Here is a 144,179-nt window from a genome sequence, read left to right as displayed (position 1 = left end):
TTTAAAATAACATCTAAAGTACCTATCGTCCGACACAATATCAATCGGGAGGCGATGACTGAAAAAAAATATTTACATGCTCAGTTATCAACTGACGGTTTTTACACTGCGATACAATCGGCTGACTATCTGACAAAGTATCAGCCGGGAGGCGATAAGCGATGACTGACGATATATATATTATGCTCCTGGCCCGCGGTCATAACGTTCGGGTTGAAAACTTAAAACTCCAAACAGCCTCGCGGAAGCACGAGACTTTACGAGACGGCGTTATAATTCCAACAGTGGCGAGAATATTGTAACATGGAATGTCAGCGGCTCCTACTGGATGCGGAAATTGAATGGAACGCTCTCGGGGACCACCAAGACTGTATGTAGATAAAATGTTGTGTGCAATCGTTCACAGTATTGAAGGAGCAGTTTGTTTAACTAAAGTATCAGTAAGTATCAGCAGTATAATCTACAAAAATATTAAATGTTTTCCTTAAGAGCAAACTCCGCGTTCGCAAATGGGTGACTTTTGTGTGGCAATCTAAAGTTCTCTTTCAACTTTAGGAATTGATCACATTTTGACATTTTTCGCAGTGCATCTCGTTGACTTACATTTATTTTGGTGCGAGTGAAATGCGAACTGTGAGTGACATAGGATGCTTTCAGTTCTATTACAAAAAAGGTATAGAAACCGCCATTGAAAGACACACATATATTTTTCGTTTATTAAATTATTTCCACCAAAATCGAAGATTATTTTTCAGAGACCCCTTTGTCAAAATCAACTCACATATGTACAATTTTGTGCCGCACAGTGCTGCACACTGGTGGAATCCCACCTTTACATTTTGGTTGGACACATGTGACCAGTCGGCGTCAAATTGATACTTACTGACAGTGTAAGTGGCCAAATAAACACACCTTTGCCACAGAATAAATTTACCTCTTTAACAAAACGCGTCTAACTATTATGACAGATATGCCTGCAAGGTGGCGCAAGCGCGAGCAGGCGTCTGTTCCTTAGCGGTGCGCGGCAATTACTATGGCTAGTTGGCTAGACACCAAAATTGGTGTGGGCCGCATGTACAGTCAGCTGCAGAGAAAAGGTACCCCCCCTGCATAGAAGTTTGTATGCCAAGGTGCTATGCGAATAGTATTGCTGACTGTACTTGTAGCGACGCGACGAAATCGCGAAGTGAGCCACGCCTGCCTTTGTTGGCGTAAAAGTGAGAATGTTTTGTGATGATATTTAGCCAATTTGGCTGTCACTATCTATTTTTGAAGCTTACTGTGCCTACATAAGTAATCTTTGACATGATCTTTATGTACTTAGTCCATACATTTCTTATTATTGTTTTTTATTATTATTATTATTATTTATAATCGAACCTAGATATAAGAAATGTAATGACTTAGGCTAGTCCTGTAACGTTGCATTTTGTTTTAAATAAATAAATTGAATTTTAAATTGGTTGTAAGTACCTTGCGATTGTTGCGATTCTATTTAATTTATGACGGGAACGCTATTATTTATTATCATCCTTTGTAAGAAACGGCCATAAGATCTAATTTCGATGCTGTTTGTGATGGATCGCGCCGTCTGGGACATCCGAGCGAAATGCAATAATATCACAATCCCTGAGGTGAAACGCTAAAGGAGTACTATTGCTAGATATTAAATGTAAATCGGAAAGAATTTGATTGTATATGATACATGTAAGTACGTAAGATGTTTGCAGAATCATGGTAATATATTTAATGAAACGGAAACGAAAAATGTTTGACAATATAAAAAATAAACGGGTACCTACCGAGTATTCATTTGTATTTCAGAATCATTAATGTTTGATGCAATCGCCGCGTTTATAAACCAATATTAGGATAGATGTGTATGTACCTATACTAGGTAGAGACACTAGGAACTTTTTCAAAAAATCGTACCTATGTGACCATTAGTGCTAAAAAGCATTGCAAATTAAAGGAAATATTATTTCTAGGTCTTATATAGGTATCGAGTATGTCATTTTATAATTGTCGCAATGAGACATAGATGTAGAAAAAGTCACGATTCAAACGTTGTCTAGACTCGAGATGACAAATAGAGGCGCCTGGTGCGTCCTTGCCCTCGCCCAGCCTGATGATAATTGATAACTTACTTATTACTTCATAATAACTTCTCTCAGAATCTGACCGTTCGTACAATTATTTTTGTCATATTATATTAATTTATTAGTATTTTAAAAATCTCAATTAAACGCAATCTTCTCTTATGTTGTAGAATATACCTAGTTATATAGACAGGTACTTCGACAAAACTGTGAACTGAAATTTGGGAGTGCTAAGTAGGGTACTTACACACTATAGCCGCTAATCCCGCTATTGACCTAAATTTCAAATACAGACCTTGAATATATCACGATATATAATATCACGAACATATTCTCCATAATTACTTATAGAGAATACTTCCTTGAGGCTCCTCGCGCTTTAAGGCCGTATTATCAAACAGATTGCTTTCACTCGTTTTATGGCGTTAGGTACATCCTTCACCCCATTAACGACGTTGGATACTCGACCGATTAATGGACGCGGATAACAAGAACATAAAACTCTCCCTCTCCCAAACTGGTCCTAGTCACGAAACAGTTATTAATTTTATATAAACCAACTTAATACCAGTAAGAGCGCCGCTTGACCGGCCACGAGCTTGTAATCCCGTAACCGACCGTACGCGACCAGATTTCATGAACAATATTTCCACCAACAATCCCACTTTCGTGTAAAACGTCATAAATCACCACCGAGCCATTGTTATTGAAACGTACACCCAAACATAAAGCAGATTAGGTTTTCATAAAGGCTACGTAACACGAGACCACCGAACTTCGGTTTATACGGTTAACAATTTACGTTCGTAGGTACATGGTATAGCCGAAAATAAAATGCAACGCAAAACGAGCCACCTGTCTTTTCTGATTATTCGCAAAAAGAGCTGGAGTTCAGAATGTCTGGCGGCGATGCAGCCGAATATGTTTGGAGAATAAAATAAACAGGGAGTGCACTAATACGGGATACCTAGTGCTCGTCGAGAGCGTGTGTGCGGCTGCGAGCGGCGTAGCCCCGCCGGGAAGCACTGACAAGTTTTTGAACGTTTATGAATAAATAAGTAGCTCCCGTCTGCCGCATCAATACCACTGGTGGCTGAATGCCAAATGTTGTTCGTGACACTTGCCACTTTCTCTCCTTTTTTCAAACACACGCCAAAAGCCATTCCGTGCGGTTAATTCCCCAAACTTGTCGTAATTTTTGTACCACGATTTTTTTCAAGTTAAACTGTCATAAGAATACCGCGAAGTGTTTCATTTCGTACCTCGATTTTGTATTATTTTTAAAGGTGGAATTTAGAAGATTAAATTTAAAATTCTAACACGTACCGGCTATACAAAAGTTTTGAAAAACTTTGCGACGCCTGTGGCTAACTAGTTATTTGGAGTGCAGAAAATAAAATTATTAATTCTAATTCTGTATTCACACAGTGAATTAAACTTTAGAATAACGTTTCAATAAATTAAATATTCTGGTATTGAGCTTTTATACCCACAAGTTAAAATTTAGTCGAATATATAACTAAATTAATTATACATTACGAAGTTATTCATGTAAACGTAAACTGAACTGTTGCTTTAAGGTCGTTATTCATGAAGACATCGACATAATTAATTAATATGTGACACTGTATGCTACGGTTTGAAAGTGTAGGTGCGCTAAATCAGGCCCCCTTTTGTACAACCTACAAAAAAACGCTAATAGGTTTACTTATGTATAATCTTAAGACAATTATCGAGGCTGGATAAAGTAGGTACAAACAAAGCCTACCTGTAACTTAAAAAGTAAAGTAAATGACCAACTGCTTTACAGTAATTCAGAGGTCAAAAGTGAACATTAATGTCAGACAATTTTTAACACAGCGCCCAAAACGCCTGATAAGATGTGGATTCGAGAGATGTATATTTTTAAACGTTTACTATTTTTAATGAGGTATGGCTTATATTCCAATAATTTCCCTACATTATGATACAACATTTTACATTTTATGAATGTGAATGATGGAGAACACTATGAAAAAGTAACTCAACATAAAATATGTATATCTACCTACGTTCGACTTAAACCGTGTTACATTTTCCGACACCACACAAGAGTCTCACTGGTTTCCGCAGTGAGTCGTCTGCAGATCTATTTTAAGTATGTTCCTAGGTATTTTAAATAGATAGAGCCACAAAAAGGCTTTCAGGGCTCACAACTTGAAAAAACAACTCGAGGTTTGTAAAAATCCTCAGAGCTCAAATTCGATTGGGTTTTTTCGTCAGTCAAATAGGTAGTTTAGAGGAACGTAGTTGGGTGAGTAAAAGGTACCGTTGACGGGTAGACTTAGACTGAATTATTAAATCATAATCAAGTGTTTTATACATCTCTAATCTACGGCGGTACAGACATTATCTTAATCCAATCAGCGCGTGCTCTAACCTATATTAAGTTATCGACACGCGCCGATAATATTTTGCTGACCGCCATAGGTAGTAATAGTAATAGGTATGTACTTAGTAAACATCCATCCATCCATCAATATCTGCTATATATGGAATGGGAAATTATGTTAATTTTGTCTTTGGGACGCTAGATCCCTATTTTATACCTAATGTACTAATCAAATTACGTTATGTTTGCATTAAAAGAGGCATATTATAAAATAGTAGTGGACTAATAATAAGCTAGTAAACATTATTTTTGTTACATTTCCAGTTTATTAACACGTATCATATTATCAGTGGTAAAAGACGCGCGACTTTCAAGCTTCGGCACGTACTAAAGAGTTTCTCGAAACCTATGTAGGTATGAAATATTATTTTGATATGAGAGTCGCTTTTCGGTGAAGAAAAATATCGTGAGAAAACCGGGCTTATTATAATAAGAATAAGGCATAGTTTCCTTCTGTTTTAGGTTCAAATGTTAGATGGCAGCTACTTTCGCAACACTAGTGCTTGCGCCAATTTTTAAAGTTTTAAAGTTGAATATTTCTATTACAATTAGAATTATTTGGAGGACTGTCATCCATACTTAAAACAAAAAACGCAATGACATTCTCATCCATCTTTTGTTTCAATGTTAAAGAAAAAGCAAGCAAGTTTTTACGTACATTACATGTCCAACTACTTTAAGAGCGTTCAAGAAACTCAAACAATATTTTACTTAGCTTTTCTTTACAATGTCCACGTTTCAAGGTATCCTCAAAGTGTACAAAGTAGCCAGCAATAAGACAAGCTTTGTGAGGGAGCAGATGTAGGTACTAGTACTTACTGCATTGTGAGCGAAGAACAATGCCAGTTACAGTCTGTTAAGTTCTTTCATAAACTTTGTTATATTAACTGTTAACAAATATCGTTTCATGTATTATTGAAAATAAATGTGTACACCAAGGCAAGGTATGAAAACAATTTATACCGTTTTTACAATGTTATGTTTTCTTTCTTTATGGATAGACACAACCTGAATGCACGTGCATTAGGTAAAAGTGTTTCTTGTTGTGATGAACATTTATTTCATATAAATATTTAAAAGCCGCAAAGTACGAGTAGAGTAACATTAAAGTGCTGAAGAGTGATGGAAATACTCTGCCGTAATTTGATTCTCGGAAAGTCTGGACGAGCCACAAAATAATACCACGGGAAAAAAATGAATATTTCGTGGTACTCGTTATAATTTGATAGCTTTTTGCTCGCGCAGTCACGAACAAAGACGATGTTGTACCATAGCTGAAATAATCGATTTGAACTTTATTTTGATGTTTTAGGTGAAACATCATTTTGTCATTGTTATCTATATTTTTTGTATGGCTTTTTGGACGATAAATTTGATGACGTGTGTTCATAGCGGGTATTTTAACGTCATTTAATCCTTTTTCCCTTTTACACGTACTGTAGCTACCAGACTAAATTAGAAAGTATTGTCTATTTATTTACCTCTACGTGTATTTATTACACTTTACCCTTTTACTTCCTACATTAGACCATGGAACACCATTACACCATGGAACGTACCATAGCTACAGCTGCAAATCCGTAGCCGCCGATAGTAATACATTTAGAAAGGTGAAGTTTATACTATTCACTTATTATGCCCTAATGAAATGACTTTGGCCGGATTTATTGTAATGAATGTATGTTGTTCATTAACTTGGTACTCATATAGTTATCTTGTCTGTATACCTATATATTAAGACTTTCAGCTAGTAATATCTGAATATACTCAAAAGCATCTAGTTATAAATATTATACGTAGGCACCTTATATCTCTCTAAAAAAAAATTAAAAAATCGTTAATATTTATCGACTAATATTTAAATTTGCTAATATGTATAATTAATTTATTTTACGAATACTTCAGATGCTTAAAATTATCAATTAGGAATTAGGAAAGCAGATCAAATACATACCTACACACACGACGACCGGTCTGGCCTAGTGGGTAGTGACCCTGCCTGTGAAGCCGATGGTCCTGGGTTCGAATCCCGGTAAGGGCATTTATTTGTGTGATGAACACAGATATTTGTTCCTGAGTCTTGGGTGTTTTCTATGTATTTATGTATTTGTATATTAATATACCTATATCGTTTTCTGAGTACCCATAACACAAACCTTCTTGAGCTTACTGTGGGACTTAGTCAATCTGTGTAAGAATGTCCTATAATATTTATTTATTTACACAGATCTCGCAAACATAAACTGCTTTCACTGCTCTTGATTGCCTATATTCTATCCTGTTCAACTGTTCATATCAGTTCAAATTCCCGCAGCGCGCCGTCTAAGCATTTGTATTTCCTACTTAACTACATTAATACAATGTAGATTGTATTTATAAAGCTCCTGACGGAGAGTTCTTCATATTTTACAAGTTTTTTCATAAAAGTCACCCGTCACGTTTGCAACGGAAATTTAAAGATTAACGTTTACCTAATGGACGACCGTTCTACTTGAAATGAAAATTGAGGTAGAAAGATAGTTTGCTAGCTAGGGTTTACGTCTATTGGAATGATGACGGCCAAGAGTGTGTCTTAAAATGTGAATAGTTTTTCTTTTGTTAGGATTTAAAATTTAAACTTAATCTCACACAAACTAGGTATTTCAGGACTTTCAATTAGTCATAACAATTTAATAGTTTTGTTCTACAAAGTAACATATATGTATTTTATTGTAGTGTACCTACCTACTTACGATCTGTGATAAAAAAGTACAATATTTAACAGTTAAATTTGAAATATAATACTCAGGGTTAGAGGCTTCTTTTCCTTAGAATATAGCGTAAATTATTTTTCCACAGATAAGCACTTTTAGATTGCTTTACATTACAGACAACTTCATGGTAGACATGAATATTCAAAACAAAATTAATTCCAATATGAAAGTTTCGTTGGACTATTTGGTCTGGTGTAAATATGTTTTTTTTTTTTTCTAACAATAGTCAGACATGAATTTGAGATATCACAATAATTGTCGATTGCTTGGACGAAAACTCGTGTTATTCATGTATAGTTTGTCTTTGTCCGTCCGATATAATACCTACTACATATATAGAAAGCTGAAATTTAATATGGGGATATGTGGAAAATTGTAAAATAAAATGCCCAATTAGGTAGTTAGGTACTAAGTTTGGAAAGTGGTGAACTGTTTTTGGGGTAAATATCTGCATGTAAAGCGGGCAAGATTTTTTATACGAATAATGATATATGCCTCAATTAAAAAACCGGACAGAGGGTTCCGTACAAATTTAATTTATTTGTTTTTTACAAATTTATAGTTTACAAATTTTCCCTGCACTTCTGTGTAAGACGATATTACTTGCCAAATTTTATAGTTTTAGGTCAACGGGAAGTACCCTATAAATTTTGATTTCCCTGAGAGTGTCAAAATAGGTATACGTTTTTTTGCGGCAAAAAATATCTTTTTTTTTTACGTTAATTTAGAAGTTTGATTTTTTTACAACTCTATGGAAATGTAGACCTGAGTATTTGAGTTTTAATTTCAATTCGATACCTACACGCGTTCCCGAGATAAAAGTTCTTGACCGACACACGGACGGACGGACTACAAAGTAATTCTTTATTTTATCCGGTTCCGTTTTTTCCTTTAGAGGTACGGAACCCTAAAAATAAAAAACCTTATCTCTAAGACGCGTTAGTATGAAGATTTAATTTTTCTTGTTAAGTTCTAGCTAGGCAATCGACGAGCTTATATCTATTGAAATCCAGGGAGCATAGCCAACATGCCAATCATTTACGCTCTGTAGCGAACGAAACGCAAGTATCCCTGTCGCACCAATATGGAAGAGTGATAGAGAGACACAAAGCGTTTCGTTATCGTAGCGCAAGCAATTGTCATATCTAATATAATATCTCTTAGGATGGGTCAATGATTTTAAAGTACATTCTTTATAATAATTATAATGTAGTAAGGGCTCTTGGCCCTTTCGCTTTAAATGGTACTTCTTCGTTTACTCGATATTTACAAACCAAGTCATTTTATTACGTACATCAAGATTAAGGCTTTATACAACAGACCAGTACTTAGACACAAGTATGCACAACAGAGACGATTGAGAAAACTTTCGCAATACGAAGCGAAGCCGGGGGATTGAACACCCGGTATGTCCGGCAGTTGGACAAGATTTCCAACGCATTGTTAAAGATATTCCGGGCATCCATCGCTTCGGAAAACTATTTACTTACAGGCTTCAAACCTGGCATTGCAACGCCTTTATTAAATTGTATATAAAAAATATAACATAACATAGAAAGGAAATGACTCAAAAAAAAAAGATTTATTCCTGAGTTTTATTCGAAACGCCCTTTTGTGTGCGATTTCGTATGCGTAGAATTATAATGTAGTGGTTTTGGCCGAATACCGAATATTCGGCCCCTCTTTCGGCTGAAGCGCCGAATATTTGGCGACCGAATATTCGGCATGATGCGAAAATTTTTGAGTTACAAATATTATGAAAACTGTTTGCCAACAAAACACAACATTTGCTAAGATATATTTTTTGTTGAACAGAATTAATGAATGTAGTTAGAGGCATCAAATCCGACCCAAGATAAACATAAAATATTTTGTAATCAACAAATGCTCAAAAAAGGGTCTCGTATTTAACTGCTTTCCAAGAATACATTTTAAATATTAAATATATTTACCTTGTTTTTGGTTATTTTATATTGTGTAATTCTTCTTTTTTGGGTAGGTGCAACAGATATTCGGTAACCGGCCGAATAGTAGGCAACATTCGGCAAAGTGGCCGAATAGGCGGAATACCGAATAGTTGCCGAATATTCGTGGCATCTCTAATTATAACCTCCATAGTAAGGGATCGTAATAAACATTTCCTATCTACTTACCTATATATCCTTTTCTGGGACTCAAACTATCTCCATACCATATTTCATATAAATATGTTCAGCATATCGGTTCAGCTGTGTGCTTACACGCTCGTGCAATAGACGAAGACTCAGACAGAGTTACATTCGTATAGTATGACTTTGCACATATCTTTATATTAAATAAAAATCTAAGTATTATATTCGTCTGATGACGTTGAATTGCTTGCGTTGAACTGTTTTATAAACTGGGTTGATGTATGTACATAAATACAGGTAAGTTCTGTAAATTAAAAAGGGCCGTCTGGTTCATGACAATGCTTTCATCAATAATGAAAATGTATATTAGCTATCAGTGCACAGTGTATCAGTTATTTCAGTCATTTGAATCATTGAAGCCTGTGATATGAGTCATCGTGGCCGTTACAGAACGAGTGAAAATACAACCAGTGGAAAGAGTACGCTGAGTAACTTTACGTGAATCATGATGAGTCACAGGCCTTAACGACAGTTGATGATGAATATGTAACAATAATTACTTGGGTCCTTTTTATAATTTTTTTCTTTATTTTGTTAACAGTCGGGAGCGATAGAAAACAATATTAAATAAAGAAAATGCCTAATACAATAGGACGGCAACATTACAATAGACTTATTATTATTATGGCTGATAGTATTGACAGTAAACCGCTGACTTTCAGCCTCAAGAGCGTACCTATCCTTACTGTCCATCCCCTCACACTGGCCACGGCTTGCAAACAATCAAATAACCATAGCAATTGCTGCAGTCATCCCCCGCGACTCCTGATTGCTACAAATTTTAATTCGAAACGAGGCGTTTGCAACTCATTCCCTTTATTGCTAGTTCGCGCTGTCTGCAGCTTAACAGATAGTTTTAGCGAAGCAATTTTGTGCCGCGAACGCTGAAAAAAGGTGTAATATAACACATATAGATCTGTTATTACTTATAGGTATCATCTACTGCAAATAGGTAATTTGATCGGTGTGTAAGTAACTCCTGATATATTCAGAGACTTTGTGTGTATAATTTATTAGTGACTTTTATTCTATCGCCCCATATTTTCGGGCTGTCTTTATCATGTCGCATTACATAATTACCAGCATTAGTAAAATTCTACTTTATTTCTAGTACTTAAGGTTCATAATTATAGTCTTTAAAATACCAGACTAAGGTTACAATACTTAATTCACAAAGGATGATAAAATATTTGCATACAAAAAAATTAAGGTCAGTACTTACACCTTATTAACCATAAATACGCTAACGTCAAACTCTCCCTGTCAAATTCTACGATGAATGGCAAGTAGTCATGTCCTAATAGGAAGTTTACATTCACATACGACTTTTTGTTTTCGAACGTCACGGTCAACGTCCCAACGGTTGGCTACTCGCAAGCGTGTAGAACTGTAGACATCTCGAAAACGCCAGTGTAACATGACCGTGAGATCCGTAACAACCTATTCGTAATCTTGCTTATATTGGTTTCCTTAGCCCTTGACTCGCATATGATAAGTAAGCGATATTTGCTAGCTAGCTATGTATACATTGACATCTCTTTTTTTGTGACATTTGTTTTATTTATTAATTTTATATTCTATTATTTGATTTCTGTTCTAATCTTAAGTTGGCGATCTTTTAGTGAAAGCCTTTGTTTTATCCCTTTTTGTAAAATACTGTGCCTTTTTCTTTAAGAAATAAATATATCTAATCTAATTTAATCTAACCTATTAATTTTTAATGAATTACAGCACCATATTGAGTAGCTGAATTACGTTGGCGTGATTGGCGTTGGGCGAGCTTTTATAAGATAATTGAAGAGAATATTTATTAAGTTAAGATTAAAAACGCGATTTTAACACCCTAAAACGATAATGTTCCGAATGTTTTCAGCTAAATTCTTATATCTACAATCCGAAAAAAGTTTCACTTGCACCGTGGTTTCATAAAACAACACATTTTTTTTAAATAATGAACCTATATAAGGTCGTCTTAACCGTTATTTTATTTATAAAAGAAATAGGCGCCTAAGTAGAATCACGATAAGAATATTATATTTTGCATTTTAAAGATTAATGGAGTTCTTAATAACACAAAGAATGTAATTCACTTCAAAACAAAAAGACTTTAGACTAAGTCGTTAAGATTTTCTTTCAAACGTTTTTAAATACACATTCCTAAGTTGTCTGTTTATTTCCATAGTATTTATTTTTCAGTGTATCCACTTGAAGTATATTTTCTTGTTTTGTTTGTGAATACAAAGTCTTTGATGACAGTAAAAGGTTACCTTTCAACAAGCGCAAGACGCCACATGTGCACGACTATAATAGGTACGCTACTTCTTACTGTACTGCAATGGGAAATAATCTTTTGGTTACTTTTTTTCAACATTTATAACATTGTGTGACATTATATAGTTATATAATACATACCTAATACGGAATTCAACTCACAGCTTTTGTTTACTACAAGGTATTCAAATGTTTTTTTTTTTTATATCGTTTATGTTCAGAGATCCGATTCTTGGCGCCATTAAACGCAATATTGTCTATTTTTATTCTTTTAATGATTTTTATAAACTACTTATACCTATCTGAGGTTAAGCGTAGCCCATGCCGTGCGGGTAAATTAAATTGCACCTATTTGCACCACGACATTAGACAGTAGATTTGGTAAAATAGCTGCTGTTAGTCAATTTACCCACTTTATATTTATTGTACATACAGACGATGCCATTGGCAGTAGACAAACCATTGTCACGTTTTCATATGCTAGTACCGTAATGTACAGCCGGCCTGCAATCATGCTGTATTAACGTTATAAATTAGGACGTTAGTGTCCGCGCCCACTCAAATAATCGTAAACCGCGCTCGTGCCGCACACTTGTGCAGCCTCTACTTAACTGCCCGTAGTCGGCACATTGTCTGGATATTTTTCTTTTGGCAAAATGAAAATAATTTGAGGACAAGGGTGCGTTTATTTATAGATCTCGGTTTGCTTACATTGCAAATACTAGCAACCGCAAAATATATAAGTAATTACAGTTATTTCAGTCGCAATGTCGTCACTCTATGATGTGTTAGATACAAGGAAGCGATTCCTTACAATAGGATAAGGTAAATGGTTCGGCTTTTTTTTAATTTTTTCCACCAATATTCTCATCACTTTTCTATAAAATCAGTTGTTAAGGTCCGGGCCGGAGCTTCCGGCGCTTCGTTTTCTATGGAAATCATCACGTGGTCACCGGTCATCTGTCATAGAAAAGTAAGCGCCGAAAGCTAACGTAAGTCGTCCTTAATGGGGATATATCGAATACAATACAATACAATACAATCATTTATTAATAAAATTAAAATTTTACACGTCATAGTAATTTACAATGCTATTCTAAATTACATTATTATTCACATACATTAAATTATTAAAATTACAATGCATTATTATAAATTCGGTACACAATTGTTAACCAAATGTTTATTATATATAATATTATAATGTTTTAAATATGCAGGACTCATGTGACATTCTATTCATATCAGAAGAATTCGTTTAACGAGTAAAAGGCAGCAGAGACTAGGTATTTTTTAAGTTTGAGTACGAAAGAATTGTAGCTATTCGCAGTTTTTATGTCTTCAGAGACTCGGTTATAGATTTTAGGGCCAATTGTGTGCAGACATTTTTTAGATTTAGCCAGCCGTGTGCGGGGTGGACGAAGTTCGTGGCGGTGCCTTAAGTTGTATTTGGGTTCCGCAGCGTTAGACTGGAACTGTTCGTAATTAAACCTTACCTGTTTAGCTACCTCTAGGATATAAAGGCAGGGTAGCGTTAGTATTTTGTTACTAGTGAACAGTTCTTTGGCAGGGTGGTCCCATTTGACACCGGCGACTACACGAATTGCGCGCTTCTGTAGTTTGAAGACTCTCTCGCGCTCCGCGGCGTCACCCCATAGGTCTATACCATACGTTAATAGGGAGTGAAAATAGCCAAAGTAAGCCTTTTTGACGTTGTCGGGGTGCAGACTTTGGCGCAACCTTGAGAGCGCGAAGCAAGCGGCAGCAAGGCGGTCACACAGAGAATCGATATGTGGTCCCCATGTTAGGCCAGAGTCGAATGTAAGGCCTAAATATTTTACGTGGTCGACTTGCGGCACTAGCAATCCGTTGCATGTGATGTTAAGGGTGTGCTCTCTAGTTCCCCTTAGCCCTATATATACCCTACATTAACTCTTATTTTTGAAAGTGTGCGAGATAATGGCCATAGCCGTATCTAAGTAAAATGTAACCACGAAAGTACCAACCGTTTTCAATATAAGTATAAATGACAAACATCAAAAACGCCTATCAATTCCAACAAGTACCAACATCAGTTCTAAGAGTCAAACACAATCTTATTTTGCGCGCTTGTTTAGATATACAATTATTAGAAATAGAAATGAACACAATAATGGTAGTACAGCGGTCCAGACTCCAGACTAGCATCACCACTGTCGGGGACGCCATGCATACTTATTGCACGATTTTCTGCAATGCACTTTCAATTGCGATCACATTAGCTACGTACTGCCATTGGTTTAGATAAAGTTGATAGAATTTTGTCGGGTATCTAGTAATAAAAATGAATCTGTTGTACACGTTGTACGTTTGAAAAGAGCCTCTTTAAAACTCGTCATTTTATATCCTACGATAATTGAATCTCTCAGACATTATATTATTATACGCAATCTAATTGAGAGCAAACACAAGTATCCGAGTAACTTGCGAAAGAAAATTCGAAGCGCAAATATTTATTTCAATTAGTTCCCGCCCTCGCTGCGATTGACACGAGAGGCTTGACATCTGAGAAAAAGGGTTTTCTTAAAGGAAATTCCAGTGAAGGGACACTTAAGCACCTTACAGCCTTTGAACCTTCTAATTAACGTAAGCGGCGTAATTGAGTATTTATTTTGTGTCAACGGATTTTATTGTAATCACGGCTTTTGCTTTAACGTAAATATTTTGAAATTAAAAGCAGTAAGTTATCCTCTTGAAAAGGTACTTATATAATTAAATAGTTTTAACATCATAAGTACTTACATTTAAAAAAAAAACTGAAATTCTTGACTTATCGTAAAATATGATATTTCAAGTGCACTTGAACAGTAAGTATGTACAAAATGAAATCTTAAGTAGTGACTGCTAACATCAGAACCAAGAATCACTTAAGTAACGATTGAAATATTTTTAATAATAATTATATTTTATCAGAAGAAACATTTGGTTAAAGTAAAAAGTAAAATTTATTAAAGCAATTAGGTGCCTAATTGCAATAGGTACTTATCGTCTTATCTAAAGTTGCTTTAACCTAACCTAACCTAACCTAACTTCGATCGCATATATTTAATCAATTTTTTTTTTATTAACGTCGAAAGAAATCGGCACTCTAGTCGCAAACTGGCCATAAACGTACCGAAATAATTTCAATGGAGAGAGCAATAACATAACTCTCATTTAAGTATTTATGCTCCGTACGTGATGAATTTATGTTATTGATAAAAAGGACGTAAAACCTCACTATCTGCGACCGCCCCAACCCGACCAATAAAAGAAAGGTAATACATTTACTTTGTAGATTTTATGCTTGACCGCACATGGAATATTTAAAAATAGCTCGGTCCAGTCCTTCGGAATGGAATGGTCATCCATTGGAAAACGGTTCGTTGCCAACAAACTTATAAAACTGCCAGGTAATGCTGAGCGAATTCTCAACATTATCTGTTTTTATTGTGGGTCGCGAATCCTGTTTTATTTAAATATGTTTAGTTATGTTAAATATATTTAGTGAAGTATAAGTATAATACATAATAACGGTATGTCAGATTGACATGTTTGAGTTCGTAATAAGTCAAATATGAAACTTTTTTTCCAGTAAAATAAAAAAAATGCTTTGCATTTTGTAAGAAAATAAAGTAAGTATCAGTTTAATAAAAGGCTTAAACCCTACTCTGATACCAATTGAGATCAATTACTACTTAATTAGAAACAAAAATCTTGACGCGGAATTAAATAAATTACTCAGTCTAAAAATGCTTTCATTGAAGTCGCGACACTCACAAATTGCCCATCTATTGACGGCCTCAAGCACGCGGGGGCTCGTGAACATCTAATTAGGGAAAATAAAGGATAATTCAAACGTTTTTCTCGTAATTAGAGGACGGGAGATCGACGGTGACGTCGTAGGGCCGCGATTAAGGATTCAAGAGGCAAATGCTTGCAAAGTACCTACGTGGGACAACCACACAGTAGGCCTGCTAACTCGAATAATGAGAATGAGAACATGTTAAGTTTAACCTTTCAATATTTTTAGTCTGCATGAGTTCATTTTAGGGAAATAAAATTGTTGTGATGTAAATTGTTCTAAATGTATTTTTTTAACTCAAGCGCGACTTCAAATATAGATTAGTAACATTGTGTTGTTTCCTTTCTTATCTAAACAAGCTTTTAACTATGCTCACGTATATACCGTATGAAAAAAAATCCTAAACCCTGTAAAAACACAGAATTTATAAAATTTGTGTATCAAGCCTCATTATCACCCTAAAATTGTCCATAAGAGAAAATTACAAAAAGGATTTTACATGGTGGTAATTTATGCATTACAATATGATTATGCCTCATCATACTCCTACAGGGTTAAAAGGAATACACCCAGTAGAAACTAGGTTTGGACCTAAACTTCAAAGCCTAATCGCCTTGACCAAAAACCATAGAAAACTGCCTGCTGTTTCCGTGTTATGTAGTGTGGTAGTCGCGGGTGTTTACGCCGTCCCGTAATTAACAAAGGGTTCTCGTTCCCGCTTGCCCCTACTCGCCTCGAGGACTACGCGGAGAATTACCCGCACCCGTCTAACCCGACTACTCACTTCATTTTCCGGATTTCTTACTAGTGGCAATACCAGCTTGTATAAATAACTAACCTATGCCTGTGACTTCGTTCAAGTTGAAGTCGGTTAAGGAAACGAACATGTTCAAGTAAATTTTTAAGATTAATGTGGGTAATTTGGATTTAAACTTTCGTGAGCCATACTAACACTATGCTAATAATACGGTTTAGCTCACGTATTTTTAGTCACTCGCGTGAAATATTTCGAGGAACCTAGGCCTCCATTTTCAAGTACATACTCATAGTGCATAAAAAGTAGCGTTCACGCGATGCGCGTCCGCGCTGGGCACGCGATGGTGGGCTGGGGTGGTCTTGCGCTGTCGTTTTAGGCGGGCGCGGTGGCAGATTGAGAGACCTAAAATAAATAAATAAATAGAGACCTAAGCTCTCCAAACATGTCGCGCGAGTGACTGAAATACACGAGTTAAACCATATTATTATTAGTGAGGGTAATTCGGTCTAATTTAGGCTTGTTAGTTTAGTACTTATGATGACTGATATGATGCAAAACTAAAATAGTTCCCTCCATTCTCTATAGATCCAAGATATATCTAGTAACTTTATTTTAGCAGTATATCTAGTCTTACAAACGACGTTTAATTTCTTCCAAGCTGTCGAGGCATCAACACGCGAGTAGAGCCGCAGTTATCCTTCTCGTCTATAAAAGGTAACAGGATTGCTAATTTATTCAAAAACAATTCCGTCCAGATTACTCTGTACCATTCGTTTTACGGGTATGTCATATTAAAACGCGAGTTTAGGGGTCGAGGATTACGCAGTTACTGCGCTGGAGCCGGATTCGATCTTTAAAAATCTCAACTTGGTTTTATTTTGATTTGGCATTAATTACTCGTAGTGTATCTTGCGCGCAATGGGCGCACAAATTTATAAGTACGAGCGAGTTGTACGCGTGCAATAAAGCCAATAAACAAAACAGACATGTGCAAAAATTAAGAGAATAGTGAACGACCGCTTCTTCATACAAACGTAGTCCCAATTTTCCTCCCTGCAGATTGGCATTATAGAAAATATTTTTACACAATTTGATTAAGCGAAAAAAAATTTACACAGATTTTAGGAAGCTCCTTACTTTTATAACGAATAAAAAATTAACAATAACAAATAAAAAAATAAATGAAAAAAGTCAAACGAAGGGGGAGCGTAGCTGTGGTTAATGTACATCAAATTGTGTTAAAATATTTTCTATAATGGTTACCCAGAGAGCAAAATAGGGCCAATATTTGTAAGAAGAAGCACTCACGCGCGATCGTCCATTTTCCTCTTAAGTTGAAATTTTGAACGTTCGAAAGTGGCTCCTGGCGGCATGCCTCGGCTCTTTGGCGAGCGCTGGAATTGGTCGCGGCTGCTGGGCCCGTAAAGGTTGCCCGTAAACCTATGAGCCGTGACCTATGGAATGTAAACGAATGAATTTGATGGGGTTAATAACGAAGCATTTGTACTGCTTATATCGATTTATAATTATTCTTTTAATTATTCTTTTTATTACTTAGCTAAATTCTATAATTTTAATTGCCGTCTGTATAAATGATTCATCAAGACGTTTTAATAACTAAGCTGAGACTCGATCAAAATTCTAACTAGGTACATTTAAGGATTACGAATTGAAATAAATAAATATCAGGAATGAAGCTTAGTCAAAGCGTAACTATCAAAAGCTAGCTTCCGTGCGTGCGTCCGTAGCGTGTCTTACGTCGTACCAATATATAGGTACTTCAATTCCTGTTCTTCTATAGTTACGCACGTGTCGAATATACCTATTGAAATTTAATTCATGATAAATAATATTCAGACATCCATTTCATCGCTGAAAGATTTAAAGCCCTCCAGATACATTTATTCCAATTTACGATTTAAATTTACTAGCACTTTACCCACTGACAATATTCATCGCGCCCGTATAAACATAACACTTAACATCAAAAAGGTTTCAAATTCAATATAAAAGCAAATCCTCGACGAATCAGAAGTGTTTTTATTTACTTTTTTATCGGCTGGGATTGGTTGGCTGCAGTCTGATGACGTCGTCAACCTATCGGTGCAATTTTGTTGCACATTGAGAGTCGACTGTATTAGATCAATGCATAAAGGGTCGTTTCTGATATCCTTTATGTGCTCGCTCGGACACTTTTAGCGGTAAGTTGTGCTTCGTAGTTTTGTATCAAATTGTATATTTTCGCCTCACATCTAGGAAAAGTTTTTACTGAAATAGAACGCTTTATTTTCACTTCAGCTCACAGAAAGAAAATACTTTAACTTATTACTAGGTGTCTCATGTAACATAAAACTCTAGACAATGAAACAAATGCATGCAAACATTTTGAGATAAAAAAAGCTTACCTATACTTACATTTTTTTAATTGCGTGGATAGGTACCTAAAAAGTTCAATTTAAAGGGTAAATAAAAGGACAGAAAGGATGTCCAGTCGACATCTATTGATTGTAAACATATCTTTGACGTTGACTGATTGTACCCTTAGAGGATATAAGCAAACGGAGACCCCTTGTCTGTAATTTTCTGTACAAAAAAGTCTGCCGATTTTTACCCTTGCACGGGGGACGGGAACGTTAAATTTATACGTAACGTAAAAGTAGCCATGTCAGATAAACGTCAGTCCATACATTGTGTATGACCATTGGCCGATTATTTTCGACAGAGAGGAACGCCTGTTAATGGCTACTCCGTTTGGTTATATCCTCTAAATTTGTACCAATGCCATATATTGTTACGTACCAATTACTTCTAAAACTTGCTATCACAAAACACTAGTTCTAAACCTGCCCACGTAACTTTCATAGTTAATTAATAAGTGGTTTCCAAGGAAGCACCTTTCCATTCTAATTAGTAACTGCCCGCGCTCGCCGCAGACATCGCTCCGAGATCATCCAATTATTCTTTACATAAGACCGACACAGATAAGATTGCTTTTCAGTGGGTTCACTTGAAATCGCCAGAATTATATAAGTGAAAGTTGACTAAATTGATTAACTATTCGGGTTATTCCATCTGTTGGATGTGTCTTGACCATAAGAGAAAAATCTATTTTAATTTATAAAACCCATGCATTTCGGTTTATGTCATTCTATAATTATAAATTTGTAAATCAAGAAAATTAAAAAATAAAATATATAGGACCTTTGGCAGAAAATAATACAATCATTTTTAATTTTGTTTTGTTTATGGTGACAATGTCAATTCAATCTGCTCTCTCTCGCTTGATACTTGATGCTGTATCGACTTTAAACATATTTTTGTTTAGTCAAATACAATACTCATCGAATTCGATAACATAAATTGAATGGATAAAAAATGTTTCAACGTATTACAAATACGAAATAAATCAGAAATAACAGACCTACTTAACTAAATTTGAAATACATATATTCTTCTAATATTTATTTAATAAACATATAAACCATATTGTAAACTAAACCTAAACATATCTAAACTTAAATATAAGTATAAACTAAACCTACTAAATACAGTAGTTACTTAATTGTAATGGTAGATCATTGGCCTGGATCATCCAAATAATGTTTATTTTATGATTTATACTCTCTTATGAAAGTGCCCATAATATTCGAAAAATCTGTGATTCTGAAGATATATTGTTTCGGATACTCAGGTAGGTACCTATACGTATTGTAAACAGTTAACCTTTGCTCGCCACCTAATAAAGTCAAAGAAATATAAAATTGCACTATCTGTTATTAGTTGGGCTTAAGACGAACGACAATCGGTCTGTACATCCTTGACCGCTACTCCAGTGAGTCCAGACCAGGACGAGGGTTCCACATTTACACGTAACATCCACCCCTTGTTCCCACTCCCCACCTAATAAATGAAAACTACTTATCTAACAATGTAGGTGTAGGTGTCTTTAAATGTTTGAAGTTTTAACCTTTCATTTAAATGGTTATGATATGGAAGAAATAATTATTCAAAAACACCAACAAATCAAATCAACAAATGTGTTTGTATCAAAACACGCGACTGAAATGTAATAATGTGATATATTTTTAGAACCGGCTCAGGATGCCCTTTCACTTAATACCACACACGATAGGTTTCTGAACAAAACATTTTTATTTTTCATACAAAAAAAGATGACGTCTTAACTCGTCTCCTTTTTTTGATGCTTCAGGTCAAATTGATTTATATGGAGTAAAGATCAATCGTGCCGATTTTCATAGCTTTAACACCATTTGCAGCGTTTTTTGGCGAACCGCTAGCACTGTATCGCAATATTAGATATCATAGGAACCCTAGTATTTTAAATTACCACTACTTTTGAAATTAGAAAAATTCTAATCTTAAAAAAACGAGGTATAGTTTACCTTAATATCAACCTCAGTCGCAAACGGTCTATTAGCGCCGTAGCAATTTGCGAATTAAAGCATTTTCCCTAAATTACAAATAGAACGTAGTTCACCAGTCAGCGCTAATCCTAATTTGAATGAGGTAAATCCGTCGATTCGAGTACATTTGCATAATCACCCGGGGCTGATTAATTTTGTAGGCAGCGGTTATTCGTGAAACTAAACACTAATTTTGCATATTAGCCGAAATAGAAATCAAATTAAAAGGGTGGTTAAAAGACTGCACAGTTCGAACTTGTTAATTTAATAACATGTAGAAAACCTACTAGTAAGTGGATACTAGTGCTAAGGTAAGGGCTTGATTGACCCGACCCTTAAGGCTTATAGATGCTTAGTTTGGGTGCAATATTCGCAACGAAGCGGGAGCTATTTTGACGACATTCCGCTGAAGTAGATGGCCGGCGCCACTGTCTCCCGGCAGTTTTGGAGATCCAATACCATACCCAACAACATACTAAAAGTTTGTAGCGGTTTTCCAACAACCGCTACCAACTTCTGCTTCTGCTTCGACCGTTTCCCATAAGGCATAGTATTATTAAGCAGACAAAAATGAGGATTTTTACTTGAACTTACAAGATTTTACTTAGAACACTAATCCTTTGCACTTGAGAACTTAATTTATTAATTAACCTTACGTAGGTGCTGAAACCCGAAGAAATTAAAAAACATAGGTACTTATTTTCACTCAAATAATTAAAACAATAATTAAAGATATTTCGTTACCTTACCTAATCAACTTATGCAGCTATTACTTATAATTATTATTAATTATGCTAAATCTGCAGTAAATCATGTAGATATAGGATGTAGCTCTAGTTAGAAACCCTCTTATCTAGAGATACCTAAATCTCATTTATTTGAACAAAGCCGGGTCTTCGTGTTTGACAAAAAGGGGCATAAGCCAAGTTTAATTACTAGCTTCATAGTCCAGTTCCACACATAGTTTTGAACCAAGCTTCACACTTTCCCTTAGAGATTTCTCAACTTAATTATTTAAGTCTAATGCTTCGAGCGAGTTATTAGGCATGTGTAGTTTTATTGGCATAATAAAATATTAACGCCCGTAAAAATGTATATTTATTAGAATTTAAATATTAAACAAAAATAAAAGTACTCCACACACAGTCACACTCCACTCATACTCCACTCCACAAGTACTCCACAGTAGTATGACATTTAAAAACATATTAGCATTTTTTTTGAGCTATTACGGCAATGGAAATTATAGTTTGTCAAAGGACTGTCTCAATTCAAACATAGACAGAGAGAATTATACTATCTTTGTCTTTCACTAGTACTAGCACCCAAAAGAAAAGGATGAGTATCGTTTTTTAGGGTTGCGTACCCAAAGGGTAAAAACGGGACCCTATTACTAATACTCTGTTGTCAGTCTGTCTGTCACCAGGCTGTATCTCATCAAACGTGATAGCTAGACAATTGAAATTTTCACAGATAATGTATTTTTGTTGCCGCTATAACATCAAATACTAAAAACAGAATAAAATAAATAATTAAGTGGGGCTCCCATACAACAAACGTGATATTTTTGCCATTTTTTGCGTAATGGTACGGAACCCTTCGTGCGCGAGTCCGACTCGCACTTGGCCGGTTTTTTGTTCTTATTTACTTCCAATTTGGTTCGACTGACAACTCACAACTATATCTGATGTTATTTTGTACCTATTAGTTTGTGTTGTGGGACTTGTTCATATTCCTATCATGAAGATAATTTTCTATAACTACCTTCCTACTCATATAACCTCAATTGGCCGGTGTTGGTCACACCTGTTTTTTGATAGTTGACGTTTTAAGTCAAAAAGTAAAAAAATGTAAACCCACGAAAATGTACATCTTTGTCAGACCGTGCGGTGTCGTCTATGGATGGTATAGAAAGGATCGCAATCTCTTATGGCAGAATTGTTGTAAAAGTGACCGCGTTAAGCTTTAAATAATAGTTCCAGATCTCTCCGGTGGCGCTAGTTAGGCTCTGGGACATGAGTATAACATGAACCATATAAGGCAACAAATAACCCGACCAAATTACGTAGGTTGTTTTTGGTAGTATTTCGGTGTATGGTGGCGCCGCCTAATTACTGTTTTTTGATGGACACTTTTCATACATAGAGATTTGGCTCCTTTATACAGTCTCCATGGTGTCTCCCAACGTGCCCAAGCAATAGGGACATAATAACATTGGTACCTAATACCGCGCTTCCCTAATGACTTAGCTCAAAGGCGAGATGTCAAGACCTCGCACTTCCCCAGTGGTCATTGAGGAAATGTTCGCTCCAGGCGTGAGGGCGGTCAGTCCTAGCGTCAATTTGAGTGACAGCCGTACTAAACGCCCGCCGGTCCCCGAGGGCTTAACCTTCGGTACAACTAAGCTTTTGCGAGTGACGTGTGTTTGCAAGTTTGTGGCTTGGGTCGTTATACCTATACAATGGCTATAAGAGTACGCTCCGATATTGCCTAACTACATATTTATGATACTTTTCAAGCAATTGACAAAAATACAAAACCGAGGGAAGCTCCAAGAGTTTAACGTCAAATTCCATGTAGTAGAGGATTGTGTCTGAAATACTAGTACGTACTTAACTTATAATTTGTAATATAGGTAAATGGAAACTTGGCGTTACCTCATTAGACGTTGTGAGCTGACATTGCTGACAACCGTTTGTATTCGAAATACGACGGCTGAAGATGACCATTTAAACATCCTAATAATTATGTTGGTCATAATATAAGCAATTAAGCATTTTGGGTACTTATCAAGTTATCGTGCATGATAGTCCAAGCTAACTCTGCACCGACTGGGAAAGCGGCAGTGCGGAAGTGTAAGAACACAATAACAAATACTTAGGTAATCGTCGTTAGCGACGATTAAAGTACACATAACCATTATTAGGGATGACATGATATTAATGTTCCAAAAAATTATACGGATTTTGAGCTTAATTATTTAATTGTATGCAGGAAAAACAATACACTACCTACACAAAAAAAACTTTTTCATTATATTGCAAAACAGATGGGACAAAAGAAATATTGCATGCAGAACTAATTAGGAAGGTCTTAAAACGTCTCAAGCGAAATTCTGCTATGAACTTGGAAATTATTATATCAGTGCTCGTTTAGTTTATTAAAGCGTTTTCAGTAAATTTCCTTGTGGTTGTACCTATATCAGCCAGCTTGGCTTCAGGAAGATTATTCTAAACGTAATTATCATAAGTTGGCCCGCGCACTGCACTCGCTTCCCGCTCCGCGGCGCGCCCCTGGGACTAAACATTTGCTTTCATGAATACCTTACCATAGCAGACGCTGTGAACCTACGCTATAAAAGCAACAATGTAAATTTAATCTTAATTTTCATTGTAAATAACGGTTTTCCACGGAACAAGTCCAACCTTTTTTATTTTTAGGTAAGTACCTATAACCATTTTTATCGTCAGACATTTTGTACCTACAATGTTACCTATAGAATGACAGCGAAATAATAAATTTGCTGCCTTTGTATCTCTATTACTTTGCAAATTGAATAATTTCGTTTTTGATTACAGCTGGGGAAGGAGGCAAAAAGTTCATATTGTGTCAATATAAGTTCTAATCGCTTTTTAAACGCGTTAACGCGTGGCGATAGCGAATAAATTTAAATTTATTAACGAACAGATTTGACTCCGCCCACTTTGACAATTTTAGGGGAACAAAATGGAGTTTGATTGAAATTCTATTTAGCGTTTTGGCCCAAATAAAAATACAAATTATCATCGTTCCCTCGATTATAAACTTACTTCTTCCTTTCTTTTTTGGGTTTTGCATTTAACTGCCTTACGAATATATATAGTACAAACAACACACTACAATATTTCTACAATATTTTTATACTTCTTTTATGGTGTTGACAGAATTTTGTAAACTTTTGTTTAAAACTAACTTATTAAAATCGTGTTTGAAAGTTACTAAAACTCAACAGTTCACTTGTTCATATGAAAATGTAATCGTTACATTTAGCGAAACAAAGGTATTGAATTATTTAACAGTCATTCCTATGTAAATTCGGAAGAACCCATCAATTTATACTCTCAGATTTAGTATAACGACTTCGAGCAATGGACCAATAAGCGTAAATATGACACTTAGTTTTTGAATTCATACTAAGAGGAAGATATATTCTTTATCAGAATCACCAACAAAGTTTAATAAACCTATTAGTAATGGCGCAGAATTGTCACATATACTTAATGTTGTGAAACTGCTGATAACATCTGAATTAAACCTAAGATTATAACTAACAAATTCTTACCTGCGGTTGTAATTGTATTAAACATTTTCAAATTATAAATTGTGTAAAAATTTACTTCAGGATTGTTCCGCTCGATAATCGCCGCTTTCAGTTAAAGCATTACTCCCTCAAATAAGTATTTCGTAACGAAAGGTATTTTCTTTGAAGCGTTTATAGAAATCCAATATTATTATTATTTAAACTGGATGCTGCAAAACGGCGGGTTTAATGCACGCATTCCTCTGTTATTAAACGACTTGCTGCTGCTGGCAGGGTCGGCAAGCACTTTCACATCACACTTAGTAGTAAATACCTTAAGCATTTAATTGATTTTCATTTTTTTACTAACCCGTTTTTGCACATTTCCTTTAAAATTTAACACAACCTACGACTACGACGAGGTAGCCGGTTGCCTGATGATGTTTTTACAATAAAATTGAGTGTCTTATTTAAATATACTGTGTTATGTTTCCCATTCTTCAGCTCATTTTAGAATTTGATTCGTAACTGGTTTTGAACTTTTTAATATTTTCCTGTGCGCAGATCACTTCAACCGTTTAAAGGAAGGTTTTAAAATATTGTACAGGTAAATAAATACTCTGACTTCTTAAGTAAGGTCATAGAGAAATAATAAAACTAATTACTTATTTCTCTATGGTAAAGTAGACGTCCCAGTCCCAGTGCTCGTCACTGTTCCAGCTTTTTAACTTAAGTCACTGGCAATCGAGGTAACAGCTGGATATCATCTTTTGTTTACCTAGCCCACATATTTTCTAACGTTTTCGTAACTTACTTCTTATACATCTCGTTCGCACTAATATGCCAGTACGAGTGAGATGCATAGAAAGTAAGTTACGCACACATCATACTGATGATGAAGACCACGACCGATATGTGGAACTTCCCTCATATTTTAATTGGGTGTATTATGATTTTTGATGTAGGTAGTGTTGGAAACGACCAAAGAGACAGTGAAGTAAAGGGTAGGTGTGAGAGGTGAAGGTAGAGGGTAGTGTTTGGGGGGTTTGAGGTTGGGGGTTGAGGGTTTGGGGTTTGACGAGTTAGGGTTTGCGAGGTTAGGAGGTTGAGGGGGCGGTGAGTTGATGGGTCGGGACTGAGGGGTTGGGAGTTGAGGGATTGGGGGTTAGGGTTAGGAGTTAAGGGGTCTGGGGTTAGGGGTCGGGGAATGGCGGTTGAAGGGTTGGTGGTTTAGGGTCGAGGGGTTCAGTGATCAGGGGTTGATGTGCTGTGAGGTTGAGTGATCCCCCCGATTAAGGGATTGGGTCAATGGCGGGGCGGAGAATGGATTTAGTTTAGTGACAAGAATGATTTCCCAGACGGACTCGAGGAAAATCCTGGTTATTTATTATAGTTTACGAATTTAGAGTTAAACATGATTATGTTTTTCATTCATGCGTCAATGCTCTTAACAATCCCTCCTAAAACAAAAAATGGAAAAATACTCTTTCCAAAAAAAAAGAAAACCGACTGCAAAGAGGATGAAATAACATAATATCCTCTTTAGGGTTCCGTATTTAAGTACATTCGTTACCAACTGATATGTTTGTTTGAAGTCGGTGCCAAGCCAAGTAGTAACTATACCAGTCAAAAATAATCAGCTTTATGTCTATAAATCCCATTACAATTGTACTATTATTATAAACGAGAAGTAATTCTGTCTGCCTCTTTGTTACCTTTTCATGACTAAACAACTGAACCGCTTTAGCTGAAATTCGGCATAAAGGTTCCTTGAATAGTTTTATATTTTGAAATGTAGTCCTCTGGATAAGGGACAGGAAATAACTCAGTCCCAATCTCACACCTGCGTGCTATGGACTGTTAAAAAATTAGTAAGAAATGCTCTTTAAAAAAATACGACGGCAAATAAACGCATTGGATTTACACTAATGTGCCGACAAACATGGTATGGACTGCGCCAAGAAGGTTCGACCGTGTGTTCTGAGGTGTGTTTTTAGGTACCTACAGAAAGCTCGTTTATTGTCGTCGTGTAAGGCAATCCAACGTACATACTTATCACTATGAATCTATGATTCAAAATTTGGCTTGGCACCGGCTTCGTCTTCAAACATATCAGTTGGTAACGCATATACTTAAATACGGAACCCTAAAAAGGATAAGTTTTGAATAATTGACGGTTAGTTTCACTAGACTTACCTATATATTGACCGGGATATAGACCGTGATTACCTTTTGTATTACCTTTTGTTTTGTGTCACCCGTGAACATGATGCATGTAACTGCGTCGAAATATCGGGAGCTCACAAATAATACAAAAGGTAATCACGGTCTATATCCCGGTCAATATAAGCCTAAAAAGGATAATATTTTATTTCATCCTTTTTGAAGTCTTTCTTTTTTTTGTTAAAAGTTTTTATATAGAGTGTTTTTGTAGAGTCTACTTGTTTCAATAGTGTTTATATTTATGTTGCACGATATTATTTAGTTAAATTCATTATTAATAGTTGACTTTCCAAAATCGGTAACCCTATGGTACACAGACTGAGCGTAACAAAGGATCCACTGGAGCGTCGTCTGATAATTAATATTGTTTTATTATAAGCCGCGTATCTCCGGGGCCCGCTGGCCCGTGGCGCAACCATGCGTGCCTCATCCAATAACGCTGCTACTGCTGTTTAGATAACTCCTCATTCGGGAAACACCGTTTCACGTTGTTCAACCCTTAGGTCTCATCTACTTATTTCAGCTTAAAAAAAGTAAAATACATGGGACATTTTATTCTAATTAGTTATTTAAAGTCGATATGTTTGCTTTTGCACAACAAAAAAACAATAACCAATAAAGGGATTGTATGTTTAGGAGATGAAATAATTAAGCAATTTTAAGCACACAATGGCTTTTCCCGCTCATATTCGGCAACGTTGAATTTGATATCTCAGCGGTTAAGAGTCGTGTGAAGGCTCATACATTATGCATGTGGGCGGGTTAGCCTCCGTTTTGGGTCGCCGACGGCCCTTGATTGATTGCGGCTCCATCCCCTGCCGCTGATGGACGCCTGCTACACTAATTGGTATTTTAGTATTAATTGCTTAGATTTTCTTACGGGACGTGACAGTTTTATAATATTTGAAACCAAGTGAAACTGAGTCACTCAATGTAAAAATAACCACTTTCTCCTGTGTTGAGCAGGATTAATGCAGATATACCTAAAAGTACTCTACCTTGTTGCGAAGTTGCAAATACTTAGACTACAAACATAAAAAAGCTATTAAGGAAACGGAAAATAAAAAATAAAAACAATTTATTGAATAAGCAAACATAAAACACTAGATTTAATTCAATTAAAACAAATTGACTCAACTAAACCTTTTATATACCAAAAGTAAACATTTGCAACTTTTAAATAATACTCTAAGAAATAAAGAGCAGGCAACGTAACGCATGGACATACTATATTAATATTATTATGGACAATTTGCATGTCGCCAATACACAAAAAAGAGCGGTTATGGAGCATCGATACAGTGGTTAGTCTTATTTTAGATACCAATGACAACCGTTAAGGTTCATTTTAGAATTCAGTTGTTCTTAGAGTTACTGTTGTTTTGTTGTGGGATTGGGACATGTAGACGTAAGAAAGCTGCGACGCTGACATTTCACCGGCCTTGCCCTTCTGTGGAACGTTCTCAAAGGCCCGACATCCAAAACAGGTGTACCTACAATGTAGCAAGCCGTCTTATTCATAGACGACAATGCTTCAGATGTTTGGAAGCGGTTTCAGTTTCGGTGAAACAGAATGTTACGACACCCTTGTGTATGTTATTTCGTTCGACTTTTTATTCAACTTTTTCGCTTAACTAGGTACTCACGCCACTAATTTTTTTTTTAAATATGACAATAACATTTTTTAACCTAACTGAATATTAGTATAGTTATATAGTTATGCATAAAGGACGAAATGTGTTTTTTTGTCATGTGCTTCATTAAAACGTATTAGTCTAAAACAACTGTAATGGCATTATAAAAAAATTGCTTTAATTAAACTGCAATGAGAAGTGTGGCCACAGTACATATTTTTTTCGTTGGCTGTGTCACTTAATTTATTTAGAATGTTCTGCGAAAAAACATTTGAAAATGTAGTAGATTAGAATAGATTTAGAATAAGTCCACAAGATTTACAATACGACAGGTAAATAAATAACTACGCCCTAACAAAACACCGCTCCAAATCCGTGGATACAATCTTCACGAACCCTTACAAGAATTTATGCCTCGAGAATATTCTCAGAGGAATTTTATTTACCGAGGCGTCACCCAAGGTGTCATAGCACCTGAATTTGCATACGAGTGTGGAATCCGCCTTAATTTACCCATAATGGTTTTGGAACGAGCCGCGAGTGTTGCCTCTGATTGCCAGACTCCCCGGAGACTGAATTACGGATAGTATTCGAGTACAACCGTTGCTTGCGTGGATCCAATCGTAATGGAACTCGAAAATGTCGTGTGGGTGACGTCAATATTAAACGTGGAGCAACGTCGTTGAATTGATCTAAAAAGATGAAAGTGCTTTCTTCTTTGGAGCGTAACAATGAACTTCATGATATTATGAAAACCGTTCACACCATCTGCCTTTGGACTGGCTGAACTGTAGGTGCTAGGTATATTAAGCCCCGCAGCGTTAAATCGATTAAAAAGGCAAAGATTTAATTTAAAGCGTTATAAGTTAAATTAGCTTCATGCATGAAGTTTATATTTGAACGAAATATTTTTTATTTAGATTTTTGTTACCGTTAGGTATTATATCATGTCACAAATGCATTTCCGTTATAAAATTATCATTTAATTGCTTAAAATAATAAATAAAAAGTACAAAAATTTGCCCGCGAAAAGCTAGTGAGTAAACTGCACGAAATGTCACGTGACGTCACGCGTTCGACAGATTAGTTCACATAAGTGTCATTAGTAGCAAAAGTCAGTTGGACCGTCCAACGCGTGACGTCATCAGGCTCTGTCGAATTCGCGCCAAAAATTATGAGCGTTTCAACCGCTCAAAATTCTTCAACATTTTAAATATTGTATAATAAAATATTGTGAAGGTTTACAAAAGCATTTTTATTTTTTCCGGTGTTCAAACGATTTAAATTATGATTACAAAAATTAAAAAACTTAATTCATGGAGCTAATCCTTAAAGATGCTTATAAACCACCATGGGTTGTTTCTCCTAATATAGTTAACTGGCATAAATAGTACCTACTGATAGGGAAATACGATTAATATAATCTGGACAAACGAAAGCCTCATTTTAACTCTTTCTGTTAATTATTTTAAGGCTTTCAAGAAATTACTCCCCTTAACTCTTTATATAGTCGTGCCTTCTAAAAAAAACCTTTATAATTTTTCTGTCTCCGAAACAAATGACAGTCAGTCAGTGCGAGGCTCCACATTGCTCACCTCTCATATTCGAATGTATCCAGCAAGGGTAGTCATCCATCTTGCACGCGCCCTCTAATGGGGAGTGCTTAATATTCAATTTTTTACCTAATTTCGCCTACTGCGACGCGTCTGCATGGATTAATGATCCTATTCCGCGTAGTGTTGCGATACCACTCGATGTTTAAAAATACGTGAGAAAAATAATACATTTCTATTAATACTAATGTTCTTTTTTGGTTTGACTACATTTTTTTCCATTTTATTAAAATATATATATATATATATATTTTATTTTTTTTCATTTTATATTTTATATTTTATTTTATCTAAGCCCTGCTTCATTAAAATAATAATCACGCCTATTTTTTTATTTTGGTCCGTAGTATATCGGAATGGGTTCACATAAAAAAAAGCAGCAGCCCTGAGACATGAAAAAAGGCTTAGCAATTGCTCAACGCGATTGCAAACATGTGACGTGTCGTAATTAATTAGGTTTTTAAAAAATCTAAATTATACTCAATAAAAATTAAATGCAATACTTTCGTATTTAAATAATTATAATAGGTAAAATACTTTAATATTGCAGAAGCTAAAAGATAATCCTTGACCTATCGCAATACGGTAGGATAGGATAGGATACCTCGGGCCCGGTTTATCGATATCCTCCCGTACGACACTAATTTATCCTTGCGATAAAAAATTGCGCTACAGGGTCGCGCCATATCATTGTGTCGTTAGTGTCGACGTGCCATCAGTCATGCGTGTGCTAAATCTATTTTGGATATGTCCGATATGTAACTTAATTTCGATGGCGCCCGAAATAAAGGGTCTACATTGTTCGCCCTGCCAGCAAATTTAATAGTAGCCGTTGATGTCAAAGGGGAGGATTGCGCACAAAATTCTGTGTCCTCACTAAACGGAAATACCCTAACTATTAATCTAAATAAATGTACCAGTAAACTTACTGTACAATAAAATTATACCCATTCGCGGTATACGGTAACCGTAAGTTTAAACACCCAAAAATTAGTTTTTCCAACTCACTCAATTCAAAACTTTCAAAGAGATCAATAATGGAACTGCATGCCTAAATTACACAGCCAGTCATTACAACTTCTGCTCAAGTAATGTAGAAATTACAACAAGACCAAGAAGTAGTTCCACTTTCTCTACGTTGTCACCGCTACTTGTTATAAACAAATGTATAAATAAATCCTTGGACTTAAGAAACAGGTAAAATAGGTGTTATGATTGAATTTTGTTAAGACATTAAGACAGCAAGTGTCTCTTTGATTTATTAACTTGAAAATTGTCTGAGTAGCGGCATCTAAGACATCTAAGTGCCCAGGCATTGTAAACGGAATCCTCTACGAGTGTTTCGAGACAAAGTAAAATGCAAATCTTCATGTATTACCAATTAGCGCCGCCAGCTGTTTGTAATAAGTAAGTTTGTTGCAAAAGACGAACCATAGACGTATCGCTGGAACATAATATTATTATATTCTACAGCATTATACATTACGAAGTGGCATTTTGTTATTGCCAACCCACAGATATTTAATTGTACTATATAATCAGGACAGGTTATAATATAAACAAGGAGGTCACTTAGAAATAAACTATTTATTAGTGGCGAACCATGGACTTATTAAATTTAATTAGTATAGGTACTAAGTACACAGTGAACCATAAGGTTTCAAATAATACTCACATTCCCAATGCAGAATAAAAGTCGAAAACGCTCGTTTCCGACTCGAGCGTTTTCGACTTAAAACACGTGGGGTCACTCATTGTTATTAATATATTTAATATGTCTGTGTCTCACGGAAGTTTTGTTATTAAAATAGAATAAAAGTATTGAAATACCTTACTAATCTCATGGGTTTTGCTGCTTCATGCATCCAATATACAAACGCCCTTAGCCGCGGGACGACAGTGCCTACTCTCGGAGACGTCTACTTTATAAATAATACATTTTAATCCTTCTACGGACCCTGGCTGCTTGTAAGATGCTCTTTAAAGCCGTGGAAGTATATTTGTCTAGTGAGTTTTTTCTTTACCTTTGAACTTAAAGTGTTTAGTGACTTATTTTTATACAGTGTGAGATTTTAGTATGCGACATTTATTTTCATGAGCCCGCCGTTGCTAGTGCATGGTGTTCTATATTTATGTATGTCACCGTTAGTCTTGTAAATTGAACGGTACTCTGTGGAGTACCGTTAATTTTATAAGATTCCAATTTCAGCAAGGCGTTCAACCAAAAAAATACGATATAAGAAAACTATTTACCAGTAGCTTTTCGGTGAACGAAAATATCGTAAGGAAACCTTCATAACAGCGAAAAAGTTCAAACGTGAATGAGAGGAGGCCTAATTGTGGAATAGTTATTTGTGCAACAAGAGAGGAAAGTTGGTTTTTCTTGCGAGTGTTTATTTTGAGTCCCGAGAAAGCGAAAGATTCTGTAATTGAATCACGAGCGAAGCGAGTGATTCTAAGGTAGAATCTTGAGCGTAGCGAGGGACTCAAAAACACAAGATGTAAAATAACTTTGCTCTCGTGTTGCACACATAATTTTTCATCTCAGTAGTGAGAACATATTAAAGGTATTGCGAATTACACAGAATAAACAGAAAAAAAAAAGTACCTTACCGTACCGTACCGTACCGTACCGTACCGTACCGTATCGTACCGCACCGCACCGTACCGCACCGCACCGTACCGTACCGTACCGCACCGTACCGCACCGTACCGCACCGTACCGCAACGTACCGCACCGTACCGCACCGTACCGCACCGTACCGCACCGTACCGCACCGTACCGCACCGTACCGTACCGTACCGTACCGTACCGTACCATAAAAAAAATGTAATAAAAGTATGAAGTTCATGGCCTTCACTAAATTAAAAAGCTACATTGTTTCACTCCCTGGAGTGAGGAAAGTCGCACTTTCCTCACTCCTGGGAGTGACGAAAGTAGGCTTGTTCGAGCTGCTGAGGTGAAAAATAAATAAAACTGTTTATTATTTATAAAAATTACACATTTCACAGACAGATTACTTAGCATAATCTACATTCTAATAGATTGTTAGCTAAGAAGTTCGTTTTATTTCTAATTACATAATAATTATTATTACTTATTTAGTATAATACATATTTATAATGGGTATCTAATTTAGCCCTTAAATTAACTACTTGCCTATTTTAAGTCACATATTTAATTATACGTACGGGTCTACCGCGATTTAATTTCATTGTTTTTACCTTAAATTCCGACGTTCCCGTCTGGTCCGGTAGATCAGTTCGTATAAATATGTGTTCAAAACGCGAGAGTTTAAAGTGCTATTTTAAGTCGTTCTTACTTGCGTCGTTCTTAATATATTAAATATATATGTACCTACTCACGGAAGTTTTGTTATTAAAATTAGTCCGTTTGCTATGGGGAAGCAGGTAGACATTTTGGGGTACAGCAATGCCATTTGGTACGGATGTTATAAACGTCCACCTAAGCCCAAAACGCCCGGTAGCCAGCTTGAACTCCGCGTCAGGTGGGGGGGAGGGGGGGGGGGCAAAGTACAGAGCTCCCGACGCTCAGAAATAAAATTCTGGCGGATTAGTTTGGACCTTTGGGTCAAGTTTGGTGTCGTTTTTAGGTAACTAGATGATGCCCAATTCATTCCCCATACCAGTTTTTTAGGGTTCCGTAGCAAAATATGACACAATACTTAAAATAATAAACTTTTAGTAGTAACGAAATGCAAACAAACCCTCATATTTTTATATTTTTGTATTAAACTTGGTTTATAAAAAATACTGTCCTAAAGCTCATTTAATGCAGATTCTAAAAACATTAACAGTAAATATAAATTTGACTATTTTCAATGTAAAATAAAATATTAAAAGTACTGCGACGTTCGTCAGCGCAGCGTAGGGGACGGCAAAAAGACCTTAGAAGATCCATAGAAGATCCATAGCTTTCACAATATCTATAAATTAAAGTGTTTACAATAATATCATAATTATTATTTTAATATTTTTTACATTTTTTATTTATTTTTTATTATTCTCTTTATTTATTCTTCTTCTTAAATTAGGCATTTTATAATATGAATATAAAAGTAAAATATAAAACACTTACAAAATAATAAAAAAAAAACATATAAACACATCATAAAAAATCTAAACTAGGGTGGTAGGGTGCCACCAGCACATGATTGGAGCGAGAGTATCTCGCCGCGACATAGACTACCCGTCCCCCTTCAATTCATACAGTTAGTAAGAGACGGGTAGTCTATCTCGCGGCGAGATACTGTCGCGTCAATAATGTGCTCGGCCTACAGGGCTGCTCTGCGGAGTGAGGAACCGACGTACTATACGCGCCGTGTCCAAAATTACCGCCTTGTGCCCCTTCTGACCCGTGATCCAACCACCTAGCGAGAGTCTCTCTAGGTGTTGGTCGAGGCTCGTCGCTATGAGACCGTTCGCTGACACGACTATCGCAACAATGATCGTCGAGTCAACATCCCACATGGCGGTAATCTCGTCAGCCAAGTCTAGGTATTATTCGTCATGATAACTTCCTCCGCAATTGAACCGCCGAGGTCCCCGAATCGTAGCCAGTTCACCAACGCGGGCAGGCTCATAACAGACGAGCACGAGCGTGAGTGCAGCATACGGTGTGTGGTGAGTAGCTGTCGGAGCCTCCGATCCAGGGCATCCAGCTCGGTCTGAGTCCACCTTAGTATGCCAAAGGAAAGGAGTATGTGAGTACCCAAGCGTTGAAGGCGCGCACTTTGTTGCCTTCTGACAAAATACTGGTAAGGACTTTTGTGAGCCGACTGAAAAAGCTCTCCTTCACCGACCGTCTAATACCCTCGTCCTCAATACCCAACGACTGTGACATACGAAGGTATTTATAGGTTTCTGATTCAGAGATAGACCTGAAAGCTGAAAGACATTGTCTCAGAAAGTTGTAAATTTGTTGGATTTATAACCTTTCTCCGCTGTACATGTACAACCGCACATTTTTCGACACCAAACTCCATGTTGATGGCACTACTGAAGACTTTGGTAGTTTTCAGTAGCTCCAATAAGTCTTTGCTATTTGGTAAAAGTAATTTGAGGTCATCCATGTACAGAGGGTGAGAATTGACTTCACCCTCTCTCCGAAGCCGAGCCGGCAACATAGTCCCAAATCCTTCAGCACCAGCAGGGTGCTGAAGGGATTCAGAGCTAGGCAGAACCACTCAAACTGTCGCCCTGAGAGATTCCTCGCTCAATCCTTATAAAATCCTGCGGGCCAGGGCGGTCATCATTCATTTATTTATTATTAAGTAAAACAAATGTATTTTTCTCTCTTTACCAATGTCTTGCTTCTTTTTAATATACTAGCTGCGCTCCGCGGTGTAACCCGCGGTTAAGAAGTAGCCTGTGTGTTAATCCAAAGTGTCTGCTACCTCCATACCAAATTTCATCAATATTGGTCCAGCCACTTGAGCATGAAGAAGTAACAAACACAACACTCACAAACTTTCGTCTTTATAATATTAGTGTGATTTTTAAAAATCTTCAATTTATAAATGAAGTCAGGTAACATTGTACTCATGCGCCGAGTACGTGACAGTTCCAACAGTCTGCTTCAGCTCATCCCTGGAAATCCAGCTGGTACACTTTGGGGGCACTGGAATGACCTACACATGGGTTCTAGAGGCACAGTGTATAATTTAATGTAAATAGTTAATTGTAATTTTAATTGTAATTGTAATTTTAATTGTAATTTGAATGTAAATTGTAATTTGGAGTACGTGACAGTTCCAACAGTCTGCTTCAGCTCATCCCTGGAAATCCAGCTGGTACACTTTGGGGGCACTGGAATGACCTACACATGGGTTCTAGAGGCACAGTGTATAATTTAATGTAAATAGTTAATTGTAATTTTAATTGTAATTTTAATTGTAATTGTAATTTTAATTGTAATTTGAATGTAAATTGTAATTTGAATTTTAATTGTAATTTTAATTTCAATGTAATGTAATTTCAATTTATTTTATGTATTATTATTAAGTTTAAGTAATTTGTAATCTTTATCTATGGGTTTTTGCCTGAATTAAACATATTGAATTGAATTGTTAAAAATAAAGACAAATAATAATAGAAGATAAGATAAGATTTATTGTATTGTATAATATTAACTGTGTACAAGGGTGTTGACAATAAATAATACAGTTAAGAACCAACAGTTTATCCATCACGGACGTATAGGTACAATATACGTTTGTGAATTAAATAATTTTATTTACAACCACCTCCAAAATTACATACCTAACTCAGTACATTTGAGCTGACGTTTGAAACAATTGCACCTGGAACTGCAAGATTTCACGCACTGACATCTTATTAATTCTAGAGCCATAAGACTTTGGGTCCACAGTGGCACCCAAGCTTCTTGACGCCCGCGCGCCGCCCGCAAAACTCAAGCCGGTACATGCAATAATTATTTTATTTTACATTGAAAATAGTTAAATGTATATATAATGTTAATGTTTTTATAATATGCATTAAATAGGCTTTTGGATAGTATTTTTATAAACCAAGTTTGGTACAAACAATATAAAACTATACGGGTTTGTTTGCATTGTGTCACTATTAAAAGTTTATTAATTTAAAGATTGCGCTACATTTTGCTACGGATTCCTAAAAAACTGGTATAGGGAATGAATTGGGCATGGGTCTAAACTAATCCGTCAGATTTTTTTTTCTAAGCGCCGGGAGCTCTGTACTTTGACCCCCCCTCCCCCCATTATACGCGGAGTTCAAGCTGGCTACCGGGCGTTTTGGGCTTAGGTGGATGTGTATAACATTCGTACCAAATGGCATTGCTGTACCCCAAAATGTATACCTCTCCATACAAGCATGCCCCATAGCAAACGGACTAAATTACTTAATTATTACCAAGTTGTTATTATACCTACTATTCCTCTATTAGAAAACTACCGAATTAATACCCTATTGTGATAAAATACTTTAACTCTTTAAATGCAACTTTATTAATTTGCTTTGCGCGTCGTAAATTGTATCCAATATCATTTTTCTCTCTAAAAAACCTTTGAGCTAATTCTATTACTTATACCTAGTAGGTGCGTTGACACTTAATTAGCCCAAAACGTCTGCAGTTTTGCGATTTCATGAATTATGGAATGGCAATTTTTTTATCAAGACACTGTCTCGACTCGAGGCGTCGCGTAATGATGAGAAATTAAATTCAAGTGTCTCCTTTTTCATTTTAATGGGTATTATCACGAGATAACTTTCACAAGGCCATTTGATGGCAATCAATTTTTAATTGAATGTACACTTTATTGTGAAGAGTAAAATACACTATTTCAGACACATCGTTGTGCCGAAAGCAACTGACGTAAGTTTCATTAGTCGTTATTCAGATAATTATGTTAACGGTGCGACGTCTCATGAAAGTAAACATTCATAAAGTGGCCTTGTAATTTTGCAGCTGGGTGTACAAGTTCTTACTCAGTTCCAACAAATAAATAAATAAAATAAGAGTCGAATATGATCGCTTTGTAGATGTATTTCGCCAACGCAGGAGTTAGCAAACGACTTCAGAACGATAAACTTTGCCTCAAAGTTTCATAAGGTCATTTGAGGTTGGATATGGACAGATTTAGTAATTAGCTTTGCCAAAATGGTTTATACGAATATTAGGTAATTTTTGGATTTAAATTGGGATCGGGACCTTATGCCTAAAACGTTTGCTTTGCAAGCAAATAGAAATACATCTTTTTGTATCTTTTGTACCTAGGTGCTGTTCAATTATCAGGAAGTATGAACTCTGATATTAATCTTGGTTTTAGTTTTGTATGATACCAACGCGTGATCAAAAAACATACCAATGCCACCTCCTATAAAAAATACGGAATAGAAAATCAGCGATAAGAGAAATTCCATACATAATATGTTCATAAATATTTGCAGCTCGGTGTATAATTATGTTCGTATGTATTAGTTCCAACAATTTTATTATAATGGTACCATGTAGGTATCTACTTATTTTCCGGACTTAGTTTAACCCCGGAGGTTCTAAATATGACGTTCACAATGTAACTAAATATCTTTATCATTCTCATAAAAAATGTATTATAGAGTACTTAACTCTACTTACCTGAACGGGTCCTTACCATAATATAAACAGGTGATGACCGTATTCGCAACCCTACCAGGAACCCTTTGGCTTAAATATCCCGACCTGTTGCAGCGTCATTTTGCGATTCAATAGAAAAATCCGGCTTGAGACGGTGCGTTGAATAGTGATTGACCTTATCACGAGCGAGTTAAACTTCACACTATTTGGAAGTTTTAGAGCTTCGCTAAACTAGCAGTTCGTGGCATATTTTGGACATCCGTCTGAGGTCTACTATCTTACCTCAATAGCTTTGTAAATTCATTTGCAGACTACGTGGTGTGCGGTTATTTTAACATTATTGGCGGCTTATAACGCATTAATTTTACGTGTAAATTTAATATATTTTATGAATCTTTAAGGTGGCTTAAAATATGCTTGCTTACAAAATCCAACCACATCAATTTTCATTCGGGCAAAATATTTATGTTTGCCACTCAAATAAATTTGGTGAAAAATGCCTGAAATAAATGCCTTATAGAATTCTAGGAGACCAGGAATGCGTAGCGAAGATCCCGAATACCGCGACAAAAACCAAAGTTGGGCAGCGGTGCCACTTGGTTAGTAACGGCATAAAGTAACTAACGCTACAAAATAAACACCTGTTTACAGCATTGACCTGACTAAGGTGTTGCTGTTTTTTTTAATAATAATAATATAATGAATCAAGCAAATCAAGACTAGTGATAATATCTCTCTCTCTCTCTCTCTCTCTCTCACTGGCCTATAAAAACGTCTCTTCTCCAGACTTATATTGACCGGGATATAGAGCGTAATACCTTTTGTATTGTTTATGGCCTAACCTTGCCAAATATAAGATAAATATAAGAAAATAAATGCGTTTTTCGTATTCTATGAATAAAGTTGCATTAAATAAATATAATATTTTAGTGACTTTTAATTACTGTCATCATGCCTATTTTAAAATGATTTCATTTTAAGTTTTTACTTTATCGTTCTATAACTGCCAGTGCCAGTATAGTTAGTCAACGGCATTAGGTAGGTACTCTTTCAGACAATTATATATTAAATAATAATTTCATGAATAAAAATTTAATTTACTCGTCGTCGTCGTGAAAAAAGCTGTATTTGCCATTGCCCCACCTTTAAGCTATATCATAAACTTATGCATTGCACAAGGTACATTTCCCGAAAGATTAAAAATAGCAGTTGTTCGTCCATTATTCAAAAAGGGTGCAAGAGAAAATGTAGGTAATTATAGACCAGTCCTTCCTCACCCTTAGATAATCAAAAAACTAATCGCAAAATTACCACAGCTAATACTTTATGTACTTTACTTGATAGGTAAACCTAGTGTCCATTCTTGTTTATGATGTATCTGCGGCACGCAGCACCAGGAGCCATAAACACGGCGGCAACCTTCCGAAGCCCGCTCCGCTTATGCCAGCTATTTCTCTATTTACCCCCACTTAAATATAAATCTCAAATAAAATATATTGTTTGGGTGGACATGCGACGGACAAAACACTTAACCTGATTGACCCCCGGCTGGTATTTTTATTGCATCTCAAGTCGCCGGTGTTTCGCCCTCAGGAGGACACTTCTGCGTGCATTCGTTCCCTTCAGCGTTTTTCTATAAAATAGCTTTCGCTATTTATTTGAGAGGAGTTTTATTTGGATACGTAAGTGAGTACCTATGTAGTTGTTTGAGTTTAATGAACTTGAGATTTGCGGGGTTTGTGACTGTTTTCAATTTCAGCGTATTTAATTTCAGTGGGTAGCTTTTAAACATGCACCAATCGTTACTTTTACTTGAACTTGATACTACTTCTATACCTATTAAGGCAGGCTCTCAGACTCTATAGTAGCTAACATTATTAAGAGGAGGCTAACGCAAATTTATAGTTTTATATTGAAAGTGTTACACGTTTTTACAAAAGTAAATGTAACGAACAAAATCACACTGAAACTAGATTTGTTTGCAGTCGATCCAAAAAATCACGAAAACATGTCTTATATTTTTTTATTTCCATTGTACACCCTGCATATCACAGCAGTATAATTTTAGTATAAAAATAGCTGACGCACGTTACGAGCCAAATTTTAAACAGAAGTATTAAGTACTTTCAGAATTATTGAGGTAAAACCTGAAAACCCGCGGAATATTTTCCGTCGCAATGTTTGCACGGCGCGCCATCATATCTTTTGTTCTCTATTCGTAGGTGCTTTTTACTATAAAGCGGATAAACCATGCACCGGCTATTTTAAGTAATGCGTAGCTCGCGCTGGCAGCGAATGCGTCAATTGCCTACAATCGTTATTTATCCATTGTTAGGGTTTTTGATATTAGTTTATTAGGTAATTAATAGAGTAATTCAAAAATTTGTCTACGTATTTTGTTTGACTCTGACGTCAGTTAAGCTGCAAAATTACACTTTAACACTAAGATAATGCGAGAGCTACAAGCTACTTACATGCAGAATATTATATCAAAATACCTAATATGCAGGTTAAACTGCAGATAAAAAAGAACCATCGGACGGAAACATTCGGAATGTTATCCACACGTGGTCCCTATCTTTGCACATTTCCATTCCCGTTCAATATTCATGTCTTCGGCAATGTAATTGTAACTTTAGTGAGTGCAGAGATTGAAACAATAAATTGTATGAAACAGTAACATGTGGGGACACGCAACCTACAGCAATTGGCTAGGGTTGACAATTATGTACTTAGTTAGTACATTATTAGCTAACTATTGATGGACAATTTCAGCTGTTCTATGTATGGGTAAGTATGTTTGTGTCGTGGGTTCCAGCATAGCATCAAACTTACTAAACCATTTTTTATGAATTAGGTGTCAATCGATTTTATGACGCAGGTGACATAGGCTTACATTTTTAACTGACTTTTTTTTTTCTCCTCCTTTTGGAGGAGACTTTTTTAGCCTAGTCGGTTTGATAATATTTAGGTTGTTTATTTCTGTTCATATTGTTAAATCACATTTATACATGGGCATGTGGTTGAACATGGTTGAATTATGAATTTGAATAAGTACGTCTTGCACAAAAACACATTCAAAACTACATATATTATAAAATAGCCATATCGAAACATCGCACTTTAGGGGCATTTTGCGGGAACAACAATTCAAGTCAGTGCGGAAAGAGAAGAGTCGTAGAATGTAAGGAAACCCATACATTCTACGACTCCTCTTTTCGCACAGACTCTACTTAGGTTTACAAAAAAACGTTTGCGGCCAAAGTTAGCGTATACCTATGCACTGTATATCCAATTCTTTTTGAACATAAACCACATAAATATAACGAGTATTTATGTACCATTAAAAAAAGGTACTAATAAATTGCGATATTAGTTTTGGCCCTTCATTACCAGCCAAACCTAATATTGTAATTTTTTATATTAGGATTTGTATTTTTTTAATTTTAAATATTTATTATTTTAAATATTATAATTCCTAATATTAAAATTATAATATTAGGTTTCAAATAATAAATAAAATAACCACTATGTAATAAGAAATATCAACCTAAATGTTGGCAGCCCTGCCAGGCCGCGCCCTACCCGACACCATTAGAGCGAAATTAAGACAGCTTGCGCTACAAATATGCAAATTCTGTGTACCTACACATGTACCGAGTGTTCCGAGCCTAAACAAATATTGTTCATAACAAAGTACCCGCGTCAAAAGCAACATTTCTGTAAATAAACGGCATTAATGAAAATATTACTTTCTGACTTGTGTCCACAATTTCGCTCTCAGAATACGTCTGTTGAATTTTATTTCGGCTTTTTCTTTTAGTTGGTAACTGTGTTTATTTTTGTGAAAATGAAAACCTATAAATGATATTTATAAGGAAACTAGACGGGCCTGCGGCTCCGCTCGCGTATGTGAAATAAAGGTTGAAGCAAAGCAAGCATATCCAAACATGCACTTTAACTTCATTATAATTGTCATTGTTCAGATATTTGAGAATACCTGGCCGCTCCGATATATTTGTTTGTGACTGTTCAGCAAGAACAAAAAAATCCTACCTGGTCGAGTCGTATCATATTACGCGAGAAAACAGTTCCTGAATTGATTATATCTAGTTATTGAAGTGTAATTATTAACTTAATAAAATACATATTTACATACACCGACACCACCACCACCATGCCTTATTACGGGTACCATCCCTTTGCAGCATTCGTTGAACTGATAGGCTAATTTGCTATCATCTTTGTATTTTTGGCCATGGAATCTAACTTTTGGCGCTTCTCGCCATCCACCCGCCGCATGCGTGACAGCGTTTGCCAAAGCCGTGAAAGCCACTCTGAATAATAAAACTCAGAAATTTAAAACAATAAAATATTACAACATAGTAATAAATATGATGTTATGACACTTTTTCATACATCACCACTATGACATAAGTCATATGGCATAAGGCATAAGCCTCTCGTATGGGCATAGACTAAGGTTGACAGCACTTTTTATTTTACTTCGAGTGAAAAACGCCGAAATAAATATATACCAACATGACAAACTTATTGAACTTACGTCGAATTATTTGGTCTGTTGCACCTCAGAATAATGACTAAAGCATTATTCTGAGTGTAGCACCACCGAAGCGAAACCAGCCGAGAGTTGCCGAAAATGGCCGATCGTCGTAAAATGAAGATAGTAATGAAATAGTTATTTGTGCAACAAGAGAGGAAAGTTGGTTTTTCTTGCGAGTGTTTATTTGAGAGATTCTATAATTCCGAGAAAGCGAAAGATTCTATAATTGAATCACGAGCGAAGCGAGTGATTCTAAGGTAGAATCTTGAGCGTAGCGAGGGACTCAAAAACACGAGATGTAAAATAACTTTGCTCTCGTGTTGCACACATAATTTTTCACCTCAGTAGTGAGAACATATTAAAGGTTAAAATGTATTTCGAATTACACAGAATAAACAGAAAAAAAGTATTATAATATGTACGATAAGATACGATACGATACGAGACCGGACCGGACCGGACCGGACCGTACCGGACCGTACCGGACCGCACCGTACCGCACCGCACCGCACCGCACCGCACCGCACCGTACCGTATGAAGTTCATGGCCTTCACTAAATTAAGACGATTCTCGCTGATTTGGCCTTGAGCGTCTCAGCGTCTCTGTACCCGCACCCCGCTCACTGCGATCGTACGTGAATTTCGTCTCGGTGCGGCGACTGCGGCGGAACGAGGTTCAAAGAATAACCTACAGCCCAGAGGCGCGCGGCATTTGGCGCTATACCTCGTATTTGTGTATCTTTTGCAGATATTTTGTTGTTTGAGTATGAGTAGATCATGGGTCGTAAATTATAATAAAAATATATTCCCTTATGCATTATACTTTACAAGCCTCAATTAGTTAATTTGTGTTTTATCTGTTTCTTACAAATAAATACCTAAGTCAAATTGACGGATTAAGATTTATAGCTAAAGCTTGGTATGTACTAAATTGAGGCGTACAGTGCGTTTATTTTATACAGTTTTTTTTTATCCGTAATAAATAAATATAAATAATGCCATTAATACAGAATACAGAATACAGAACTTTATTGGTAAAAGCAAATTTTACAGGTCACATTTTACATTTATAAAAAAAAATATATGTAATAATGTTAGTTAACTTATAAAATTGAAGTACCTACTAGCTTCATATACTACTACAAATGTGTTATTGTTCGAAGTTCGAAGTTTTCTCAATCATTACGTGGGAATATCATCATTATTAGGGTTCCGTACCTCAAAAGCAAAAACGGAAACCTTATAGGATCACTCGTGCGTCTGTCTGTCCGTCTGTCACAGCCTATTTTCTATAAATATCAGAAAAAAAATGTTTAATTTTATAATTGTTGAACAATAAATGAAGATTCATATATATTTTTTTCATAATTTTTTGTTTACCCATTTAGAAGACATAATACACCAAGTTGACCCAATGAAATAATTACTGATATTTAGTAAAAAACAATTTTTCATAAAAAATCTAAAGCGATAACATATGTTTTTTTGTACTCAATTTTAGGAAGACTTAATAAGCTTTGAAATGATACTAAATATGGTATTTTCTATTAAAATGCACCTTATTGTCGATGGCGCTTACGCCATTATAAACGATGCTCCGATATAAATACAATGCCGCGCGATGCTGTGCGGCGTAAGCGCCATCGACAATAAGGTCCCTTTTCATAGAAAATGCCCCAAATAACCTGATAGCTCTCCTATAAAAATGCTGAGTATAAGTAATTCAATTTCCGATCAGAAACTTTTCAATTACTCAACTTTCCGTGAAACACTACGTTATGTTCATGATTTTTTTGTAGCGAACTTAGACACTGAAGTACTAAAATATAGTCATATAATAGTCTGATACACTTATTATGTTTAAGTAAAATTACAGAACGTTAAAAATGGCCTAATTGGTTTTGAGTAAAGTATGATACGGCCGTGCCTCTGGATTATCGCTCCGTCTGTGACGGGCTTAATAATAAATAATAATAAGCCCGCAGGGCAGCTTGTGGCGAGCTTTCGGGGAGTAACGACCCCACGGACCCGAGTGCTCCAAAGAGTCGGTCAGGGTCTCCGTCTCCGGCGTGTCTTCATCGGTTGTAGTGGACCCCAACGGGACCCGCAGGACTCTCAGCTCTGGCTTGCCTTCATTGGCTGTCCAGAGAGGAGTCGCTAGAGCTATATGCTCCAGGGGTGGAAGTGAAAGATGCATAAGACGCGAGTTGGCACAGTGGCTGATAACAACCACTGGGTAGAAAGCGGCGCACACCTCTTGACACCCCTGAGCCGCTCACACCGATGTTGCTCCTGGTCGTCTTCGCGACGGCAGTTTCAGGGGCCCATCTAGTCAGCGGCGAGTCACCGCCTGCCTCGATAACGTGTACAGACATTGTTATGGCAGGTGTCCGGACCTCTCAGCAATAGCCCAATCTTTTGACCAGCCAAACTTCTATCCATAAACCGGTATACTGTTCACTTTTTCTACAATAGTCCCAATGCCTGCTGCGACCGGTTCAGGGTGTCTATTGTTGCACCTGTGAATGGGTTCCAGCAGGCATTCTGCATGACATTAAAGCTCTCCAAGGGGCCTCTACGTGTTGGATCTATATCCCCACGCAAGCCTATCAAAAGACCGGGATTTATAGGCCCGTGAAATCCAGAAGGAGATACAAATAATAATAAAATAATAAAACGTTTATTAACAGGCAAGGATCCATGAAAAATTTACAGACATAACTACAATTACACTATTTAACACTGATTATTACTTAACTAAACCTACAATAAACTTAATAGTAAGTTTTTCCGTAAATAAAAATACGATAGGCCGTTTTGCTAGTTCTTAATCGATTAAAATTATTTTTAAACTACAAAAACATTTTTTTTTAACAGGTACTATTCATACATATAACGTAATAGGTAATAGGTAGCTTATGTTAAATCAATTATTTATTGTTTCGAGATGGAATGGAACATTATTCAAAACGTAAAACTTGAATGACATTATAATATGTCCGTTAGAAAACATTTATTTATTTATTTCAAATGAAGTTTTCTCAAACATATGTATAATATAGTATAATATATACGGATATTATCATTACATTCATTGTAATAGACCGCAAAATACCGTGTTGCGCTCGCTAATGCGCGTCGCAACCAAATCAGCGCTCTGCAGTTATTTATTCTTTGGCCACAATATCTCCGATATTATAGCACTTTGCTTGTGCATAAGCGTACATAGTGCAAGGAAGGGACGAAGCGACGAGCGACACAGCCTCCTCGTCTCAAAGCTGGCACACGACTGCCGGCCACGCCATTTTCAGGCTGCATACGCATGAAATGTGGAAAAACGTTCGATTTCTTAAGAAAATATTTTTTGATTAAGAAAAGCTATGTTGCATTTGTAGAACCTGTTAAAACATTTTTGTTAGTTTAAAAATAATTTTAATCGATTAAGCCGTTTAGAAGTTATAAGCAAAGTTAGCCGCAAAACGGCCTGTCGTGTTATTTTTTTTTCTGTGAAACTACAAATTTCAGGAAAAAAGTCAAATGTTGCGATTGTTGTCCATATAGTGAAGATGCATATATATTTTTTTCATAATTTTTGGTTGACTCATTTAGAAGTTATAAGCTCTAAAAAGTAACAGTTTTTGGCAAAAAACTGCGCGAAGCGCCTTAAAAAGCTACATTGTTTCACTCCCTGGAGTGACGAAAGTAGGCTTGTTCGAGCTGCTGAGGTGAAAATTTCTTTTGCCATCTCGCTTCTTCCCTCGTTTTTTATCCCTTTCTGGTTTTTCAATTTTATATATATAGATATGATCCATTTGCTAGATATTTTGTTTTACTTAAGTAGCCGCAAATAATGCTAAGATTATAAAGATTAATTTCAGTAAATAGTTGTAGGTACAAAGGTACCTACCGTGAAATGAGCTAACTTAACCGAGAAATGCGTGAACCATTTGATGTATTACTAACTATGTACAGCGAGCAGCAAAAGTGAATGGAGCAATTATTTATAAATACAGTGGAAACTGGATAAGTGGAACCTGGGTTAGTGGAAAACCTCTTTAAGTGGACCCAAGTTCGCGGTTCCGGTCCCTTTAGCACCGAATTACCTCTATAAGTGGAATTTTGGGATCTCTATACGCGGAATCCTTTTTTTCGAAAATTTTATTATTTTTACCTCTGTAACTGGAAGCAGCCGTCTTCAAAACCTCTATGAGTGGAATAGCTCGGCGTTATAAAATTTGTATTTTTAATAAACCATCACAAGGAGGGTAGTTTGTTTTTCAACATTATGGTTTGTGTTTTAACTACGTATTTTGTATGAGATCACACATCGTTCAGTTTAGTTCTTTTAGACGTGGTCCGGTGCCGTGCTGCCTAAATAAACAATGCCTAATAAGCGCAAAATCAAGTGTTTATCTCTTCAGGATGAATTAAAAATTATAACAGACTATGAAATGTGGTAAAATGTGACAGGTCAACAAACCAAAATGACGGATTTTTTTCATTAAAGTACAATCGGTACATTGATTTATTTAACCATACTGGTTTCTCTTACATAAATTTAATAAATATTAGGAGTGATTTTGTTTAAATATAAGTTACTTTATAACAAAGGACAAATATTATTTTTGTATACGAGACTACGAGTACTGTGGATTTTTTACAGTATTGCTTTTTAGGGTTCCGTACCCAAAGGGTAAAAACGGGACCCTATTACTAAGACTCCGCTGTCCGTCTGTCTGTCTGTCTGTCTGTCTGTCACCAGGCTGTATCTCATGAACCGTGATAGCTAGACAGTTGAAATTTTCACAGATGATGTATTTTTGTTGCCGCTATAACAACAAATACTAAAAACAGAATAATATAAATATTTAAATGGGGCTCCCATACAACAAACGTGATTGTTTTGCTTTTTTTTTCCGTAATGGTACGGAACCCTTCGTGCGCGTGTCCGACTCGCACTTGGCCGGTTTTTTTAAAAGTCAGGATTACATACCTATTTTTTGTTAATACATATTTAATAAAAGATGATTGTTTAAGTCTTGATCTTATATTTTACCATAATGTGACCTCTATAAGCGACATTACTAGCATCCACAACCTCTGTTAGTGAGAGCCTCTGTAAGTGAGAAAACGTTTTATTTGAACCTGGTTAAGTGGAAAACTGGATAAATGGAAAACCTGAATAAGCGAAACTAAACAGCCGGTCCCATGCGATTCCACTTATCCAGTTTCCACTGTATCTTACACAGATCAACCTAGCCCCAAACTAAACAAAATTTGTACTATGGGTGCTAGGCGACGAAATACATGCTTATATATAGGTACATAGAAAACACCCATGACTCAGGAAAAAATATGTGTGTTCATCACACAAATAAATGCCCTCACCGGGATTCGAACCCAGGACCATCGGCTTCACAGGCGGGGTCACTACCCACTAGGCAAGACCGGTCGACGATTTGTGAATGAAATCTATTTATAAAGTGGCCATAGAATTATGCATCACGGTATATATCATATTAAATAAACCTATCAATAACGGTTTATTTTTGGTGTAAAAATGGTTATTAGTGATAAAAAGTGGAAAGAAAGCAATTCCAAACTTATATTACCTATAAATTAGGCAGTTATGTATAGGTTATGCATACCTATACCTACGTAACTAACTGGCGCCGTGACTGATAAAGTTAAAAAAAAACTAGTGCGAGTCGGACTCGCGTTCTAAGGGTTCCGTACATGACATAATTTAAACAATGTATTTTTATGTGAAATGTATTTAAAAAACCCGTAGGGGTCGGATCAAAAACTAAGTAATTAAGTACGACTCACGCTTGACTGCACATTTCTAATAGGTTTTCCGGTGATCTATAGGTAAAGATCTATTTTGTGTATTTTTTTCAAAATTTTTGACCCAGTAGTTTCGGAGATAAAGGGTGGGGAATGGTCATTTTTTGCCTATTTTCTTGAATAACTTCTAAACTATTTATCTTGAAATTATAAAAGAAATATATTTGAGATTCTAACAATGAGCTCTTTCATTTGATATATAACACGATATAGTTTGACAAACTTTAGTCCGACTCGCACTTGGCCGGTTTTACCCTTTGGGTACGAAACCCTAAAAAAATAAATATATGTTATTTGTGTCCCCAAGTAAATCTGGCTGCGGCAACTATTGCTCCCTTTGTGACTTTGAACTTAGTATTCCTTCGATTCGCTTCGTTTTACACAATAAACGCGAGTTTCTACTTCCGCAACGCATTTGTTTCTCGTTTGTCAGAGGAATCCTTAAGTTCCTTTCTATTCGCGATAAAATATCGCAAGGCCGTTGCGCATTCCTGCCGCGACTCGCCGGTCTGGAAAACATCCTTTACGTTCAAAGATACCAATAGTAAACCGCGCTTTAAAACTTTTCTTGGAAATATCTATTTAGACACGCCCGCAAGCACGAGTAAGGGCGCTTTTCCTCTCGGTACGCTACAAAAAATCTTCTTTCTTTCATGAAATAAGTTTTTATTTCGTTATTTTACCTTATGAGTCGTAACAATCCTATGTACCTAGCAGTAGGTACTTTGACTACCTTGTGTAAAGAAATAAGAATTTCTCAAGCTCATTTAACGAGATAAAATTCAACAGTATTGTAAATTGAAATTCATTTTCTCGCCACTAACAACTACAACGTAAACGTGCAATCACTACGTATCGTCGAGCACCTCTTCGCAAAGTTTAAATAAAAATCAAGTCTGAATCCCCGCGGGGCGTGCCTGAGCAATTTTCCAATACAGCCATCAGAGCTGCATGGTACATCCGAGAACTAGTCATCTTACAAGCTGAATTGATACTTCAGACATCCCTTGAAGTGCTATTCTCTTGAAAGCTTTTATATTATATTATCTAAGACCTTTCAACACGTGGCGACCGTCTGTCGAAGCGATCTATCGATTTCGATTTTCGCCTCATGGGTAAAGAGCAAAGTGCTTGCTACAGCAAAGCAGGTGATATCGAGACGGCTTAAATAAATTTGCGAGGTTCTCACAGACCGTAGATATTTGTGCTCAGAATCTATATCACACTTTCAGACGCTACTCAGTAATTGTGGCGTAAAGCCAGTGGACTGTAGTTGGTGTTTTAGCATATATTAGGTAGGATTTAGGTAGGCTTACCGGATGGTTTTGTGGTCTGCTGCTGGCAGACGCCTCTGCTGGTGGATGCCTGGTGATATATTTTCTTGGTGTATCCTTCCTTCGAGCACTTTAAGAGGGTTTTTACTGAATATTGTTTGCTTTCGCGTTAGTTTTTTATCACGCTTTTGATGACACTGAAGTTGTCAGTTATTATGTTTTTCAATACCTCTTTTGTGACCGGTCAGTAGCCGCGCTACTTCCAATGAGTTAATATAGCATTTACTAAACAGTAATGCAAAAGCTTGTTTTAATATTGACTACATAATTACAGTAATTTTTGATGAACTATTGGCACGTTTTGTACTGACCTGCTTAAAAAAATAAACGTACTTCAACCTCTTTGTTACCTATAGAAGGCGAAATGCTAAACATTATCTGAGTTACTGGGAGTGCATGCTTATGGAAAGGTTTAGGCATCACATTCGCGAAAATTGCTCAGGGCTAAGAAGAGAGGTTGCGCTCAGCGATCTCGCGCTTCGTATAAATCCACATTATGCAGTAACAAGGTTTTGGTTCCCTGCCAGCAGACGAGCATATGCATATACACTATTCCCGCTTTAACTTAACTACCCCACCTATGCGCTATAGCCTCGGTAAACGTGATTGCTTGTAACACATTTTATTGAAGAATGTATCCTGGAACTTCAGCCACTGTTCGAGAGAGTTGTTATTTTATCAGAGAAAGTTTCACAAAGTTTTGATACTCAGATGGTTCTTTTCGTTTTATTATTGGCAAGTATGTAAGTAGGTATGTGAATTCGATTAAACAGATGATATCACTGAAATAGTAATTCGATTAAAGGTAATTACTGCCAGCTATCTAACATTCATTACTATAAGGGTTTTTTTAAACAGAATTCAAGTTATAAACAATAAAATCTCGTTGTAATGAACTGCACTGATCAGATTCAGGCTCGATTTACATTAAAGAGCCTTCAGGCGGTTCTAATATAATTAACGATTCTTTTCGCCTGTCTAAGAGTTTCGTGGGAGGGGAAGCGATTGAAATTCAAATCCAAAGTCTTGAGCATATCTAATGTAATTTGTCGCCCTAGTAGGTAATGAAGAAGACATCCGTATCTACTGTTAAATTTAAACAGAAAAGTTACAGTTAGAGAATACATCATTGTCTGGCTTGAAAGGCATTAAACAACGTATATATATTCGGTTTCACTGTCAAATTAATACAAATTACAACAAACACAAATAATTTATTCAAAAAAGTATTGTACAGCTCTTAAAGACTAGGAATTTTTGTTGGAGACAAGTGGCTTTATGGTCAAATATAAGATAGCACATTGATACCTTGATACAATGTGTATATTTATGTAGGTATTATGCTAACCTTTGTCATAAATTTATTAGATCGGAGGTAGTAGATACATAGATACAGTATTCGTAAGTATAGATAACTAGCTTTTGCTCGCGACTTCGTCTGCGTGGACTTAGTAACCCCAGCAAGAGTAAGAATAGCGCCTGGAGAAAGACATAGCAATTATTCAATTTGAGCATATTATGCACACAAATTAGCAGACACTTCATTAATTATCTCAATTCCACCCCGCTTTTTACTTTCTTAAGGGATGATTTTCGGGATAAAAACTATCCTATGTCCTTCTCAGGGACTCATCCTATCTCTATGCCAAATTTCATCTAAATCGATTCAGCGGTTTAAGCGTGAAGAGGGAACACACAGACAGACAGACTTTCGCATTTATAATATTAGTATGGATAGTATGGATTTATAAACTGCACAAGCACTTGAGATAACCCGTCACGTAAGCCCCTGCGGCTTCGTTTCCAATTTTAAATAGCAAATTATTATGAGTGCGTATGGATATGTTGTTACAATTTAAGTTGTTCACCCCCGGGACTGAGACGTTGGTAAGACATTAATTCACCCTGTGTTTGCGGGCTAACGTCTGCTCTAATTTGCATATTATACGGTGCTGTCTTCGCACAGTATATAAATCGAAACAAACAGCTAACTATGCTTGATATTCAATACAGCTTATAAATCATTCATGTTTAAAAAAGAGATAATATATATGTGATAATGAGAAACTTACACAACGAAATATGAATTTAACGTCGATTTATCAGTAGTGACGGCACCAATCATGGACATATTAAGTAGTACCCAGTAATTGACAGCAAAGGTGTAATGCCTTATAGCCCACCATTTATGATCTTTACTAGTTATTATGGCCATTATTTACCTGAGCATAGTGTTGTTACTTTAAAAATACAGTGTCTGTTTCTTAAAAATTGAGTTTACGGAAAAAAACTGTCCATAATTGGTTCTTGTCCATTACGTGTAGTTTGGCCCTAAACATTGTAAAATATTTTTCACCACACCAGCTAGTAAAGGCTCTCTTGATTGTTCAAAAACTGATGAGAAAGTTGCATTTTATCCACATGTAGGGCAAAGTAATCTGATGCAAATATTGAGTTGTTTCCTTATGTTGGCTGGTAGAATTGACTTTTAAATGATGATTTTGAATGATAAATATTTAATAACATTCATTTTAAATTGATTTTGTTACATAATAATATTTTACAGTTAGTATTTTCCTGAAAAATTTTGTGTTTCACTCAGGGACAAAATTTGTTTAACCCTCGTGCCTTGATACCCGAGCAAGCGAAAGATTCCAAATTTGAACCACGAGCGTAGCGAGTCTCTCGCGACCTTGAGAGTTGCGAAATTATTAGCACGAGACAACAACTTTGCCCCCTTCTAAAACAAATAACTATTTTATATTCCTACTTTTTCATACTTCCGTACCTACGCGTATTTTGCAATATGACTTTTGACGATGCACGTTTAGTATCTCACGTAGACGAATCTTGGCCGAATTTCGTTACAAAACGTGCTACACCTACACGCTACGGCGTAGCATTTGCGTTGCCAAGCATTATTGCTTTATTTAAGACGATTCTCGCTGATTTGGCCTTGAGCGTCTCAGCGTCTCTGTACCCGCACCCCGCTCACTGCGATCGTACGTGAATTTCGTCTCGGTGCGGCGACTGCGGCGGAACGAGGTTCAAAGAATAACCTACAGCCCAGAGGCGCGCGGCATTTGGCGCTATACCTCGTATTTGTGTATCTTTTGCAGATATTTTGTTGTTTGAGTATGAGTAGATCATGCGTGTAGAGGTCGTAAATTATAATAAAAATATATTTCCTTATGCATTATACTTTACAAGCCTCAATTAGTTAATTTGTGTTTTATCTGTTTCTTACAAATAAATACCTAAGTCAAATTGACGCATTAAGATTTATAGCTAAAGCTTGGTATGTACTAAATTGAGGCGTACAGTGCGTTTATTTTATACAGTTTTTTTTATCCGTAATAAATAAATATAAATAATGCCATTAATAGTTAACTTATAAAATTAAAGTACCTACTAGCTTCATATACTACTACAAATGTGTTATTTTTCGAAGTTCGAAGTTTTCTCAATCATTACGTGGGAATATTATCATTATTAGGGTTCCGTACCTCAAAATAAAAAAACGGAACCCTTATAGGATCACTCGTGCGTCTGTCTGCCTGTCTGTCCGTCTGTCACAGCCTATTTTCCCGGAAACGACTGAACCAATTAAGTTGAAATTTGGTGTATATATGTAAGTTTGTGACCCAAAGACGGACCTGTAACGTAAACAAATTAATTTTAAACACGGGGGCCACTTTTGGGGGGTAAGAGAGGGGGGTATATCGTGTTACATATCAAATGAAAGAGCTCATTGTGAGAATCTCAAATGTATATTTTTTATAATTTTCGGATAAACAGTCAATTCAATTCAATTCAATATATTCTTTATTCAAATAGGCCTAGCAACAAGCACTTTTAAATTGTTTAGAAGTTATTCACGAAAATAGGCAAAAAATGAGCATTCCTCCCCTTTATCTCCGAAACTACTGGGTATAAAATTTAAAAAAAAAATACACAAAATAGATCTTTACCTATAGATCACAGGAAAACTTATTAGAAATGAGCAGTCAAGCGTGAGTCGGACTTAATTATTTAGTTTTAGATCCAACCCCTACGGGTTTATTAAAGACATTTCACGCACGTTTCACATAAAAAATAAATTGTTTAATTTGAGTAATGTACGGAACCCTTGGAACGCGACTCCGACTCGCACTTGGCCGGTTTTTATTACAAGCGCGCCACAACCAAATCAGCGCTTTGCAGTCATTTATTTTTTTAGTGGTTAACGGCTATGTATGATGAACCCCTGTGGACGTCAGCTGCCGCTCCGTTGATGGGTTGAGGAATGGCAGCCACCGAAACACGCAAAAAAATTGTTATCGCCTCCATGATAGTTTAGATGCTATTGTGAATTAAAAAAATGGTCAGCCGGTTGTATCTCGGTGGCTGGTAGGTATGGTAGTTTAGATGATATTGTTAATAAAACAAATCGTCGGCCGGTTGTATCGCGGTGGAAAGACCGTCAGCTATTAAAACATTATTGTTAGTTTAAAAATAATTTTAATTGATTTAACCGTTTGGTAAAAACGAAAGTTAGCCGCAAAATGGCCTGTTTTATTATTTTTATTACGGTAAAACTATAAATATCAGGAAAAAAGTTTAATTTTATAATTGTTGAACAATAAATGAAGATTCATGTATATTTTTTTCATAATTTTTTGTTTACCCATTTAGAAGACATAATACACCAAGTTGACCCAATGAAATAATTACTGATATTTAGTAAAAAACTATTTTTCATAAAAATCTAAAGCGATAACATGTTTTTTTTGTACTCAATTTTAGGAAGACTTAATACGCTTTGAAATGATACTAAATATGGTATTTTCTATTAAAAGGCACCTTATTGTTGATGGTGCTTACGCCATTATAAACGATTCTCCGATATAAATACAATGCCGCGCGATGCTGTGCGGCGTAAGCGCCATCGACAATAAGGTCCCTTTTCATAGAAAATGCCCCAAATAACCTGATAGCTTTCCTATAAAAATGCTGAGTATAAGTAATTCAATTTCCGATCAGAAACTTTTCAATTACTCAACTTTCCGTGAAACACTACGTTATGTTCATGATTTTTTTGTAGCGAACTTAGACACTGAATTACTAAAATATAGTCATATAATAGTCTAATACACTTATTATGTTTAAGTAAAATTACAGGACGTTAAAAATGGCCTGATTGGTTTTTAGAAAAGTATGTTACGGGCGTGCCTCTGGATTATCGCTCCGTCTGTGACGGACTTAATAATAAATAATAATAAGCCCGCAGGGCAGCTTGTGGCGAGCTTTTGAGGAGTAACGACCCCACGGACCCGAGTGCTCCCAAGAGTCGGTCAGGGTCTCCGTCTCCGGCGTGTCTTCATCGGTTGGAGTGGACCCCAAGGGGACCCGCAGGACTCTCAGCTCTGGCTTGCCTTCATTGGCTGTCCAGAGAGGAGTCGCTAGAGCTATATGCTCCAGGGATGGAAGTGAAAGATGCATAAGCCGCGAGTTGGCACAGTGGCTGGTAACAGCCACTGGGTAGAAAGCGGCGCACACCTCTCGACACCCCTGAGCCGCTCACACCAATGTTGCTCCTGGTCGTCTTCGCGACGGCAGTTTCAGGGGCCCATCTAGTCAGCGGCGAGTCACCGCCTGCCTCGATAACGTGTACAGACATTGTTATGGCAGGTGTCCGGACCTCACCGCAATAGCCCAATCTTTTGACCAGCCAAACTTCTACCCATAAACCGGTATTTCACTTTTTCTACAATAGTCCCAATGCCTGCTGCGACCGGTTCAGGGTGTCTATTGTTGCACCTGTGAATGGGTTCCAGCAGGCATTCTACATGACATTAAAGCTCTCCAAGGGGCCTCTACGTGTTGGATCTATATCCCCACGCAAGCCTATCAAAAGACCGGGATTTATAGGAGCGTGAAATCCAGAAGGAGATACAAATAATAATAAAATAATAAAACGTTTATTAACAGGCAAGGATCACCCATGAAAAATTTACAGACATAACTACAATTACACTATTTAACAATAATTACTACTTAACTAAACCTACAATAAACTTAATAGTAAGTTTTTCCGTAAATAAAAATACGATAGGCCGTTTTGCTAGTTCTTAATCGATTAAAATTATTTTTAAACTACAAAAACAATTTTTTTTAACAGGTACTATTCATACATACAACGTAATAGGTAATAGGTAGCTTATGTTAAATCAATTATTTATTGTTTCGAGATGGAATGGAACATTATTCAAAACGTAAAACTTGAATGACATTATAATATGTCGGTTAGAAAACATTTATTTATTTATTTAAAATGAAGTTTTCTCAAACATACGTATATTATAGTATAATATATACGGATATTATCATTACATTCATTGTAATAGACCGCAAAATACCGTGTTGCGCTCGCTAATGCGCGTCGCAACCAAATCAGCGCTCTGCAGTTATTTATTCTTTGGCCACAATAACTACGATATTATAGCACTTTGCTTATGCATAAGCGAACATAGTGCAAGGAAGGCACGGAGCGACGAGCGACACAGCCTCCTCGTCTCAAAGCTAGCACACGACTGCCGGCCACGCCATTTTCAGGCTGCATACGCATGAAATGTGGAAAAACGTTCGATTTCTTAAGAAAATATTTTTTGATTAAGAAAAGCTATGTTGCATTTGTAGAACCTGTTAAAACCTTTTTGTTAGTTTAAAAATAATTTTAATCGATTAAGCCGTTTAAAAGTTATAAGCAAAGTTAGCCACAAAACGGCCTGTCGTGTTATTTTTTTTTCGGTGAAACTACAAATTTCAGGAAAAAAGTCAAATGTTGCGATTGTTGTCCATAGAGTGAAGATGCATATATATTTTTTTCATAATTTTTGGCTGACTCATTTAAAAGTTACAAGCTCTAAAAAGTAACAGTTTTTGGCCAAAAACTGCGCGAAGCGCCTTAAGTAAATGACTGTCGACCGGTTGACACTGACTGACAGATCGGTATCGTACCGCTATGACTACATATAAGCATTGTTCGAATCGGGCCTTGTGTACGGTATGTCGTGATGACAAAATGGAATATCAAATTCAGAGACAGTCTAAACCAGGGATGTTGCGAATGCCGATTTTATGACATCCGCGGATGCGGATACGGATGCGAGTTTTTAAAAGCTCACATCCGCGGACGCGGATGTCGAGATTAGGCACATAAAAAACGTCAAATATTACACTTTAGTAATTATTATTAAAAAAAAAAGAAACTTAGTATTTGAACAAGAATATAGGTGCCCCACAATCGCATTACTATACTAAAGTCCAAATAAAACAAACTTTTAACTTCTTGTGGCTATCCGTCATAGGCTAAAGTGCTCGATCGACGAATCACAAAAACGAAACGAGATTCCTATTGCCTAATGACGAAATTATCTAGCACTTATGCCGCCGCTAAGACGTTTCTGTACCTACATGTTCCACATCCGCATCCGCATTAAGCTCCGCATCGATTTTATGCGGATGCGGATGTTGAAATTAATGCGGAAGTTCCGCGGTTGCGGTGCGGATGCGAATATTCGCAACATCCCTGATCTAAACTCTGACGGAATTTATGTTTGACATGGTTCCATTGGTAGCACTTGGTATCACAAAGTTTCACTGTACAGTGAGGTCCGAAATTGCATGAAGAAATTATGAATAAGTATCGGGATACTTGGTGTCGACATTACGAACGAAGTCCAGTTTCGTAGTCATCTGGAACAAAAAGCCAAACTGGCCTCCAAAAAGCTTGGGGTGCTTAACAGAGCCAGACAGCACTTCACACCGGGTCACCGACTTTTGTTATATAAAGCGCAGGTTCGACCCCATATGGAGTACTGTTCTCATCTCTGGTCTGGCGCTCCACAATACCAGCTCCTTCCCCTTGACTCCATCCAACGGCGGGCAGTTCGTATTGTCGGCAATCCCGAACTTACTGACGGCTTAGAACCTCTTAGTCTTCGGAGAGACGTTGGCTCTCTTTGCATGTTCTACCGTCTGTACAATGGGGAATGTTCCGAGAAACTGTTTGATCTGGTGCCATCGTCTCGTTTCTATCACCGCACCTCCCGCCAAAGGAGCAAAGCTCTTAGACACATGACATACCAAGAAAGAGCGGGCATCTCGCTCGTTTCTTCCCAGAACGTGCAGAATGTGGAATGAGTTGCCTCCTGAGGTATTTCCTTTGTGCTACGACATGGGATTCTTCAAGAAGTGGGTATTTAGGGTGCTCAAGGGTCGGCAATGCTTAAGTGGCTCCCGTGATGTTGCTTATGTCCATGGGCGACGATGACTGCTTCCCATCAGGCGGCTCGTCTGCTCGTTTGCTGACTATCACATAAAAAAATGAATGGAATTCATGCATAATTTCTCCAAGCAATTACGAACCTCACTGTACCTATACCACAAGGTAAACCCCAGTTATAGACCATTAATAAGTTAATAACATAATCACCTGTTTATAAGGTTGTAATTGTAATACACTACATTTTATTTGATGTTCATACTGTTCCAATACTGTCTAACACGCACAACTTACGTATCTCTAATGGCATTCCTATTAGATTGTTTGTTACTATGCGTTGACGTTGTGACGTGCGGGATACGTATTAAATCTCAGACTAATGTTTACTGACAAAGCCATTTTGGCTAAAGTAGATTTCGTAGTGTAATGTTATTAGTACGTTACTGAGGTTGCGCTCCTCGGGTACACCTATAATATAGGGAGGTGTGGTGTAACTATTATAAGTAGGTATATTTGGGCGACACGTAGTAAATACTGGTTATTAATACGTATGAACATGGTAGATATGTTTGTAGGATTCCTGCATATATTGTCTGTAATTATCTTATTAGAAAAAAAATTAAATAAAATCGGGCAAATTTAATTTAATGTTTTGCGCAACCGTACCTACGAGAATTTAGAGATATTTATTGGGCTATGACTATGACAGAATGAGGGATAGGAATGAGGATGATGCGGTTCACTCACTTGGCGTCTTAATAGACATCCGTTTAAAAATTACCGATTCACTCATCCAAGTGATTCATATATTCATTAATATCAGTTCAGCCATCTGGTTAAACGTTGCGATCAATGAATTGGTTGTTCATCAGCCATTTAATTGGATGCCTACATTTAATGAACGGGCTAGTTGTCCAATCATATGTAGGTACAGGTTACCTGACTCTATCTATTACTATTTCTTTATTTTATCTAGACAGTTATGGTTATGGATTAAGAGCGTGATCCTCCACCACCTCGCCTAATTGCGCTCAGGTTACAATGGTGAAATGTACCCTTATGTACCACGTCGGATATCGAACGTACCTCCGTAGTTTGGCAGATATTATGTGTAGGGGTCCGGTTGGGGAGTAAAATCTGCAGCCGAACTACGCCTGGACCCGCTGAATTTGAATTACAGATGATTATATTGTCTTCGGTTACCGCGATAGTTACTCATGAAATAAAACTATGAAAACGGATGCTGCGCGAGGCCATTGAGATTAAGAAATATCCAAACTTTAATAGGGAAGATGGCTTTTCTCTACCACCAGCTTGGGATCCTGTAGTCCATCTGATAAAGGAGCAAGCGAGACATAGACTGTGAGACCTTAGTGTTGGATGATGCTGGCCATTCTGATGTTTTGAAAAGATGTGTCCCGCCGAGTTTGTTGCCGGTCCCATATTGGGATACCCTCCTACAATTTAGGAGGGAATTAAATCTTCTCGGGTCCGTGGTGTAGGGTTTGAGCCGGCATAGTTTTTATCGCGTATATATATATATCTTTACTTGAAAAATAATTATAGTGTATAACTAGCCTTATGAACCGATTTTTCATGTACAACCAGCCTTAAAGTTTGTAGTCTATGATTGTTCATTATTTTAGTATGTGGGTATTTTTGCACTTTGTAATTTTTCCTCAGTCACCCGTTGACCACGAACGCTGTAAAGATTTCGAAACGTCGGGATGTATTATAAATTCATTTCATTCATAATTTAAGAGCATGGCTCTTGTCGGTGGAGTATGCGCCAGTTTTCTCGGTCCTCGGCCAGGTTCTTTAGGTCCCTGTAAGACACGACATTTGCTTTCGCTTTCAGTTGTTGTGTGTAGCTTGCTCGTGGTTTTCCGCGGCCTCTTCTCGCTTCTATCTTGCCTTCTAATATAGTGTTAAAGAAAGTGTCGTGTCTTATCAAGTGACCTATCATTCTGCCTCGTCTATTTTCTATAGTTCTCAGCAGGTTTCTCTTCTCTCCCACAATTCGAAGCACTTCCTCGTTCGTTTTTTTCTCCGTCCAACTTATTCTCTCCATTCTTCTCCACAACCACATCTCAAAAGCCTCTAATCGCTTCCTATCTTTCTGCCGCATTGTCCACGTCTCACAACCATACAAAGCGATTCTCCAGATGTATATCTTAATTAGGCGTTTTTTTGTACTCTTAGAGATCCTAGCCTTAAGCAAATGTTTTTTGACGTTGAAAGCTGTTTTCGCCATTGCTATCCTTGATACTATTTCCCCTGTACATCTGGAGTCTTGTGTAATTAAGCTGCCTAAATATCTAAATTTGTTTACTTGTTCTATGTGTGTCCCTCTGATGTCAATTTGTTCCTTAAAATAAAAAATTTCCTTATTATAAATTCAATATACGCGATATAATCCGTTTTCATAGTTTTATTTCATAACAGATGATTGTTCAATATCCGACGTGGTAGGTACATTAAGGGTACATTTCACCATTGTAACCTGAGCGCAATCAGAGGTGGTCCGACTGTAGAGGATCACGCGGTTTAAGCTTAGCCTCACATGTGAATATAATGCAACTTTCTTAACAGTTTTTGAACAATCAAGAGAGCCTTTACCAGCTAGTGGGGTGAAAATATATGTAAAATATATGTGCAAATGCGCGTAATGAGGAAAAATATTAGGCAGGTAGGCAGGAATGTGTTGAATAAAAACAAAAAGTAGTAAATCAATTAGTATTTATTAGCTACGCAAAAATATCTCAGCGATTGAATTGTTCACAATAATCGGATAAACAAATAACGTGGCTTGAAGCCAAACACATGGGCATGTGTGAAAAGATGTCATCATTTAAAACACTGGGGAAAACCTGAATAATGTATGTATTTAGAACATTATTTTTTTCTAAAATGGACAAATATTAAGTCTTCAAGCCAAGTTGAGTATTTTCTTACTTTTTTCCTATGCTAATCACAGGTTTTCGACATAAAATTTATAACGTATTAACAATATAGCTCAAAGATACCTAAATTATTAACATTTTTTTCTTGCATCGGCACAAATGTGCTAAATTCGCCATAATGTACGCAGCGCTAAGGCCTCCATTAATTACACACCAACCATATGCAATGGTATGCGTGTTTTTAACAAAAGAAAGGAACGTGCATACAGTATTATATTTGAACTACTTAGAAGTTCCTGAAATATTACTGAAAAAATATTGTACAGTTTCTTTGCCACTTATATGAAAAATGAAAATGAAAAAAATACATACTCGTACTTTGACATATTTATAAGTTAGTATACACAAGTAAATGGGTTACGTAAACTTATACATTTTTCGTAAACGTTACTGCATTTGAACTTCCATAGATAACAATATTAATAATACTGGTATAATTTTATGATCCTTCTCAAAAAACATATCGGCCGTCCAATTCGTGCGTAAAATAGAACTTTTAGAGAATTTTGGATGCACTTTAGTTGGCTTGACAAAACTGTGTGAGAATGATGTATAGTTCTCGTTCTACGAGTTGTTACATCATTGTCTATTAATGCTTATAAAATCTATAATCGTCATTAACATATGGCACCATTAAATAAAATTACGTATTACTCATAATCATAATTCTGCAATCTTTAGGAATACTACCTACATTGCGGAGGCCTGGCAAAAGGTCCGAGTCAGAAAATGCCTTTTTCCACCGAGGTATACATAGTGCTTTTCTCAAACATGTGAGGAGATACAATAAATATATAATATATTTCGCGAATATCGCATACGTTGTGTACACGTTAGTTTTATAATGTTACGCACGGCGCTCCCGGCACGGCGTGCAGCGACGCGCAAACCTCGGGCCCCTCGGGCGCGCTCCGGCCGCGGCCCCGCGCTCAGCGAACAAAAATGGAATTTGTATCGGTTACTTTACTCCTAGGAGTAAAATGAAGGATTTTTTGTCCGCTGCGTTCGCGACGGAGCGGCGTGGGCCCCGCGTTGTCTCCGCTGGGATAAAATGCGACCATTTCTGAGCATGATTGAGAAATAGCTATGAAGATATAGTAGATTGTACAACAAGGGCATGAAGCGATCCATTGCTATCCGAGGCAATTTATTGGTCCGAGCGCAGCGAGAACCAATATAGTCGAGGATAAAAATTGACATTTATGCCTGAGTTATACACTCTACTTTTCACTTCGATTGTGAGTAAAATATTCAAAAATATCTTATATTGTAGGTTATTTTACCGTATTTATTCAAGACTAAAGAAAATTGTACTCGGACCTGTCGGGGGCGCGGGGCACGCCTGTCGGGAGCGCGTCGGTCGGGGGCGCGCCTGCAGGGCTGGCAGTTTGTATGGCAGATTTTGGACTTTATTGCTAAGTTAATAAGGGTCGTAATAGATGACTTCTCATGCTCGTAAAGTTCGACTTGTTGAAAGTTGTTCACTTCGGCATTCATTGCTTTTCAGGCAAGTATATTGAATAGAAATTGCCTCTCGCGAATCAAATATTACACAAGTAACTGCAAATTGTAGCCAAAAACAGGCAGTGCCCAGGGCCTAACTTTGACTTGTAGTTGTTGTTTGTTGTAGATGTTAATATAGTATACGTGGACATTTTGAAGTTGAATATTTATTTCCTTATTTGAAAACGAACACCTAAGCAAGTAACGTTATTAGTGTAATAATTAACATTGTTATTTCGCTATTTAACAATTAACATAATTTCGAACTTTTTAACGTATACGTTTAGCAACTAGACACCTACGTTAAATTAATTGTTTTGTAGCAATAACAAGCATTTAATTTACAACGCACTCTGTTACTAACATTAAAGTAATAAATCACTAGTGAGCACCGTCGATTTGTGTTTGATTGATTCCGAAAAGATCATGTAGTATCAATTTAAAGAATAGGAATCAAAGGCAAAAGCCCACAGTAACGCAAAACTTATTACACGCAAATTTTTAAAATTCGGTTCGCTTCACAATCAGGGCGCGATATGTGCTACGGTAGGGTTTTGCCTTCAATCTTCTAGACAGGATATCACTGGCTATCGTTATAATTTTATAGAATTGTCGTTCTTCTCTTGTCTACAGAAAAATTAAACTGTACATAGCCACTATCGCTATTTTATATAGCGACAAATGTCACTTTGCTGTACTTAGCAGCCAATTTAGACGCTATGTAAATAAATAAATAAGCTAAACCCCATCTCAATTGGTACCTGATACAAATGTTTCAGATCTGATTATAATATTGAAAATATATATGTATTCAAAAACTTAACTTATAATCAGGGGCCCTATTCGAGATGCACAACTGTCAGTTTCGGCTTCAACATCAGTTCAACAGTGGAATGAATCATTTGTTCATCAACTGTGGAAAGTATCATTTGGTTGTACACCAAAACTCATTCATTGAAAAAATTATGCAACAAAAATCAACTTTGTTTTCTTACTACTATACGGTTTAAAATGGCTCTGAACTCTGCGTGGTTCGGTTTGGTTTCGTTGTCACCTAACTGTGGATTGCTAATGTCAAATTTACCTATTTGACAACACACGATTTCTTCCATTCAACTGAAGTTCAACACGAAACGTCACTTAACGCATGTCGAATACCGCTCCTGGCATCGTAAACTGCGAGCGAAATCAAATGACGTACTTTGACTTGACTTGACTAAGTAACAACCCTAGTACTTCAATGGATTTCGCTCGCAGTTTACGACGCCTGCTTATAATACACTTATAATATTTTGAACTTTTTATGCGGTCGATGGCCTCATACAAAAGATAATTTTTATTTTATTATGATTATTCACATTATTATTTTTAAATAAATTTAAATATTTCTAAAATTAAATAAAAATGTAAATATATATTATTTACAATAGATCCATTATAATATTACACCTATCTCGGCGATATCTAGTTACATAAAAATATATTTACATGGCGTTAATTTGCGGGTGATACACTCAAGGCTTCGTTAAGATTCAAGCATGTTAATTACTTTCAAACTGATGAACAAGCAGATTAAACGACGCAACAATCCAACTCGCACAAAATGACTGTCAGCGAAAGAACGAATCATCGCCCTCGTGTACAGTCCAGTTCATAAATATGTATACATTTCTTCGCCTTAATATATTGCATGGCGCTAGTTGTAATCTTTTGTATGTTATATATAAATTTTGTTGTTCTTCTTGTTACCTGTCGTGATTGTTTCACCGGATGGTCTCATCGGAAGATCAGCGCTGAAAGTCGCCAGCAACATGCTGAGGTGAGACCATTTCGTGGCACTTTCTCTTTTTTATGTTTCTCAGTTTTGTATAATTTTCTATTTTGTGTTTGTGCTCACGAATAAATTATTTCTATTCTATTCTATTCAATAAGGTGAAAAAATTTATACATATTATGAACTCGACTGTACGGAGCAGCACTAACTCGGTACTTATTTTTTTAATTTCCGTATGAATTAACACATTTACACATTTTGGTATTACTACAATGTACAAAAGATAAGAACGGCAAATGATGCGTCCATGGCAAATGAAATAATTAGTAGGCTTAACAATAGTTAGTTATTTGTCAGTACAATAGTATTTGAATTTACAAGCTATTCGGATTGCATCACTGACTCTCTAAATTATAGTCAAAACAGTAGTAATACTACACTCAAATCGACACAGATATGGTTGTCATGTTACACCGAGCCGAAAACGCGCACGGCCAAGTGGGTCTGCACTTTTGTTTTGCAGCTGGGTGTACAACAACCGCATGATGAATCTCAAGTAGTATAATTTGGAGGTTAGTGTATAAAATGCTGTGCTACAATATTGCCATCAAGTTGCTTGCACGCGTGAAATGTAATTTATACATACTTTGAAGATAAGCAGGTTCAGTTGCATTTGGTATGGCACTGAACGTGCACAAACTATTTAGGTACATGTACTGATGTGCCACCAGAAAGTTTCCGAAATTGCGAAATTCCACATTAAATATTTTCGGAAACTTCTCATATTTTCCCTTAAAGAAAGTTTCCATTACTACAAAATGGAATGAAAATTTTCCTGGATTGAACTTTATGGAAACATTCGGCAAGTAGCACATGCAAACACCAAAGCAACTGATTACCTGCTTGGTGCTTCTTGGAAGATCGCTACTGCAGAGTGCACCACCCTCGTAATTGTCAAAGGTTGAGAACGCCGGTGTCGGGGTAGTACTCGGCGACCGTCTCATCGCCGTTGGCCTGCTGCCGGATCACCACCGTCGGGTTGCTCGAGCAGTCGGAGTTGGTGCGCCGCGTTGACTTACATCTGGATGTTATTTATCAGTTAATTTCTAATAAGTAAGCTTGATTGAGGTCACGTTGTTATAAAGTATTTAAGAGAACGTGTTCTTCGAATTGATTTTAGTCAACTTGTTTTAAAATGTATAATGGTTCAAGAAATCTATTTTTATGTCTGAATTATTTGCTTTTACCTACCTATTTGCCATAACGTCAATCAAGGTGACAAATGTGTTCTTTTTGACAATTTTACCATAAGCACCATCGCTAATGCCAATATTTTAAGTCATTATGAAACCTTCAAAAATGAACAATTGTATTGCAGTATAAATCGTTTTATAGCCTTAAAAGTTAGATTAGAAGAGCTTAGTTATGTTGGCATGCGTAATAAAGTGTATTCAACATACTTAGGATGTTAACTGTTGCAAGACGGTGACCAGCGGTCGCTTCAGCCGGCCACGTCGTGCGGACCCAACCGCCGTTTACGGTTAGTATTGTTAGTAAATCTGCGTTAATCAAGCACCGGTTTAATATATATGTATAAGTAAAATGTTAAATACACTAAACTTAGGCCGTTGTTATTTGCAATTTATAAGATGCTGACGCAATAAAAAATGTAAAGCAGATGTCTACGAAACATCATTTTATTGGCTTTGTTGCACTGGTAGTTTGAAAAATCATAAAAATACATAACATTACCTCTGACATTCAACTACGACGATGGAGTTGTTGTCTATGTCAGTCTCAGTGCTGCTAGTTCGCCGCAGTCTCTCCGAGCCATTTGTGTGCAGGCGATGATCTACTATAGCTCGCCATAGACGCAGCTCTACGCCACCTCTGTAGGTTAACAAAATTATTACTATAGTTGGTCAAACCAAATTGTCAGTAAATAAGAACAAAAACCGGCCAAGTGCGAGTCGGACTCGCGCACCGAGGGTTCCGTACTTTTTAGTATTTGTTGTTATAGCGGCAACAGAAATACATCATCTGTGAAAATTTCAACTATCTAGCTATCACGGATCATGAGATACAGCCTGGTGACAGACAGACAGACGGACAGACGGACAGCGGAGTCTTAGTAATAGGGTCCTGTTTTTACCATTTGGGTACGGAACCCTAAAAACTATACTTAAGACAAAGATAGTATGGTTTTTTCTGTCTATGTTTGAAATGAGACAGTCCTTTGACAAACTATATTTGAAATAGAAAGAGAAATAATTTATTCGTTAGCACACACAAATAGAAAATTATACAAAACAGAGAAACATAAATAAAAAGAAAAAGTGCCACGAAATGGCGTGGAAATGATTTGCCACGTTATTCACCTTGAGATGGACGAGTAAAAATTTACACGAATCGGGGAAGATGGCTTCTTATTGACCACCTTCGCTTGTCATAGATTAGATAAAAGTAAGTACAGACAAAGATCTATTGATGATGGTGTAAGATGTGGAAAGTGTAAGACAATTTAGTGCTTTCAATTTGACAGCTAAACGAGATGGCGCTGTACGGCTCCGTATATTATGCGATTATGCGGTAACTTTGGTTGTCAAAAGTTGACGTTTGGTAATAGCAAAGAGAATAGATAGTATAGACGCGGATTGTCAAAGTAATTTTTGTAGCCATAGTAAATTTATTGCCATCCTTCTACACATGATTAAAACTTTTAGAACGCCATTTGACTATGATCCTTATTTTTTCACTGATATGTGTTAAAGTTAAATGTCATTAAGTGTCGCCATCTACACGAGCATAGGCCAAAGGTATGGTGGTATCTTTTTTACATTTAACAAATTTAACATATACCAGTGAAAGAAAAAGGATCGGAAAAGTCAAATGGCGTTCTAAAAGTTTTAATCATGTGTAGAAGGATGGCAGTAAATTTACTATGGCTACAAAAATTACTTTGACAATCCGCCTCTATATCAAATTCTGTGATAATAGGGTTGGCGACAGTCAAAGGTTTGCATAGATGGCGCCAGCATAGGTTATAACCTGTCTGTGTATAGGTATACCTGTCTCTAGTTTTGTTCTATGAATTTGGCTTAAAACAAGAATTTGACACAATTCTAGGCATAGAAATGTAAAACCTATGCTGGCTCCACCTGTAAAATACTTCGACCGGCCAAACCCCATTCAGTGATCACAAAACCTATAGCGCAATACAGCGCCATCTGTTTGGACTGTCAAACTAGGGGCACCTTTTTATTAGCCTTTACCTCTATTACAATCAAAAACTCTTTGGTACAGACAAAGCTCTGTCTGTATTCTTGAGTAAAGTCATACTAACAAGGGAACATGCAACATAGTGAATATGAATAACATTAAATCGGAACTCACTTGAGATTCAACCTCGCCAAATCCTCTTTCTGAATATGTTGCAACAAGTCTTCTAACGTAAACTCCTGATCAATCAAAACCTGCGCAGCACTCGCGGGCACCCCTCGATCCGTCAGCCAATCGCGAAGCGGCGACGGCGTGACGTCACTTTCAGAAATAACAGACATTGGTTGAGATAAGTCAGGGCTGTTTGAAGGTAACGGTGTAGGGTATTTGGTTTCGTCTGTTACGTCTAAATTTTCTTCACGACTGCTGTTTCTGGAAATAAATTATGTTGTTGTACAAAATACACAACGAAATGTCTATTATAAATTATTTATTGAATTATCATGAAAATGCACTGCTTACCTGTTTTTACTATTGAAGAAGTCTCGAAGTATTTGTGTTTGTAGTTTTTGCTCTTCCAACATTTCTCTGAGTAACGATTGGTACTGTTGGTAACTCTCCAGTAGTTCTTGATGCAATCTAAACAATATAAAAGGTGAGTTATCGCATACTGTCTATAGCATACCAATATTACGAATCAATATAATATAATATATATTGCTACTAGTGTCACATCTCTCGAGCACGTAGTTTCTCGTCCGCTTAACCCTTAAATGCATAGGAAGGATGCATATAGGAAGATGATGAGTATCTCATCTTCCTCGCGTTGTCCCGGCATTTTGCCAAGGCTCATGGGAGCCTGGGGTCCGCTTGGCAACTAATCCCAAGAATTGGCGTAGGCAATAGTTTTTACGAAAGCGACTGCCATCTGACCTTCCAACCCAAAGGGGAAACTAGGCCTTGCTGGGATTAGTCCGGTTTCCTCACGATGTTTTCCTTCACCGAAAAACGACTGGTAAATATCAAATGATATTTCGTATTCGTACATAAGTTCCGAAAAACTCATTGGTACGAGCCGGGGTTTGAACCCGCGACCTCCGGATTGCAAGTCGCACGCTCTTACCGCTAGGCCACCAGCGCTTTTGAAGGTGATGAGTATCTGCAACATCCTAATTGTTTAACATTTTGAGAGTCAGTAAAGTAGTTACTTTTGATTCTCCTGTCGCAGCTGCAGCATGCTGTGGTCCCTGGTGGAGGTGGCGGTGGAGATGGCGGAGGGCGTGGCGACGTCGGCCGCGCCGCTAGGCGAGCGCCCGCCGCCGCGCCGGTGCTCCTGCCCGGCGAGGTTTGCTCCCAACTCTGATAAATATATACAGTGCTGGCAACTATCTTCTAAACCTCTCTCCTTCTCCATTCTCTTTTTAGGGTTCCGTACCAAAAAAGTACAAATGGAACACTTCGTGTAAGGCCTGAGTGGACGCTCGAAGCGGAGCGTTCGGCGGGGCGTGCAGCGTGGCGTCGGGCTCACAAGTGATGTGAGCAGCGTGGTGCACTAAGGCCGCTCCTATACGTTTGCATTTGTTTAACGCCTCCTCTACACTATTGGCGATGATCGTTGTCAGTATCATCGTCTATCATCGGCAAGAACATCGTGCAAGCATCCACATGATCGCCTGTACAACGCAACCACCCGGCGATTCCCAAATGCGTGCCCAAAAACCGACAACTCACGGGTCACAGGCGATGATAGATGATGACTGGCGGGGACTGCCCAGTATGCCCTCTACGCTATCGTGTTGCCAGTCATCGTCTATCATCGCCGATAGTGTAGAGGAGCCATGACATGCACGCCGCACGCCCCGTCCCGCTGCACGCCCAACTCAAACGTCCACTCAGGTCTTACACTTATGGTGCAACTCTGTCCGTCTGTCACATCGCCAAATCCAAATATCTCGAGAACTACTGAGGTTATCTATTTGAAGCAGATATGAACAACGCTAACCCAAATACATTGAAAGTGTTATTTTTTTTATTAATTATGGAAAATGCCCAATATAAAGAGGGGGCAAAGTTTCAAAGTCTAGTTACTAGGCCGAGTGGGATATCATTTGAAAGAGCTCGAATTGAACATTACAAAACAATTTTTTTTCAGTGAAAAAAAAAACACGAAGGAAAATGAGAAAAAAATACCCCCCCCCCCCTTATCTCCGAAGTTTACCAACGAAAAATGATGAATTTTACATAATAATAACCTCATCATAAATATTACAGGAAATATATAATCACACGTCTATCTTGAAAACTTTTTTTAATTCTCAAAAAACATTTTCTAGTTTAATTTGTAATTTAAGCCCCTTTGCGGGTGTTTGTTATACTTGAAATATCTTTGAGATTACACTAGAAAACCCCTTCTTTCAAATAAAACAAAATTTCACGGGAGGGAATTAAACCGGCCAAGTGCGAGTCGGACTCGCGTTCCAAGGGTTCCGTACATTACACAATTTAAATAGGTAGGGTCGGATCAAAAACTAAGTAATTAAGTCCGACTCACGCTTGACTGCACATTTTTAATAGGTTTTCCTGTGATCTATAGGTAAAGATCTATTTTGTGTATTTTTTTCATAATTTTTGACCCAGTAGTTTCGGAAATAACGGGGGGAATGGTCATTTTTTGCCTATTTTCTTAAATAACTTCTAAACTGTTTATCCTAAAATTATACAAAACATATTATATTTGAGATTCTCACAATGAGCTCTTTCATTTGATATGTAACACGATATAGGTTGAAAAACTTTCAAAGATTCAAAGATTTATTTGTTCAACATAGGTAAGTTACAAGATGTTAAATACATATTTCAGTATCACTATGTAGTATGTGTGTATGTGTATGTATGTGTGTACTATGACTTTATTTTTTAATTTTCTCATTTACCCCCCAAAAGTGGCCCCCGTGTTCAAAATTCATTTGTTTACGTTACATGACCGTCTTTGGGTCACAAACTTACATATGTATAACAAATTTCAACTTAATTGGTCCAGTAGTTTCGGAGAAAATAGGCTGTGACAGATGGACAGACAGACAGACGCACGAGTGATCCTATAAGGGTTCCGTTTTTCCTTTTGAGGTACGGAACCCTAATAACCTAATTGATAAAAGTCGCCCTGTGAGTCTTTTTTAGCGTTACTCTTTTAAAACTAATTCTCCAGGTGGCAGCAAATTTTCTTAAGTTATCGTGGAATATTTACTCACCAGGCGTTAACACAGTAATAGCAGCCTGCACAGCATTTCTCACTAAGTTATCGAGCGCGAACATCCAATGAGGTTTGATGCTGTGACTCCTCAAGACCCCATTCACTGCCTCTTGGAACATGTACGTAGCTGCATTCAGTTCGTTAATGGCGTTGGAGTCAAAATCCAGATCTTCTTTGAGACTCGTTATAGCTTGCTCGATCACGCTCCTGTTCTGGTCCATTATGTAGTCTTTTAATGCGCAGCGAAGGGTTTCCAAATGATTCTGTCAATGCAAAACAGGTATTTACTATAACATTACGCCGCCGCGCTGGACGCTCAGTTGGTCACCGCCGCTCCACTCAGTTTGCACCCTGAATACTAAGCTCAAGGAATATATTGTGTGCGAATTAAAATACCCAGATATATTACCATTGTAAGCACTGTGTTGCCAAAGTCTTGCTGAATACTGTGCATCCACTTGGAGCAGATTTGTTCGCTGTCTTGCTCTAGCACCCGCGACAGTGTGAGACGGCGCTGCGAGTCCTTCTTCAGTAGATAGAAACCGTCATGTTCCACGTCTATGGAGGAGCGCTGGACGGTCGTCATGTCCACCTGTCAAAAATACGTGTGTTCTGCATAAACGTTTTGTGTTTTCTTAAACTCGATATATATATTTTGAGTAATATCATCATCGATTGTTATTCGGAAACATATTTAAATGCAAGAGGTGGTAGTCTCACACACACACAACAATTAGTGCAATTCTATTATTATTTGGAGACTGCATGCTTGTGTACGACGCACTTAGATTAAATAATGGAAATAATGTGTAGAAGTCATTATAATAGGCATAACAAGGCAGAATGTTTACCTCGGGTGAGAGCAAGCCCCCTGAGGAACTCCGCCGGTTGAGCAGACTATCGCTCGTATCCATCTCATCCGTGGACGGTGTATTCGGCATGGTACTGAAAAATAAAAGGCAAACTAAAATCTGATTCAATTGCACATACCATTAGCTTATAATGGCACAATTGTTCACGAAGAATACATTTACGTCATTACTACGCTTTCATTATTCGAACAAATTTTTAATCATATTAGTCAGAAACTAACAATCCAAGAATAATAGTTTAAAATCAATTATAAATGTAATCTCGTTTAAGTATGCTATGTAAAAAGGCGTTATTCTAAGACAGATTTGCAACGTAAGGAAGGAATATATATAATGGAAAAATTATAGGTAAGTACATATATAATCAATGTGATATATACTTTAGAAAATAATTAATGTGCAGTGAAAGGAAGGTAAACAGTGAGCTCTCAGATGTGTCTATGTTTAGTGCAAGGACATGCAACCGTGAGGTGTAAGTGAATAGAATATTGATTAAAATTTCATAGAACCTTTCTGTCATGTAAAAGTCCGTCGTCAATTTAATTTCGAAAATACCTTACATTCGAATGGTGTGTCTCATAACCACATGTCGTTTTCCAAACATGTTTTAAAATAATTTAGAATAAAAAAGTTGGACTGAAGTTCTATGAGATTTTATCAAAATTAAACTGGGAACTTCGAACAGTGGTCTGAGTGTGTGATTTTTGTTATTCTTACAGAAATAACAATTTATTTGCATTTTTATTCGCGGGATCACTTCAGAATGTTGAGAATTTATCGACCGTTAGAACTACTTACGCGTAAATCGCGTAATCATAATCGTGAAACATGTGCTTTTGTTTACCGTTACTTAACTACTAAAACAAAGATCAATTCACAAAGAAATATGTTTTGTGGTTTTGCTTTTCATAATTAAAATAAAGTTCAGCTATGTATGTTAGAGTTATTTCAGACCACGCGTTCAAACCACTGTTTCAAGTAAACAATGTATGGTTACCTGCTATTGGACAAGTCCGGCGGGTATATCAGTATCGGTGAGAGCATCGACGAAGCCGTCCTAGTGATGGTCGGGTTAGACCGGATCGTTTTCACCCTTGACGCCAAACAAACACAGGCTTAGGTGCAAAGCAATCGACAAATGTTAAATACTAGTGGTCTACTTTTACGTGATCATGGTTAAATTCAGAAGTTTTGTTTCCATTGTGTTTGAAGACTTTTTATAAGCTTAATTACAAATTAACGTCAATTACAAATGTAACTCATAAGTGATTAATCCACTTTTTGATTATCATTAGGAACTAGTGTTAATAAAACCCAGTTAACATTATATTAAAGATTTTCTCTACATGTTTAGTACTTATCGAAACGGAAATAATTATTTGAAGCCATTCTGCACTTATGTGTAGCACACTTAGCACAGTGAATCGAGTAGGACAAGATAAGTGGACAAAAACCCCAATATAAACTGACATTAAATTTAGAAAATGTCACCCGTGTCCCGAACTGAAATTTTCATATATTTTAACCTCATTTGGCGGTTCGCACCATACTGTGTTATATTAATTGTTAATAATTCCTATACTATTAATCTCTCGTATGCAGAGACGAGTAGGTATCTGTGCATTGGGTATTGTATTTTAATTAACTTACAGTACGAAAAGTACAAACGTGAATTCACGTCCCGGCGTATTTTTTATAATATCAAAAGAAACATACTACATACTGATGCTGAGGTGCATTGAAAAAAATGTGTGGAAATTTAATAAAAAATTTAATTAAGTACACGAATGATATACAATAGACATATATATGCGTATGCGCCTTGTATTTTACTAGTATAGTAAAGCCTGACCAGAAATATATGATCATGCGCCATGTTGCGGAATTTCATTGGAACTATTTTCTTACACTGGCAATAATTTTAATGATAGGTTGTCACTGCTGTCAGTGTCATTGTGGCGGTTTACTTGAATAATGCTAAAGTGTTGAATATTAAATAATAAATGACAAAAATGCCCAAAACTTTACGTAGTCAGGAGCGGAACATTGTTAATAATGTAAATAAGAAACTGCTGGAAAAGTACAGTTCGGGAAATTAAACTATTTCGCTACGAAACATTTCCAAATTAACATCAGAGCTGACAGGTAAACAAATCAAAATGTCATTATAGTCTGGTTATTACGACTTAGTTATTGTAGTGTTGTTATACAAGCGAGGAAACACAGTAACAAAAATGAGTTCGAGTTTGAAAAATATCTACTATGGGCTTTAGAGACGATCAATCTTGTTAATTGACAATGTAGCAGAACCTATGTAGGGTTACAGAATATATACCATATATACATACATAATATATACATGACCATGTCATGAATTTGACGTTGTCATTTAATTAATTCCTATAGTTTCTTTTAGCATAATAAAGCCTAAGATTCAGGTTTATTCTTTATTCTCATACCATCTCAGACCATCATCATCATCATCATGGTGGCCTTTTGGTGATCCAATCTTGGATGTAGGCCTCTTCCCAAAATGGAGTAACATGATAGACAAAATATTTTTTCAACTATAGAGCTGAGCTGAGCTGATGGTGTGGCTAATAGTAGTCACACCATCTGGTATGTTACGACTAAATTAAATATAAATATCTAGGTAAATCGGAGGCATCGATTACGCGGACTACGAGAGAAGGTTGTGTTGTGTGTGCAAACCAAAAATAAAAAAAACCGGCCAATTGCGTGTCGGACTCGCCCACCGAGGGTTCCGTACTTTTTAGTATTTGTTGTTATAGCGGCAACAGAAATACATCATCTGTGAAAATTTCAACTGTCTAGCTATCACGGTTCATGAGATACAGCCTGGTGACAGACAGACGGACAGACAGACGGACAGTGGTCTTAGTAATAGGGTCCCGTTTTTATCCTTTGGGTACGGAACCCTAAAAAGAAGATGCAATTAGACGATTTTGACCTATGTGTGATACGTAAGAAAATACATGAATTTTATACGGCAAAACAGAAGTACTGACTATAAAAAAAGTGTAGACACCAAATAAATGGGTTCTGATTTTTATTACGGTGAACAAAAGTAGATGTAAGTCAAACGAGTTGCCAATCCACATTGTTCAGACTGTACTGAACTGTTGCCATATAAATGAGAATAATAGCGCCCTCTTGACAATGATCAGGCTTTACTTTAGCATACGGTTTCTAAAAGACATTTCGAAACTACATACTAGGATTCCTTGATAGCCGTTCTGGCGTCACATTAAAAACAAACAAAAAAAACACTGTTTAATTTTGATATCCTGCTCGATTCACTGCGTGTCGTCAACTTAAGCTTAAGACTTAGCTGTAAATTCACAAGGGTCCGAATAACGACTCATGTCTGTACAATCGACGGCAGTAGAAATCGCGCACCTTTGTGTGACATTGGTGGCCATATCGCGCAACTCGCGGAACCATAGATTACGTCCCTTACGAGGTCATGTTTTCACCAAGATTGCCACTTACCGACATGTTTCATGGGACGTTTGTGTCCTGTCCTTATGACTTAATCATTATGCCAATAATAAGCAACACTAAACTTCTCAATTTCCCATCAAATAGTTTGCACACCTGTATTTATATAACGGGTGATCAATATTGGTGGAAAGGATACATGAAGATGCCAATAAACGATAAAACTGAACATTGGCGACCCACGATAAGCCCTTTCACCAAACAGCATGATTGTGAGGGAAACGTCACACATGCAGAACGCAACATACTAAGGTAAAATTTATTTGGAAAAATAGTTACTAAGTCATGCAGAAATCCCTGCATTAATCTTGAACATATTAATTTTATAAATACATGCTTCTAGGAATTTGGTCAAACTGATATATGTACTGGGTTGCATGAATGTTAGCTTACTCGATCTCTGGTGAACTGGGCAGACAGGGTTCAGAAATTTTTTTCTGCGGTGGCCGGATTTTGTCGGCAGGAACGGAGACGCTTCTGCTATAGTCTACATTACTACTGCCTAGGCGACTAGATGTTTTCTTCTTCCTGTAAGCATTAAATAATAAAATCGATAGTTTAGCCTAAAGCCAAAAATACGTAGGTATAACGACATCTAAAGAAGAGCTAGATCAAAATGGGTACAAGGAAGGCAAAATAGAACAGAGAGGCAAAAATTGGAGGCCTACATCTCTAGGATTGAATAGGGCTAAAAAGAAGAAGAGATAGCTTAGCCTAAACGGTAGCAATTGGTAGTCTATTGTTGTAGTATGTAGTACATTAACTGTCACATATAGCGACTGGCCCATTGGATTTAAGAATAAATTTCAAAGACATAACTGTGTACATGTACTTACTCGCATAAAAATGAATCTTCTAATAGTTCAGCTGCCGTGGCACGATTCTCAGGGTCCGGTATGAAACACCGCTTTATGAAGCTCTTAGCTCTAGGAGACAACTCGCTGGGGATTTCTGGGTGTACTTTGTAATATCCCACCTAAAACAAAAAGGAGTAAATAAGAAATAATTTCCATAAGACCTCTTATAGAAAAGCTGATTGCTGAATAAATATTTACCTTAAAAACCGCTGCTTGGGGCGATCCCAATTCAATGAAAGGTGGATTTCCTGTAGCCATCTCTACAACCGTACATCCAAGGGACCAGATGTCCGCCTATTAATGAAACAGCATTAATAAACATTATGATCAATTTGTATTATATTTGATTTGTGGCTTTTCTAGAGTCCTAACCCGTGTTGGTCTCTAAGAAGCTTTTGATCCCAGACAGAAATGGAAACGACTGATACAGCCAAAAAAATAGACACATTTGAAAATGTTATCACAATTTTTTGTCCAAAATGTGCCCTATTTAAAAAATCCTGTATATTAGTGTGAGTACTCACCGGCGCTCCGTACCCTCTCTGCCCCTTGTCTATGACCTCGGGGGCCATGTACTGCAGGGTGCCCGCGAAGGTCTCGGTGGACGGACACAGTCCCGCCAGGCGCTTGGACGTTCCGAAGTCCGATATCTTAACGACCCCACTGTACGTGTTTACGAGGACATTGTCGCCTTTTATGTCGCGGTGAACGATTTTTTGATCGTGGAGGTATTTTAGACCTAGAAAAATTGTATTTCGGGACAGTCGATAATACGAATTTGGGTAGGGGCCCTAAACAATTAGGATGTGCGACTTAAAAGGGGTTTTGACTAGTATTGCGTTACGTATCGTAACTTCAAAACATTATTTGACCGATGTTTCTTTTGCCATACTTTCATTTGACTGTACGCGCTTTTTTAAAACCATCGTGTTTATAAAACGGTCACCAATGTAACCTAAACTAACCCAATGGCCTCTACAGGATGACTTTTTCAAAAGTTTAGTAATATTTACGGTTTATAAAAAAATGCGTTCGGTCAAATGAAAATTTGGCAAATACCCGTAAGTCACCCGACTGCTATAGTTATTGGCCACTACTTACATAGTAATTGGCCATTCCTAACAAATCAGAAAGAAACAAGCCATTTGAAACCTTATTGTTAAGAGTGGTCAATTATTATGTAGTGGCCAGTAACTAAAGCAGTCACCCTAAAACTGCGAGCAAAATTTTTCCAAAGTTATGTACGATATGATACCTGTAGGCAGATTGGCTAAGTGGTTGGTTACTGCAAGGTTGAATACAGTGTGATGGAATATAAATAGAAAGGCTTTGGTTTAGTAGAACCGTCATATCAGGAGCCCGTGATTAGCAGTGAGTAGTGAAAGTGACTGGTATTACTTGCTTAATGATAATGTTTCAGGTATAATTTACCTTCTAAAATCTGCTTAGTGTAGTAGGCGATTGTGGCTTCGTTTTCCTTTAGAGGTCCCCATTTAGAACGGAGTAGTGCGGACAATGAGCCTCCTGGGACTTGTTCCATGAATATCTTAAAATAGTTGTCTTCTGATATCGAACCTAGGTACTGAAACAAAAAATGTAAAATTAATGGTCTCCGTGAACACCAGAATAGATATATTTCTATCATTAAAATCATTAATTTAATTGGTGCTTCCCGTAAATCATATTGAAATTAAAATACAACGGGGGAAGGAACTCTTACAGTTAACGGGGTTAAACGTAGCCAAAGTCTGCAAGTAAGTATAGGTATACGTAATGGTCGCTCTGAATACCTCTTAATATGGACAAACCCCGAAATAGCAAGTAAAGTGGTTGATAGCTTTGCACATTTGCGTGTTGCAGCAGGATCTCCTCGTGCAGCGGCTGCACGTCGCCGAGGTTCTTCTCTGGTATCTCCTTGATGGCGTTGCACACTTGCGTGTTGAGGCCGTACACTCCCGAGCCCCCGCGTTACCTGCACTATGTTCCGGTGGCGCAGCTGCGAGTGCAGCAAGATCTCCTCGTGCAGCGGTTGCACGTCGCCGAGGTTCTTCTCTGGTATCTCCTTGATGGCGATGCGCACTTGCGTGTTCAGGCCGTACACTCCCGAGCCCCCGCGTTACCTGCACTATGTTCCGGTGGCGCAGCTGCGAGTGCAGCAAGATCTCCTCGTGCAGCGGCTGCACGTCGCCGAGGTTCTTCTCTGGTATCTCTTTGATAGCGATGCGCACTTGCGTGTTGAGGTCGCGCGCCGCGTACACTACTCCGTACGTGCCCTTGCCGAGCACTACGCGCTTGTTGCAGTCGTCTAGTTCGTATTCAAACTGGAAGTCGAGTTTTACATTTGTTTGGATATTAGCATTATACAGGGTGATTTCGGGGTAGCAAGGAAATAAGACATCATACAGAACTCAAAGATGAGACTAATGATAATTAATGTCATTAACGGGTCTAACGCGATTAAATTTCATTATTTTACCTGTTTTCCGACGTTTCAGCCAGGTTGCACTAGCTGTGGTCACGGAAGACTGACGTACCAGCAAAATGTCAATTGAGATATTGGTAAACAACACTAAACTACCCGACATTTTTTTTTATACCACGTCGGTAGCAATCAAGCATACGGCCCGCATGATGGTAAGCAGTTACCGTAGCCTATGGACGCCTGCAACACCGGAGATATTACACGTGCGTTGCCGACCCTTTAAAAACCTGTACACTCCTTTTTTGAAGAACCCCATACTGTAGCCCCTCGGGCAAACCTCGGCAGGGAGCTCATTCCACAGCCGAAGGGTACGCGGGAGGAAATTCCTCTTAAACCGCACAGTACGCGACCATTTAGGTGCTAGGGTGTGAGGATGAACACCCTGCCGATGGCGAGCGGTGCGGTGATAGAAAGCGGCCGTTAGCATCATGTCAAACAGTTCTTCAGAGCACAGCCCATTGTACAAGCGGTAGAACACGCATAAGGAGGCGAAGTCTCTCCTTAGACTTAAAGGTTCAATACCGCTTGTGAGTTTGGGATCGTCGACGATTCGTACAGCGCGCCTTTGGACTGAGTCGAAGGGTCAAGCTGGCATCCAGGTGCTCCTGCCCAAAGGTGACAGCAGTACTCCATATGGGGTCTAACTTGCGATTTATATAGCAGCAGTCTTTGCCCCGGAGTAAAGTATCGCCGTGCTTAAATTATGTGTACAAAACGTGAGTTTAAAGAGCCTAATGACTAATGATGTTGTTAATTATTGTTTATCACCAATAATGATGATTATTTTTCAGATGACAAGTAGAAAAAAACATTTTTGCATACAACTTGGTCACCCTACTCAATGTGACGTCTTGTCGCTTTCGATACAGCGTATGTCAAAAGTCATAGGGTGATCATGATTACTTAGTAGAAGATAAATCTTACTCGAAAAATAAGAACAAATAACTGATTATATTTCTATCAAACACTACCATATGATAATGTGGATCATTTAGAGTCAGAAAAAGTAGTTTTGGATCACGACCCAGAAATCAGCCTGTATATACATCTATTTAGTACATATAATTGGATATAACTTAGTTCAAAGCCAAACGCTGATATGCAGAAGATACACACAATGATGAGGATATGCACAATGATCCGCGCACGCATTAGAAATAGTCCTCATATTTGTCTGCCACCACTGTCAAACTAAGTAAGGGTTTCGTTTTTACCATTTTGGCTATGGAACCCTAAAAATGGCCAGAAAACGTTGGTTCTACTGATTTGATAAATGCATTATATACTTTATAGTGCTCGACCATATACAGTGCACCAACCGGAGTTAGGAAGATATGTGATGAGTGATGAAGCAAGGTAAAGATATCTTTCAATGGTTGACATAGAAATAACAAATCGAAAATAATAGATCATAACAAAAAATGGCTCTTCTAATAAAAAAACGGCGCCAAAATTATAGACAAGCTACACTCTTCTACAAGCGTTCTGGCACTTACCTTTAACTGATCTTGCATCACAGTGGTGTCCAAATCCGTGACCTTCTCGTGATCAGCCGTCAGGTCTCCCAACAGATCGTGCAACCGTTGTCTGCAGGCTTCTGAAGGTAGGAATATTTGGAAGTCGTCAGAGTTCTCGCTCACGTACAGAAAGAGACAGCGCTCGTCGCGTTTGTACAAACTGAAAAGAGATTATTATTATTTTAATATTTAGGTAAGTTACTATGAATACCGAGCGAGCAGTAAGAGGTCGCCAGAAAAGAGTGTTATAAAAGGCCGATTGTCTATTTCAGTGGCGTGGGTGTGGGTGGGCTACATTGGCAATGCCTCCATTTTGAAAATAAAGTAAGTCGTTTGCTACCAGTAGGAACTAAGAGTCAGTTAGGATTAAAACGCCGCCACTTACAAAATAAGGAGCATGCGTGGCTGGATTGGGTAGACACTGCGTGACAGTGAGAAGAGTGCCTATCTTATCAAGTGTCTTAAATTAAACTTTGTATCAGTAGGTTTTAAGAACGGCGTATATGTTTGATCGACACAATGTGCATTTGATATTACCTTGCGATTTAAAATTTACTAATGTAAGTAAACTTTTATTTAGGCTGGTTTCTTGACTGGAAAAACCTTCTTCTTCGTTGAATTCAAAGAGCCAAGAGAAATCTCTTCGCTACAATTGACCAGTAACCAGGACACCATAACTCACCTGTAGCTTCTAATCATATCAGAAGTGAAGAGCCACCGGTGGACTTGCCTACACTGCCCACGTATAGAGCTCAGACAGAGGTTGAGTATTTCTACAGACTTCTGCTCCGCTCCCATGTTCACATTCAAGTAAGAAGGCATGAACTCTTTTGTGGTCTCCAAAATGAGAACCTAAAACATGGGGTAAGGTAGTGCCGTCAATTTTTGAACTTATATGTTTGTTTTATGAAGATAATAATTGGTCAAGTCAGATAAACTCACAGGAAACCTGATTATATTATCACAGCTGCCGGTATTAGTAGCTTCAACAAAATACTCCATCCAGAATGAAAATACTTGTTGTTCTGGTGAAGATTCTTCACTCTTTTTCCTGAACCTGAAATCCAAAAAGTACATTTACACCATTTCATATTCAATGACAATACTATGGACTATGGAGTATGCATTAACAAAAATATGGGTCACCCACCCTTTATTGCAAATTTAATCTACATAGATAAAATCCTTTTCGAAATCTGATTGCAAATATGCATACCAAATATAGAAAGGGTTAGCTGTAGGCCTGTACCTATTGGACGAGCGATATTTTATATTTTGTATGTATACTCCTATTTAAGGCCACACGTGAGAGAGTAGGTACGTACAAAATTCAATCGAAATCCCAAATTATTACTTTAGTTACTTTAATAAATCAATTGTAAAAATTGTGAAATATACCTGTCAATAAGTTCGATGTTCCCTATCGTGCTCTTCAGATACCAGTTAGGTGGCTTGAGTTTGAACATGCACTCGGCCGCTTGTATAGCCTTCACGTAGTCCTGCGCTAGCACTGAGATTTCGAAAAACGTTGCCACGTCCCAGTAGTCTTTGAGCGATGACAGGCTGCCTTTCTTGCCTATTAGATGGTTTAGCATCATACCTAAAAATCAGAGTACATAGTTTCAACAAGAACGTCACGGAATGAGCCGTATGACGCTCCCTGCGAAGCTGGTTTTGCAAATATATAGGTTCTGCTATACTTAATTTAATATAGAAAAAAGAAAAACAGAAATGTCAAACGCAAATAAGGCCAACGAAGCTCAGAAATTAATTTTGATTTGTTGACAAATTTGTTTAATTTTATTGATCCTCCTCTGATCGTCCTGAATTTTTCTTACCAATATGTTGTAACTCCTGAGAGTTCTTAAAGTCATTGCCCGCAATGACGAGTAAAGTTGCCAGATTTATGCCTGCATATTCATTTGGTTGAACTTCAAATCCTTGTCTGTACCTAAAGCAAAAAAAAATACATATATAAAACTGTTTATTATTTTTAAAAAAGTCCTTGGGGAAATTGACAGACCGCTTCTCCATACAAAAGTAGTCATCCACTTTCCTAATACTCGTAATTTGCGTAAAGACGAATCATGTAAAAGATCGGCCACACCGCTGCTCAAAAGACAGGCGCAAAGTTAACGCAGCAAAATGAATTATAAATCGCAACGTATTCGACAACTAAATGCGTATACGCTGCGTTAAGTTCCGGTGTGGTAGATGCTTAAGACGTAAGACTTGACGGGTGGGGACCCGTTAAGTTTAATGGTGGAGAAAAACGCAGTGAGGATTTTTACGTTCTTCTCCACCATTAAACTTAGTACCCCATTTGGATTTTGGAGTTACTTACCAATGTATAGCATTGTTCAAGCTCTCCATATCCGTGTGTTGAGATTCTACAAACTTGTCTTTATAAATACGGCCACACAAACACAACATGTCGGGGAAACGGTTCTCTTTCTTCTCCAAAGCTTTCACACATACTTTTAGAGCATTTTCTCTGTCACCTTCCTTATTCCTCCTGGAAGGAAAAAAAATATTGAGACCATACGAGTAAATAAAATTTAGGTAAGTACTGATCTGACAAACCATTTTCTAAAGAAACATTACGATCTATGTAGGTATTTCCTAACTTTCGAACATTTTCTCGCACGGCAGCTGTTTAGCAACCATGACCGGTTTTCAACCAAGAAATTTATCGCCATTTCAATTGCTTTTTCAATGTTCATAATATAAAGATATATTTTCGGACTTTACGATAGCTCTCTTTGGCTCAAGCAGCAGATCGATTTAATAGACTTAAACTAGAAGATGTAATTATTTCAAAGCATTTGCTACTTTGTCATTCATTTTCTAGCGCATGACGGCAATAATTACATGAAACTGCCTTAGTATCATGACATTTGACACAATTGCTCAAGACTATTTCAAACGTTTAAGATACCTTGGCATAGTCGTATCATGTTACTTTGAACAGAACTAGAACATGCTCATAAGTCATAATAACGTAAAATATGTGTTCAACTGATCCCGTTTATAGATCCACCCACGCATCAATTAAAATACTAATGCAGTTACATGTTATTATGGTAATAGGTGTGGCGAGCCAATTCCGCGAATAAACAGATCAATTAGAAATATAAAAATAAAAGACGCATATGTTAAATGGTACCTACTATTTATGTAGCCATGTACAAAATGACGCAATGTTTTTAAATTACGCTCAATACGGTGTAACTATTAGACATTTATTTTTAGATATACTAATAGGATTACTACCTAGGCACACTAGCGCGTTATGCTCATTCCTAGGGATATATAATATAGGTAAAAAGGTCAAAAACAACTATTTACATGACAACTACTCTTTAAGGTCGATGGCTGCATCGTGCCTAAGGAGTTCAAGCAAGAAAACGACTCTTGGAAATGAAACTACCAGCTCAAATTGATGCCCTACTGAAAACACGAATTTGACCCTGTGAATAGCCTCATATTCCTGCCATTTTTAAGTTGATTCACTAAGGATCTGATATAGGTTTGGTGTAATTGTATAATCGAAAATAAAAACCTGAAATTACTAAATATAACTGACCTATTCATAGCAAACGCATACAGGAACCGTATAACGGGCATGTTAATATAGTTCTTCCTGTTCATGACCGTCTTCAGATCATCCACGACCTGCACTATGGCGTCATAGTCCTGCGTCTCCCTGTAGGATATGAGCATGTTGAGCACGGTGTCGCCGGAGAGCACGGCCGGGTCGTCGAGCCGCCGCCGCATGGCGTGGAGCACGTTGGCGAGCTCGGCGCCGCTGTATAGTTCGCGGGCTTTGCGCAGGTCTGAGAGGAATTTCTCTTGGAGGTGAGCTCTAAAAAAAAAAAAACTTCAGAAACTTGTGTGTGGCGTCAAAGTTACCGGTACTTTTCTTTTATGGGGTCTCATTCTATAGGGTGACAGCAGTTAACGGCAACCAGTTCAATTTATATTAGCTCTTCAAAATGAAATAAGGTCAAGACATCATTTACTCTATGTCAAGTCTTGGCGTCAAGTCTGCAGCCCCCTCTACGAACTTTCTAGGGACCGGTTTTATCGCCGTAAATGCGTTAAAACATTGCCTGATATGCTAATTTATTATGAAACTTACTTGGTCTGTACTTCGACATCCTGCAGTATATTCCTAAGCCGCAGCGTCAGATGTTGTTTGGGATCGGCAGCCTCCTCTCCTTTGAACTTGGTGGCGGCGGGGTTGGTCGTCACGCAGGTGCCCGCGTCGGTCAGCTTGTATGACACGAACAGGAAGTTAGGCAACGATGCCTGGAAGGAAAAACCACATTATTGTGCTGTGTATTGACGCTTTAAGTTGCGGTGGATATAAGAACTTTGTAAGTCAACGTCATTGCGAGCAAATTTATCTCGTCACGTAATAAAACCACGGCCTTACGACTGATTAGTTGGACCCTTATCAAATTAGGTTAAATGGCCGAGCGATTCGATTCGATCCGTTTCAACTTGGGCAAAAACAACATGCTCTCATATGTCTGTGTGGCTGTCCGACTGTTCTCTTCTACTGGCCGCATATCTTAACCGATCCATATAAAATTAGAGTAATATTATTTTGCATGGTGTGTTATTCGAAACGACTATCAACTATTTTATATTTTGCATATTGTTTTCTTAATCATACTTTACATACTTATCTTATTCCGGTAGAGTGATAAGTGTGGTAACCAACGTACCAGCAGTCTACAGAGTGTTAAGTCCAAATGAGGTAGTGAGGAAAAATCTGACTACGTATAGAATATTACAGACAAACAAATTTTAGAGATAAGAAAAAACTACATAAATTATGATCACATATAAGATTATGCAGAAATCCTTACATTCAGCCGAAATCGAACTCGATAAAAAACCGGAGATAATCTTATTACGGAAACGGATAATCTAAACATTCTAAACTAAACCAATGGAAACTGACAAATTTTGTCATTTTTATTTTTTTTATTTACGAAATCATCAAGAGAATCACAATATGTACTATATTCATACAATTTTTTTTTCTCCTAAAAGCTATTATTATTAATACTTAATCATGGTTCCTAAAGAACCAATTTTGCTATCTCCTGTGATTTCTATTTCAAATTTTCATAAAGAACCCTAACCTACCATGTTAATGTTACGCAGAGTTTTTAGAGCCAAACAAGCAACGCCTCAAATCCAGGAATTCCTCGTGTAGCATCGCCAAAAACCTAGCCGATACTCAATTTAATCTCAAACGCGAGTGGGCAAAATCGTGGGACTTGTTAATGGCGGGAAAACTAATAGGCTCTGATATCACGCCTGGCTCCAGAATAATTGGATCGGACCTCCCTAGACGAGACTGGTGCAAACTTAATAGACTGCGTACTGGTCATGGTCGATGCGCCTACTACAAACACCGCTGTGGGTGGGTGGATTCCCCGGCCTGCGGTTGCGGTGCGGAAGCACAAACCATCCAGCACACCATTCATGACTGTCCTATAACGCGTTATGTCGCCGGCCCTCCCGAAGACCTGATCACCCTGAGCGACGAAGCCATAAAGTGGCTGACTGGTTTATGTGTAGATCTTTAATTACTTACAATACTTACACTGTTTCTGTTTCACAATTATAGGTACTATGTATGCCATACGATTAAATAAAAATAAATAGCCCCATTAGGATAAAATAGATACAACCTGTATATTTGTCATGCAGCATAGGTTTCCATTTGGTGTACAATACACACACAAAAGACAAATACCGAGATTATGAAGTTTGGCTACCTACAGATTGGCAGCAAAGTCAATCTTACATTTAGCCTGCCAATTTTCTATTTAGAAAACTAAACGTTACTAATTTAAGAATATAGTTCATACTTCTGTACACTCTGTACATGTACATCTCGGTTACAAACGACTTTTTACAACATCAAATCCTCCTCTTCAAATAGGCATCGAAACTAAAACGCACAATAGCCGTTTTACACTAATGGAGCACATATGCAATGCATGCATTGTAGCTATAATTCAATAAGCAAGGTAATAAAGGTGTCGTCGCATGATTGCGCTCATAGGGCAATTGATAAATTGAGAGTAATAGCTATTGAGATATCTCCAAGGACGGATCTTGTATGGCATGCTAGCATAGATCTACAGATCTATTCAGCATGAACGAGCTCTATGAAGTATTGTGATTGTACCGAAATGAGTCTATAACACATAGCTCTAAATGTGTAACAGTACATCGTATTTACGGCGAGATTAGTTTTAAAAATTTAAGTAGGTAGGTACCTACTCAAGTCTGTGCCCCATTTTCCATATTCCGTCACCATTTCACCAAATGTTTGTAAGTATAATTTTATACCGTTAGAAATTTATTTCGATTAAGATTGCAAATATTACGCCAAAAGTTGCAAAACTTTGGATTTTAAAACAAACTTTATTTGGTCAATTTTAAATCATGACTATATACAATTGGCAGAGAACAAAGATCATTGTAAACGTTCGGTATACTTTCATAGAAATTTGTCATTAATGATGACATTGCCTCACTTCGTCATTGCAAATGCCATGAAGCGTAACTTGGTCCGACTCTACCAAGCCTCATGCTTGTGTTGAGTTTATAAAGTATAATAACGGATGGACTTACAAACAAAACAGAACATTTAAGTGCAATTATAGCCGGTCAAACAACTTTGTCAGTAGAAAAAGGCACGAAATTCAAATTTGGTATGGGACTATATTTATCTATATGCGTTCGTGCCTACATTTTTAGGGTTCCGTACCCAAAGGGTAAAAACGGAACCCTATTACTAAGACTCCTCTGCCCGTCTGTCTGTCTGTCCGCGTCTGTCTGTCTGTACGTCTTATTGTCTGTCTGTCACCAGGCTGTATCTCATGAACCGTGATAACTAGACAGTTGAAATTTTCACAGATGATGTATTTCTGTTGCCGCTATAACAACAAATACTAAAAACAGAATAAAAAATATATTTAAGTGGGGCTCCCATACAATAAACGTGCGTTTTTTTTATTTATTTATTTTTTATACACAATTATCATTACAGGATGAACCCAATGCGATAATGTAGCAAAGTATTAAATACATAAACAAATCATTTTTTAGGGTTCCGTACCCAAAGGGTAATAACGGGACCCTATTACTAAGACTCCGCTGTCCGTCTGTCTGTCTGTCACCAGGCTGTATCTCATGAACCGTGATAGCTAGACAGTTGAAATTTTCACAGATGATGTATTTCTGTTGCCGCTATAACAACAAATACTAAAAAGTACGGAACCCTCGGTGGGCGAGTCCGACTTGCACTTGGCCGGGTTTTTATTTTCCTACATAACTACCTATTCAATATAACAAAGAGTTAATAATGCTACTTTTGTGAATTCACTCAACGTACATGAGAATAGGTCTTAATGCGTGGCTATGAGGTTCAGGGTACGCAAGGCGCGCGTAATGTTACGGAACCCTACGTGCGCAAGTCCGACTCGCATTTGGCCGGCTTTTTTTAATTTGACGCTCTTTTCTACTGACGGAAATGGCTTGACAGACTAGTAGTTACTTCGTTTTTATCGCGACGCGGTCTAAAATCCGGAAGGCAGATTGTTTTGTTGATAAAAATTTTGCTAATCCTGTAGTAATAGACGAGGTCACTAAACTTACAAAATATGAATATAAATAAATACCTGTTTAATATATTGATTAAAACATTTGAGTCATTCATTAATGTTTGTCGCTTCATTCTTGGAACCTGCTTCATTCATTTTAATTTATTCAGGAAAATAAATAGTGAGTAATATTTACATGCATATTGATTTAAATTATGACATATATAATATAGCAAAATAATTATTAAAAAAACTTGAAAAGTTGCTATAATTACTATATAGGTTGTGTAAATATTTTCTATGGGAGAATAAAAATTTTTTCGCGATTTCGGGGTTGATCCCATAGTAAAAGTTGCTCAGTTTGACCTATATATTCGCATTGTAAAATATGCCAAATGTAGTACCCATTGAAGCCCTAGAGACTTGATTGGATACAGTCATACAACAGAAACATGAACATGACTGCAATACAATAAAGAATAAAGAATAAAGAATAATAACGACCGAATCACACGCAGGCTTCCTAATCAAATATTTGCTGTTCCTATATTTTTCCATTGATACAACACTTTCATAATTACATTGCACTTTACTTACATACTTACAATATTATACCTATATAGGGCCTGTCCCGCAAAGCTTTTTACATGAACACATTCAGATACAAAACTTTCAGATGAGCTTATTTAATCTGTACCTAACTATATTATTTATATAGCCCTTGACTAGTGATTCATATCAAAATAATGCATACATATTACATATACGCACCCTAATGCAAAAATGAAGAAAATGTTTTTTGCGAAATTTTCGATCGATTTGCCACTAATATTTTGTGTGATATAGGTATCACAAAGTCATAACAAGCTCCAAGATTGCTAAGACCTGAAATTGTCGACAGAATATCATCAAAATATATACATAATAATTTTTAAGAAAAAAAAACCGACTTCAATGGGGGATGCCGTTGAAAGGTTACTTATTGTTGATGGTGCACTCCAGACAATGAAATGAAAAAGACAGCATCTTTTGCCTAACTAAAATTGGTAAAACCACTCACGTTTCTAGTAGCATTTCGTTTCTGTAAGGGTCATAGTTCTAACCTAACCTAACCCAATGTTCTGATAGCATTTCGGTTCTGTGAGGATCGCAGTTCAAAAAAAAGTCCAGGTCCAAGTTTGGGTCTGGGTCCATAACGAAGAGAATAAATCGCCAAACGTGAACTATGTGTTGTTGAAGAGTTCCATTCTGATCATCATCAGCAGTTCCACTTCATCAAATGTCACTTTTTTAAATGTAAATGCTTGATTTGTTGATGAAAATACTAAAATCACTATATGTATGCCTTTTACATTTGAGGAGTTCCCTCGATTCCTCATGGATCCCATCATCAGAACTGCGTTTTGACCAAAACGGGACCAATCTGTATGTATATACTTACAATCAAAAAAAGAATTTTCAAAATCGGTCGTTAAAGAGTTCCATTCTGATATTTCTGATCATCATCAGCAGCTGCACTTCATCAAATGTCACTTTTTTAAATGGAAATGCTGGATTTGTTGATGAAAATACAAAAATCACTATATGTATGCCTTTCACATTTGAGGAGTTCCCTCGATTCTTCATGGATCCCATCATCAGAACTCGAGCTTGACAAAAATGTGTCTTGAAAACCTAACTTGCTTACCAATCATAACGAAGAGGACAAATCGCCAAACGTGAACTATGCGTCATTGAAGAGTTCCGTTCTGATCATCGTCAGCAGCTGCACTTCATCAAATGTCACTTTTTTAAATGGAAATGCTGGATTTGTTGATGAAAATACAAAAATCACTATATGTATGCCTTTCACATTTGAGGAGTTCCCTCGATTCTTCATGGATCCCATCATCAGAACTCGAGCTTGACAAAAATGTGTCTTGAAAACCTAACTTGCTTACCAATCATAACGAAGAGGACAAATCGCCAAACGTGAACTATGCGTCATTGAAGAGTTCCGTTCTGATCATCATCAGCAGTTCCACTACATCAAATGTCACTTTTTTATGTAAATGCTTGATTTGTTGATGAAAATACTAAAATCACTATATGTATGCCTTTTACATTTGAGGAGTTCCCTCGATTCCTCATGGATCCCATCATCAGAACTGCGTTTTGACCAAAACGGGACCAATCTGTATGTATATACTTACAATCAAAAAAAGAATTTTCAAAATCGGTCCAGAAATGACGGAGTTATGGAGTAACAAACATTAAAAAAAAAAAAAAAAAAAAAAAAAAAAAAAAAAAAAAAAAAAAAAAAAAAAAAAAAAACAACAACCGAATTGATAACCTCCTCCTTTTGAAATCTTGAAGTCGGTTAAAAAGAGAAATAAAATGGCACTTGTTTTCATACAAAGACGAAAAAGCATGGTACTTATAAAAGTACCATACTTGCTTGGGTTTGTGTTCAGCATTATTAAAAGCGGAATTTAGTGACATTCTTGAATTTACAGAACAATTAACTAGTCAAATAAAAATTTTGGTGACAGGTGCAAATATATCCTAACATAGCGCTTGCAAAAATATCAATATAAAATAAAATAATTGATAAATGTTGTAAATAAAATCTTAAGAGTATACAATATGATATATTAAAATATTAAAGTAAATAAACTAGAAATACATACCAAAGTCAGCATCAGTAGTTGTACATAGAAACAAAGAAACACATACATACCTTAAGCCGTAGTGTGGAGTCCGGATCTACATCATTATACAGCAGCACATTCTCCTTCATGTCAAAGCTCTCCCGAACCCCCAGGTGATAGAGCAGGGAGCTCTGCTGCACCTGCATACTGAGGTCCACCAGCGCCACATCAGCATTGTAGAATGTATCCAGGACACTTGTTTCTCCAAAATCAAGTTTTTCAAACTGGAAAGAATGAATAATTGGATATGGACAACAAGCATACAGAAAAATCTTCTAAAAGTACCCTTTTTTTAGAGTTATTACAAGTTTTTATTAATATGTCAATGAGGATTGTTCTGTTCTATTCTATGTAATAAAAAACAGATGTATATTAATTTTATTTTTAATACTGTAATCAAAGAATCATTTATGTAATTTGTTATTCAAGAATGCTTAACAGTTACCGTAAAATCAGGTAACTATAGTCCCATAATTGAAATTGAATTGAAATTGAAAATCTTTATTTCAGGTCTGTCGGCCCATATTTTGTTAGTTTACAGTTCTTAAAAATATATTAGTAAACACACATAAATTGTAAAATAAATTAATTAAAATTATAAATAAATTAGCTTCAATTCAATAATACACTATGGTCCAGTATTATCAATGAGCCTTTTCGATTTGTACTCGTAACATTTATTTTGTTGTTTTTTGTTGATATGTTGTTGTTGTTGTTATCCTATGGCAACCCTATTGCGTAGATATTGTAATGCTTTTTCTATATTAGATACTCATTATAATTCGGAAAATATTTATACATATTTTACTGGAACTTGAACTTGGACCATAGTTGTAAGTTGTGGACTAAAGTTACCTGATTTAACAGTACCGTAAAGACTAACCACTCAACTGATTTTAAACAGACCATGTTGCCATGTTGGTGACAAACAAGCATTAACCTCCTGAACATATTTACTCAATCAACAAAGTAAAAATCACAAACCCGGATTGGATAGTAAGATGTTTTCTAGATATGCATAAATTAATGAAAATGTTTTATTCCTTTATACAAAACTTGTAAAAAAATTAATACAAAATATGGAACACTAAAATACAATGGGTATGATTTAAAAACCGGCCAAGTGCGAGTCGGACTCGCGCACGAAGGGTTCCGTACCATTACGGAAAAAAACAGCAAAAAACACGTTTGTTGTATGGGAGCCACATTTAAATATTTATATTATTCTGTTTTTAGTATTTGTTGTTATAGCGGCAACAGAAATACATCATCTGTGAAAATTTCAACTGAACTGTGATAGCTAGATCACAGTTCATGAGATACAGCCTGGTGACAGACAGACAGATGGACGGACAGACGGACAGTGGAGTCTTAGTAATAGGGTTTTTACCCTTTGGGGTAAAAAAATATGCTGAGTTATGAAATGCATTGCATTATTTGATGTTGCTAATTTACAGCTGGTTGTTTAATAAATCATGTTATGTGGTAAAGTTCCCCAGCATATGCCAGCCTCAATACGGGCCACTACTATAGCCAAGCGGAGCCAAATCAACGAAAAGTTGGTGGCAATGCTAGAGGAGATTACTCTAAAATGGGGTAAAGTAAATATATCAAGAATAACCTCTTGAATAAATTGTATGGAGGACTTGGCGAAGGCTTTCCTTTGTGTTAAAATCGAACTAAACAAAAGCAACTCTGTTCCATTTAATGATTCAAATTTCATTGGAGGTAATGTGTACTACCTAGTATTAGGAGTTAGAAACCCAAGAGATTATCAAATACTAAATATAATGAGATTTTCTGCAATACCATACAACCAAAAAAATTCCAAAAGCTCCCAACTTCTGTCGAAAATTAACTTAAATATCTTTATTCAGGTGTGACTATATTTGAAAGTTGTAGTTCTCGAGCAAAATACTTTTATAACCATAGTTATAGTACTGGACTATAGTCGAGTGGTGATAGGACATCATTAAGCTTGAGCATTTTAAAACTTTATAAATCTGTTTACAAATATGTAAAAAAAATTTGGACATCTGAGTACTAGCAGAAGCTACTTACATGGATATGATGTAGGTTTGCATTTACAAGATCAGCAGCCAACCTGACTTCTTCCAAAGCTCGTTTTCTGTGCCCTAGGTTGGTGCTTTGTGTAATATCCACTACACACGCAATATCCATCCGGGGCCTCACATTAGCGCCCCCAGCCTGCACCGTAGCGTTAGATCCATCACTGCACACACTCTCGCATATACTTCGTACTTCACCTAAAACAATAACACAATAATAACACCAACATAAAACTTCACAAAAACAGTTGAACAAAGTTCACGACGTCGCACCAGTGTCCTCCAGAGCCGTGGAACTGCTTGCAGCGCCAAATGTTATCATTTTCTCATGTTACCATCAACATTTGGACAGTTTTAATCATTAATTTCAGTCTTAATTTTTAACTCGAAGTATACTCAGTGTAAATTCCCAGCAAGTGGCTTTGGCTTGTTATTTAACACTAGTGATGTGCCACACGCAACGCTACACAACATTAGTTTACAATGCAACAGCAATATTATATTCTTTGAACAGCAATATTAGCCACATTTTGCCAACAATACATGTTTCGTTTTAACTTATGTAGTCTCGGGAGAAATGGAAAATACTCCACCGGCAAGAGAATAACTCTTAAATTGAAGAAGAAACAAGAATAGCCTGTCAATGGTCAATCAATCCATTTCCGTCAGTAGAAAAAATCGGCCAAGTGCGAATCGGAGTAATCGGACTCGCCCACCAAGGGTTCCGTACAAATTTGTTTTCGAATTTATAGTTTTCAGATTTTTCCCATACGTGTAGTGTAAGACGATGTTACTGTAATTTCATAGTTCTAGGTCAACGGGAGGTACCCTATAAATTTTAATTCCCTTGAGAGTATCGACATATTATTATATGATAGAGTTAGACCAAGAAAAGTCTGCAGCGATTTTGATAGCATACAAAGTGCAAGTGTTATTTTAAATGTCAAACTTGTATGAAATTATGACGTATAAATAACACGTGCGCTGCGTGTGATATCAAAATCGCTGCAGACTTTTCTTGGTCTAACTCTACCTACATTTTTTGCGGCATAAACGGCCGTATCTTTTTTTTATTTAACTTAGAAGTGATTTTTTCACAGCTTCAAGGGGCTGTAGACCTGAGTTTTAATTTTAACTCGATACCTCCACGCATTCCCGAGATAAAGGGTCTTGACAGACAGATGGACGGACGGACAACAAAGTGATTCTATAAGGGCTCCGTTTTTTCCTTTTAAGCTAACGGAACCCTAAAAAACGGCAAATTAAAAAAAAATAGACATGAAGGGTTATCGTCCCAAACAAAATTTGAATTTCGGGCCTTTTTCTTTTGACAAAGTGGTTTGACAGACTATGTGTCTTACAAGTATATGTGTCTTATAATGTAGGTACCTATAGTTTGTCAAAGGACTGTCTAGACGGAGAGAATCAAACTATCTTTGTCTTACACTAGTATTAGCACCCAAAAGAAAAGGATGAGTATAGTTTTTTTGTTCTTATTTACTGACAGTTTGGTTTGACCAGCTATATCAAAAATTTTGAGTAAAAAAAAAGCAAAAAAAGAACAATATGAATACCAGTATTACCAGTACAACATAATAAGTTAAGAAAGTTTGATTGGCAGTCCTTTTTAATGAGGGCTATCGTTTTCTTGCTCACCAGTTGGCGCCTCTGTTGATGGTGGTCCAAAAGACTAAAGAACAGCTGTCAGTCATTGAAGTGACAAGCGACATTTGACATTTCGAACTATGGAAAAGACCACCACCTACACTAGCGCCCCTAGCGGCGAATTCATACGCGTTAGCCCTCATTGTTATTTACGAATAAGTTTTATTTCTAACATTTCTACATTTACCAAACTAACTGTCTCTGTTTAGCCCAATGGTTGACTGGTAGAGAATGCCTCAAGGCGCTAAGTCCGCCATTTGTACTCTTTTTGTGTAAATTTGTGCAATAAAGTTTAAATAAAGAATTATAGTCTGGTAGGTATACCACAGTGGGCCTACTCTTGCATTCGAGCAATAGAGAGGCAGATAAAGAATTTCGATTTTCGACTTTCGCTCTAGGGTTTCATTTTAAGTTGTAGAATACCTGTGCACCACTGACACGCGACAACACAAGGACGACGCCTACATAAAAAACTCCCAGTGGGAGAGTTTCCTATGGGAAAGAGTAGTCATTGCCAGGTATGCTGTAATCAATAAGAACAAATAGGTACCTACATCCGTGCGTTCGAGTTCCAGGTTTAGATTTTGTTAATAGATTTTTTTTTAATACAAATCCAAAATGATGATTTAGAGTTAAAAACTCGAAGCTCACGGAAATAATCCTTGAAAATTGGCTTGTTCATAAATTTTATCTATTTTGCGTAACTTAAAAATGCCTAAATATAATAACAATCTAAAAGCCTAGCGAAGCAGAAGATATACCATAGACTACATACTTGTGCTTGGTTCTTAAACAATATGCAGTTGAGAACAGTATAATTTTTGGATTTATAACATCATTACGTCAAAATTCCAACATAAAATATTCAATATCAAGTTTTTGTACATCACTAACTTGCCCTTGAATATAATGGAAGTTAGCGACATCTAAAATAAAATATTTGTACTAAGTGCATGTCAAATAGCTAACAAATTGTCAAACTTCATTACATCAAGTCTTTGTAGATGTCGCTACCACTTAAATTAATAAAAAGTATTTTGATTATATTGATCTTCTCAATGCAATTAATTAATTAAAATAATATTTAAATTATTACCTTTCATATCTCTATAATTTCCAGTTGAAATAATTGTGAACGAGAGAATCACATTTCGTAATAGTGGCTTCCATGTACAATGTACAACAGTGCGAATCGACTGATTAATTTTGGATTTTACGATGCTTACAGCAGATTGCAGAATAAACAACAAAAAATCAGCCAAGTGCGAGTCGGACTCGCGCACGAAGGGTTCCGTACCATTACGCAAAAAGACAAAAAAAATCACATTTGTTGTATGGGAGCCCCACTTAAATATTGATTTTATTTTGTTTTTAGTATTTGTTGTTATAGCGGCAACAGAAATATATACATCATCTGTGAAAATTTCCACTGTCTAGCTATCACGGTTCATGAGATACAGCCTGGTGACAGACAGACACACAGACAGAGAGACAGACGGACAGTGGAGTCTTAGTAATAGGGTCCCGTTTTTACTCTTTGGGTACGGAACCCTAAAAAAGACAACGACGTAAATTCAAATTACATTCATAAAAACATTCACATTTTATATTCAGTATTGACAGTTATACCGTCGCTGGCGTCGCTGTAGGTGGTGGATTCGATAAACTTGGTTTTGCTCCAATAGCGCAGGATCCTCAGAGTTTCGGGCGCCTTGCATGTACATCTTACCAGGCACACATAGCAATAAAGGTATTCGATAATAAAAATGGCGGAGACCACAAAAATATAGTTTGTCAAAGGACTGTCTCATTTCAAACAGGCAGAGAGAATTATACTATCTTTGTCTTACACTAGTACTATCACACAAAAGAAAAGGATGAGTATATATAGTTCTTTTTTGTTCTTATTTACTGATAACTTGGTTTGACCAACTATAATAATTACTACTATATTTTATCAACCGACAGGGACCAAGCTATAGTTGGAATCTGACAGCATAGTTTAATTCCTAGTATCTAGTTATATTAGATAGGTGCGGCTCTATCGGTTTCCAGCAAACTAATATGTAACCAGCATCCGATTCGTCAGTCCGTTTTCATCAAACATACCATCATAATTACGTATGATGATAATTTTAAATATTTATGATAAACTTGAATAAACTAACCAATCCTATCATTACGTAATGGAAATGAGACCCTATGTGCCATTCATGCGGTTGATTTTTTGTCGCGATCATAATTCGCTACTAAATGGTTTTCGACACATTTGCTGCCTTTTGTACCAGGCTGGCATGAAATTCGAATGGTAGTCCAAACGACGCCACCAAACGCCGACAAAGAGAACTATTACAGTAATTCTGGCATGCCTTCGTTCGACTATTCACCACGAGATGTCGCTATGTTTAGTAAATATTTGGTAAATATGATGTAATGATATTTATATTGTGTCGACCATCGTACATTGATTTAATTCGCTTAGTCTTTAATAGTTACTTTTACTTACTTTTATTATGAGAATAAATATCTAAATCGAAATCTTACCACACCAGCTCTTACTTCAAAAACCGGTCAAGTGCGGGTCGGACACGAGCACGAAGGGTTCCGTACCATTACGCAAAAAACGGCAAAAAATCACGTTTGTTGTATGGGAGCCCCACTCAAATATTTATTTGACTTTGTTTTTAGTATTTGTTGTTATAGCGGCAACAGAAATAAGTCATCTGTGAAAATTTCAAGTGTTTCAAATTCAAATTTCAATTTAACATCACGGTTCATGAGAGACAGCCTGGTGACAGTGGTGACAGACAGACGGACAGTGGAGTCTTAGTACTCTTAGTAATAGGGTCCCGTTTTTACCCTTTGGGTACGGAACCCAAAAAGGGCTCGAGGGTTAAACAAACTTTGCTATCATGTGAAATAAACAATAATATTTCACCACACCAACACACAAAGAAAATATTAACTGTAAAATATTACAAATCAAATCAAAATGAACTTTATTCAACATTTATCATTTCAAATTCTCATTTAAAAGTCAAAAGAAAACAACTCGTTACTTTGCCACTCTTGTGGGTAAAATGCAACATTCTCATCAGTTATAGAAGAACAAATGGAGCCTCTAAGAAGGGAGGAGGGAGTACAGGCGGGGCCGATTTTTGAATAACGAGCGCTCGATTTAGTTTGGCTCCCTTCAATATATCTCCAGTCTATCATTTTATTTATTTGAAAACAAGTGGCCAATGCCAGTAGATTCCCAATTTTTATTCTCGCATTTCAAAAATATCAATTCGCCGTTTTCCACAGATTTTCAAGTGACGAAATCGAGCGCTACAAATTCAAAAATCCGCGCCCTGGGGTGGTGAAATAGTAGATTGTTAACCAAGGGTGGAAGGTTACTTTTACCCGAGTTAAACACTACTTTTCATTTCGACTATGAGGAAAGTCAAATACAAGAAATGTAGGTTTATTATTGGTAAACTAGTACATAGGTACATTTCTTTAGAACAAATTATAGGTAAACCACATAACAACAATGAAATAAATTAGTTGAAGATTACGGTAAAATTTATTTGAAAATAATATTGTATTAATTAGAAAAAATAAAAGTTTTGCCAGGCATATTTATATTAGAATTACTTTCCACCTTAGGGTGGGATCCAGCCTATGAAAGGTGAACTTTCCGAATAGGAGAGATGAAAACTATATTGTTGCTATATTATATGTAGCCTCTTTCCTTGTTTCCTATGCATTTTGATATACTTAGTCTGACAAATCAATTAATGCCTAATGAGGCAATGTGGCAATTTGGGGCGACCTCGATGTCACATAAATAATATAAATTTCTCTCCTCTTTCTACTAGGTATTAGCTAAATTGGTTTGACAGACTATGCATTCCCTTTGCACCCCTATGCAAATACCTAGGTTAAGATGTACTAACTCTAATATTATAAGTCTGTATATAACTAACAATCTATGGGCAATCTGGCCTGAAATAAAGAATTTTATTATTATTATTATTATGCACATATTTCGATAAAAAATCAATGAAAAAAATAGTAAATAAATATTTATTTATTGTTACATTACCGCCTTAAATTACATACTTATAAATATAAACATTATGTGATAATATGGGTAAATATGTATTTTATGAAACAGTTGATTAAATAATAAATAAAATAATTATTGCTAACGTTGACTAGGCATCATCTCCTCAAATATCCTATCGTCCTGGTACTTCATTTGCCGAGGATGATCTTGCGGGACGCGCCAAAGTTTTGTCCAGATTGCGTTGCGTGTTTATTCGTGCCGGCTTGCAGACCGATCACAGTCTGTCCTGCCCGAACGACATCTTCACTGAACTCGCGTCTGTTTTCTTCAGCAGGTTTAGGGCCGAGGAAAGGACCGCGCCATTCAGGATGTTTATATGCCTGAAAAAAAAAACAATATCGGTGAATCCAAGATTACGAAAATGTTTTTACGCCGGCGAGCGTGATAGTAGCAAAGTGCTATACACCCTTTTTGGCGAAAATTGTATTGCCGAATTTCACTTGGCAACCAACTTTTCGCCAAAGTTTCATTTGACAAACCAATCGTTACCAAATAATTCTTTCGCAACCATTTCATTTCCCAACCCCATAGTCGGGGGAAATGAAAATGACGTACTAGGTTGGGTTAGGTTAGGTTGGATTTCGCCCTGCTGAGGAAGGCTCAGAGGGCGATAGCCATCAGCGTCGTACGCGGGTACCGCACCACCTCATATGATGCGGCGTGCCTATTAGCGGGAACGCCTCCTTGGGATCTGGAGGCGGGGGCCCAAGCGGCCCTGTACGAGTGGCGCAGGGACCTCCGGCTCCAGGAGTACCATCATGCGCCCAGGGAAGTAGAGGCGCAGAGGCTGCTCGTCCGGCAGTCCATCGTCCTCCAATGGGAGGAAGAACTAGCTGGGCGCGAGGGAGGACACAGGACTGTCGAGGCGGTCCGGCCGGTCCTACAAGACTGGCTGGAAAGAGAGCGGGGCTCGCTAACCTTCCGGTTGGTGCAGGTGCTCACGGGTCATGGCTGCTTCGGGAGCTACCTGCACCGGTTCGCAAGACGGGAGGTGAAGGCCGAGTGTCACCAGTGCAGCTGCGGCGAGGACACGGCGCAGCATACCCTGGAGGAATGCCCAGCCTGGGCGGGGCAGCATACCCTGGAGGAATGCCCAGCCTGGGCGGGGCAGCGCCGTGACTTCATGGCAGTGGTGGGGGACGACCTCTCCTTGCCGGCCGTAGTTAAGGCTATGGTCGCCGACGAGAGGTCGTGGAAAGCGGTCCAGAGGTGGTGGTGTGCCCACGCGCCTTCTGAGGAGGCAGGGCTAGAAGTTACTCCCTAGCCCCCCCCCCCCAGAGAAGGGCCCGCTGCATGTGGTAGTGGCGGGCGGCGCCGGCGTGGTCACGGTTGCGTACTTAAGAGAACCCGTGGCCACGCCCCATTGGCGGCGCGCAGGCATACCGTTGGTTTTTTAGTGGGTAGTGGCGCCTTTTGCCGAGTCCCACATAACCCGCACTTTCTCCCCCGAGGGTGTGGGTATGCATAAAGCATTTTTCCAACGAAAGAAAAAAAAAAAAAAAAAGGTTAGGTTGGATTATGTAAAGTTGCGAAATGAAATTCGGCCAAATGAAACTGGCGAAAAGTTGGTTGCCAAGTAAAATTCTGCAATACAATTTTCGCAGTATCGATGCAGCTGAATTTAAACAATTCTGTTATCTGCTACGATACTGAGTACCTTAGTTATCACTGTTACATATTAGTGCGATAGAGAGACAGATAGCGTTTCCTTGTCGAAGCGCAAACGATTGGCATCTTAACTACCCAGTGCAGCGTACTACGTAGGCGAATAACACGCGAACGCGAAGCGAAGCGATGCGGCGCGAGGTGAATCAATCCTTTGATACCTATAGAAAAGCGTCCTACGTGGGCGATCTCGTAGCGTAGCGAACGCGAACGCTGTGGGCCCGCCGCGCGGCGCCGCGCCGCTTCGCTTACCGTTCGCGAGTTTTTTACGTAAGACGCAGGTTACACGATTCATTACGTGTAACCACAAGAGAATTATATTGCGTTTTAGATAGGTACTTGAAAAAAATAGTTAGTACTTAATAAATTTAGTATGTGACCTAGCAAACTTACAGTCCTGCCAATGGCGAAGATGGTCTGGGTAACAAGAACAATGTTCTTCTGGTCCCAAAGGTCCGTGGTCTGGAACAGGTCCACGTCGGGCACGCCGTATTTCACGCACGCCTTTTGGAACCTGAAAAAAAGAAGAAAAAACAAGTCTATTTTAAATAAATAAAATAAGACTATGTAATGAATTAAATTATATATCCTTTGCATCGTTTAGTAGGTACCTACTTATATAATACAATTTAATATTTACTTATAATTGCCTCACAATTCTAATGATATTGATATCCATCAAATAATTTATGTTGTAGAGTGTTGCGGCAAGCAAGAAAGCATACTCAATTTCATGCTGGTAGATTGCACTGCGCTGCACACATCGCGCGCTACGGGTTTCCTGCGACCTATATAAGCGTGGTCATTGTCAAGCTTTTTATTTTTTGCAATATCCTTAAAGATATAAAGAAAATTAAATATTGTTACACACAACCATGTACGAGTACCTAGGTAGGTAGGTACATAGATGTCGGCCCACGAAAATTGCCCAAATTGCCATTTAGCCAATATGACACGACGCCAAAGCAGGAACGAACCTACTTAACATTTAATGGGCTCACCGTATATACTCATACTATGTTTAGTATAGGTTATCTATACATATAATAAAGCGGAAGAGGGTCGAAAGTCTGTAAAGATATTCGAAAAAAAATTGGCTGGGGATACTTAGAATCGATAATAGAACACATTCCAACAGTTTTTAGAATTTTTGTCTGTTTATCTGTTTGTCTGTTTATCTGTTTATCTGTTTGTCTGTTTGTCTGTTTATTTGACCGCGCAACTAATGAAAACGGCTGAACGGATTTTGATGCAAACTTTACTAATCTGTCGAAAAAATCCACGGCCAGGTTAAAGGCTATAAAAATTTGAGAAATTTTACCCCTAAGGGGGTTGAAACTTCGTAAATAGATATATTATTGAAATACAAGAAAACTAATTTCAGCGTTTTTGAAAATCCATCCCCTAAGGAGGTGAAATAGAGGTTGAAAGTTTGTATGGAGATCATTTTTTTTTTTGAGTGCGTTACTTGAAACTTTGTATAATGGGCATATTATTATAATACAGGAAAAGTGATTTTAGCGTTTTCAAGAATTCGTCCCCTAACAGGGTAAAAGGGGGTTGAAAGTTTGAATCCATTACAAATGCTTTGAAACTTCTTAGAAAGGTATGATAGACGATTACAAAAAAACTAATTTTGACGTTTTTGGAAATTTACGCCTCAGGGGGTTGAAAAGGGGATGAAAGTTTGTCTTGGGGTGCAAATTTTATTTTAAGCTAGGAACTTAAAACTTTGCAAAACGTTATTATATTAAAAAGCAAGAAAATTACTTTCAGCGTTCTTAAAAATTCATCCCCCATGGTGGTGAAAAAGGGGTTAAAAACTTTATCTTGATAACTATATCATTTTAGCTACTAGGCCAAGTTAGGTATCGTTTTTGTATAAATCGGGTATGCCGAATTCATTTATGATATCAAAATGACACTATTCCCGAGTGAAAACACAAAAAATATGAAAAAACTTTTTTTAATTTCTTTTTACGCTTAAACCGCTACACCGATTTAGATCAAATTTGGTATAGAGATAGTTTGAGTCCCGTGGAAGAACATAGGGTAGTTTTAACCAAAAAAATGGAGACTGCGTTTGCATGGAGAAGCGGCCGTGCCCTTTCCTCTTAATAATGGTCACGAAGGTGGGTACTTTAAAAAAACATTTTTCAGTAAATGTCAAACGATTTGGGACTTAAACGCGTTACCATGTCTTCCCGAACAAAATCGAATCTTTCGCGAAAGTCTCGCAATGCATTGCGGCCACAAGGGGCACGGTCTCAGGAGTCTGAGAAAAACCACGGTGAGAGACTCAGTGGCGCTCTAGCCAGGCAGGTCGCTTCGCTTTCGGCTGAAACGGCAAGCCAGCGCGAGTTCGATTGTGATCCCAAATACATCGTACGTAATACATATGTAGGCGCAGATCCTGACGGAGTGTGGTGCCGGAGAAGCCGTGTTCCTCCCGCGTATCTCCCTCATTCCGAGCAACTTCCCGTTCCGCTTCAAGCGCCTAAAGGTCCCCGTAAGCGTCTGCTTCGCTATGACCATCAACAAGTCGTAGGGGCAGATGCATTTCCCACTCCGAAAACAGAAAAAAAGGGGCAGACACTGCCCGCCGCCGGCGTCATGCTTAGACTGATTTGACTGGAGGACCGATTTGGATGACATGATTTTGATGGGAATACCCAAATATTCCGAAATACGTTTTTCCGATTTTTATAACCACGACTTTTAAAATCCCGATTATTTATAAGTCCGAAATATCAAAATTACGATTTTTAAAAACACGATGGAATAAAATCACTAATGTGCTATTTCCGAAAACTTAAAATCCGATTGTCACTTGACAGAAAGCTTAAAGTTCCAATTTTACACTTTTCCGAAAATATTTTTTTTTCCGAATTCCTAAATTCCGAAAAATCATCGTCCGATCGGAAATAAAATAATTCGGTATTCAGAAATTCGGTTTTTTACAAGATCGGAAAAATGAAATCCGTGATATTCAAATGAAGACTCACGTTTTAGTAATTATTACGGGTACCTGTCGTGCCGCATCATGTTAAATTCGGCATAAAATATTTTTGGCATAAAAATTCGGCATAAATAAATTAGACAGAACTGCGAACCTGTGAACCCGAACTGTTGCTAGAAGTGGGTTAGGTTAGGTTAGAACTGCGACCCCCAAGAAAACGAACTGTTGCCAGAAGTGGGTTAGGTTAGGCTAGAATTGCGACCCCCAAGAAAACGAACTGTTGCCAGAAAAGTGGGTTAGGTTAGGTTAGAACTGCAACCCCCAAGAAAACGAACTGTTGCCAGAAAAGTGGAAATTTAAAAATTGGGATATTTAAAATAGGAATCACGTTAATTCGGAATAAGGGCAATTCCGAATTCGTGATTTTGAAAATCGTAAATGTTAAATTCGGTGTTTGCCACCATCGGAATTGTTATAGTCGGAATTATGTAGTTCGGAATTTACAATATTCGGCTTTTTGGGTTTTCGGAAATATAAATCTTCGTGATTTTCATCATTCGTAATTATGACAGTCGGAATTTTGATGGGTCGAGCATTTAAAACTCGGAATGATAAAATTCGACATTCTAAAATTCGGAATAAAAATTTTTGGAATTATGTAGTGTACCCGATTTGCATAGGTACAGTCAAGGACGTAAAAATACAAAAATGGTACTGTATCGTTCGATATACACCTACTACTCTATGCCGTTTAAATCACGTCAAAAATTTGAATAAGGGCAAAAAATATATTTATTTTGGAGTGTAATTTTATTTAGTGGTAGCAAAGAGGATATAATAGTATAGAGCGGTACTGTCATGGTACATTTTGTAACCACAGTAAATTCACTGCCATCTATCGACACACTTTAAAACTAAAAATGAAGATTTATTAAAATACGATAAAATGTATTTAAATATGGATAAATGATCTTTTTTATTTGCATTAATTATTTTTATTATTTTGACCCATGGTCTTTCACTGATATGCGTTAAAATTGTTAAATAATAACAAGCGAAACCGTCAACGCCCTCTATACGAGAGTAGGCAAAAGGTAGTAGCGACATCTGATCGAGAATCAAATTTTCGTGATTTTCGAGGCACGTTTTTCCTTAGACTGTATACATCTATTACGGAGTTGTAAATATTTTATCTGGACTACAGTCCTCTAGCGTATCCATCTGTCAACTTTACTTTAAGTTCTGTCTCCAGGGGACAGGGAGATAAATTAGGGGTGAATTAGCCGCTTACTGACACAGACCGAATTCCACGCAGGTGAAGCCGCGGGCACAGCTAGTATTATAATATAGGTATATTATATTATTCCGCTCCCAACTAGTTAACACAAACAAACACGACATCCAACGACACATCGATTGTTAAAGTCCATTATGCCGTTCGGTCATCGGTCTTCAGATCGTGCCAAGAATATGTAGGTAGGGTCAAGGCGGGAACTGTGGCTGAACGCAAATAGTGGCTCGGTCGCCCAAATATCGCTAATAGTGTAGCACCCTTACATGTTAGAATAAACATTGCTCGTCCATTTGATTTTGTTCGAATACTGAATGTCTCTGTTGTATTAGCAGGGAAGCTAATAGCCTCTCTCATGTTAGAATTAGGTTAAGAGAGCCACTGTACCCGGCAGTTTTTTTCCAAGCCACTGTTCCCTCCTTGACCCTACATATTCTCGTTCACATATGCTATACTTGATACACTCGAAATCATAGCTGTTTTTCGTTGTAATTGGGTCAAATATCTAAAATATTCATCGATAAATTTAAGTACTAGATTACTCATTGACATTATTTAGTACACGACATAATAATTAAATTTTTACTTGTAGTCCCCGCCGGAGATTTTGACCTTGGTGATGATGCCGGGCTGCAGCCGGTTCATCAGCTTGTAGAGGATGATGATGCAGTCCCGTAGCGCCAGCTCGTACGGCAGGTTGGGGAACCGCTCTCCGATCACGACTTTTATCCATCGCTGGGCTTCTTCCTCCATAGTAGACGATATACCTACATAATTTATTATTTTGTATACTAACTGGCTAATGTTGTCCGTGTACTTGTAGTCCCCGCCTGAGATGTTGACCTTGGTGATGATGCCGGGCTGCAGCTGGTTCATCAGCTTGCAGAGGATGATGCCATCCCGCAGCGCCAGCTCGTACGGCAGGTTGGGGAACCGCTCTCCGACCACGGCTCCTATCCATGGCTGGGCTTCTTCTTCCTCCATAGTAGACGATATATAATTTATTATTTTGTATACTAACTGGCTAATGTTGTCCATGAACTTGTAGTCCCCGCCGGAGATGTTGACCTTGGTGATGATGCCGGGCTGCAGCCGGTTCATCAGCTTGCAGAGGATGATGCCATCCCGCAGCGCCAGCTCGTACGGCAGGTTTGGGAACCGCTCTCCGATCACGGCTTCTATCCATCGCTGGGCTTCTACTTCCTTCTCAGGCTCACGTTTGCCAGCGCACTGGAATATGAATATTGAAGAATATTATGATAAATGTGGGGAAAAATGAAAAGCTACATGGGAAAGGATCGGCGGCAAAATTATAATATTTACCGCTTAGCGTCCCTACTTTAATTTGGTATTGATACCAAAATTATGTAAGTATTTTTATAAGAACGGTGACAGCTGTTAAAAATTCTATGGAGATGACAGCATATTAAAAATACTATAAGACTTAACTTTTCTGCTTTCTTTGGGTATTTACAGTACCGCAAAGAGAGAGATGCCTTGTAAACTATAAAGGTACATTGTATATGCACTTATGCAGGGACGCATAATGTAACTATCGCATTTTTTTGTGGTACCTCCAAAGTTGAAGTCTAACGTATTATTATTTTATTCCGAAAGCAGGGAAATGCTTCACAAATGGATTTCACATGCACAACTTTCTAATTTCATAGAATCATAGTTACGTCCGTGGAAGCGTTGTTCTTATCGTGGGACATTCCCATATTACCACGTGTGTTGTAAAGGACAGACAATTTACGTTAAACAACAGCTAAGCATCACCGAGTGCATTGCAACACAAACAATCTAGGCAGCTAGATCTACAAAATTATTACGTGTTTTGTTTAGCTAACTAAGCGTAAATGCTTGTTTTGTGTTTACTTGCGTATCCTATGCGTATTTAATGCATTACCTACCTACCTAACTAACCTAATTTAACTTCTCGTAAATTATCAATCTGACGAATGGAGTAGAACTCCTTTTTAGGGTTCCGAAGCCAAAATGGCAAAACAGAAACCCTTATAGTTTCATCACGTCCGTCTGTCCGTCAGTCGGTCTGTCTGTACGTTTGTCACAACCATTTTACTCGTAAACTATATTTAAGCTATATTTTAATGAAATGAGAAATATTAAAATAAACAAAAAAAATGTATTATTAGGAGGGACGTATGAAGGTAAGGAACCCATCATTAAGCGTGGCATCAACACGCTTTTGCCCGTTTTTTTTAGACTTTTAACAAACTTCATAACTATGGAGGAGGACCTATCTCAATTTGTTGGGGTTTAGGTTTTTTTTGTAGGTTCCCCGATTTTTTGATGTCGACGCTTCTATGGTCTCAGATTAGAATCTGATGATGGGATCCTGAAGAAATCGAGCGAACTCATCAATTATTATAGGCACTCCTACTATATCTGTATCAAAGAGGATATAATAGGATAGAGCGGTACTCTCATAGTAAATTGTGTAACCACAGTAAATTCACTGCCATCTATCGACACACTTTAAAACTAAAAATGTAGATTTATAAAAGGACGATAAAATGTACTTAAATATGGATAAATGTTTTTTTTATTTACATTAATTATTTTTGTATGACTTTGACCCATTTCTTTCACTGATATGTTTTAAACTTGTTAAATAACAAACGAAACTGTCAACGCCCTCTATACGAGAGTAGGCCAAAGGTAGTGGCGCCATCTGATCGAGAATCAAATTTTCGTGATTTTCGAGGCACGTTTTTACCTTAGACTGTATCTATCTATTACGGAGTTAAATCTAGGTAGTTAAATATAGGTAGTAAGTATGATTGTATATTTTCTCTCGGGAAATATCCAATCCGATATAAATATAAAGCTTAATGTATGGTTTTTGATGTCTGGTTTACTATGTATTTCATTAATTTACTATATATAACAGTTTCGCGAAGTGGTGCGACAAAACTAGCACAATTACCTACAAAAATAATTTAAATGCGAAATTTCGCAAAGTGGTGCAACAAAACTAGCACAATTAATTACAAAAATAATATAAATGCGAAATTAATCTAATATCAAAATTTTATAGTGAATTTCGGAGAAACTGAGTTCCGAGCTTCAACCACGCGTCATGCGACCAGCTGTTTTCATGTCAACATAATTTTTAGAAATTCATGAGCAGAAATCATCTTCGTATCACAAGAGCCGAAAACGATTCATATACATTTTTATCTAAGCATTAATTTAGTTAGTATGTATTATTGAATACAGGTATTTGTTGCAAATGTTAGGGCTTCCCCAGCCACGTGGCCAGTTTGTTGTTTCAGTTTGGAAAGCGGCCAAACAGGATCATTTATAGAATATTTGATACCACTAAAATCAGGAGCGAAGACTCTACGAGTGCTCTACATTTATTTATTATTCAGTTATTTTATTTGGTCTAAACTCATTATGGGGCTACAGAGGGGGGAACCCAGCTGTCCGCGTTATTGTTCAAGGATACTGCCTTCACTTCAATAAAGTAGTAACTGGCATAGATAAGTTCCAAAATTATTGTGGTAGGTATAATAATTATTTTGTAGCATTTACTTAAATTATTTTCACCACACCAGCTAGTAAAGGCTCTTTATACTTACTTCAAAAACTGATAAGAAAGTTGCATTTTATCCACAAGAGAGCAAAGTCATTTGATGCAAATATTGAGTTTTCCTAAATTCGGCTGGTAGAATTGACTTTTAAGAGTCCCCGGCAAGCTCGGTCGAATTTCACCTTCCCATACAAACGCAGTTTCGTTCTCATTTTAAAACTACGTGTTCGATTGTAATGAAACTTTTCGCATACAATGACATGAGGTATATCTAGGTCTGTAATTAATTTATATAGCTCCAGTTTATATAACAAACGAAATAGAGCAAAAACAAGTTTTGTATGAAAAACTTAAATTCGTTGTATTTTTTTAACTATGGTTTCTGAAGCTACATAAACTAAATACAGACATAGATATACCATATCCTATTGTAAGTACAAAGTTACAGAGCAAACTAGCTACTCGTTTAAAAATGAGAGCGTAACTACGTGTGTATGGAGAACCGAGCTTGCTTAAGTGATGGGATTCATTTGGATTTGATTTGTAATATGTATTTCAGTTAGTGGGTGGATCAACTTTAAAGTGCTCAAAATCACACGTGCACAGTCCCTGATCGATAATACAAATTTATATAAATTAATCTTAATCGAGTCTTTTTTGTAAGTCCAATTCACTAAATTCTTAAAGAAACAGCCAATAGCAGCTCTGCTTTATACATCATCATAAATAAGAGGAAATTTTCTTTTAAATAAAATATGTAAATATAGACAATAAGAAAAAAATATAAAAATCCACAATTTCATCATGTGGAGATTTAAATGTTGAATCACCCTAGTACTTTCCTCGCGTTGGTGTGGTGAAATTGTTTGTATTTTACTCGGGACCAAAGTTTGTTTAACACACGTACCTTGAAACTCTTGCAACGCTCAAGTTTCCACTTTTTTTAAATAGAATAGAATTCATTTATTCATGGAAAAACTACATTTCATACAAACGTATTACAAAGAAAAAGTATATTTAAAACAAAAAAGTTTATACCTAGTTTACCACGAAATGGTCCTGCCTCAGCATAGTGCTAACCCTAAAGTCAGCGCTCGTCTTCCGGCGAGACCATTTGTGGGTCACGAACGCAACCGTACAACACGGCCTTATTTATCACCGAACGCATCCACTTTGCGGTGACGTCAGCGCCATCTAACCTGCGCCTGCGCTAAAATGTCATGATGACTTTTTAACCACTCTCTACACTCGGTCTTCAATTTTGGAATCTTTCGCTTGCTCTTTTATTTACAAGGGGTTGACAACAACTTTCCCTTTACTTACTATGTAAAACATATAATATAACTATTGTCACTTTCTCGAGTCAAATAGGGGTTTGTTGTTGTCTTGTTGCATTGTAACTGAAGAAACAACGCGAACGCGAAGCGACAAATATTAAATTCGAGTCAATCATTTAAGAATGATTGCGACTCGATGACAAGTGGCATCATATATTACTCAAGACCAATTTTTCACCGACTGCTGAGAAAATAGAAATACCCACTTCAAATTATTTGAAAATACATTATTGTTGCCAAATTGTCGGATTAAGTGGCTCCCGAATGATGTCAGCAAATATCTTTTTAATTTATAAGTGGTATTTATGATCAACTTTTATATAGTTATATATTGATCTAGTATTTAGACTTATTGAGGCGAACGCTAAGAAAGAGGACGGAGTCCGGAATAAAATTTACTTAATATTTACTGGGTTCGTTAAAAAAATACACATACATCATCAAATCTGGGAGACCGAGCTTTGCTCGGAAAACATATAAAAAATCAAAAATGCGCGAACTCCCATATAGCAAATTTCATCGAAATCGATTCACCGAGATCCCCGAAATATATAAATATATATAAATATTTCGGGGATCTCGGAAACGGCTCTAACGATTTCGATATATATATATATATATATATACAAGAATGCTCATCTGAAGGTATAAATTACCGGACTCACCGACGCTATCTTTGGCGTTTATTTAGATGTAATTTTTCCTTAATTATATTGTTACACTTATATTACTTATTGTTATTATTATTAATTTATATGAATTTCATGTTAACAATCTTTTTTTTGTACAATAAAGTGATTTACTACTACTACTACTACTATTACCTATATTGTAAAAAAAGTGACGTTTGTTTTGGATTTTTTTCCTGATAAAGGGACCTATTTGTAATATTTATTTTATATTTGCACGTAGTATTGTAAAATATAACTATTTACAATACCACATATCCTAGATTTCCTAGAAGAACACCTGACTAAACAATTTAATTTTCTTTATTTCAATAGAAACTGTACTGCATAATATTAAATAGGTAATAATTATCGATCAAGATTGAGTCGGTCGGACAAGAAAGAATAATTGAATGTTAAAAAAATATATCGTGTCCTGGTACGGATCTTGACAGTTTTTTTAATATTCATATTAAATAATTATATGTTATCCATTGCAATTCAATGGGCACCTTTGCACCGGGGATTGCGGTTGAGGTTGTAGGTAGGTATATTTAATTTTGTATGTGCTAGAAATGAACACAACGTAAAGTTCAAAAACTACTCTCAAGTGTTCCATACCACTTCAGTCAATCTAATTTTAGACAGAATTCTTTACATTCGCTAAAACTGACGCAATACGACAGCTGTGCAAATCAAATATCTAATTCCACATAAATATTTTCGTATTTTTGTATGAATGCTGTAGGTAAATAAAAGTATAAGAGAATAACCATCAAAAAATTTATTTTTGTTTTATATTTGACTCACAGTTTACACTGCAATTAAATTTACCTAGATCGTAAAGAAAAGTGACTTTAAGTCTGTACAATTTTGTTTTACAATACCATAAATATACCTGTTCGAAATAAAAAAGTAGTGTACCTACAATACAAGCATTATTTATGGACTGCGCTCTGATGTACCTAGCAGTGTGTGTAAGCCAACATACGGGGGCCCAATAGTTTTCGTCTACATTTATTTATTTATTTATTTATTTTAAACTTTATTGCACAATTAAAAACAAGTTATACCAGCGTTATTTTCATCATCTATAAATTACGCTAATTCATCACTACCGGGAACCTCAAAGTCTTCGTCTCGTCCGTCATGGCCATGGCGTGTTTAACTTTCGAGTCGTTCAACACTTCTATTTCAGTGCCCAGCGTCTTAGTTCATTGATTACTGCTAACAACTGTCTAAAGTGTTGAGATTTGAAATTGAATCCATTACATAAATAAACTAAGTACCTAGTAGTGTAATATATCTGATTTTTTTTATTAGATAGTATTTAAATTGCGCTACAAAATTAACGTACATAACATAGGTATATTAAAATTAGGTCTCTTTACAATAGTTGCAATCATGATTACATGCCATTTTGAGTAATTCAATGAAAAACTATCGGTGTAAAGCATTAAGTATACCCTTAAGTAAACTATCCCTTCCGCAGGGATCAGATCTGGGGGACTATTTTTGTTAGTTATAATTTAGTTTTTATTTAATTGTAATTTATTTTATAAGGTAAATTTTTAAATATTAAGAATTTATGAAATGTTTTTTATTTTTGTATTTTGTGAAATAATGTATTAATCATTTGATTACGAAATAAATTCTAATGTCAAAAAAGATAAACTACCTACATCCGGAGAGAGGTCGGTGTTGTGGTTGGTGGTGGAAATAAAAATATAACTGATCACAGCTCTTAGTTTTATTAGAATTCAGTAGCCACAAATAAAAACTAACATCATTTACTTCGCAGATAACCGCAGAGAAAAACACAATGTAGAAAATTAATAGTGGAGCTGCCTAGACACAAATAACTGGCCATTCATAAAACTTATTGCATCAACAAGTGGTCGACCGCCCCGAAACTGCGTTTCCAATCTTTCCATACAAACGTAGTCCCCATTTTCCTCTCTGGATATTAATAGTTTTTTTTTTTAATATTGAAGACCTGATTCAAACAGATCCTGAATCGACTCAGAATCACTAGCATATTCAATCCTGATGCTAAAAAAATATCCCAAAAATGTGTATGAAAATTTTTGTTGTTGTGTCCGTAACGAGACACAAGTGAAATTTTTTTTGCACACGAAAACGTGTCGTAATGGAACGGACATTTTGGGACATCTTTTTTTAAGGTAAGTAGGATGAGGTAAGTTAGGATGAAGAATGCTGTCAATTCTGAGTAGAATGAGCCCAAGAATGTCCATATGTGTAAGAAAAAGGTCTTTGATATTTATTTTAAACAGCCACTATTTAACATTATTAACATTAGGTACTTATTGAAAATATTTTGACACAATTTGATGTATATCATTCACAGCTTCGTTAGGAGCATTTAAAATAATATTAATATCCATGGAGGAAAATGGGGACTACGTTTGTGTATGGAGAGGCGGTCATCCTCTTTCCTCTTAAGTTTTATTAATTCATTTTAGGATTTGGGTTTGTTAATGTTAAAAAGTAAATTAGTAATACATCCCTAAAAATGCATCACCGAATATTTGCTACCAACATTTTTAATGCAACTTGGAAAACATAAATCCTACGGGACCCAGGCTTTTGCTGAGTTGGCACTTGACTGATACGTTATGATATGCTTACAGAGTCGTAGAAAACATTTGGGCGTAAGTCCGCCCCCGCGACGCGGTGCTGGGCGGGCGGCAACAGAACGCCAGTCTAGCCGCTGGTACCGCCGCGAAAGCTCGCCCCAGTGATCAGTGCTTTTAAATCACCAAAATGGCAGTAAGTTTTTTTTAACTTGGCTATAGTCACTGTGGTTATTAATAATTTTAAGAACGGTTCACTAAACTTTTTCAAAATTAATTTTATGCCAAGAAAAACATTGTGCTTTCGACATTGTCTTGACCTCTCGCCGTCGCGTCGCTTTTAAACACAGCCGTGCAGCCATATGGTTAATTTAACATTAATGTCTACGAAAGTTTTGTAAGTGATCCCTGTAAGTGACGTCAATGACGAATTAATGAGCTAGACGCGTATGCGCAGCTGCGCGCACGCCTCAGTAGACGCATACGATCTTTTAAATCTCTACCTTAACTTTCCAGAGGGGATTTTTAGGCGCCCGAGTTACTTTAGACGTTATTTTCGGAGATGATGCTGGAGCGACCATCAAACGAGTTGGCACTGGAGCTAGCGCTTTATGGCCAGCGTTCAAAATGTTTACGACATCGCTAATGATAATTATACCAATTTCAGCCCAGGAATAAGGAACAAGAACAGGAAGTCCTGAATTGGATTCAGGCGGTTATCGGAGAGCCTCTGCCTGCTGGTGACTACGAGGATGTTTTGAAAAATGGCATCGTGTTATGCAAACTGGCCAATAAGCTGTCGCCTGGCTCCGTCAAAAAGATCCAGGAGAAAGGAACCAACTTCCAGCTGATGGAAAACATCCAAAGGTAATAATCAAATACTGTAAAATAAAATAAAATAAAAAACATCCAAAACAAACAAATTATGAGTTCGTTTAATGACATATGAGTAAACAAATATTTTTGTTTTCAGGTTCCAGGCTGCTATCAAGAAGTACGGAGTCCCGGAGGAAGAAATCTTCCAAACTGCTGACTTGTTCGAGAAGCGTAACATCCCCCAAGTTACTCTTTGCTTGTACGCTCTTGGCAGGATTGTAAGTCCTTCACATTTTCAGTGTATTAAGTAGTTACAATTATGGAATCTTAGTTTGGCGATTTCTTTATTTTGATTTCCTTATAAGATTCATTTATAAAAGGTTATAAATTTAGGTTAGATATATTAAACCTAAATGTTTTTACAACTTTTTGGGAACAAATCAAATTCTTTTATCAAATATTTTGATTTGTATGTTTCAGAATGTTCTTGTTTTTGTTTCAGACCCAAAAGCACCCCGAATGGACCGGCCCTCAACTTGGTCCCAAAATGGCTGACAAGAATGAACGTACATTCACGGAAGAACAGCTCCGAGCTCACAACGCGGAGCTGAACCTTCAGATGGGTTTCAACAAGGGCGCTTCTCAGTCGGGCCATGGTGGCTTCGGCAACACCCGCCACATGTAACTTATCTCTTCAATGCTTTTTTAACAAGTATCTCATACCAACGGCCAAAATCAGTATTTTTTACGAGAACAGCATATTGTTCGTGAGGGTTTGGACGACTTTTTGTATTTTTTACTTACTGTATGTAGTTTTTGTGGTCTTCTTTACTATGTTTCATCTAAAGATACATTATCAATTAAATTAATTTACTAATGTAAGCTACAGTAAATTAAATGAAACATTTGATATGTGAGTTTTCTGCTTAACACCACCAGAGATTGTGAAAGGTTTATTGTATTGCTACTATTAGAATTAATAATCTAACGAGTTTTATTTTTGTTATGATTTTTACAAGTATCTGTAAATATTTAATACTATTTTATAATAAATATAATTTTTAAGAATTCGTTTTTTTATTTAATTAGTTTTGGAAAAGCAAAATGTTACAAGCTTATTAGGACGTAAAAGTTCTTGTAATTGCATGATAAAAAATATGTGCCTAGAATTGTTACCAAAATAAGTATAACGGAATCGACCATACTTAATAAATAATATTAAGTATATAACGCTGTTAACAGTAAACATTTGTTAATCTTGTGAAATCAGTAACTTTCACTGAAGGAATACATATTATAACTACCCACGTAGGTACCTATGTGTATTTGTGTAACATAATATTGTCACTATTTAGTTCTTCTACTCGTAGCAGTGATACAAGATAAGAATGAATGAGCATGCTATAGATTTCTCCTGTTATTACCTATCTGACACGAATAAATAGTTCGTTAAACTATACATGATAAATGTATGCATAATGAATTAAATTACTAGACAAGACACCCTTGGCCTAATTAACTTCTGTCCAGGGAGATATTAATTTTCCTGACTGGTCGAACTAATGCCAAGCAAGACACGATCTGAACACTCAATTTACATTGAAGATTAATTTCAATTACTCCATAACATACGTGATTAACATACATACGAGTACATATTTGAATTTAATTGTATCACTCTTAATTCAATGACACAATTTTAGTGAAGTGGCCGAAATTTATTCATAACTGTCCAAGCTTTAAATTTTGTTGGACTTAAAAAATATAATAAGGATTCTCGACTAACGTAAATGTTAAGTTACTTTAAAAAATAGATAAGAGAATTGGGACTGGAACTGATTGACATTTTTTCGAAAAATTATTGACATAGTTAAGTGCGACGTGTTCCTGCAAGTGCGAGTCGGACTCGCGTTCCAAGGGTTCGATAGTATATATAAATTACACAATTTTTAACAATGAATTTGTTTTATGTGAAATGTCTTAAAAAACCGTAGGGAGCGGATCAAAAATTAAGTAATTATATAAGTCCGACTCATGCTTGACTGCACATTTCTAATAGGTTTTCCTAACAGAATCAGAATCAGAAGTTTCGCATAAAGGATGGAATGGTAATTTTTTGGCTATTTTTGTAAATAACTTCTAAACTATTTACTTCAAAATTATTTTAAAAAAACTTGAGGTTCTCAAAATGAGATCTTACATTTGATATGTAACACGATATAGTTTGAAAAACTTTATTTTTTCTCATTTACCCCCCAAAAGTGACCCCCTTTGCACATACAATGACATGATGTATATCTAGGTCTGTAATTAGTTTTTATAGCTCTAGTATTTAAAACAAACGAAATACAGCACAAACAAGTTTTGAATAAAAAACTTTAATTCGCTGTATTTTTTTAACTTAATTGTACCTTAACCTACATAAACTAATTATAGACCTACATATACTACCTATTGTAAGTACAAAGTTTCAGAGCAATCTAGCTAGTCATTTTAAAATGAGAGTGTAACTACGTTTGTATGGAGAACCGAGCTTGCCGGGGACTCTTAAAGGGGATGCATAACTTGGACTTAAATAAATAGTGACAGGCAAAAGCTGTGTAACAGTCTGGCAAAAAAGAATAGTAATTAAAAAGTGGCAACACTGTAGTGTCGTCCCTTTCAAATCAATTTAAGAAAAATGGGACGACACCACAGTGTTGCCACTTTTTAATTTCTACTCTTTTTTGCCAGACTGTATGTGCCAGAAAGCAGGAATGTTTTTATCTTGACTTCAAATTAATCTCTTTTTAGAAAACACAACTAATATTAAGCATTCTATTTTAAGCAAAAAATCTTAGCAAGATTTACGAAGAACAGATCTTTGACAATGTGCAGACGAGAATATTCCTAACGCGTGTATGAGGTCGTCGAACTGTTTCATTCATTCTATGTGACAAAGTAGCAGGTTGTCAATATGTCATGTAAAGCCATGACTTCGTTTGCAGCGATAAAACTGAAATAGCCGGCGCTGAGAGCTTCTTGTGGTTTTGTTAAAGGACTGTAAACTAGAAAATTTTGCGATTTGTGCCAAAATATTTTGAAGCCACAACTATGTTTTGAGCCTAAAGAGTCATCAGTCTTGTTGTTTCTCATATACTTATGTACTTTATTTCAACTGCAAGGTTAATTTTACAGACACATTCCCTGCCAAGCCGTTAACTTGCCAGTACAAAGAGGCGAGGCGTTCCTTTTTACTAGTACAAGTAGTACATCAATTTAGCATCTCTTATCTCTTTTATGTACTGTTTATTTTATGACGTAATGTAATTTTTGATAGCGATCTGCTGCACCAGAAATTTCGTTTAGTAGGCCAAGAGGAGCGTGGGCTAGTGCTTGTCTGTGACCAGTCCTGTTTATCTTGACCGGCAGCCAACGAACGGGGGATGTGCGTTAAATATATTCTTATACATGACATAAAAACCTTGACACACGCAACATTTTAACAGCTCATTAGAAATTATGATTAATTTTTATTTTTAACCGGTGAACTTCCATGAACATGCGTTTTATGGAAGACACACAACCAAATCAATATAAGTAAACACAAAAATTACTAATAATTGTTTCTTCTCTTCCTAAAAGTAAAGTATATTGTAGTATGATTTTCATTTATGTATAACTTATATCGACTAAAAACGTCCCTTGGTTCTACACACTAATTTTCTTAAGTTTTAGGGTTCCGTACCTCAAAACAAAAAACGGAGAACTTATAGGATCACTTTGTTGTCCGTCCATTCGTCTGTCTGTCAAGACCTTTTTTCTGACGGAAGTAACGCTCAGTATTCTATAGTATATGTAGATAGATTCCGCTATTCAAAAATAGTAAATGTCATATCATAGAGTAACTTATATAATATGAATATAACATTATATCATTTTTTGTAAAGTATAATAAATATAATTAAAGTATAATAACAAAGCTTCCGTGAGACACAGACATATTAAAGCGCTTTTCGACTTAAAACACGTGAGTGACCCGTTATTAAAATATTTAATATAATATGATATTAATTTTAAGCTGAAGTTTAATCATTTCGGTGATATGTATCAATAAGTTTTACTTCAATCGCGCGTAAAGATTACACGCACACACTTTTTTTTTATTAACTACGATTTCCGCTATTTCAAACCTCTTCGCTTTTACCGTTTAAAGCCAATCTCGGAACTATTAGCTGCTTAGCATGTTGTGTAATTCTTAATGCAGCGGGCTACAGGCTACAGGTCAGATGGAACGGGTTTAATAAGCTATAGTCCTTTGTTGGAAGTTTGCCAGCCAGACAAATAGGTCGTGAAGGGCTTACACAGATTGTAAAACAGCACAGTTAGGGATTTTTGACGTTTACACGGAGCATTTGACGGCCAACTAATTAACGCTGTCCATGGATGTTTTTTTTAAATATTACACAAACGGTTTACGGGAACGATTATAGTACAACGTTTATCTGGTAATATTACAAAATAACGTGATCTGTTGACGGAGAGAGACCAAGAAATCTCGCTCGCATTCTTATGCGATTGATACACTCGATAAAAAACAAGTCTGAAAAAAATCTGGATTTATTTCGGCACTCGTCCCTCTTAAATAGCGCATTCCGGCGAATGAAAGAACTAAAGCTAAATGCTATAGCGGTTGCACTATCGGCCTCAATGTTTGCTGATGAGTGTTGACGTACAAATACCTATAGGTACTATTGGCGAGAGTCAACTTCCATGATAATTAATTGATTACTGCTAACTTATGAGCTTATGACATGACGTGACACAGGTTCCGCCAGCGCCTCGCAAGCAGGGTTTTTCGAATAATTACCTTGATTGCACTACTGATTGCACACGCGAGTCGCGTGGAAGACGATCGATGTTACGGAACGAATGTAACAGTTTGCTGCGAATGAGCTCGATTACGAACGACCGGTAATACGGGTTTTAGAGGAACTCAGGGTGTTTCGCTTTCCAGCTCTCCCATTGTGAAAGACGAATACATGTAGGTTGGAACGTCTGGAGATCTGCGATTTTGTAACGCTCCAAGAAAACTCCTGTCTTTAGGTATGTTTTCTAGATTTCACACACCTAGCCCCAAATCTTTGAAAACATTAGCATCATCGCCTCAGTAAAACACTTCATCTTAGTTTTTTAAATAATTATAATTATTGCTTTACGAAAGCGTTAAAAAACATGTATTTGATTAAACTGCTCGTGTTTTAATATTGAATATGTATATAGATACCTAAGCTACGCTTTAAGATTAACATTTCACGATATATTTTAGTTTAAAGATATATGTTATAACGAACAAAGAATAGGTACATTGTTTAATCTCTTCGGATTGGATAATTTCTGTTTACTGTTTTCATAAAATACATTTGAACTTAACGCAAGTTATTTCGTTGTCAATAAGTAAAGTTCAAGCTTTATTTACATACTCAATAATTGCGTATGTCTCCCCACTTTCCTGCATTACTGCAAGCCAAAGGCTGTCTTGAAGTTAGTCTTAAGCTTACACCGTAGGGATAGCAAGTCGTCTAACTAAAAGAAAATTGAGGAAGATTGGTTACGAACTGAGGCAAAAACATGCCGTTAAAACTAATCATAGTGACGTGTGTGTTATACCACAGTTCGGTGGCGGAACATTACAAAACGAAGCGTAAGTATTTTTGGATAACCTCTCTGTTTATGAACGCGGGGTGTTTAATCTAGATCTGATTTCGGTTGAGTGATCAAAATAACGTCATCATTTCGAGTGCATGCAGGTATACAGCTAAAATTTAATTTCTATCAGATTTATAAACTGCTGCAGAAGCCAACCAGATTTGTTTTAGAATTGCTTATTTTATTGAAATAAAATAAATTATGAGAAATACAATTATTCACAAGAATTACAACTACATTAACTTTACACATCTATAAAAAAATCAAATTAAATTATAATATTACAAAATTAAAACTAAAGTTAAACCAAGAAATAGAATAAAAACACAAACTATAAAATATACGTACCTACAAAAACAAAAGCAATTGCTAATTGTATTCATTGTTGTTTAGGTTTATTAATCATGTCAACAAAGTAGGTACGTTTCCTTGACATGCACGTTTAAGACAATTAATATCAGCATAGGTGCAGTTACTTATTTTCTTTTCAGTAGGGAAACATTTTTTTTACCATTTTACCTAATAGGTATGCAATTTTATATTTAGCCATTACTTTAGCGAAAATTTAATTATGATGAAGTAAAATATTTGTAACATTTTAGTTTGTAGTTTAAAGTACCTATCTTAAGTATTTATTAACATATCAACGCGTTATGTCGCCGGCCCTCCCGAAGACCTGATCACCCTGAGCGACGAAGCCATAAAGTGGCTGACTGGTCTATGTGTAGATCTTTAATTACTTACAACACTTACACTGTTTCTATTTCACAATTATTATCATATGCCATACGATTAAATAATATAAACATGGAACGAAAATACTGTGGCGTATCTACTGACGTGTTTTATAAGGAAACTGCGAAATTTTCCATTGGATATTATACGGTAAATGAAATTCCCTCTTTCCAAAATGGGAATATTCTTTACATCTTGTGCAATTTACCATAGATTTACTTATTATACCTACTAATAAAGTTTTAAAACATTTTCAAACCTATTCGACAGACGGATAATTCTTCCCGAACGAACGGTAATTTACGAATAAAATAAAATATGTTGTTTTATTAATTGACTCACAGTATTACGAATAAGAAATTAGTCAAATACGCAATTTGGCTTGTATTTTAGTTCTAGTTAAATATTTATGTGCAAGATGTAATTAAAGGTAAACGGAGTCTGAGGTAGGTTAAGTGAATAGGTGTAAACCAGTCTCGCAAAAATTGCATTGCTTATGTAAAACTATGTTACGTAAAGTCTGTGATGTGACACGAAGCCAAATGCTAATGTCAGGGTCACCGTATTTTCTTAAATTATATTTAAAAAAACTACAGGTCGTAATGGCTCTCTTTATTCTTAAAAAACTGATGAGAAAGTTGCATATTATTATCTAAGAGTGGCAAAGTAAGTTGATGCAAATACATAGTTGTTTTCTCATGCTGTCTGGTAGAATTCACTTTAATGTTATGATTTTGAATGATAAATATTTAATAGCGATTTGGGATTAGGACATTGGGATTTGATTTGTATCTAATATTTTACAGTTAGTATTTTCCTCGTGTTGGCGCTGTGAAATGTTTTATGGTTCACTTGGTAGCAAAGTTTGTGCCTTGAAACCCTCGCAACGCTCATGATTTTAATATTAGCACGAGGGATTAAACAAAAACTTTGCCCCCTTGTAAAACTAATAAATATTATCGTTTTCTTTATCGATTATTTTAATTTTATTTATTTTTGTTAAAATGAGAAATTTCCGAAATATTGCCTTGTAGAAATTTCGCAATATAGGAGACTTTGCAGTGGCATATCAGTAGGTGCCTACCTCCGCTCTAAGGAGTTAATTGTATTTGTTTCAAATTTCAGCTGACTTCGTAAAGACTTGCTTCAAGAGTGACCCTGAATTCGACGACTGTTCAAAGACGGCTGTCCAACAACTTTTCAATGCCTTGGGTCCAGGTAAATAAGTTTTCCACTTTCATTAAGCTTTACAACTTATTTAAATAATCATTATCTGCTTCTTCTTCTTTCGTGTCGAGGTTCCCTTAAACAATCTGCTAATTTAACGGTAAAAAGATCGTTATAAAAACTGTTTATCACTACAATTTTTTATTGTTGCTCCCAACTAAGTAATTTTGTTGTGTATTTGATTAGGATTTATATGGTCACTAACATAAAAATTATAAACCACGAATAATGTACCCTAGGCGACCCTGTGCTAAATCTCCTTTTTAGACCTAAGCCAAAATGTTATTACTTACCTTGTTGGGTCACAACCACAAGCCATTAGCCTTGTTACGTCTGGCCAGCTTCTAACTTCTACCCTCGTGAGGCCCACCATACAAATTTTACCTATTTTTAACCGACTTCAAGATTTCAAAGGAGGAGGTTCTCAATTCGGTTGTGTTTTTTTTTTTTTTTTTTTTTTTTTTTTTTTTTTTTTTTTTTTTTTTTTATTATGTTTGTTACTCCATAACTCCGTCATTTCTGGACCGATTTTGAAAATTCTTTTTTTGATTGTAAGTATAAACATACAGATTGGTCCCGTTTTTGTCAAAAAGCAGTTCTGATGATGGGATCCATGAGGAATCGAGGGAACTCCTCAAATGTTAAAGGCATACATATAGTAATTTTAGTATTTTCATCAACAAATCAAGCGCTTACATTTAAAAAAGTGACATTTGATGAAGTGGAACTGCTGATGATGATCAGAACGGAACTCTTCAATGACGCATAGTTCACGTTTGGCGATTTGTCCTTTTCCTTATGTTTGTTAAGCAAGTTAGGTTTTCAAGAAACATTTTTGTCAAGCTCGAGTTCTGATGATGGGATCCATGAGGAATCGACGGAACTCCTCAAATGTGAAAGGCATACATATCGTGATTTTTGTATTTTTATAAACAAATCTAGCACTTCCATTTTAAAAAGTGACTTTTGATGAAGTGGAACTGCTGATGATGATCAGAACGGAACTCTTCACTGACGCATAGTTCACGTTTGGCGATTTGTCCTCGTCGTTATGTTTGTTAAGCAAGTTAGGTTTTCAAGAAACATTTTTGTCAAGCTCGAGTTCTGATGATGGGATCCATGAGGAATCGACGGAACTCCTCAAATGTGAAAGGCATACATATGGTAATTTTTGTATTTTTATAAACAAATCCAGCACTTTCATTTTAAAAAGTGACATTTGATGAAGTGGAACTGCTGATGATGATCAGAACGGAACTCTTCAATGACGCATAGTTCACGTTTGGCGATTTGTCCTCTTCGTTATGTTTGTTAAGCAAGTTAGGTTTTCAAGAAACATTTTTGTCAAGCTCGAGTTCTGATGATGGGATCCATGAGGAATCGAGGGAACTCCTCAAATGTGAAAGGCATACATATAGTGATTTTTGTATTTTTATAAACAAATCCAGCACTTCCATTTTAAAAAGTGACATTTGATGAAGTGGAACTGCTGATGATGATCAGAACGGAACTCTTCAATAACGCATAGTTCACGTTTGGCGATTTGTCCTCTTCGTTATGTTTGTTAAGCAAGTTAGGTTTTCAAGAAACATTTTTGTCAAGCTCGAGTTCTGATGATGGGATCCATGAGGAATCGAGGGAACTCCTCAAATGTGAAAGGCATACATATAGTGATTTTTGTATTTTTATAAACAAATCCAGCACTTCCATTTTAAAAAGTGACATTTGATGAAGTGGAACTGTTGATGATGATCAGAATGGAACTCTTCAATGACACATAGTTCACGTTTGGCGATTTGTTCTCTTCCTTATGGACCCCGACCTAAACTTGGACCCGGACTCGGACCCGGACCCGGGTCTGAACATGGACCCCAACTCGAACCCGGACCCGGACCGAATTCTGACCCAAACTTGGACCCGGACAGCGGGACACGGACCCGGACTGATCCGGACCCAGACCCGGACCCGGAAATGCTACTAGAAAAGTGGGTTAGGTGGGTAGTTGGGTTTTGAACTGCTATTCTCACAGAACAGAACTGCTATCAGAAAAGTAGGTTAGGTTAGAGCTGTGACCCTTACAGAAACGAAATGCTATCAGAAATGTAGGTTAGGTTAGGTTAGAACTGCGACCCTTACAGAAACGAAATGCTACTAGAAAAGTGGGTGGTTTTACCTCCTTTTCAACATTATTAAGCAAAAGATGCTGTCTTTTTCCTTTCATTGTCTGGAATCTAAGAGTGCACCATCAACAATAAGTGAACTTTCAGCGGCATCCCCCATTGAAGTCGGTTTTTTTTTCTTAAAAATTATTTATTTATTTATATTTAATGGGGTTCTTTACAGATGCGAGCTCGATTACAAGCCATGTTTCAAACATTGAAAAAATATCTACACACTTATCATAAACCTTTATTTTATTTTATTCGTCCTTCTGGACAGGCTAAGACCATAGGCCATACTGCCTTCATAAACCTTATATGATGCGTTCAAAAACCGCATACTACGGCCAGCATATGGATCATTTGAATTGAATGAACTTTTTTTTACACAAAATTTCTTATCTGTGAAAAATGTTATTCTTCTATTCAACAGTATTCAAATTTCGAACATCTTTGAAAAACAAAGGAATTTGATTTGACCTCATTTCTAGTATCAGTCGAGATGACGTTTATTGAGTTTGTGATCAAAATGGAGGCATAGTGCTAGCGGTTCCCAAGTTAAAAGGAGCCCAAACTTGGTATGTTTTGAAAATTATTCTTATTTTAATTTAAAACACGTGACTGAAATGTAATGATGTGTTATATTTTTAGAACCGGCTTCGAATGCCCTTTCATAGTACTGTTACATATTTAGTACTGTTATTATTTTTCCATACAAAAAAAATATGACGTTATAATTAACTCCTCTCCTTTTTTTTGGTGCTTCGAGTCAAATTGATTTATATGGACTAAAGATCAATCGTGCCGATTTTCATAGCTTTAACACCATTTGCAGCGTTTATTGGCGCACCACACTATGCCTCCATTTGATCACAAACTCAATAAAACGTCATCTCGACTGATACTAGAAATGAGGTCAAATCAAATTCCTTTGTTTTTCGGAGATGTTCGAAATTTGAATATTGTGTTGAATACAAGAATAACATTTAATGCTTGAAACATGGCCTGTAATCGAGCTCGCATCTGTAAAGAACCCCATTAAATATAAATTTAAAAAAAATTAGGTAATATTTGTATGGTGGGCCTTACGAGGGTAGGCAGGTATCGAGATTTATTATTTAACAAAAGTTCAAATTAACAAATGGCTATGCGTACTTAGCAATGTTTTCATATCACAATGTATTTTGTTTTCTTTGACATGACCAACAAGAAATAAGCTAAACGTATAATGTCGCGTTTATGTATACACCGAAATCTGGATTTTATAGGTAGGAGCCTAAGATCACATATTTGACAGTTATGAATTAACCCTTACATAGGTACACATTATGACGTTTAGGCTATCAGTATCGTATAGGTCTTAGCATCATATATATATATATATATATATATATATATATAAAGGCCAATTCATAACTGTCAAATATGTTGTGATCTTAGTAAATTTCCATTATAGCCATAATTTTACAAGTATTTCAAAATGAAGCTATTGCTATGTGCGCCTGGTTGGCCGCCATTGCACAACCGTGCTGCGCTGCGCGCAAGCTACTGAACTCGAGTTTTGTGGGACTCGAATACTCTTCTTGAACTCTGCGCTCCTGTGTATTTATTCCCTCATTCGTGTTTTATTTAACCGAACACAGGAAAAAAAATAGTCATACCGGTTTCTAGAGAAATATATGATAAACAAACTGATGTTTTGAGCGGTTTCTGCAGAAAAGAATAATATACTTAATATTAAAGAGCACAACAAACAAAAATATGCTGCATTTTTAAAAAAACATGTTTACCTACTTTTCAATAATTTATCAGTTCAATTTATTTCATAATTAATATAATTATATTTATCGGTTACGCTGAAATTATTTCAATGTACCGGTTGAAGAATATTGTAAAGTAACAGTAATATGGATTCCCTGCTATAAAAAAATCCAAATGTTGCCTTGTATTATTTATTTCTTAATATGGTACATAACTTTGAGGTATATCTACGACTCCACTGGGTTAGTCACATAGCCTCATTACGACATGTCTTACTTGTTCATACTAGGTTGCTACTAGCGGAATGCGAATGCTAGTTATTTCTTAACTACTGTGTTCACGATGCGATATTTCGGTATCGTTATTATAGACGATGACAGTATTGTTAATTATTTTTATCATTTAGTGTAACAGCAGGTACTAATTTTAATAATTTAATTTTTTTAGGTCTTCCAGAAATAGGGATGGAGCCTCTGGACCCGTTGAAAATTCCGAAAATAAGAATTTTGCAAGGCGATGGACCAGTTAACGTTAATGCTGCACTGGATAACGTCACTGTGACCGGATTCGGCCAAACAGAGGTTTTATTGAGCCAGTGAGATACCACCTTGATCTTATTTACTCCTAGTACTGTACGCGACTGTTTGATCGACTGAGTCTAGTGTGACGCGCAAGTCGAGTCGGTTGGTCGGAAAGGCATTAAACAAAAATAATAATTATGATTCATATCAAAAATATAAATAAAAAGTTACAGTGCAAATCTGTAAAGATTTAAAAAATCCTACTATCTATTGCAATTTATTGTTTCACAATTTTGGTTCAACGCAAGTTTTGTGTATTTCTTTCAGAGTGGATGGTAAAACATACGAGTTTTATACTAGAGTAAGAGTTCCAAATATCAGGATAGAGGGCACTTATGATCTCAAAGGAAAGATTTTATTGATACCTTTGGTTGGACGCGGACGCTGCTGGTTTGAACCAAGTAAGTTCATAAAATCCCTACAATATAAACGTGAGTCCAAATGCTAAGCTATATGGTTCGAGAATTTAATGAAAAATACCAAATTTAGCGTTGTTTAATGAGTGTGTCATAAAACTTAAAATTCCATAAGAAACATTTGTTTTTTTTTATAATGATGTTGAATAATATAGTTCTGAACGCACAAGTCGAGTCGATGCAATTTCAAAACGCATCGTCAGAAATGTCAACATTGTCAACAAAAAATTTACATAATGTCATACTATATTGATGATGATTATAATTAACCTGATGATGATTATAATGTGTACAAATAAATAATTATTATTTATGAGCTATTTTTTTGCATGTTGCACTTTCCTCACTATAGTGAGATGAAAAGATTTGTGTTACACACGGGTGCAAATGTATTTTACTTCTCGTGTATTGAAACATTCGCTACGCTCTGGATTCTATTTTAGAACCACTCGTTTCGCTCGCGGTTCAACTATAGAATCCTTTCGCTTGCTCGTGTTTTAATTCAACACTCGCGGGTAAAATACAACTTTGCACCCTTGCATAACAATAGTTATTTACGATACAAGTGCGGAAAAGAGGAAATTCGAAACGAGTGGCGATAAATTAAACACGACTGCAGGGAGTGTTTTAAATCGACACGAGTTGCGAATTACCTATTCGCACGTGTATCGTACAACGTTTTACAGTACATATGGCCCTTTAAACTTTCTAAATATGCACGAAAAGTGCTCTTTACGCACTAGGGCGAAAAAGTTGCACGATATGTACTGTAAATGACTATTAAACGTCATAATTTGATAGAAGTTTGACGTTTAGGTAATAGTAATAACCCTTGCACAGTCTGGGCTATCAAAATCGCTGCAAACTTAGCCTGGTCTAACTCTGACACTTTCTATCCTTTCCAGCGAACATGACAATTGACATTGTCAGCGACGTCAAAACTTATGACAAGGATGGCTTTGTATTTTTTAACGTCACGGCTGCACATGTAAAATACAACATTGGCGGTATGAGTTTGCGGATGAATAATTTATTTGATGGCATTAAATCTTTAGGTAAGAATGTTACTTAATTGGTTAAATTGGAAATTAAGTCGCTAGAATAATATTGTCAATGTATGTATTAAAAGCGACATCTGTTGGCGAGTAGAAAAACTACTTCTGTTCCTACAGTTACGTATAGATGGCGCTATTATCAAGACTTTGCTTCAAGCTTCTTACTTTCATGCTATCCTGGTGTTACAGTGTTGCAAAATTGCAACGTTGAGACGTTGAAAGAGCGACGACAATCATTACTTTGCGAATATTTCAAGGATTTCTTGTGACGTTACAACAACAGTTTTATTTTATTGTTGTGAGCATAGGAACATATAAACAGTGCGATATAAAATAAAAATTAAATACAATGGCCATAAAAAAATCTATGCAAAATTGTTGCCATGTCATTTTACGTCAAAAAAAATTAAATGTTTTTTTATACATGTTGATATTTATATGTATTTCTTTTTCTTTTTTTACAGAGGATAGTACGAACTCGTATCTTAACGCTAATTGGCGGCCAGTATCCGAATCTTTACGACCTATTCTGACCAAGACAATTGAGGACATTCTGTTGGAGTTTATGCAACAATTATTTCATAATCTGCCTGGGAAATTCATGATTGGGGATGTTAAGAACGTTGTTAACAAGAAACCTGATAAGAAACATTAATTTTAAATATCGGGTTTTGTGCGAGTATAAAATAAGTATGACTGTCTGTCTATGTTTAAAAAAAGGTAATTTATGTAAGTTTAAATTGACATTACTTATAATTTATAGCTGAAAAAAACCAAACCTTTTTATTATTGGATTAGTTACTGGTGTACCTACCTACTCACTTATTTTGTAAGAAAATAGTATTTTACATTACATTTAACTAAAATAAAAATATTAATTTATTAGTCGTTTCAACTAGGCATTTGCTTGTCTCCATAGTAAATGTTTGTAATAAAAACAGAAAATTTATTTATGAGATTAATGAGTAAGTTCATTTATGTCATTGAATACTATGAAGTACGAACCACAAATTAAATTATATTTAATAAATATATTTTAACTTGTTATTTTAAGTAGAAAACTACTATATAAATTATAAACTTAAATAAATGTCATAAACGAAAGAAAAAAGTTACTTAGGCCTTCAGTGCCCAAGGCTGGAATCGAACCAGCGTCCTCTGCAATCGCGGTACCTAGATGTTTAAAACCGCTCGGCCACCTGAGTCACAGCACTACTATCCAACTGAAGCATCTATTCGGGTTTTACCTTACAAACTTTTTTGGGTAAATTGTAGCTACGCAACATGAAAGATACTTACTTACTTTAATTTAAATATTATATCTGTTAATTTTTTTTTGTATCTACATATAACATGCGTTATTAAAAATGCAAATGGCCTTTTAATCGCCCCCTTCCTTTGGTCTCACAGTTGTTAAAGATATTTTAAATAAAATCCTTTCCCCCCATTATCCATACCTACAGACGTATTCTAATTTAAATAACAGGATATCGCGGTACCTAGATGTTTAAAACCGCTCGGCCACCTGAGTCACAGCACTACTATCCAACTGAAGCATCTATTCGGGTTTTACCTTACAAACTTTTTTGGGTAAATTGCAGCTACGCAACATGAAAGATACTTACTTACTTTAAATATTATATCTGTCAATTTTTTTTGTATCTACATATAACATGCGTTATTAAAAATGAAAATGGCCTTTTAATCGCCCCCTTCCTTTGGTCTCACAGTTGTTAAAGATATTTTAAATAAAATCCTTACCCCCCATTATCCATACCTACAGACGTATTCTAATTTAAATAACAGGATATCGCGGTACCTAGATGTTTAAAACCGCTCGGCCACCTGAGTCACAGCACTACTATCCAACTGAAGCATCTATTCGGGTTTTACCTTACAAACTTTTTTGGGTAAATTGTAGCTACGCAACATGAAAGATACTTACTTACTTTAAATATTATATCTGTTAATTTTTTTTTGTATCTACATATAACATGCGTTATTAAAAATGCAAATGGCCTTTTAATCGCCCCCTTCCTTTGGTCTCACAGTTGTTAAAGATATTTTAAATAAAATCCTTTCCCCCATTATCCATACCTACAGACGTATTCTAATTTAAATAACAGGATATGAATTTGATCTGAATTAGATATAAATCTGATCCGTCAGTGTCAAAAGTGACGTTTTTGTTTGAAAGAAATGTCACTTTTGACACCGACAGATCAGATCCATATCTAATCCTGATCTAATTTATATCCTGTTATTAAAGTTTTCGAATTTCCTACTTTTCGCACTTGTATCGTAGAGAACCTACTATTATTTTTTTTATTTTCATCGGTAACTTTTTTAATTTTGGCTAGAAATTTTCCAAATTTCACGTTATGACTTATCCGCAGGTTGGTTTAATGAAAAAGAGTAGGAGATTTAAAGTAACTTTAATACGCTTTATAATCGTAGGACGGACTCTGATAGTATAGTCTGGCTGGAATCCTTGGAATGGAGCCAAATTATTCCGCGTTGTTTTCACACCGTGTATTTTCAGGTAAGTCAAGGTGAGGCGTTAGTCATTTACCGTTATATCGGGGTTAGATAATGTCAAAGATAGATATATATAACTCCGTAATATATGGATACAGTCTAAGGAAAAAACGTGACACGGAAATCAAGAAAATTTGATTCTCAAACAAATGGCGCCACTACCTTTGGCCTACTCTCGGATAGATGGCGTTGACGGTTTCGTTTCTTATTTAACAATTTTAAAGCATATCAGTGAAAGAACGTGGCTCAAAATCATATAAAAATAATACATACATACATACATACATATAATCACGCCTATTTCCCGGAGGGGTAGGCAGAGACCACGGATTTCCACTTGCTACGATCCTGACATACCTCTTCATTCCTCTTCATACTGCCATGTTCATTCAAAATAAGTGTGCAATATAAAATAATAAGTAAGTAGGTATGCACTATAAGTACTGCAAATTTAAACGTTGTATGATACACGACACGTGCGAATAGGTAATTTGCAAACCGTGTTGATTTAAGTCCCCGGCAAGCTTGGTCGAATTTCACCTTTCCATACAAACGGAGTTTCGTTCTCATTTTAAAACTACGTGTTCGATTCTAATGAAACTTTTCACATACAATGACATGAGGTATATCTAGGTCTGTAATTAGTTTATATAGCTCCAGTTTATATAACAAACGAAATAGAGCAAAAACAAGTTTTATATGAAAAACTTAAATTCGCTGTATTTTTTTAACTATGGTTTCTGAAGCTGCATAAACTAATTACAGACATAGATATCATATCCTATTGTAAATACAAAGTTTCAGAGCAAACTAGCTACTCGTTTAAAAATGAGAGCGCAACTACGTTTGTATGGAGAAACGAGCTTGCCGGGGACCCTTAAAACACTCCCCTCGGTCGTAATAATTTATCGCCACTAGTTGCGAATTTCCTACTTTTCGCACTTGTATCGTAAAATACCTACTATTATTATTTTTTAATTTGAGTTTGTCTATAATGAAGAAGTTTCCGTACTATTTATGCTAGAATAAAGTGAACATTTGCGAAAACTTCAAATCTTCAAAAACTTCAGGACTTCAATGATGCGCAACATTTGCGTGTTAGGCCTATACTTTTTTTGAATTCAAAATTCGATATTAAGCGAAGGATAAACGTAAAAGGAAGGTGGAGCTCTAATAAATATATTATGTAAATGACTTTGAATATTTTAGTTCATGGATTCATAAGTGAAAATGAAAAACAATGATAAATTTGATATTTTTAAGTAGGTATTACACTATTGGCATCTTAGAGATAATAATTAAAAGAGGATTATCTATAATTAGAGAGCCAGATTTTTTACAGAGCCAAGGTATGATAGTGTTTATTGGCTATACAGTTTTCTTTTAGTAATTTAGTGTGTTTAATAAGTCCTTAGGTACTTATAAAATATAAAAGGGTCAAATTAAATAAGTGCGATTTATTTTTTTCATTTATTTTTTAATTTTGGCTAGAATTTTTCAAAATTTCACGTTATGACATCCGCAGGCAGGTTTAATGAAAACGAGTAGGACATTTAAAGAAACTTTACATTTAGGTACCTACCTGCCAAATAGGACGTCCAGGCATTTTGATAATCGTTCTAAATCACTGCACTCACAAATGTTAACACGCACTTATTTCACGCGAATCTCACTAGATGGCTCTCTCACCAAAGTTGAGGACTAAATAAGCGCTAGCGCGTGAAAATAACCTGTTTTATACGGGGAAAAGCGGGAATGTAAATAAACCGGCGCGCTAACGGATTGAACACAAGAGTTGTTGAAAATACACCCTTACTGGTCATAAAAGATATTGAGTTGTTACAGTTCCAGAAATATACGTGAATAACTCCGGGCCAGCATTCTGAGTTACTTTTGCTATTTTTATTTTCCGCTCCTACTCATGCGTGATCGAAAACGATGTGATTGATTGCGTTATTTGAACTATATTCAAACTATTAATGATGTGAATGATTGGGTTATTTTTATTACTATATAAAATAGATATCAAAGTCGATTGAAAAACTTATGCACTACACTAGGAAACCTATATACTTGCTTAATCTTTAAGACGAAAGTGGAGGAGCAGCGCGAAATCGCCTTTTCATACAAACGTACTTCTCATTTTCCTCTCTGGATATTAACATTATTGAAAATATTTTGACACCATTTGTTGTATATCAACCATAGCTATGTCCTTACATTTGTTTTTTTCGAATTTCTAATTATTATAAGACTTAGGAGCATTTTAAAATTTCTATAAAATCTGTTTCGCTTCTATTTTTTACTATAATAAAAAAAAATGTGTGGTTTTAGGAAACCACGATGCAAGTTAAACTTTTTTCGGATTGTAGGCATTTATTTAACTGAAATTTAAAGATTTAAAAGAGTGGAATGAAAATAACGAAACCATAATAGTAAAGTAAGTATTTTTATTGCTTTCAATTTGATATACTTACAAAAATAGTAACTAATAAGAGCAGGTGTAAGTACCAAGTAGGTTGAATCCACGGCTTGCAGCTTCTGACTCTATATCTATTTTATTTGCAATAATTAGGTATCACATTAGGAGAATTTCGGGAAAATTCGCCACGCCACGCTCTGTAGCTCCGTACATTCTTTGCTCCGTACACAGTTTGCTCCAGAAATTCTTTAAAATTAACACATGAGTAATGATGTCATGATTCGGGTCCATCTTGTAGCTGAAGAATTTCAGGCATAGCACTTATCTCTTGTTGCTCTAGTTACATGCCTTTAGAGGAATCAAATCGCACTATTCTTTTGCAGAATGTCATCGGACATGATTGTCGTGAACAAATTAAAAATTGCCTTGAGCACTACTAAAATTTTGTAGTATGTTTTCATATTGGGAGGCTAATTTCCCTATTTGGATCATTCTCGTGTTTAATGCTTGCTCCATTTTTATTCGGTTACACTTTAAAATTAATACAGAAAAAAAAGCTTATATTATATCTGTTTACGGCATTTACTTTTGTCTGACAGTAAACAACAGTTGCTAAGTTACAACTGCTAGTGTAATTATTTGCCATTCACAGTACTATGGATGGTATTCTCCATGCACAGTACAATAGAATCTAAGTAGCGAATGTTCTTTCACATTTAGAATATCGAATATTCTAGATAAATATCGTATTTAAGGTTAATAAAAATTGGGTCGATTAGAATAAAAGTTTCACTTTAAAATCGAAAAAAGTCAAACGTAGGGGCATAGCTATGGTTAATATACATCCAATTATGAAAAAAATATTTTCCATAATGTCAATATCCAGAGAGGAAAATGGGGACTACGTTTGTATACAGAAACGGCCGTCCCTTTCCTCTTAATCAAAAATGGTGTTACATATTGGTATTTAATATAAAATGCGTAAATATAAAAGCTGAATGCATATTCCGCACGCACTGCATTTTAAATTCATGCATGAGAAACAACTAAGTATGAACTTAGTTGTTGTAATATTGGATTACCCAAACTGCGCTATTTTTAGATTACCGCCGGATTCTGTGGCATGTGGCATGTAGAACGAGGTTGCTCGGATCGGTTTATTATAAACACACTTTCCTTTTTAAAAAATTGGACGGATGCAGTCAATGTGACACGAAAAACAAAATGAGTCACTAGAAAAATCTTTCCGATGCTAATTGATTGATTGGGAAATTTAGTCGTTAATATATGACGAATTCTGAACGGTGCGCGTTCAAAGCGACACCTCTGTTATTAATATGATAAACTGCATCGAACTACCTACTTTTGCATTCTGCATTCCTTGTCCAGAAGTTCCTGGTACAAAGAGTCGTTGGTCGACTTTTCCGAATGGGTTATCTCGATGGAGCGCAGCGGAGCGGCCATGCCGGGGGCCTATTTCCTTGTTAGTAGATAATAATTTCAACATTCGCCTTAGAGTAAATATATTAGTCATAAGTTTTAAAAAATATATCACATTAGTGTATAAAAGATAGAAAAATGAAAAAATACTTATTGATAGCAAAAATATCTCACAAATCCATCAGCAGGGTAAATTTAGCTAACATTGCTACATACTGCCAAACCGCTATGAACTTGGTCCTTCTATAACATTAATTATTATTTTTCCTTTGGTTTGTTATTATTTTCTAATGAAATCCCATTTTTTACTTTTGTTTCTGTAGCACAATAAATATGTGCGCAAAACATAAGACTACGAAGGTCGGGCCAGTGACCGAGATACGAGCAGTGACCCAGAGAAGGGTGCACGAAGGGGATAGGGCCCCTTTGGTGTCGCTTACAAAAGGAACGAGCACTAAGGCGGCATAAACGTGAAGAGGTGAGCTGCATGTATGCACTTTGCACCGAATGATGACGTCACCCTAGCTTTGCGTTGCATTGTTTGCCGTTGCACTGATCGAAAAGTAATTAATGTCATTTGAAAATGAATGCTAAACATTTTCCCTACCCAAGTAGAGTTTTTTACGTGGAGATACTGCTGCTGTGTTCTCACATCAGATATTTTGTGCCATGGCCATGGAAAATAAAATTAGAGTTAGACTAAGATAAGTCAGCAACGATTTTGATAACACGCATCATAATTTCATATGAGTTTGACGTTTAAGGTGACAGTCCATTTCTGACTGCAGCTGCATGACTGCACCGACACTACTGCAGCGGCCTGAACGCGTCGGTGTTATTGTCAATTTCCATTAGCATAACATTTGCACTGCGTGTGCTGTCAAAATCTAAAATGTCAGAATCTCAGAATCGACTTATCTTGGTCTAACTCTACGTATAATGAAGTAGGTAGGTAAGAAATTTAAAATCCACTCAAGTTAACTGTAAATAACATGTTATTACAAACACGAGCAATGAGCTGTTGGTCAAAAATAAAAAGGGTCGTTATTCTCTTCCAAGATATAAATAAACTTTGTTTTTGAGCATTAGTATTTGTTGAGTCACTTTCTGACATTGCGAACTGACGTCTGTCCATCCTACTCATTATCGCGTAAGTATAGAGTACACAACAACTTGTAAACCAAACTATATTAATTATTTAATTAACTTTTAAATAACAAATTTCTTAGTAATTGCGTCAAAGTGGTTTTATAAGAAAATCACATGAATACGTTTTGAATGTTAGATGAAAATGTCAAGTTTATTTTCCAACTATAGTTTTCATTACTCGTCGTCATTTGTTTTTGAACATTGCAAAGTAGGTATAGATTTTTTTGTTGAGATTTACAAAAAAAAATCTATATTATTTATTATTTAAACTAACTTATGGCACTCGTAATAGGGGTATGTATGTATTCTTTTGATGCCGAAAATGCCTTACATCATTTTTTTTAAAGAGCTGTGATACTCTTCAAACTGCTGGATCGATTTTTATCAAACAGCTAAGAACCAACGCAAGGAAACTTGCTTTCACATAAAAAAACCGCATCGAAATTGGTCCATCCGTTTGAGAGCTACAATGCCACAGACAGACAAACAGACATTGGCGTCAAACTTATAACACCCCTTTTGAGTCGGGGGTTAAAATCCGGTATTGCGGTCATGAGGGGAAAATTATTGTGATGATACGGTACGGAACTCTTGGGTGTCCGACTCGCACTTGGCCGGTTTTTTTGCATGTTTATAATTCCTGGCGTAATGTATTGTGAAATGTTGTGTGACATACGTGTAGAAAGACAATTACCAACTTGTGTCGCTCGTTTGGAATTTGAAATTGGATATTTTCTGTACTTTGAACAGCTAGGAGAACAAACCTCTCCATTCTCAGAGAGCACAACTTGAGGCCAATTGCCACATGCTATGAGCGCGACCATAGAATCTTCAGACATATTATGCGGTCTCCAACGCATGATGTGGAGAAATATGATTTTAAGCCGAATTAATGGCAAACGTGCTCAGAACATGGTCGAACGGTATGAAGAGGTCGGCTGGTGACAGTCTGTACCGTGCAGTCAACTACCACATGGCTTATGACCGCACTAAATGGAGACAAATCAGACAAATTACATGTGGTCGCGATCCTCCCTCAGCAATGAACGAGAAAGAGGAAAAAGTAGTACTTGTTGCACAAAAAAACTATTTTAAAACAGTTACAAAAAGAAAATCGACTTCAAATCCGATGAAATAAAATTTTATAGGTGCCTTTTATATGCGCAAGCTAATCTGGAACTAAATAATATTAACAAAAAAAATATCCAAATCGGTTTAGAAAAGATGGAGTTCTGAGGCATCAAACATACAAAATAAATAAGGTCTAATAACCTCCTTCTTTTTTAAAGTCGGTTAAAAATATAATCAACAGAAATTATAGCTGTGGTTTTAAATTGGCGAATAAAGAAATAGGAAAAGGTAACAATATTATAGGTAGGTATAATGCGACATAAAATAGTAGAAATTAAATAAAACGGAACTAAAAAAAAACATACTAAATTGTTGCCATGTTTAACCATTTTACGTCAAAAATGTGACAGTTACGTAGGAAGTGGCGCCATCAATAATTTTCTACAATTTCTTGTCGGACTGTTAAACATCTGACACAGATGATAAAGGCCTATTTATTATTTATACATAAAGCCTTGTCTGATTTTAACTTTGGTGATTTTCCACACTTCTTAAGCATTTTGTATATTTCTATCATTGTAGTCATCCTCGTGGAAAATGCTTCAGCTTTACTACACATAGCCCGGTTGCAAGAATAGCTTCTGAGTAAGGCGCCTAAAATAACATCAACTTCCAGTAGTTTCCTCAGCAAAACGATATCCGTCTGTCAACATTCGGCCCTTCAATAACGTTGCGTAAATGTGAAAAACTCAGTGACGAAAATGTATATAAACTAACAACAGCCGAATTATTACAATACAATACAATAATTTTTATTTGCAAAAAAAGGGTAACGTTTACAGGTGTTAATGTAAGTAAACAGTGGTCTGTTTCACCTTTTCAGCTGTGTACAACAGCATGCAAATCCACGAAGGCATCTTAAAAATATGTAATTACATTTGAAAAATTAATAACTAACAACAACTTAATAACTAACAACATCTTATTAATATTATCAAATATTATATAATAACAGCCATCTTATAGTAGTTATAACCATAACCATTAAGATAACAATTATTTACAATTTTACACAAACTGTTACTCTACGTTATTTAAAAAATCTTGTGTACTATAGAAGCACCGAGCAAGAAGCCAATTTCTTAAGGTTTGCTTAAATTCATTTGAGAGAGCTTTTATTTGAGCTTTTATTTGAACTGGCAACAACATACAAAACGTATATGAATGAATGAATGAAAATCTTTAGATTCAGGCAACTATTGGCCCATAGAAACTAAAACACACACTATGGCTGCGATGCATTTCGCAACCCCGCTGTGTCAGGGAGCCAGCCGCGGAACCGCCGAAACTTGACACCCTTTGGCCAAAACTCCTCCTTGGTGAAGGTTGCTAGACGTTCAGTCGGAACGCTCACCACAAAAGAATTGAAATTCGCATTGTGTCGAGATTCGCGACCCTCAGGGCGAATCCGGACTTGACTCGTACATACTTTACGATGTCCTCGACCTTCGTAAGGTAGTGTAAACGGGACACATACAGCATGTATAGTAAAAATCCGATTTAGTGAAAACGTTTCTACTTTCCGCAAAGCCCATTGGTGAAAATTAGTTTTCACTAATTATTCATTCAACGCGTTTTCACTAGTTAAAACTAGTTTTCAGGGTATTGTACCTCTAATGCTCTATCCACAAGCACTAGTTGCATCAAAATTTGCGGAAGTCTTACAAACTTCCATGGACGACGAAGCGCTTCGAGAAAAGCTTCGCTTGGCTCGTCCTAGCGGGTGCTCTACCGTGTCCCCAAATATATCACACACGTAAGAAACTTAAATTTTCAGCCAGAGCCAGTTATTCTTGACATTCTTACGGCCTGATTCGAACTTTAAGATACGTCAAAAATTTGCTAAAGATACGATTTGGATCGGATATACATATCAGTGTCAAAAGTGACGTTTCTTCAAACAAAAACGTCACTGCACATATCCGATCCATAGCGTATCTTTAGAAAATTTTGGACGTATCTTAAACCTCTTAAAGTTCGAATCAGGCCGTTAGTATGCTGGTAATTACGCCCGTGCTGATTTAAACAAAGGACGATTGAAAAACATAAGTATTTCAAATTAATTTTCCTTACGTTCGTGTGTTCCTACATTATTTGCATACAAAAAAATCGCACTTAAAACACTAATCAATGAGAAAATGGGGCATTGGGTACATATAATAACTAGAATACTGATATCCTCTTTATATAAAACAAATGATAAACAAACGAAAACGGTGAAATTATACACTGAAATAAACTAAAATTATAAAAAAACTAAAAATCATCTTGTTCGCATCGCATTAAGATCCAACTCGTAAGCGGAATTTTCTTACTCTATGGCATTTGTAGCGTTTCTTTGGTCGAGTGGCGCCATTCGGTGGAGAATGGAACGTTCGGAACGTGGGCGTCCCGCTGCCGCTGGTGGAGAATCTGGAGCAGGCAGTTACGATCGCCAAGTACTAGGGTAGCATAAACTAAAAAGAGGTAATTACGAAGTTTGATTTTAACGCCATCTAAAAGCGAATAGCTGAACTTTCATCTTTATGGCGTTATTGCGCTATCGCTATCTCTTTTCCATGACTAATGCTATTTCTTTTTCATGTCTTACTGTTGAAGTATGTTGGAGCGAGAACAATAAACGGTTGTCAGATACATCGTTTTGGAAGCTCGGCTACCTAAATACTTTAATACGTCAATCAGTCCTTTTGCTATTTAACCACAGATGTCGCTGCCATGTACTTTCACAGTTTTATCGCCAAACACTCGATCAGTAATAACATATACCAAAGATAGATATAACTCCGTAATAGATGGACACAGTCTAAGGAAAAAACGTGCCTCGAAAATCACGAAAATGTGATTCTCGATTAAAGGGCGCTACTAGTTTTGGCCTACTCTCGTATAGAGGGCGTTGACGGTTTCGTTTGTTATTTATAATTTTAATGCATATCAGTAAAAGAACATGGGTTTAAATCATATAAAAATAATTAATGCAAATAAATAAATCATTTATCCATATTTAAATACATTTTAACGTATTTTTATAAATCTTCATTTTTAGTTTTAAAGTATGCCGATAGATGGCAGTGAATTTACAGCGGTTACAAAATTTACTATGACAGTACCGCTCTATCTTATTATATATCCTCTTTGCATCTACTAATCTATGCGTACGTTTTCTTGTGCGTTGTAGGTTCTGCCATCTTTTGGGCTACATTGGAAGCTTAAACTTGACATTTACACTTCGCGCTACTAAACAGCCTAGGAGGCTCCTGTGCTGCCCCCTACAGTTCATACACGCTCCCTATGGTTATTTATTTGACAGGCAGATTAGTTATTTGACAGTTGACATCTGTCTAATAGCATGATGTACTAAGTACTATGGATGGTATAGAAAGGATGCCAATCTCTTATGGCAGAATTGTTGCAAAAGTGAAAAGTGACCGCTTTCAGCTTTAAATAATAGTTCCTAATCTCTCCGGTGGCGCTAGTTAGGCTCTGGGACATGAGTATAACGAGAACCACATATAAGGCAACAAATAACCCGACCAAATTACGTAGGTTGTTTTTGGTAGTATTTCGGTGTATGGTGGCACCGCCTAATTACTGTTTTTTGATGGACACTTTTCATACATAGAGATTTGGCTCCTTTATATAGTCTCCATGCTAAGTACCTAAGCGTCTTGATTTAGTTGGCTTTCTCACTTTCATTAGTTCATAAAACGTTTGGTTTAACTATACTTACTTTTTTTCTTATTGTTAGAAGGTACTGCCTAACTAACTAATATATAACTATGAGGTGTGGCTCAATTCTTGGTTAGGTTAAGACCAAGTAACTGAAAATACGGTGTATTCCCATTTGTCCCCGCCGGGCACAGATGGGAATATGCGCTAGAAGGCACTGCCCATTCTCTGTCCCATTTTCGTGGTATGATAAGCACTTGTGTGTTTAAATAGGCTATGTGCATCTGAAATACCTACCAGTACCTACCAGGGGCCCGTTTCTCAAAGGCTTGTAACTTGTAATACAAGCGGATGTCACTTTTTGACAGCTTTTGTAAGAAAGAGACTTCCACTTGTATTACAATTTAGAAGCTTTTGAGAAACGGGCCCCAGTAGTACATGTTAAAAAAAGATCCGAGGTGTGACTCAATTCTTGGTTAGGTTAAGATCATGTAACTGAAAATACGGTGTATTCCTATTTGTCCCCGCTGGGCACAGAAATGGAAATAGGCGCTTCATATAAATCATCACGTGGGGCGGGGACAAATAGGAATACACCAAAAATACTAAATCAGGGAAAGAAATTTAATGGAAGTTACGGATCGGAGCGTACCTAAACATTAAACACACAAATAATTTTAATTTATTTACGCAGTTTAGTTAATAAATATATATAATATATAATAAGTTTATATAATAAATAGAATATGCGCAAGATCGCACATAGAAAATGGACTTCGATAAATTCATTTAACAACAACTGCGATTCACAACGTGGTAAAACTGGTGTGGTAAATGACTCCATTTCAATGCATTATATCATATGTTTCCATATTCAAGAATTTACGAGTAGGTTCTGGGGAGTATCAGATATACCTAGATATTAATGAAACACTAATTTTCTTCGGCTAACGTGTTATGTTTACTGTATTTTATTTAGGTACACAAAGAAAATGTAAAATTAATTCAAATACAATTAACAAAGGACGCCATTTTCGGTGGTTGGTAATGTATTCGTATAGCACAATTTATTGTGATATAAACGTCCTTCAGTGCGATATATGCATAATTGGTGAGCTCAGACTTATGCTAAATATTACATTATATATTTGGTACTATTTATTGCACATTTTTGAAAGTGTTACTTTCTGTTCAAATACTACTACGTACTTAACATAATTATATTAAAACATTTAATGCATATCAATACCTATACTATTGTACATATTTATTAGATAATTCAAGCTATAGGTATGTGAAGCTTATTGCTTGAGACACGTATTGAGTTATTTACAATAATAAAAAAGTAATTTTAGCAAGTTTAATAAATATAATAAATACACAGTCATTTGATCTTTCATCAATTTACTATGCTACTAAAGATTTACTTATCTAAAAACTTAAATCTTGATTTAAACTTTGGTACTATTTACGTATGATGGTATGACTATTGGAAAAACGAAAGTAATAGTAAAAGGCTCTAAACTAATTCGTATCCTTCATTGAAACTTGTATCTATTTCGTCACTGTCGAAGGCCGCGACCTGTTTCTGACAAGGCTCCTTCTGTGCGAGCAACCTGTCGCATTCGTTCAACTTCCCGTGCAGTACATCATACACGTGCGTCATGGACGCCACCTTCTCTTTACACGTCGGGTCAGTTTCTATAGCGAACAGTCTAGAATCCAATAACTTGATCGCCGCTACGATGTAATTCCTTAAAGTTTTCGTCTTATGCTCGCTACTTATATGCTCCAAAAACGCACACACCTGTCTTTCTCCACATAGAAGGACGTCGACATCGTATGCCAGAGGTGAATGTTGTCTGTGAAGATATGCTATCAGTCTCTTAGCGTAGCGCCTGTAAGTTCTGTATGCCTTTCGTTTTCGAGCTCCAAGCGTTCTTCCCATTGTCATAGATTTCTTCATATTGTCTATGACTGCTTTATAACCCGCATCTATTTTGGAGTCGAATATGTCTTGTAAACGGGTCTCGACCGGCTGAAGTTCGTACGGGGCTGGTGAGGGCGGAAGAGAAGGAGATGACGGTGGCGGCGATGGAGGTAAGGGATTGGTTCTAGTATTTTCTTCTTCGCTGGACTCGCTTGATGCTCTGCGATCAACTTGCGGCGTTTCTGGTACTGTATAGGGTCGAGCTCGGGTTCTGGCCCGTTGGACTCTTGCAGGTCTGGGAGCAGTTCTAGCGTTATAAGCGGTAAGAACGTTAGCGTCTTGCTCCGTTAATGGACGAGATCGTTGTGTCGCTGCCAACGGAATAATCCGAATCTTGACCAGTGCGTAGCTCTGTTGTATCTTCGCTCTTATCCTAGGTTCATCATAATCGCTTCCCCAAAGGTCTCTGATTGCTGATTCTTTGAGATATCGAACTTGGCACAGTTCTCCGTTAAAAAAACGTTTTCTCTGCTGTTCGTTGAGAGCATCGCGTTCCGCGCCTGTCAGGCCGTGGATCTTTGTCAGATGATCGGGAAGTTTGCCATAAGTAAAGCGGGCGCAGTTTTCTATGGGACAGGGTATGTTTGCGTGATTTTGTTTCTTCGTACGTGGCGGAGCTGGTCGCGCAGCCATTTTTAAAGACCTGTAAGAATAAAAAAAGATACATTAAGAAGTGTTTCGAAAACTGTTTAAACTTTTTTGGCTTCATTTTGTGAGAATATCTTTGTTTTTTCAAACACAATATTTCGACAAGCCCCAAGCAAACCTGTTTTTAAGCGTCTACTCCGCAAGCATCTTCTGTCAGAAGAATTTAAATAATGTTCTCCATCTTGTATGTACTAATATGTATTAGTTTATCTTTTGTAAGTATAAGTATTTAATCATAATTTTGTTAGTTTACTTTATTATGTTTATATATATAATTATATACATAATATTTGACTTTTTTGGTTCTATTTCTCGTTATAATTCATGAATCTATCCTGCACCAACATTTATGTCTCTGTTTGACCTAATGGTTGACTGGTAGAGAATGCCTTTTGGCATTAAGTCCGCCATTTGTACATTTTTCTTTGCTTGTGCAATAAAGTTTAAATAAATAAATAAATATTTAGACAACAGGTATTCAGACATGTTAATTAATGTACTACGAGTATAATTAATCATTTTCGGGTAGCGTGACATAGTAAATGAAAGGTATATGAAAGGGAAAAAATCATTGCAAAATTATTGTATTCCACCTCTGTATCATAAACTAATCTAACACACGTCATTAAAAAAAAATGCTGTCATAAATTATGACGTCTCTGATGATAATTTATTAGTAAGAATAGGTAAAAATAACCTATGTTTTATATAGTTATTATCATTTTACCGTGTGGTGCGCGTAGGTAAGTACCAAAGTATGTCATAGAATCTAACAGAAAGTTAATACTTACGAACGTATCTGCCAGTAAAATAAAGTGAAAGTCAAGTGAGTGTGTGTGGCACGCAAAATGGTTGTTGATTTGCGGAAAATGCCCAGCAAAACTAACTAACAAGTGAGTGTGTATTTCTGGAAATTATGAAGTGTTCAAGTGAAAGTATTATATGACAAAAGAAAAACCGTAAGTAATAAAACTAACTAATTAAATCATTGGGTATTTTATGTAATCAGACCGTTTTGGTGACAACAGAAAATGACAAGAAAATAATCTTAAACACAAAAAATCGCAATACACGAACCTAGAATAAATACATTAAGGAAGGAACTCAAAGTCAGGGACTCACAATTCATAATTTATTAAGGTTGATGCTAAAACCTCTTCTTGGTAAACACGAATTTGCCTAGTGCTTTTATTCATTCAAAGAAAACATGGAAACAGTTATCGATCCCCTAATTTGCAACAGAAGTCCTACTCTCAAATAGCATCTCCAGAAACCTAGATAACACAAATGTTTTCATGAGTCCAGTTAATTTATTTAGAGGGTGTTTATTGACGCGAGGGTGGCTGTCCGAGTATAATAATTGTGTTGACGGAGCCCTGGGGCTGTTTGTGGAGCCCGGGCCTCTTGTCCTACGGTTAATTTATTGAAAACAATACGGTCTTGCGACGGCCGACTACTCTCAGTGTCTTGGCTTCCTAAAGTTGTTTTAGTGAAGAATTTAGGACATTGGACATTAGATACCTACACAGTGGATCTCTGACGGAGCATACGGGCCGGTTTTCTTGATATCTACCGTAAACCGGGGTGAATAGACACGATTTTGAACTTCTAACTCGATTTTAAGAATGGATTCAAATATCTTAATTAATAAAGTTAACTTACCCTAACCCAGAGATGGACATGTAACGCAAACAAATGAATTTTAAACATGGCCCCACTTTTGGGGGGTAAATGAAAGAATAAAAATAAAAAAGTTTTTCAAACTATATCGTGTTGCATATCATATGAAAGAGCTTAATGTGATTATCTCAAATATTTTTTTTAATAATTTTACGATAAACAGTTTAGAAGTTATTCAAGAAAATAGGCAAAAAAATATTATTCCCTCCGCCCCCTTTATCTCCTACTGGGTCTAAAATTTTGAAAAAACTACACAAAATAGTTC

The 144,179-nt window shown here is 36.6% G+C and overlaps 5 protein-coding genes across 8 annotated transcripts; 2 read left to right on the top strand and 3 right to left on the bottom strand.

The window, feature by feature from the left end:
* Positions 1 to 61,327: 61,327 nt before the first annotated feature.
* On the bottom strand, positions 61,328 to 93,408 carry LOC134741764 (mitogen-activated protein kinase kinase kinase 15). 3 transcript variants are annotated; one of them, XM_063674658.1, is made up of 26 exons: positions 93,234 to 93,408; positions 92,953 to 93,158; positions 90,921 to 91,115; positions 84,709 to 84,878; positions 84,154 to 84,432; positions 82,912 to 83,082; positions 82,406 to 82,518; positions 81,966 to 82,167; positions 81,510 to 81,624; positions 81,250 to 81,419; positions 80,547 to 80,727; positions 78,689 to 78,889; positions 78,000 to 78,150; positions 77,093 to 77,307; positions 76,767 to 76,862; positions 76,548 to 76,687; positions 76,105 to 76,239; positions 73,187 to 73,282; positions 72,169 to 72,262; positions 71,727 to 71,909; positions 71,316 to 71,580; positions 69,273 to 69,423; positions 68,587 to 68,703; positions 68,239 to 68,496; positions 66,598 to 66,735; positions 61,328 to 65,926 (listed from the first exon to the last, which is right to left on the bottom strand). In XM_063674658.1, the coding sequence occupies exons 1-26, from the start codon at positions 93,280 to 93,282 to the stop codon at positions 65,800 to 65,802; spliced, it is 4,218 nt and encodes a 1,405-aa protein (XP_063530728.1). In that variant the 5' UTR covers positions 93,283 to 93,408; the 3' UTR covers positions 61,328 to 65,799. The 3 variants fall into 3 exon arrangements, with proteins under 3 accessions (XP_063530728.1, XP_063530735.1, XP_063530731.1); XM_063674661.1 differs by lacking the exon at positions 61,328 to 65,926 and adding an exon at positions 66,304 to 66,404 and having other exon boundaries at positions 93,234 to 93,407; XM_063674665.1 differs by lacking the exon at positions 73,187 to 73,282.
* A 5,268-nt stretch (positions 93,409 to 98,676) lies between these two features.
* Positions 98,677 to 131,531, bottom strand: LOC134741947 (muscle-specific protein 20-like). The gene is made up of 4 exons (XM_063674840.1): positions 131,371 to 131,531; positions 105,676 to 105,884; positions 100,798 to 100,918; positions 98,677 to 99,059 (listed from the first exon to the last, which is right to left on the bottom strand). Exons 1-4 carry the CDS (start codon positions 131,392 to 131,394, stop codon positions 98,868 to 98,870), a joined length of 546 nt encoding a protein of 181 aa, XP_063530910.1. The 5' UTR covers positions 131,395 to 131,531; the 3' UTR covers positions 98,677 to 98,867.
* On the top strand, positions 112,858 to 114,701 carry LOC134741758 (muscle-specific protein 20). Its single transcript, XM_063674653.1, has 4 exons — positions 112,858 to 113,008; positions 113,480 to 113,679; positions 113,786 to 113,906; positions 114,131 to 114,701. Exons 1-4 carry the CDS (start codon positions 113,003 to 113,005, stop codon positions 114,311 to 114,313), a joined length of 510 nt encoding a protein of 169 aa, XP_063530723.1. The 5' UTR covers positions 112,858 to 113,002; the 3' UTR covers positions 114,314 to 114,701.
* Positions 118,992 to 128,271, top strand: LOC134747335 (circadian clock-controlled protein daywake-like). 2 transcript variants are annotated; one of them, XM_063681973.1, is made up of 6 exons: positions 118,992 to 119,311; positions 121,177 to 121,269; positions 125,646 to 125,793; positions 126,047 to 126,180; positions 127,101 to 127,250; positions 127,715 to 128,270. In XM_063681973.1, exons 1-6 carry the CDS (start codon positions 119,239 to 119,241, stop codon positions 127,903 to 127,905), a joined length of 789 nt encoding a protein of 262 aa, XP_063538043.1. In that variant the 5' UTR covers positions 118,992 to 119,238; the 3' UTR covers positions 127,906 to 128,270. The 2 variants fall into 2 exon arrangements, with proteins under 2 accessions (XP_063538043.1, XP_063538050.1); XM_063681980.1 differs by lacking the exon at positions 121,177 to 121,269 and having other exon boundaries at positions 127,715 to 128,271.
* Positions 131,532 to 141,011: 9,480 nt separating the features above from the next.
* Positions 141,012 to 142,253, bottom strand: LOC134747324 (uncharacterized). Its single transcript, XM_063681964.1, has one exon. It carries the CDS (start codon positions 142,217 to 142,219, stop codon positions 141,116 to 141,118), a length of 1,104 nt encoding a protein of 367 aa, XP_063538034.1. The 5' UTR covers positions 142,220 to 142,253; the 3' UTR covers positions 141,012 to 141,115.
* Between the last annotated feature and the right edge of the window lie 1,926 nt (positions 142,254 to 144,179).

This window comes from Cydia strobilella, chromosome 1 (genome assembly GCF_947568885.1).
Source record: "Cydia strobilella chromosome 1, ilCydStro3.1, whole genome shotgun sequence".
Lineage (NCBI taxonomy): Eukaryota > Metazoa > Arthropoda > Insecta > Lepidoptera > Tortricidae > Cydia > Cydia strobilella.
Note: the sequence above shows the minus strand (reverse complement) of the source record. Positions and strands in the feature narration are given on the sequence as shown.

What these genes read in the sequence shown, in the direction of transcription:
- LOC134741764 (XM_063674658.1), bottom strand. Translation starts at nt 93,282, where the DNA reads ATGATAACATTTGGCGCTGCAAGCAGTTCCACGGCTCTGGAGGACACT. An exon ending in TATGCGTTTGCTATGAATAG is followed by an intron (nt 83,083 to 84,153) that starts GTCAGTTATATT and finishes TTTTCCTTCCAG; the next exon opens with GAGGAATAAGGAAGGTGACA. An exon ending in CCGGACTTGTCCAATAGCAG is followed by an intron (nt 72,263 to 73,186) that starts GTAACCATACAT and finishes TTTATTTTTCAG; the next exon opens with TACCATGCCGAATACACCGT.
- LOC134741947 (XM_063674840.1), bottom strand. Translation starts at nt 131,394, where the DNA reads ATGCCTGGACGTCCTATTTGGCAG. An exon ending in TTCATGGACAACATTAGCCA is followed by an intron (nt 100,919 to 105,675) that starts GTTAGTATACAA and finishes TCTTTTTTTCAG; the next exon opens with GTTCCAAAAGGCGTGCGTGA. An exon ending in TCTTCGCCATTGGCAGGACT is followed by an intron (nt 99,060 to 100,797) that starts GTAAGTTTGCTA and finishes TTTTTTTTTCAG; the next exon opens with GCATATAAACATCCTGAATG.
- LOC134747335 (XM_063681973.1), top strand. Translation starts at nt 119,239, where the DNA reads ATGCCGTTAAAACTAATCATAGTGACGTGTGTGTTATACCACAGTTCG. An exon ending in TTTCAATGCCTTGGGTCCAG is followed by an intron (nt 121,270 to 125,645) that starts GTAAATAAGTTT and finishes TAATTTTTTTAG; the next exon opens with GTCTTCCAGAAATAGGGATG. An exon ending in ACAGAGGTTTTATTGAGCCA is followed by an intron (nt 125,794 to 126,046) that starts GTGAGATACCAC and finishes TATTTCTTTCAG; the next exon opens with AGTGGATGGTAAAACATACG.
- LOC134741758 (XM_063674653.1), top strand. An exon ending in CTGATGGAAAACATCCAAAG is followed by an intron (nt 113,680 to 113,785) that starts GTAATAATCAAA and finishes TTTTGTTTTCAG; the next exon opens with GTTCCAGGCTGCTATCAAGA. An exon ending in TGTACGCTCTTGGCAGGATT is followed by an intron (nt 113,907 to 114,130) that starts GTAAGTCCTTCA and finishes TTTTTGTTTCAG; the next exon opens with ACCCAAAAGCACCCCGAATG.
- LOC134747324 (XM_063681964.1), bottom strand. Translation starts at nt 142,219, where the DNA reads ATGGCTGCGCGACCAGCTCCGCCACGTACGAAGAAACAAAATCACGCA.